The following is a 138,048-nucleotide window of genomic DNA, read 5'->3' on the forward strand; positions in this document are numbered from 1 at the left end:
AGGGCAGAGCCGATGGTTTCTCCTGGAAATCTCCCGTTTTCCACGGGATTCCCGCAGCCGCATCCCTGGCACCGCCAGCCCGACGCCCTAAAGTGAATGAGTAACCCCAAAACGCCGCACGACCAACGAGCGCTTCAATCGCGCCGGGGATGGGTTGTTGTTTTGTTTAATTATTCTCCCAATTATTAATTTAACTTAATTATTAACCCATCGGAGGAATGAATGAGCAATTAACCTTGCTGTTGGCTTCGGCGCTCATTTAAAGCCCGTTCTCCCCAGCCGGGGTGCTGGCAGGGTCACCCATGGGATGGAGCCGTGTCCCACGGGTTCCCTCTGAACCCCACGCGCTGTGGGCACAGCAGGCACGAGGAGGGGGTGGCACCGTGCCCTGTGTCCCCTCCGGGAGCTGTGACACTGGGGAGGGTACAGAAAGTGCTGCTCAAGGCGATGATCCTGCACAAACCCACTCCAGGTGGGAAATGTCCCACCCAAACAGGGACAGGGACACGGACCCAGCCCCTTCCCACCTGCACCAGGATGGGATTTACCATCCCAGAACTGCTGCTGAAGCAAAACCACAGAAGTTTTTCAGGACAAGGGGGGGCTGAGGGAGCAAGAGGGAGAGAGGAGGGGAAGGGAAGGGAAAAAATCCCTCCTGGCAGCTTTTCAGGGCCCGGAGCCGCAGTGGAAATGCTTCCCTGCCCGTAATTGCTTCGAGAGCAGATGAATTTCTTGAAGAAACCGCAGCTGAAACGCTGCACGAATCACATTGTTGTGCTTGTGTTGGCTGCCTGCTGAAGGAGGGAAAAGGTCATCGTTTAGGGGATATTAAAAAGGGGAAAAAGCCATATTTTAGCGCAGTGCAGGAGGGGCTGAGCTGCGTTTTCATAGCCACGGTCTGGAAATTCAAACCTGTTTGGCAAGAGGCACAACGGGGCTCAGAGAGAGGAAAGAGCTGGGAAAAGGCTCCAAGGATGGAGCTTATCCTGCCCTGGATCCCTGGAAATGTCCAAGGCTGGGCTGGATGAGGCTTGGAGCAGCCTGGGACAGTGTCACTGATCCAGCACCACCCGAGCTGGGTGTCCAGAGCGCTCCCGTGGGCTCACAGAGCCGTGGGATTGGATATCTGGGATTTCCAAAGGCAAAATTCCCCTTTTTGGACTTGAATTCTGAACTTTTACTCCCTTTTTCAGTGGCATTTCCTTCAGAGCCACGAGCCCACAGGACACAGAGCTGTCAGACATCATCTCCCAAAAAAACCCTGGAGCCAAAAACGGCTCTGCCACAGCTCTGATGGTGTAAGGGACCAGGACAGCCCCTGGGTGCTGCTCAGGCCCCTCTGTGCTGCCCAGAGCCCCCAAAAGAGCAGGAATTCCCATGGAAAGCTGCAGGACTCATTCCCAAAGGAGCCTGGCGCCGATTTCTGGGATGCTCCAGCCCTGGCTGCGCCACCCCGATGCTGGGAGGTGTCGGGAAAGGGACGCAGCTGCAGGCGGGGCGGCATTCCCGGCCCTGCAAACGCGCTGGCATCGTGGGCAGTGCCAGCCGTGCCCCTTGCCGGCTCCTTGGGGAGCTCAGCATTCCTGCCCCGCATTCCTGAGCCGCGGGGAAAAGCCCTGGAATGCTGCGGCAGGGGAGGAGCAGCATCGCCCGTGTGTGGGGGTGGGAGGATGGCAGCCAGATGTTCCCAAAAATCCTCTGGGAACAGCTGGAATCATCCTTTATCCCTCCCAAGGGATCTGCAGCTCCATGGGGGTGTGGGCAGCACAGAACCCCAGGATTATCCAGGCCGGGAAAACCTCCGAGATCATCGAGTGCACCCTGGAAACATCAAATCCAACGTGGGAATGTGGCCCTGGAGCTGCTGGATCTGAGCTTTGGGGGAGATTTGAAGGGAGGAAATCCTCAGTGCAAGGGCCAGGGAAAGGGGAAGGGAAAGGGAAAGGGAAAGGGAAAGGGAAGGGAAGGGAAGGGAAGGGAAGGGAAGGGAAGGGAAGGGAAGGGAAGGGAAGGGAAGGGAAGGGAAGGAAGAAGGGAAGGGAAGGAAGGGAAGGGAAGGGAAGGGAAGGGAAGGGAAGGGAAGGGAAGGGAAGGGAAGGGAAGGGAAGGGAAGGGAAGGGGGTTTGGATGGAAAGGGAAGAGGGTTTTACATGGAAAAAGGTTTGCTTGGGAAGGGAAGAGGGTTTTGATAGAAAAGGAAGAGGGTTTTCATGGAAAAAAGATTTTCCTGGGAAGGGAAGAGGGTTTTCATGGAAAAAGGGTTTTGATGGAAAAGGAACAGGGTTTTACTGGAAAAAGGGGTTTCCTGGGAAGGGAAGAGGGTTTTGATGGAAAAGGAGGAGACCTTTCCTTGGAAAAAGGTTTTCCTGGGAAGAGAAGAGAGTTTTCCTTGAAAAAGATGTTTCCTGGGAAGGGAAGAGGGTTTTGATGGGAAGGGAGGGTTTTCCTGGAAAAGGAAGTTTCTTCGGGAGGGAAGAGAGTTTTCCTAGGAAGGGAAGAAGGTTTTGATGGAAAGGGAAGTGAGTTTTCCTGGAAAAAGCGTTTTCCTGGTTTTCCTGGGAAGGGAAGTTCTTGTTCCTCACTCCAGGCATGGTTTTAGGCCTCCCAAGGAGAGACCACCAGGAGGATGGGCTGGCTCTTCTCCAGCAGAATATTCCCAAGATATGGAACTCCCCACAGCCAGGAATTGCCAGGGAGGAAGGACTGGGTTGTTGACTCCTCCAGGAAAACAGGGAAAGCTCTGGGAAGCAACAGGAGCTCTGCTCTGGGAAGGGGAGCCAGGAAAACTCTAAATTCTGTCACAGTTATGTTGGTCCCAACGCTCCATGGAGCAGTTTGGGGTCGCAGCCCCGGCTCGTGTTGCTTTTCCCACCCCAGCTTGGGAATGGCACATCCATAAATCCACACTGTGGAATTTGCTGCTGGTTTTTCCCAGAGAAACAAGGAAATCAAGTGTTTGGTGATGGGCAGCACTGGGAAAACGCAGAGGCAGGGAAGGGTGAGCTGGGAATGAGTTCCCACAGGATGGCTGCTCCCTGTTCCCAGCACAGTAACCTCTGCAAGTCCTCTGACCTTCAAATACCCTCCCCAGCCCAGTTAAATCCATATAAATATATGGAAATATGGGAACAAAAAGCTTTTTCTTTCCAGTGCTGAGAGTGCCAAGTGCTGCGGGAGCCAATAAAGAGCTGCTGCTCCAGGGAGCTGTGGCAGGTAAAACACAAACAGCCCCAGTCTTCCCCCAAAACTGCAGCCAACCCCCAAATTAAAAAAGAAAAATAAAGCTAGACCCAAGCCCCAAAGCTGAGGTTTGTAAAAGAGGAGGAAAATGTGGTTTTAGCTCTTGCCTGGTGCTGGATCCCAGCCTGGGAAGGAGCACTGGGAATCCTCAGGGGGAGCTGGAGCAGGGATGGGGAACCTTGGGGACATTCTGGGGACAAAGGGACACGGAGCAATCCCAGCTTGGGATTGTCCCAGGAACTGGGAAGGAGCACTGGGAATCCTCAGGGGGAGCTGGAGCAGGGATGGGGAACCTTGGGGACATTCTGGGGACAAAGGGACAGGGAGCAATCCCAGCTTGGGATTGTCCCAGGAACATGGGGAGGATCTGCTGCCACCAGCAGCCCCTCAGAGCCTGAGCAGAGCGGGTGAGGTGGGATCAGCTCCCAGGAACAGGAACAGCCTCCAGCTGTGCCAGGGAGGCTCCCGGTGGATGTTCCAAAATTCCTGCCCTGAGGAGCCTCCAGGCACTGCCAGGGGCTGCCCAGGCCAATGGGGGAGTCCCAATCCCTCAGGAAGGAGCACAGGTGGCTCTTCTCCACCAGGTCTGCTTTGGTCTCAGGTTGGACGTGATGCTCCTGGAGTTCCTTCCCAACGTTTTTATGGAGCCGCAGAGAGAGGGAGAGCCGCTCCAAGCAGGAGCAGTTTGGTACCTGGAATTCTCTGCCTGCTCCCACGATCCCAGCCAGGCTCCAGGAGCTTCCCAGCAGCCTGGGGAGGAGCACAAAGGCAGGGCCGAGCTGGGTTTGTGTCACTGTTTGCTCAGTGACACGGGCGCTGCAGGGCACAGAGGTTTAAATGCCACGGCCAAGGTCACACGGGACACCCGGGAGCTTCCAGCCGCTGCCCCATCAGCCAGGGAAGGGACACGGCCTCAAACCCCACAGCAAATGTCAGATAAACCCCCCAAAATCACCACACAGGGCACAGGTAAAATGATGAACCCCAAGAGCCAAACCTGACTGAGACAGAGACAGAAAATCCCAATTCCTGCCACGCCAGCATTGGGATGGGCTCAGTTTTTAATACTTGAACCACTTAAAAGGAGCCTTAAAGCTAAAAAGTGGCTAAAAGTGAGCTCCCAAAACCACCGCAAAGCAGACAGGTAAAATGATGAACCTCAAGGAGCTAAACCTGCTCAATGGGACAAGAACACAGAAAATCGCAATTCCTGCCACGCCAGCATCTGGATGGGCTCAGTGTTTGATCCTAAAGCCACTCAAAATGCTAAAAAGTGCCTAAAAGTGAGCTCTCATAATCACCACAAAGGGGACAGGTAAAGTGATGAACCTCAAGAACCAAACCTGCTCCTCAATGAGACAGAGACAAAACATCCCAATTCCTGCCAAATTCCTTTTAAAAGGAACTTAAAAGGAACCTTTAAGCTAAAAAGTCCCTAAAAATGGGTTCGACTGGGGAGATAAATCCATTTTGTGAACCCACCAAGGTGCCTCAGCCCCCACCTCTGAGGAAGAGGCAGCAGCAGCCCCGGGCTGAGCTCTGAGCTGTGCTCGGAGGAGGAGGAGGGCAGTGATTTAGTGTCTGTCCCTTTCCCTCCCCACACTCCTTGCCTCCCGCACAAGGATCCATTGAGAGGCTGCAGAACAAACGTTCCCTTATGCAGCTCCAAAAACCTCGCGGCTCGGTTTGTGTGAGGCAGCTGCCCCGGAGCTCGCTGTGGTTACTCATTAACCGCGGCTCCCAGGGCACGGGAAGGAGGAATCAACTTAATAGGCACTAAAAAAAAAAGCAGAAAAAAAAAAAAAAGAAAACAAACCAGCAATGAAAATAAATACATCAGGTGTCCTGGAAAAGGACGTGGAAAAAACAGGTGGCTCTGGAAGTGGGGTGGGCTGAGGGAGCAGGGGGACAATGGCACCGAGGGAAATGTGTGGGGACAAAAGGGGACGAATTTAAAGGGAAGGGAACACAGAGGGGACAGAGAGGCGCTTGTGCTCCACAGAGAGGGGTTTCTGTGCCCGGGATCCGCTGCCCACCCCAGCCATTCCCTGCTCCCGCCCCGGCGTTTCCCAGGAGAATGAGGCGCTGCGGGGGCTGGGGGCGGTTTCCAGGTGTCACTCCCTGTCCCCGGCCAGGAGAGTGACCTGTCCCTGCAGGACAGGCTGGGGCTGCTCCCTGGATCCCCACCCTGCATCCCAAAGGTCAGGAGAGGAGCTTCCTCCAGCCCCAGCGGATTCAGGTGCTGCCCGGGCCATCACCACGTCCTTCAATGCTCCTCCACCATCCCTTCCATGGAAAACACATCCCCTGGGTGCCTTCATCCCCCACCTCCCCCAGATGGGGAGTTTGGGGAGAAAGGTGTCCCTGGAATTACACAAGAGGTTGGAAAAGCCCCCCAAGATCACCCAGTCCAACCTCCCTGAGCACTGCCAATGCCACCACTGCCCCTGTCCCCAAGTGCCACTTCCACACGGTTTTCAGTCCCTGCAGGGATGGGGTCTCCACCTGTGCCAGGGCAGGACAGCCCTTCCCATGGAGTCTTTCCCAATCTCCAACCTCAGCCTCCACTGAGGCTGTTTCCCATTGTGCCAGCATTTCTTACCTGGGACAGGAGCCCAGGTTACAAATCATGGGACAAAGGGAAACACCTTCAGGATTTGTGCAGCCCCTGGGCTCACCTGCTGCATGGACAGGGTGGTGTCACAGACACATTTTATAAAAAATCCTTTCCTTAGGATCTTTTCTCCTGAGAAGCTGAGAAGCTTCAGCTTCCCCATATTTTGCTGCCTTGGAATCTGATTTGGAGAACTGTTTACCCAGCATGCGAAATTGTTTTTACTTGATATCCAATGACAGCAACCTGTGTCAAAGCTATGAGCAGCCACAAGATTTTATTATCGTTCTTTTTAATTCCTTGCAAGCCTTCTGATTAAATCCTTTCTTCTATTCTTTTAGTATAGTTCTAATATATCATTTTCTTTTAATATAATTTATGCCATAAAATAATAAATAATTTCTGAAACGTGGAGTCAAGGTTCTCATCTCTCCCCTCATCCTGGCACCCCTGTGAACACCACCACAGTGTGGGGTCCAGCCTGTGTCCCCAAGGTGGAGACACCTCCCTGCCAGCCCTGGCCCCACAGGAGAGGGAATTGCAGACACCTCCATGAGATCCCGAGGGAGAACCACAATTAGAGCTGGAATAAAAATCTCAGTATTGCTGGGACCAGGATAGTGAGCTCCCTGCCAGGCCAGGGAACAGGTACCTGGTGCTGGAGCTTTTGTGGGATGAGGAACATCTGGAGCTCGGAGGCACAAGGCAGCCTTTGTGCAGCTGGGAAAGGCCGTGCCAGAAGGCAGCGCTTGTTTGGGACAGCTTCAGCAGAGGGGGAGGGAAAGGGGAAAAGAGCAGAGGGAAGGAATCTCAGCCTCTCCTTGGACAATTCCCACCTTCCCCGGCATCCCCTTCCCCGTGGGAATCCCTGTAAGCAGCACTGGGTGTATTAAATACACCTGTCCTGGCTGTATTAAATAATCAAATCAAATCATTTGGATTCCTTTTGACTCTGGAAGGGCCATCATTCCCTCCTGGCTGGCGGCATTCCAGATGTTTCCCTGCTGGGATTATCAGATATCCTGAGCTGAGAAGGGTTGATCAACTGTAATCCCAAGGGTTGGGATCCATCCCTAAGGAATATCCCGGGCAGAGGGAGCTTGGGAAAACCAGAGCTGAGGATTCCTGTGGAGGCTCCCGATGTTTCTCCTCATGGGCTCTCATCCTGCCGAGCACAGACAACCCTGGAAACCGGAATTTGGGAATTTTACACCTCTCATGGGGTCTCATCCTGCTGAGCACAGACAACCCTGGAAACCGGAATTTGGGAATTTTACACCTCTCATGGGATCTCATCCTGCTGAGCACAGGCAACCCTGGAAACCGGAATTTGGGAATTTCACACCCCTCTGGAGCCACGGGAGCTCGGGATATGCAGGGTTTTTCTGGGCTTTGGTCACCTTCTTAGAGGGAAAAACGTCTCCAATGGAATTGGAATGTTCCAATGGTGGCAGAGGCCATGGGTTGGGAGCTGGGGTCCATGAGAGAACTGGAGCTCACTGGGAGCTCTCCCCACTCCTATCCTGGGGACAGGGACCTCATCCCGGCTCATCCCAGGCTCTGCTCCAGCACAGCCAAATCTCCCAGCGCTCCATGGATCCAAAAAGAGCTGGAGCTGCTGCTGGCTGAGCCAGGGGAGGAAAAATCCCCAAATCCCCCCAAAATCCCCCAAATCCCTTTGTCTCTTCCACCCACCCGAGCTGCAGAGCAATTACGGAGCCCCCGGGGGTTTCACAGCAATCACAGGGGCCTCTCCTGCTGACACTTAATTTGTTTAATGACTCGGAGGCCCCGGGGGGCTCCTCGGTGTCAGCATTCATCTCCCTGCTCTCCTAAGGATTTTATCTCCACCCAGAACTGCGCGGATTTGGTGAAATCCTCGCCAAGACAAGATTTAAGAGATGTCCCCCAAATTCCCAGGGCTTTCTGACCTCCAGGGACACACCAGCAATGCTGGATTCGGGGAAAGGACCTGCAGATCCTCCTGGATTTGTGTCCATCCACCAGCAGAGATGAGCTGGGAAAAATTAGACCAGGAAAAATGAAAGGAAAAAGCCAAATGTGTTGTGAGAGGTGATTTGTGTTTGAAATCCAACCTCACTCCTGCCAGCCTGGCCTGAAACATCAGGGTGGGAGGAACTGGAGTCTAAACCTTGGGAAAGAAAGGGGAACAAAAAGAGTTGGGAATGCTCATGGTGATGGTGTGTCCTGCACAGAGTGGGGGAGCAGCACTGGAATGGCAGAATGGGGGGTTCAGTGGGATTGGGGTCATGGAGGAGATGGGGGGCTCCAATGGGATTGGGGTCCAATAGAAGATTGGGGCCCCAATGGAGGCAGATATCCCAGAGGAGTTGGGATCCTAGAAGAGATGGGATCCTGGAGAAGTTGGGGGTCCTGGCAGAGGTGGGATCCTGGAGGAGATGGGAGTTCCAGTGGAGTTGGGATCCTGGTAGAGGTGAAGGTCCTGGGGGAACTGGGGGTCCCAGTGAAGTTGGGATCCTGGAAGAGAAGGGGTTCCTGATGGAGGTTGGGGTTCCCTGGAGGATCTGGGGGTCCCTGGAGGAGCTGGGGGGTCCCTGAAGGAACTGGGGGTCCCTGGAGGAGCTGGGGGTCCCCAGGACACCCCAGGCTTTGGGACACCCCCACCCCAGCCGTTAGCAGCACCTCCCTCCATTGTTTCCCAAGCCGTGTTTTCCCTATGACCTCATCTTGCCTTGGCTCCTGCGGGTGATTTTATGGCAGGGAAATGATTCTGCAGCCGAAGGAGAGCAGATCCAGGGCTCTCTGCCCCCCCAGCCCGGGTTTGTTTCTGCTCCAGCTCAGGGATCGTGTGAGCCGAGCTGGGAGCTCCGGTCAGGAACGTTTTCCTGCAAGAACACGAGAGGCACCAGCCAGAGGTTGAAACAATTCCCCCCCAGGAACCAGCCCCGGACACAAAAGCTTTTCAGTTATCATCAGCATTTTGTAAGATTATATTAAAATAAACCTTCAGGCTCCATTTCCTGCTCTGGAGATCCCCCTGGTAGGATTATGAGGCACAAGAAACACTTCCCAGAAATCTCCAGCAAGGCTGTAGCAGGAATGTGTTCCCCCTGCTCTCACACAAACCCTGCACGCTGTAAAAGCCTCAGAACAAGAAATGAGGCACTAAAATGGGAGCTGGGCCAGCTGCAGATCCCACAGGGGGGATTTTCCCTCTTTTCCCATTAGGAACAACCCTGTGGGTTGAAGAAGTGGAGTTGGAACAATGGGATTTCATTGTTCCTTCTGGGACCGATGGGATTTCACCTTTCCCACCTCACACAGCTCCTAAGGAAGCACATAGAGAACATCCCCCTGAGGTGGCACAGTGAAAATGAAGGATTTTAGGTAAAAGAACCAGGAGAAAGGGAAGCAGGAGCTCATCCATGAGCTGCAATCCCAGGAATCCAGCAGGGACACCAGCACGGAGCTGTTCAAGGGCTGGTTGACCAAGCAAGACTAAACAAACCTGCTGAGGGAGAGGCAATAAATACCTGGAAAATAACTGGAATTAAATTAAAACTTGGGATTGTTCAGCCTGGAAAAGAGTCTGGAGAGAGCTCAGAGCCCCTTGCAGGGCCTGAAGGGGCTCCAGGAGAGTTGGAGAGGGACTGGGGACAAGGGATGGAGGGGCAGGACACAGGGAATGGCTTTAAATGCCCCCAGAGGGCAGGGATGGATGGGATATTGGGAATTGGGAATTCCTGGCTGGGATGGAATTCTGGAAGTGCCTGGATCCCTGGCAGTGCCCAAGGCCAGGCTGGACAGGACTTGGAGCACCCTGGGACAATGGAAGGTGTCCCTGCCCATGGCATGGTGGCACCGGATGGGATTTAAGGTCCCTCCCAACCCAAACCATTCCGGGATTCTCCAAAATCTCCTCTCCAAACTCAATAACCCCACACACAACATCTGCCCTGGCAAAAGCACACCCTGAGCCCAAATCCCCTGCGTTCCCTGCACTCCCCAGGGCCAGGATGGCACAGAATGGAGGAACCTCCGGGGGGATTTGGGGGCACGGGAGGGCTGTGAGGGGCCAGGGGAGCATCGGGAGGCTTCAATTGCGGCGCGGCTGCCAAGCCCAACAAAGCCACGCACAAAGAATGGAAATCATTGATTCTGTGTGCAGCTCGGGATTGCTGCCGTGCTGAGGGAAGGGTGAAGGGTGGGAGGTGAAATCCATCCCTGTGTGCTGCCATGCCAAGGGAGGGGTGGTGTCGCAGACATCTTTTATGGAAAATCCTTTCCTTGGGATTTTTCCTCCTGAGAAGCTGGGAGGCCTCAGGAACAAAATGCAAACAATGGTTATCTGCTGCTGTGGAATGCAACAGGTGCATCTGGGATTGGTCTCATGTGGTTGTTTCTAATTAATGGCCAATCACAGTCAGCTGGCTTGGACAGAGAGCTGAGCCACAAACCTTTGTTATCATTCCTTCTTATTCTATTCTTAGCTTAGCTGGCCTTCTGATGAAACCTTTTCTTCTATTCTTTTAGTATAGTTTTAATATAATATATATCATAAAATAATAAATCAAGCCTTCTGAAACATGGAGTCAGATCCTCGTCTCTTCCCCAGCCCAAGAACCCCTGTGAGCACGGTCACAGGGCGGGAGGTGAAATCCATCCCTGTGTGCAGGTCGGGATCGCTGCCGTGCCAGGGAAGGGCGGGAGGTGAAATCCAAATCCATCCCATCCCACCCCGTCGGTGACTCAGGTGCCGCGATCCGCCCCGGGCGCGCATCTCGCCCCGTGAGCGGCTCCAGCCGCGCTCGCTCGCCGCGGGGCTCATAATGGGATTATTGTTCCCTTTGCGTGCAAAGCCTCGCTCGGGGTTGGTGTCCCCGCCCTGCCCTGCAAACCGCAGCCGCCTGCGCCTTCCCAGCCCCCGGCACGGCACGGGCAGCCCGGCCCCGCTCGTTCCTGGCATCCCCGGAGCCGTTCCTGCGCCCTGAGTCACCGCAGGGTGAGCGGAGCACCGGGAACGGCCGGGAGGGACACAGGGGACACCCAGACCCACAGGGGACATCCAGACCCACAGGGGACATCCAGCCCTACAGCGACCATCACAGGGGACACCCAGACCCACAGGGGACATCCAGCCCTACAGGGACCATCACAGGGATCATCCAACCCTATAGGGATCATCCAGATCCACAGGGATCATCACAGGAATCATCCAGTCCAACCCCTGCCCAGACACTCCAATAAAGGAAAGAGGGAAAAGGGGGAAAGGGAAGGGAAGGGAAGGGAAGGGAAGGGAAGGGAAGGGAAGGGAAGGGAAGGGAAGGAGGGAAGGGAAGGGAAGGGAAGGGAAGGGAAGGGAAGGGAAGGGAAGGGAAGGGAAGGGAAGGGAAGGGAAGGGAAGGGAAGGGAAGGGAGGGAGGGAAGGGAAGGGAAGGGAAGGGAAGGGAAGGGAAGGGAAGGGAAGGGAAGGGAACTGGGCATTGCACACCCCATGAATCCCTGGATGAACACAGCCCCTGCTCCCAGCTACCAGCACCCTCTCCATCCTCCACTTGGGATCAATTCAAACCAAGCCCAGCTCATCCCTCCTGGCTCCAGAGGAGTTTCCCTGGGGATTCCTCCACCACCACCTCCTCAGCAGCCACTGATGGTGCTGATCCCAGGCAGCCCCTCTGTGATTTGGCCTCTGAAACACCAAAAAAACAAACCCAGAATAAAAGCAGGAGAATGCACCCAGCCCTGCATTCCTGGGCTTTTCCACAGCCACGGTGCCTGGCCCAGCCCTGGGAGCAGCAGAGCAGCTCCAGTGCCAAGCACAGCCACCCCCGGGGCTGGGAGGAACTCCGGGATTTCCCAGCATTTCCCCATTATTTTCCTTTTCTCTGGTCACCCCGTTCATCAGCAGGGCTTGGAAAACCCCCAGACATCCAAAAAACAGCAGCGAAGAGGCCACAGATACAGGCTGGGGGTTGGGGTGGGAAAAGAGAAAAAGGAAAAAAGGAAAGAAAAAGAAAAAAAAAGAAAAAGGGGAAGGAAGGAAGGGAAGGAAGAGGAGGAAGGGAGAAGGGAAGGGAAGGGAAGGGAAGGGAAGGAGAGGAGGGAAGGGAAGGGAGAGGGAAGGGAAGGGAAGGAGGAAGGGAAGGGAAGGGAAGGGAAGGGAAGGGAAGGGAAGGGAAGGGAAGGGAAGGGAAGGGAAGGAAGAGAAGAGAAGAGAAGAGAAGAGAAGAGAAGAGAAGAGAAGAGAAGAGAAGAGAAGAGAAGAGAAGAGAAGAGAAGAGAAGAGAAGAGAAGAGAAGAGAAGAGAAGAGAAGAGAAGAGAAGAGAAGAGAAGAGAAGAGAAGAGAAGAGAAGAGAAGAGAAAAGAGAAAAAAGATTTACCCAGGATGGAACTGCCTTTCCTTGGCTTTTCCCTTCTTTTCCAAACCCCAAGGAAGCTTTCCCAGCCAAGAGAGGACCTTGGAAAGCCAGGAGCAGTGAGGATGGAGGAAGGAAACCCAGCAGAGTGGAGGGAGGAGGATCCAATCCGTGGATTTATGGCATGGAAACAACTCCGTGCAAACTCCATTTCCCATTTATTGGAAGCAATCACAGTTAAAAGGTCAAATCCATCAGCAAACAGGAGCTTTGGATCATCCAGAGGGACACACAAAGGAAATCCATCCCAAAAAACAAGGACTGAACAAAATGGAGAGCTCAGATTATTCCAGCCTGTTCCCTTTGGGGGGACTCAAGGGGGACCCAGGACATCCCAGCCCCAGTTCCAGAGGGATTGAGCAGCCAGGTGATCCAAATAATCCCACAGGAGGGTTTGGGGAAGCTCTTTGTGCTGCAGATTGGAGCGAGGGGTTGCTGGGATTTGCAGCATCCCCCAAGGCTGGCACGGGGATGGGCAGGATTCACCCCTCAGCCTGCCCAATCCAGGATTGGGGATCAATCCTCACTGCTCAGGAAAAGCCATTCCACAAGAAATGCTTGGGATTGGGGATCAATCCTCACCTCTCAGGAAAAGCCATTCCACAAGAAAAGCTTGGGATTGGGGATCAATCCTCACTGCTCAGGAAAAGCCATTCCACAAGAAAAGCTTGGGATTGGGGATCAATCCTCACCGCTCAGGAAGAGCCATTCCACAAGAAATGCTTGGGAAGCAGCAGGAGAAGAGGCAGGAATGTCCATGCATGGTTCTGTCCATGAATGGTTCTGAATTATCTCCAGTGGGATAATTAATTCATCCCGAGGGATTAATTCATTAATTCATCCTGGAATGCCCCAGTGCTCCTGCCCTTCCTGCAGGTGAGCAGGAGAACCCTGGCTTGGCCCTTCAGGGAGCTCTGATTGCTGGAAGCAGCAGCTGAAATCCAGAATCCCTTGGGCAGCCCAGACAGCTCCACATGGAATGCATGGAAAACACTCAAATCCTCCTTTTTTGGGGGTTTTTCCTAGAGAAAACCCCAGAACATCGGAGCAGTGCCCCTCTGAGACACATTCAGGAAAAAATGACATTTCCCTCTTGCAGAGATCCCAAGAAAATTCATCTTTATTTGCCTGGACTATCTCCAGGCATCCAAAGCAATCCCTGCAGCGTTCCTGAGGAGCAGCAGGGTGTGGAAGACCTGTGATCCCATGGCTCATCACAGTCCCAATGCCTTCAACCTTCCCAAAAAAGGGTGCAACTCCACTCTCCATAAGGAGATTTCTCCATTTCAAGACCCCAGACCAGCCTCCACACGGGGCAGGGAATTCCCAACCTCTGCCAGAACAGAGAGGATCAAAATCCCAAATTCCCTGGAGAAACCAGCCCAGCATTCATCCAACGCCCCTCCCAAGAGGAAAACCAAACCAGGATCTGGGAGGACCCACCCGTATTTGTGCTTGGAAACCATCGCCGGGAACTCAGAGGGGAGGGGGAGATGCAAAATCAGAGGAAATCAACACCAAACCAGATCCCAAAATTCTATGTACAGCTCCAGTCCCGGGCTGTGCGCGGCTCCGATCCCGCGGCGCGGGGCTCTGCTGTGTCCTCTGGCCATGCAGCTCTGCCCTAGCCCAGCCCCACGTCCAGGGACATCATCACCACAAAGCCCAGGATGGAGGTCCAGGATGCCAACTTGCCGTTGCCACTGCAGGGAGAAGGGAGAAATGTTGGAGCAGGGAATGTTGGAGCAGGGAATGTTGGAGCAGGGAATGTCCCATCCCAGCCCCGATGATCCTGAGCCCTCCTGCCCATGGGGAGGGACCTCAGCAATCCCTTGGCTGCATCCTGACCCCCCAGGATCCCAAACCCCATCTCCACGGGATAATTTTCCCCTTTTCTCTCAGTTTTCTGCCTGGAGGATTCCCAGCCCCTCTATCCAGGCAAGGAGCAGAGCCCATCTCTGTCACAGACACATTTTATGAAAAATTCTTTTTTCTAGGATTTTTTCTCCTGAGAAGCTGGGAGGCCTCAGGAACAAAATGTAAGCAATTATTATCTGCTGCTGTGGAATGCAACATGTGCATCTGTGATTGGTCCATGTGATTGTTTCTAATTAATGGCAAATCACAGTCTGGCTGTGTCAGACTCGCTGGCCAGTCACAAGATTTTATTATCATTCCATTCCTTTCCTTTCAAGCCTTCTGATGAAATCTTTTCTTCTATTCTTTTAGTATAGTTTTAATATAGTATATATAATAAAATAATAAATCAGCTTTCAGAAACATGGAGCCAGATCCTCATCTCTTCCCTCATCCTGGGACCCTGCAATCACTCCACATCTCCACTTCCCAGGCTTGGCTGGGTGTTTAAATCCCCTCTGCTCCCAAACTCCCTCTTCCCACGGACGCTCCTTGTTCCCAGGGGTGACTGGGACCCTCGCACAGGTGAGGGGGGGTCTCACCTGGTCTGTGCCTCGGGGATGATGTCGTCCATCACCACGTAGACCATGGCTCCAGCGGCGAACCCCAGCGCGTAGGGCAGGAGCGGCTCCGCCAGCACCACGGCAAAGGCGCCCAGGAGCCCGGCCAGGGGCTCCACCATCCCGCTCAGCTGCCCATACCTGCCAGACAAACAGCCACAACAGCGCTGGAGAGCTGGGGCAGGGCTGGCACAGCCATCCCAAAGGGATCAGGGGGCTCACGCCACCCCATCCCTGCCGTGTCCCTGTTCCCGGTGACCCGGGGGAGCCGGACACTGCCACACCTGGATTATGGTGACAGGAAAGGGTTTGACGGAACAATTGTGACAATTTCCCAGCTGAGTTTCCCAGGCAGGATCTGATTCCTGCCCCCAGCAGCTCTGTGGGAGTTGGGGATCCAGCTCCCAGGCAGAGGGAACATTTCCAATCAGCGCAACTCAATCCCAGCCTGGCCCCAGCCTCAAGCAGGATAAAGCCACATCCTGCCCACTCCTTTTTCTTTTCCACCCCTCTGGACCATGGGAAATCCCTTCCCAGCACTGAAGGAGGTGGGTGGGAGGAAAGGAAAACAAAACTTTGGAGCAGTTTGGGAGCCTCCCCCGCCCTCCATCCATCACCCAGAGCAGGGCAGGGGCAGGAACGCAGCTCCTGCTCCCAGGGTTTGTGCCCTTGGCTTTTGCACCTCTGGGAAAAGGGAAAAAATAGAGGTGGGGTTGAAATGCAGCCTGAAGGGAAAGAAAAATGAGGTGGCATAATAATAATAATAATAATAATAATAATAATAATAATAATAATAATAATAATAATAATAATAGTAATAATAATAGTAGTAAAGGAGAGCAGGATCTGGAGCTCAGCACAGCACTGAAATGGGATGTGGTGATTGCTGGGATCAGGGATTGATCCCTGGGATGTGGTGATGGTTGGGATCAGGGATTCAGGGCATGGGATTCAGGGATCATGGGATGGGGTGACCTGTTGGGATCAGGGATTGATCTCTGGGATATGGTGATGGTTGGGATCAGGGATTCATCTCTGGGATATGGTGATGGTTGGGATCAGGGATCATCTCTGGGATATGGTGATGGTTGGGATCAGGGATGCATCCCCTGGGATCCAGGATCTGGGATCTGAGCCTGGAGGCTGTGGAAGGAGCAGGACAGTGCTGGAGAGCTGCAGCAGCACAGGGAACACAGCAGACCCAGAGCAATCCCATCCCACGGGCTCCGTCCCATGGATGTGGGGAGGATCAGAGGCACGAGGGGCTGCTGCAGGCTCCTTTCCCTGGAGCACAGCTCACCAGAACGCTTTCCAGGTGGAAAATCCAGCGCCACGCAGGGGCAGGCTGACAGCCAGGCCCTCTGGGAAGTTCTGGATGCCAATCCCAATGGCTAAATTCCTAAAAAAAGCACAAATAGATCAATTTATTTATGTTAGGGGCAAAGCTCAGCCTGGGATAAACTGCTGGGAAAAAGGGACACGATTAAAGATTCAGTGGAAATGCTCCCAGCCCCAGTGCCCAGATTTAACAGGATCCCAGCAAATTCCATCCCCCAGAGCTTGTCCTGGGAGGCTCTGGAGGGATTCCAGCCCAAGGATTCCCTCTTTTTCTGCTTTCCCTCTCTTTCTGCTTTCCTTTTTTTTTTTTTGCTTTCCCTCTTTTTTGCTCTCCCTCTTTTCCCCCTTTTGCATCCCATGGAAAGGGAACACTTTGGAAATTCCAGCATCAAACTCAGCAGAGGGGAGAGCGGGGCTGTGCACCAGTCATGGAATCCCAGACTCCTGGAACGCTTTGGGTGGGAAGGGATTTTAAATCCCATCCCATCCCAGCCCCTGGCACGGCAGGGACACCTCCAGCTATGCCAGGCTGCTCCAGCCCGGCCTTGGGCACTGCCAGGGATGCAGGGGCAGCCCCAGCTGCTCTGGGAATTCCATCCCAGGGCATCCCCACCCTGCCAGGGAAGGATTTTGTACTCACAGGGAAGAATTGGGTTTTTGCTGGGGCTGTGCATGGCTGGCACATCCACCTCCCTCCCTTCCACCCCTGCAGGAGTTTGGGATTTTGGGGGAACATTTCAGGCACCAAAAAGGGTTCGTGTTTGTGCCATGGGCTCCCCACACATCCCTGTCCCACCCTGTGAGCATTTCTCCAATGTCTCCACCTTCCTGGGCTCTGTTGGTGGCACTGGGGGACACCAAGAGTGGGAGCACCCTGGGGGGCTCCAGCAGGGGGGGTTTGGGCTCTGAGTGACCCCCAGAGCCTCTCCCAGCTCAGTCCTGCTCTGCCAACAGCTGCAGCTCCCTCTTTACACCCCCTCGTTTCCTGTGAGTAAAATAAGCCCGGTGAGAAAAAACCTCTCGGGGTTGTTTAAACTTCTCCCAGGGTTTCCAGAGCAGGGGAGGGGAAGGGAGGGAGGCTCTGGGCTTTCCCTGGGCAGGACAGGCCATTACAATCACAAACATTATTCCAGCGAAGAGAGGGAGGACGGAGGGGGAAAACCATCCCTGCCGGCAAACACTGCAGCCGCTGTCTGCGCTCTGGGGTTGGGTTTTTTCCCCTCCTTCCCTGGCTCAGCACAAAGCAGCGATTGCTGCTCCTGGCCACGACAAATGAGCGGGCAGGGAGCTGTGAATGGAGGGGTCTGTGTGGACAGCGTGGGGAGCTCCCCCCATCCCGGTCCCAGCGGGAATTGGGACCCCCAGGCTGACCCCCGAGGGGCAGGAGGGACACTTCATCCTGCCCCAAAGGATATTCCATCCCAAAGCATGTGCTGTCCCAAGGGATGGAATATCCTTTGGGATATTTCCACCCCAAAGGACTGCACATCCAAAGGGACAGTCCTGTCCCAAGGGACACCCTGTCCCAAAGGATGCTCCATCCCAAGGGATTCTCCATCTCAAGGGACATCCTATCCCAAGGGATACTTCCAGCCCAAGGGGTATCCTGTCCCAAAGGACACTCCATCCCAAGGGAAATTTCCATCCCAAAGGATATCCTCCCGGGAACACCCATCCCAAAGGGTATTCCTGTCCCAAAGGACACTCCATCCCAGAGATACTCCATCCCAAGGGAAATTTCCATCCCAAAGGATATCCCCATCTCAAGGGACACTCCATCCCAGGGGATTTCCTTCCCAAAGGACACTCCATCCCAAAGATATCCCATCCAAGGGAAATTCCCATCCCAAGGCAATCCCATCCCAGGGACACTCCATCCCAAGGGGTATCCTGTCCCAAAGGACACTCCATCCCAGAGATACTCCATCCCAAAGGATATCCCCATCTCAGGGAACACTCCATCCCAAGGGACACTCCCATCCCAGGGGACACTCCATCCCAAGGGGTATCCTGTCCCAAAGGACACTCCATCCCAGAGATACTCCATCCCAAGGGAAATTTCCATCCCAAAGGATACTCCATCCCAAAGGATATCCCCATCCCAGGGAACACTCCATCCCAAGGGATATCCTATCCCGAGCCGACACTCCATCCCCAGGGCCATCCCCTCCCTCGGGCGGGCTCAGCTCACACCTTCCTTCCCCCGCGGCAGCCCCGCGGCAGCAGCAGCGATCAAAGCCGCCTTGTGTCACTGTGTCATTGTGCCCGGGGAACAAAGGCGCCTTTTGACGGGAATAGGTGCGGACTCTTGGAAGGCTTCCCCCGGCTGCTGCTGCTGCAGCGAGGGAATACATTGATAAAAACACAGCACAGGGACACCCGGGTGGCACAGGGACACGGGGGACAGCCATGAGCCACCACGAAAATCCATGGAGTGAAGGGTTTGGGGTCCCAAAGAGAGGAGAAGAAAGGTGGGGAAAGGGGTACAGAGGTGGGGGACTCAGATCCCATCTGGTCGGATTTTTGCCACCCCAAGGATGCGGCACTGGGTGCTCTGGGCTGGTGACAAGGTGGGGACAGGCACAGGTTGGACCTTGGAGAGCTTTTCCAACCTCGGTGATGCTGGGATTCTGTGCATGGGGCAGGACAACCTGCAGCTCATCCCCAACCTACAAACCTCAGCTGGTCCCACAGAAACACATCCAGGGAAAAATCCCACCAGACTCAGCCTGGGGATGTGCCACAGTGTCCCCAGGCTCTGTCACAGCACAGAAATGTCCCCTGGGTGATTCCTCCACGTGTCTACAACACCCTCAGTGTCCTTGGAAGCACCAAGCACCCGACACACACTGGATGTGTTGCCTTTCCCAGCTCTGCCTCAACTTCCCCGTCTGTAAAACCAGGTTGGTGACAGCCATGGGAAAACCACATCCCCTAAAACTGCCCCAAACTGGACACAGAACCCCCAGAGCTCTGCCCTGCCCTTGGCCCATCCTGCCATGCAGCAGAGCCCAGTTTTTGGGGAAGAAAAGGTGAATCCACGCCCTATGTTGGGGTTCCCCATGGAACATCCCAGGCTGGAGCTGCTGCCCCCCTCTGCTGCCAACTGCTCCGGCTCCACGCTGAGAAACTCCAAGTTCACTTGCAAAAAGGAAAAAAAAAAAAAAAAAGTTGGCATCTCTGCATATTTGCAAGGTCAAGGCACAGAAAGCCTTCTATAAGCCTAAAGCCTTGTTTTCAAGGGCCCATTCTTTGAGGGAGTGATTATGAAAGCAGGCTACATATTCTTAACAAGCCCCTTTTCACTCGGGCTTTCAGTTCCCCGCGGTGGAGAATGTGCATGTGTATTCTTGCATGGCAGCCCTTCCATACTGTTGGGATTGTTATCGGTGCCTGAAAGGAGCGATTGTTTGGGGCTGCTGCGATTGCATCACGGCCGCCCCCGGGCCGCCCGCAGAGGTGTTTGATCAGGGCTGCAGGTGGGAAGGAGCTCACGGGGCCCTTTCCCCGGACCTGCCCTACCTGTTGGACCCTGTTCCAAACAGCTGCTCCCCTGTTAGGCCGGGTTCTACACAGCTGCTCCTCTGTTAGACCCTGTTCTACACAGCTGTTCCCCCCTCTTCTTCCACAGAGCTGCTTCTTCCTTCTGCTCCTCTGTTAGACCCTGTTCCACACAAGTTAAACACCCAGCTTCTCCCTCCCTGTTCCCCCTGTTAGAACCTGTTCCACACAGTGTCCGTTAGACCCGTCTACAAGTTCTCCTCTGTTTACCCCCGTTCATACAGCTGCTTCCACTGTTAGGCCGTTCTACACAAATCTACTTCCCTTACTCCTGTTAACCTGTTCTACCGCTTCCTTTAACCTGTTAGACCCTGTTCACACAGCTGTCCTTCCCTGTTGCCCTCTTCTTCCACAAGCTGCTCTTCCTCTGCTCCTCTGTTAGACCCTGTTCCACACAAGTTTAACACCCAGCTTCTCCTTACCTGTTCCCCCTGTTGGAACCTGTTCCAAGCAGCTGCTCCCCTGTTAAACCCTGTTCTACACAGCTGTTCCTTCCCTGTTCTCCCCTGTTAAACCCTGTCCACACAAGTTTACCCCAGCTTCCTTACCTGTTCTCCTCATATAAACCCTGTCCATACAGTCTCCCTGTTAAACCATGTTCTACACAGCTGCTCCTTTTAGACCCTTTTACAACTGCTCCTCTGTTTAACCCCATTCCATACAGCTGCTTCCCTGTTAGGCCCTGTTCCACACAACTTCTACTTCCCTCTACTCCCCTGTTAAACCCTGTTCTACACAGCTGCTTCCCTGTTAAACCTTGTTAGACCCTGTTCTACACAGCTGTTCCTTCCCTTTTTCCCCCTGTTTAACCTTGTTCCACACAGGTTTACACCAGCTTTCCTTTCCTTTGCTCCCCTGTTAGACCTGTTTCACACAAGTTTAACCAGTTCTCCTTTCCCGTTCCTGTTAATCTGTTCTACAGCTGCTTCCTGTTAGGCCTTTCCACACTTCTTACTTCCCTCCCCTTTTAACCTGTTCTACCAGCTGCTCCCCTTTTAAACCTTGTTAGACCCGTTCTACCACGGCTTCAGAGCCGATCTGTGAGCGAGACCCTCAGTGTCTGTGCCCGATGGCTCCTATTCGTCCCCATGATAAACACTAGCAACGTTTTGCCTGGTTTCAATCTCCCCACATTAATCAAACCTTTTTTTTTCCTTTTCTTCCTTTTTTCCCCCTTTTTTTTCTTGTCTTTTTTCCTTTTTTTTTCTCTTTTTCCTCCTTTATTTTTTCCTTTATTTTTCCCTTTTTTTTCTTTACTTTTCCCTTTATTTTTTCCTTTTTTCCCTTTATTTTTTCCTCTTTTTTTCCTTTTTTTTCCCTTTTTTTCCCCTTTTTCTTTATTTCCCTTTTTTTTTCCTTTTTTTCCTTCATTTTTCCTTTTTTTCCTTTATTTTTCCTTTTTCCTTTTTTTCCTTTTTTCCCTTTTTTTCCCTTTATTTTTTCCTTTTTTCCCTTTATTTTTTCCTCTTTTTTTTTTCTTTTTTTCTTTTATTTCCCCTTCATTTTTTCTTTTTTCCTCTTTTTTTCCTCAATTTCCCCTTTTTTCCTTTATTTTTTCCTCTTTTTTTCCTTTTTTTTTTTCCTTTTTTTCCCCTTTTTCCCCAGCTGACAGACCCAGCGTGGGAGGCACAGTCTGTCCCGTGCAATAACATTTTCCAAGCCCTGCGAGGCCGGGGCTCCTCTGCTGGACAGGAAACAAATCCGTGGGCACAGCAGATCCCAGCATGAATGGAACCCATTGTGCGGGCTGGAGGAACATCCCCAGCACATCCAGGGGGGAATAATTCTGTTTCCATCCCTGCCCTGCTCACTCCTGCTCCTTTCCCCTCTGTCCCAACTGAGATTTCATGCAGGAAATTGAGCATGGGGGTGGATGGGCCATGGGAACCCACACCAGGCTGAGCTGGGCATTCCCAAGGTAAATCTGCCCCATCAAAAATCTGAATTTCCCCTGCACCCACAGAGAGCCTGGAGCAAACCTGTTCCCATTGGAAATGTGAAGGATTTTTAGGAAAAAATCCTCAGGAAGCAGCAAAGCTCTGTAGGAATCAGATTTGGGTTTTGTGTGCTCGCACAGGGATGGGCTCCTGCAGACAGAAACGGCTCCTGGGGGTTGGGAGGGGCGGATTTGGGAGATGCAGATTTGGGATTAGGGAGATGCAGATTCAGGATTTCGGAGATGTACATTTGAGATTTGGGAGGGGAAGATTTGGGGTTTGGGAGATGTCGATTTAGGATTTGGGCGATGCAGATTCAGGACTCGGGAGATGCAGATTCAGGATTCGGGAGGTGCCGATTTGGGATTTTGGAGATGCTGATTTGGGATTTGGGAGATGTCGATTTAGGATTTGGGAGATGCAGATTCAGGATTCAGGAGATGCAGATTCAGGATTCGGGAGGGGAAGATTTGGGATTTGGGAGATGTCGATTTAGGATTTGGGAGATGCAGATTCAGGATTCGGGAGGTGCCGATTTGGGATTTCGGAGATGCCGATTTAGGATTTGGGAGGGGAAGATTTGGGATTTGGAAGATGCAGATTCAGGAGCAGAAATGCCAGGACTCAGGAATACCAGGATGCCAAGAGCACCAGGATCCTTCCCTGCCACCAGTTCCAGAATCCTGTGGATTTGGAAGGTGGAGATTCAGGATTTGGGAGGGGCAGATTCAGGATTTGGGAGGGGCAGATTCAGGATTTGCCTGTCCCCTGTGTGTCCCTTTCCAATCCCGCCCATGCTGCTCCCAGCAGCTCCAGCTCCATCTGGTTCCCATTCCCATTCCCGTTCCCATTCCCATTCCCGTTCCCATCCCCATCCCCATTCCCGTTCCCATTCCCGGCCTCTCCGTGTGTTCTCCCCACGTGTGAAAATCCCGCCCGGGGGCTCTGATCCCGCCGCAGCTCCCGGAGCATCCCGGGCGCAGGAGCGGAGCCGAACACCCGGTGGCAGCAAAGAAACGCAGGAGAATCCCGGGAAGGGCCGGGAGGGGAATCCCGAGATGGATGGAGAATCCCGGGATCCTGGGTGATGGACAGGATGGGAATCCCGGGATCCTGGATGATGGACAGGATGGGAATCCCGGGATCCTGGATGATGGACAAGATGGGAATCCCGGGATCCTGGATGATGGACAGGATGGGAATCCCGGGATCCTGGATGATGGACAGGATGGGAATCCCGGGATCCTGGATGATGGACAGGATGGGAATCCTGGGGTCCTGGAGGAGCTGGGATGATGGGCAGGGTGGGAATGTCCCAAAGGCAGCAGAGCTGCAAAAAAATGAGATTTTGGATGTGCTGGATCAGCTCAGGCATCCTGGGAATGCCTGGGATCTGGGAGGGTGCTGGGATTCCTCATCCTCCCCAGGATCCTGGGATTCTCCATCATCTGGGATCCTGGGCAGGATGGAGAATCCTGGGATCCTGGATGATGGACAGGATGGGAATCCCGGGATCCTGGATGATGGACAAGATGGGAATCCCGGGATCCTGGATGATGGACAGGATGGGAATCCCGGGATCCTGGATGATGGACAGAATGGAGAATCCCGGGTCCTGGGTGATGGACAGGATGGAGAATCCCGGGGTCCTGGATGATGGACAGGATGGGAATCCTGGGATCCTGGATGAGCTGGGGTGATGGCAGGGTGGGAATGTCGGGATCCTGGACAGGATGGAGAATCCTGGGATCCTGGAGGAGCTGGGATGATGGGCAGGATGGAGAATCCCAGGATCCTGGGCAAGACTGGAATCCTGAGATCCTAGACGAACTGGGATCAGCCTGGATGGACCCAAAATCTGCCTGGAGAGGTGCAAAATGAGCCTGGATCCATCCTAAATCAGCAGGATTCTCTATCCTGCCCAGGATCCTGGATGATGGAGAATCCCAGGATCCTGGGCAGGATGAGGAATCCCAGCACCCTCCCAGATCCCAGGCATTCCCAGGATGCCTGAGCTGATCCAGCACATCCAAAATCTCATTTTTTTGCAGCTCTGCTGCCTTTGTGAAGAGCCTTTTATTGCCAGAGCTGAGGGGAGCAGGGAGTAAAGCTGGAGGATCCTGCTCTTTACTCCCAGGGAGTAAAGCTGGAGGATCCTGCTCTTTAATCCCAGGGAGTAAAGCTGGAGGATCCTGCTCTTTACTCCCAGGGAGTAAAGCTGGAGGATCCTGCTCTTTACTCCCAGGGTGTAAAACTGGAGGATCCTGCTCTTTACTCCCAGGGAGTAAAGCTGGAGGATCCTCCTCTCTACTCCCAGGGAGTAAAGCTGGAGTATCCTGCTCTTTACTCCCAGGGAGTAAAGCTGGAGGATCCTGCTCTCTACTCCCAGGGAGTAAAGCTGGAGGATCCTGCTCTCTACTCCCAGGGTGTAAAGCTGGAGGATCCTGCTCTTTACTCCCAGGGTGTAAAACTGGAGGATCCTGCTCTTTACTCCCAGGGTGTAAAGCTGGAGGATCCTGCTCTTCTCCCTGGGCTCTGGGATGGGACAGGGAATAGGAATGGAAGGTTTGGGATGTGCCTCTGTGGGGCACAGCTTGAGCATGGACAGAGAAAGGGCTGGACAGCCTGGATGGACCCAAAATCAGCCTGGATGGACCCAAAATCAGCCTGGATGGACCCAAAATCCGCCTGGATGGACCCAAAATCCGCCTGGATGGACCCAAAATCCGCCTGGATGGACCCAAAATCCACCTGGATGGACCCAAAATCCGCCTGGATGGACCCAAAATCCGCCTGGATGGACCCAAAATCCGCCTGGATGGACCCCAAATCAGCTGTGGGACCCCACAGATCCTTCAGCAGGAATCATGGAATGGTTTGGGATGGAAAGGACCTCAAAGATCCACCCAGGGACCCCTCCCAAGCTGCCCCAGGGCCCTCCCCACCTTCACCGGGAGGAATTTCTCCCCAAAACCGATCCCATTCTCCTCGGGAGCCAGAACAGCCTCAAATCCCAGGGAAAAGCAGAAGCCGGGCGGAGCCAGCAGGAGCTGCCGTGAGCAGGGCGGCCACCGAGAGGAGCCAAAGCCCCGGCAGCTCCCGCAGCCCAGCCCCGGCTCTGTCACCCCTTCCTCCCGTTCCTCCGGGCTCATTTTCCCTTCCTCCCGTTCCTCCGGGCTCATTTTCCCTTCCTCCCGTTCCTCCAGCTCCACTCCAGATTTATTTTCCCATCCTCTTGTTTCTCCATTTCTGCTCCACGTTTATTATCCTTTCTTCCCATTTTTTCCAGCTCCATTTCAGGTTTATCATCCCTTCCTCCCATTTACCCAGGTTCATTATCCCTTCCTCCCATTTCTCCAGGTTTATTTTCCCTTCCTCCCATTTTTTTCCAGCTCCACTTCAGGTTTATTTTCCCTTCCTCCCATTTCTCCAGTTCTGCTCCAGGTTTATTTTCCTTTGCTCCCATTTCTTCCAGCTCCACTTCAGGTTTATCATCCCTTCCTCCCATTTCTCCAGGTTTGTTTCCCCTTCCTTCCGTTTCTCCAGCTCTGCTCCAGGTCTATCATCCTTTCCTCCCATTTTTCCAGCTCTGTTCCAGGTCTATCATCCTTTCCTCCCATTTTTCCAGCTCCACTCCAGGTTTATCACCCTTTCCTCCCATTTCTCCAGGTTTATTTTCCCTTCCTCCCCTTTCTCCAGTTCTGCTCCAGGTTTATTTTCCTTTTCTCCCATTTCTTCCAGTTCCACTTCAGGTTTATCATCCCTTCCTCCCATTTCTCCAGGTTCATTATCCCTTCCTCCCATTTCTCCAGGTTTGTTTCCCCTTCCTCCCGTTTCTCCAGCTCCACTCCAGGTCTATCATCCTTTCCTCCCATTTTTCCAGCTCTGTTCCAGGTTTATCATCCTTTCCTCCCATTTTTCCAGCTCCACTCCAGGTCTATCATCCTTTCCTCCCATTTTTCCAGCTCCACTCCAGGTTTATTTTCCCTTTAACAGGAGCAGGGAGGGGATGGACACCCCAAAACCCCCTCCTGAGGGCCAGCAGCACCCACGGGTGCCTCTCCAAAGGAACCCACCAAAAGCAGGACCAGCTCTTACCTGGCACTCTGGAACGTGGCAGACGCGGATTTGCCAACGGCTCCAAAGCCAACTCCCACTGCCAGGCCCTCTGAAACGGCAGGGAAAAACCAGTAAGGACCAGTAAGGACCAGTGAGGTGCAGCCCTGTGGGGTGGTGGCGTTTGCAGGGGTACCAGGGTGAGGGGAGAGATGAGAATCTTGAAGGCTCATTTATTATTTTATGATATATATATTATATTAAAAGAAAATTATCTACTAAAGCTGTACTAAAAGAATAAGGAAGGGAAAAGGGAAAAGGGAAAAGGGAAAAGGGAAAAGGGAAAAGGGAAAAGGGAAAAGGGAAAAGGGAAAGGAAGGGAAGGGAAAGGAAAGGAAAGGAAGGGAAAGGAAAGGAAAGGAAAGGAAAGGAAAGGAAAGGAAAGGAAGGAAAGGAAAGGAAAGGAAAGGAAAGGAAAGGAAAGGAAAAAGGAAAGGAAAGGAAAGGAAAGGAAAGGAAAGGAAAGGAAAGGAAAGGAAAAAGGAAAGGAAAGGAAAGGAAAGGAAAGGAAAGGAAAGGAAAGGAAAGGAAAGGAAAGGAAAGGAAAGGAAAGGAAAGGAAAGGAAAGGAAAGGAAAGGAAAGGAAAGGAAAGGAAAGGAAAGGAAAGGAAAGGAAAGGAAAGGAAAGGAAAGGAAAGGAAAGGAAAGGAAAGGAAAGGAAAGGAAAGGAAAGGAAAGGAAAGGAAAGGAAAGGAAAGGAAAGGGAAAGGAAAGGAAGGAAGGGAAGGGAAGGGAAGGAAGGGAAGGGAAGGGAAGGGAAGGAAGGAAGGAAGGGAAGGGAAGGGAAGGAAGGAAAGGGAAGGGAAGGGAAGGGAAGGAAGGGAAGGAGGGAAGGGAAGGAAGGGAAGGGAAGGGAAGGGAAGGGAAGGGAAGGGAAGGGAAGGGAAGGGGAAAAGGGGGAAGGGAAGGGAAGGGAAGGGAAGGGAAGGAAAGGGAAGGGAAAGGGAAGGATAAAATCTTGTAACTCTCAGACAGTCTGAGCCAGCTGACACAGGGACCGCATGCAAGGAGAGGCTGCAGAGCAAAGGAAACCCAAATTCCACGTGAAAATCCCTGCCCCGCAGATTACTGTGTGTTACAGCTAACCCCATAATTTTAAACACAGTTAATGCCATAATTTTAAACACAGCTAATCCCATAATTTTAGATACAGTTAATCCCATAAACCCCAAGGAAAACAGCTGAAAAGCCTTCCCAGAAAAAAAAAACAAAACAAAACAAAACAAAAACAAACTGTTTTTCAGAAAGCATCAAAGCCTTGGTATTTTTTCACTTTGGTTTATAATCCTCATTTTTGGGGTTTAAACTCCCCATTTATGGTGTTTAAAATCCCCATTTTGGAGGTTTAAAATCCCCTTTTTTTGGTTTAAACCCATTTGAGTTTAATCCATTTTTTTAACCCTTTGGAGTTTAATCCATTTGAGTTTAACCCATTTGGTTTTAAAACCCTCATTTTAGTGTCTAAATCCCCATTTTATGGAGTTTAATCCATTTTTTTTTAAACCCCCATTTTTGGATTCAAAATCCCATTTTTGAGGGTTTAAACCCTATTTTGGGCTACATCCAATTTTTGGGGTTTTAAACACACATTTTGGTTAAACCTATTTTTGGTGTTTAAAATCCCCATTTATGGAGTTTAAAATCCCCATTTCTTGTGTTTAAAACCCCCATTTTGGGGATTTAAAATCTCCTTATTTTGAGGGGTTTAAACCCCTATTTTTGGGGTTTAAAACCCTCATTTTTGGTGTTTAAAATCCCCATTTATGGAGTTTAAAATCCCCATTTCTTGTGTTTAAAACCCCCATTTTGGGGATTTAAAATCTCCTTATTTTGGGGGGTTTGAACCCCTATTTTTGGGTCTAATCTAATTTGGGGTTTTAAACACACATTTTTGGTGTTTAAAATCCCCATTTATGGAGTTTAAAATCTCCATTTCTTGTGTTTAAAACCCCCATTTTGGGGATTTAAAATCTCCTTCTTTTGGGGGGTTTAAACCCCTATTTTTGGGGTCTAAAATCCTCATTTTTGGGGTTTTAAACACACATTTTTGGGGTTTAAAATCCCTATTTTTTGGGGTTTAACGCCCCCATTTTTGGGTTTAAAATCCCCATTTTTTGGGGTGGGGAATTCAAAGCTGGAGGGATTTTCCAGCCTGCAAGGAGGGCTCAGGTGAGCATTCCAGCAGGTGGGAAAAGCACCCTGGGTGTGTTTGTGGCCCTGAGAGTTCCCAGTTGCCTTGGAAACCGCAGGAAAAGCAGCAGAGCCTGGGAAAACCACAACATTCCCATCCCTGAGCCACGAACATTGGCAGCTCCTCAGAGCCGGCCCTAAAACACAGCAAGGAGATCCCAAAAATCCCAAAAAATTGGCCCTAAAATCCCCCAGTGGCAGGGGCTCACAGAAATGGGCACAGCTCTGGAAAAGATCCTGGATGGAACCAAAATCGGCCTGGATGGAACCAAAATCGGCCTGGATGGACCCAAAATCGGCCTGGATGGAACCAAAATCGGCCTGGATGGAACCAAAATTGGCCTGGATGGAACCAAAATCGGCCTGGATGGACCCAAAATCGGCCTGGATGGAACCAAAATCGGCCTGGATGGAACCAAAATCGGCCTAAGTCCTGCCCAGTGATCCCAAATCCTGCAGGACCTGCAATCCCATAGCAAAACCACTTCCCAAATCCTGCCCAGTGATTCCAAATCTTGCAAGACCTGCACATCCCAAGGCACCGAGAATTCCCAAATCCTGCTCAGTGATCCCAAATCCTGCACAATCTGCACATCCCACAGCAAAAACAGTTCCCAAATTTTGCTCAGCAATCCCAAATCCTGCCCAGTGATTCCAAATCCTGCCCAGTATCCAAATCCTGCACAATCTGCCATCCCACAGACACAAAGAGTTCCCAAATCCTGCAGGACCTGCAATCCCATAGCAAAAACAGGTCCCAAATCCTGCTCAGTGATCCCAAATCCTGCCCAGTGATCCCAAATCCTGCAGGAAACTTGCCATGTCCTACTAGCACCAACCTCCCAAATCCTGCCCAATGATGATCCCAAATCTTCGGCCTGCAATCCATAGCAAAACTTCCCAATCTGCCATATCCAATCTTGCAAACTGACATCCAGCACCAAATTCCAATCTGCTCAGTGATCCCAAATCCTGCACAATCTGCACATCCCACAGCAAAAACAGTTCCCAAATTTTGCTCAGCAATCCCAAATCCTGCCCAGTGATCCCAAATCCTGCAGGATCTGCACATCCCACAGCACAAAGAGTTCCCAAATCCTGCAGGACCTGCAATCCCATTACAAAAACAGCTCCCAAATCCTGCCCAGTGATCCCAAATCCTGCTCAGTGATCCCAAATCCTGCAATCTTGAAGGACCTGCAATCCCACAGCACCAATAATTCCCAAATCCTGCCCAGTGATCCCAAATCCTGCAGGATCTGCCCATCCTACAGCATCAACCTCCTAAATCCTGTTCAGTGAATCCAAATTTTGCTCAGTGATCCCAAATCCTGCCCAGTGATCCCAAATCCTGCAGGATCTGCCCATCCTACAGCACAAACCTCCCAAATCCTGCCCAGCGATCCCAAACCCTGCCCAGTGACCCCAAACCCCACAGGACCTGCCCATCCCACACCCCTGGGACCCCCCAGGCCCTGCCAGGGCTGGGGGTGCCCCCGTCCCCTCCCATGGATGCTCTGGAGCTGCTGCTCCCGCCCCAGCCCAGGGAAATTCTCATTTCTGCTGCCAAGCTCTCATCCATAATTCATCCTGCCCTTGGAAGAGCTGCTTGGCTCCTAGTGGGAAATTAATCCTGCCATAATGAGCTTTGGGTTTCTCCAAGAGTTTAAGCTCTGCCATTCACTCAGAGCTGTGTGAAGCCCCGGGGCTCTCCAGGAATCACCATTCTGTGGTTATTGCTCCAGGATTAGCGGATCCCAGGGATTCTCCAGGTTTGCAGCAGCACCTGAGGGGTCTGGGGGCGTTCAGGAGGAGATTCCTGCTCATTGCTGATCCGGGTTTAACCCCCTCAGAGCCATCCTCATCCTCAGCCCCTCCTCATCCTCTCTTCTCCTCCTGCCACAGAAGCAAATCCTCATTTCAATGCTCAGTTCAATTCCAGCCGAGCAGGAGCTGGCAGCTCAACCTCCACCTGATTTTATAGAATTACACCTGATTTTATAGAATTACACCTGGTTTTATAGAATTACACCTGGTTTTTAAACAACTCCACCTGATTTTATAGAATTACACCTGATTTTATAGAATTACACCTGGTTTTTAAACAACTCCACCTGATTTTAATGAATTGCACTGATTTTATAGAACTCCACCTGAATTTAAAGAACTCCATCTGATTTTAAAGGATTCCACCTGATTTTCAAAGAACTCCACCTGAATTTAAAGAATTTCACCTGATTTTAAAGAACTTCCACCTGATTTGAAAGAACTCCACCTGAATTTAGAGAACTCCAGCTGATTTTTAAACAACTGCACCTGATTTTAAATAACTCCACCTGATTTTTAAAGAATTCCAGCAACTGCCCAACATCCCCAAGCTCCTCCATCCTGGGAATGCTTCTCTGCAAGCCCAGAACTCTTCCCCAAATTCCCAAATTCCCAAATTCCCAGAGCTAAAGCAGGGCCTGGCCCAGCCGGAGCTGAGCTCTCCTGACCCCACAGCACCTGAATCCATCAGAGATATTTAAACTTTCATTCCCAGCACAGAAATGCTTTCTCAGGCCACTGCTCAGCGAGTTGAACGTGACAGACCTGAGCTCTGGTGGGGACAAGGCAGAGAGGCAGCTCCCACATGAATATTTCAGTGGAAAATTTCATCCCAGCTGCAGAAAATCCTGTGTTTAATTGTCTTTTGCTGCTGAAAATCCTGGGTTTAATTGCATTTTTCCGCAGAAAATCCTGGGTTTAATTGACTTTGTCACCTTGCTGCTGACAAAACATTGATGTGTTATCAGTGGCTGCCTCCAGATGAGCTGGGGACAGGGGGACATCAGAGACCCCCCCAGCCTGAGGGAAACTCCCCAGTTGGAAAATGGGAATTTCCTTCAGTTCAGGGGGAGCCCTGAGGGAGCTGGGCTGGGACCACGGAGCCAAAAGGAACCAAAAGCAGCTTGGGAGAAGCAGCTTGAGAATGTCACCTGTGTCCCTCACCTGAGAATGTCACCTGTGTCCCTCACCTGAGAATGTCACCTGTGTCCCAAACCTGAGAATGTCACCTGAGCCCTGAGGATGTCACCTCACCTGTGTCCCTCACTGAGAGCATCACCCAAACCTGAGAATGCCACCTGAACCCTGAGGATGTCACCTGAGGATGTCACCTGTGCTCTTTACTGAGAACATCACCCAAATCTGGGGATGGCACCTTCGTTCCTCACCTGAGAATGTCACCTGATTCCTGAGAATGTCACTTGTGTCCCTCTCTGAATTGCTGCTCCATTCCCTGCAATCCCATGGAATTGTTGCTCCATTCCCTGCAATCCCATGGAATTGTTGCTCCATTCCCTGCAATCCCATGGAATTCCTGCTCCATCCCATGGAATTCCTGCTCCATCCCATGGAATTCCTGCTCCATCCCCTCCAATCCCACGGAATTTTCCAGCCCCGGGGCTTCACCTTCTGCTCAAGTTTCCCACTGGAAATCATTTGGTGCGCCTTGAAATCCCCGTGTAAGGAAAACGCTGGGGTGGGGGGAATGGTTGAAGGGATGAATTTCAGGGATTTATTGCCTGGATCACAAATTCCTCACAGGAAATGAAAGTAAGGGGAGGAGGATGGCAGCGTCCCTTCCCTGCATCCTCCTGGGGATGCCAGGCTGCCTCTTCCTCCTCTTCCTCCTCTTCCTCCCCATCCCAGCAGGGCTGGGGTGCTCCAGGAGCAGCAGGGATGCTGGAATTCCAGCAGAGGCATCCCCAGACGAGGCACAGATGGATGGGAGCAGCTCTGCTGAGCCCCCAAACCCCCATTAAACTGGAAAACAGCCTCAGTTTCAGCAGCCCCACCAAAGATAATTCCAAACGAGCGTTCCCGGGGTTTTTGATGGGGCTGGGAGAATGTTCATATCAAGGATCAGAGCTGCTGGTAATTGAGATGCAATCTGGCACTCGTTGCCCTTCCCTGGGGGGGCCCAGCCCCGTCCCACGAGGGGGAATCCAATCAATTTCTGCTAATGACAAAGCAGCAGCCTGGAAATCACCTCCCTTTCCTGCAGGAACTGCAATCTGCCAGCGCAGCACGGAGCCGGGGCCTGCTCGGGTCCCCCTGCGGCCCAAAGCTGCTCCAGAACCCCAAATCCAGCCCAAATCTGATCCTGAACCCCCTCATTTCACCCCCAAACCCAAATCCAGCCCAAATCTGATCCTGAACCCCCTCATTTCACCCCTAAACCCCAAATCCAGCCCAAAGCTGCTCCTGAACCCCCTCATTTCACACCCAGCCCCAAATCCAGCCCAAATCTGCTCCAGAACCCCCTCAATTTCACCCCTAACCCCAATCCACCCCAAAATCTGATCCTGAACCCCCTCAATTCACCCCCCAAATCCAGCCCAAAGCTGATCCTGAACCCCCTCATTTCACACCCAGCCCCAAATCCAGCCCAAATCTGATCCTGAACCCCTCAATTCACCCTACCCCAAATCCAGCCCAAAGCTGATCCTGAACCCCCTCATTCACCCCTAAACCCCAAATCCAGCCCAAATCTGATCCTGAACCCCTCATTCACCCTAAACCCAAATCCAGCCCAAATCTGATCCTGAACCCCTCAATTCACCCCTAAACCCCAAATCCAGCCCAAATCTGCTCCTGAACCCCCTCATTTCTCCCTTAAACCCCAAATCCAGCCCAAAGCTGCTCCTGAACCCCCTCATTTCATCCCCAACCCCAAATCCAGCCCAAATCTGCTCCACAGCCCCTTCCCTTCATCCCTAACCCCAAATCCAGCCCAGGAGCTGTTCCTGAACCCCCTCATTCCATCCCTAACCCCCAATTCAGCCCAAATCTGCTAACCCCCTCTTCACCCTAACCCAAATCCAGCCCAAATCTGTCCCGAACCCCCTCATTTCACCCTAACCCAAATCCAGCCCAAATCTGATCCTGAACCCCCTCATTTCAACCAGCCCAAATCCAGCCCAATCTGTCCTAACCCCCCTTCACCCAACCCAATCCAGCCCAGGATTTCCAACCCCTCATTCATCCTAACCCCAAAACCAGCCAATTGTCCAGAACCCCTCATTCACCTAACCCAAATCAGCCAATCTGCTCCACAGCTCCCTCATTTCAACCCTAACCCCAAATCCAGCCCAAATCTGCTCCAACAGCTTCTTCCCTTCATCCCCAACCCCAAATCCAGCCCAGGATCAGGGGGGCTCCTGCAGCAGCCTGGAATCAGGCAGCAGAGCTGGGAGCAGGGCAGAGCCCCCCAGGAGCACCCCAGAATCCAGCCCTGGTGGCAGGGAGGGTCCTGGGGGGTCCTGGGGGGTCCTGGGGGGTCCTGGGGGGTCCTGGGTGTTCCCTCCCCTCCCCACACAAAGGCAGGGCTGCTCAGCTCACACCTCACTAATTGTTATTTGTGGTACAGCAGTAACATTTTAATTAATCCGAAGTCTTCAGCTTAACAGCCACCCAAGGTACAAAGCAAAACCAGAATAAACAGGGCTTGATTAAATACATAATTAATGTTCTGCTAAAGCTGGCATCTATGAATATTAATTAGCAGCGAGAGTCTGCAGTTTGGCACCTCCTGTCATTATCAATTTATCCTTTCCATTGGCATTCCCAGCTCTGGAGCAAATGATCCAACCTTTCCCCACAAACACCCAGGGGCTGGGGGTTCCATCCCCTTCCCTCCTCCCGAAGCTGCTCCCAGCCTGAAAACACAGACAGAGCCCCAAAAACAGGCTGCAAGTCCCTAAAACAATTCCAGTAAAAGGGGAGCTCATCCCCCTTAGGGAATCTCCAAGTTCCACTAATTCCATTCCAGTGGAATTTAAAGATTTTATATTTTATATAAAATATATTTATATATTTTTTATATTTATAATATATATGTTTATGTAATTTTATATAATTACACCTGTTTTTTAAAGAAATCCACATGATTTTATAGAACAATTCCAATAAAACAATTCCAATTGTATAGGACAATTCCAATAAAAGGGGAGCTCATCCCCCTTAGGGAATCTCCAAGTTCCATTAATTCCATTCCAGTGGAATTTAAAGATTTTATATTTTATATAAAATATATATTTTTATATATATTTTTATATTTATAATATATATGTTTATGTAATTTTATATAATTACATATGTTTTTTAAATCCACATGATTTTATAGAACAATTCCAGTTGTATAGGACAATTCCAATAGAGGGGAGCTCATCCCCTTTAGGGCTGCAAGTCCCTAAAACAATTCCAGTAAAAGGGGAGCTCATCCCCCTTGGGGAATCTCCAAGTTCCACTAATTCCATTCCAGTGGAATTTAAAGATTTTATATTTTATATAAAATATATATTTTTATATTTATAATATATATGTTTATGTAATTTTATATAATTACACCTGTTTTTTAAAGAAATCCACATGATTTTATAGAACAATTCCAATAAAACAATTCTAATTGTATAGGACAATTCCAATAGAGGGGAGCTCATTCCCTTTAGGGCTGCAAGTCCCTAAAATAATTCCAATAAAAGGGGAGCTCATCGCCCTAAGGGAATCTCCAAGTTCCATTAATTCCATTCCAGTGGAATTTAAAGAACCCCACCTAAATTTAAAGAATTCCACCTGAATTGAAAGAACCCCGCCTAATTTTAAAGAATTCCGCCCGATTTTTAAAGAATTCCACCTGAATTGAAAGAAATCCACCTGGTTTTTAAAGAAATCCACCTGATTTTATAGAACAATTCCAATAAAACAATTCCAGTTGTATAGAACAATTCCAATAAAAGGGAGCTCATCCCCCTTAGGGAATCTCCAAGTTCCATTAATTCCATTCCAGTGGAATTTAAAGAACCCCACCTAAATTTAAAGAATTCCACCTGAATTGAAAGAACTCTGCCTAATTTGAAAGAATTCCACCCAATTTTATAGAATTCCACCTCATTTTTTAAAAACTCCACCTGATTTTATAGAACAATTCCAATAAAACAATTCCAGTTGTATAGAACAATTCCAATAAAAGGGAGCTCATCCCCTTTAGGGCTGCAAGTCCCTAAAATAATTCCAATAAAAGGGGAGCTCATCCCCCTTAGGGAATCTCCAAGTTCCATTAATTCCATTCCAGTGGAATTTAAAGAACCCCACCTAAATTGAAAGAATTCCACCTGAATTGAAAGAATTCCACCTGGTTTTTAAAGAAATCCACCTGATTTTATAGAACAATTCCAATAAAACAATTCCAGTTGTATAGAACAATTCCAATAAAAGGGAGCTCATCCCCTTTAGGGCTCCAAGTCCCTAAATCAATTCCAATAAAAAGGGAGCTCATTCACTTTAGGATTCCAAATCCCTAAAACAATCCCAATAAAAGGGAGTTCATCCCCTTTAGGGCTCCAAGTCCCCAAAACAATTCCAACAAAAGGTTGGTTGTTTTTTTGTTTGTTTGTTTGGGGGTTTTTTTTTGGTGTGTGTCTCATTTAAAGCTCCTTCCTCACCTTTCCTTGCCAGGCCCTTTCCTCTCCCAGCACCACCTGGAAAGCTGAACTACAGCACCCCAATTATCCCCCTGGAATTAATTAACAAAAAAAGAGGCATGAGGAGCACGAGGAGGAGGAGGCAGAAATGTTTTGCTGCTGCTGACAAACTGGAGCAGGTTCATGCCCAGGAACAGCTCGTGCTGGTGATGCAAGGAGAGCAGCAAATCATTAACTCCCAGCTCCTTATCAGCATCAGGCAGCCCCAGGCAGCTGCCGGCCCACGGGGGCACCCAAAGGTGCTGGAAGAGGCAATTCCCAGCCAGGAGCAGCAGGAAGGGCTGGAGGAGGGAACAGGCAGCAGATCTGAGTGTGTTCCCTTGGATTCTGTCACTGCCAGGAGCTGGGATTGCTCACAGGACACCCCTGAGGGATGGAGGATGGATAAAGGCACTCCCAAAAGTCACAAAATGATGTGTGAGGGACCAAGGGAGCTCCACACGGCCAGTACCCAATGAAACACGGCTCTTCCCAAAACCTTCATGGTTTCTTCCCAAAACCTTCATGGTTTCTTCCCAAAATCTTCATGGTTTCTTCCCAGAACCTTCATGGTTTCTTCCCAAAACCTTCATGGTTTCTTCCCAGAACCTTCATGGTTTCTTCCCAAAACCTTCATGGTTTCTTCCCAAAACCTTCATGGTTTCTTCCCAGAACCTTCATGGTTTCTTCCCAAAACCTTCATGGTTTCTTCCCAAAACCTTCATGGTTTCTTCCCAAAACCTTCATGGTTTTTCTTCCAGGTAAACCTTCATGGTTTCTTCAACTCATGTTTTCCCAAAATCTTCATGGTTTCTTCCCAAAACCTTCATGGTTTCTTCCCAAACTTATTTCTTCCCAACCTTCATGATTTCTTCCCAAAACCTTCATGGTTTCTTCCCAAAACCTTCATGGTTTCTTCCCAGAACCTTCATGGTTTCTTCCCAAAACCTTCATGGTTTCTTCCCAAAACCTTCATGGTTTCTTCCCAAAACCTTCATGGTTTCTTCCCAAAACCTTCATGGTTTCTTCCCAAAACCTTCATGGTTTCTTCCCAAAACCTTCATGGTTTCTCCCCACATTTACAGGTCCTGCACCCACCCAGCCTGAGCCAGGCCCAGAGCAGAGAAGGGAGAAAGGGAAGGAGAGGAGGAGGAGGAGGAGGAGGGAGGAAGGAAGGAACCAGGAGAAATGCCCTGAAAAGGCTGCCTTGTTTTGCTTCCAAGAAACACGGCTCTTTACAAAACCATTATGGTTTCTCCCCAAATTTCCAGAGCCAGAAGCTTTTCTTGCACCCACCCAGCCTGAGGCAGGCCCAGAGCAGAGAAGAGAGAAAGGGAAGGAGAGGAGGAGGAGGAGGAGGGAGGAAGGAACCAGGAGAAAAGCCCTGAAAAGGCTGCTTTGTTTTACTTCCAACATCCCCACGAATTGCAGAGCAGCTGAACATCCCAAACTGATCTCCTGATCCTTTGGTTTGCTCTGTCAGCCCCACACAGCCCAGCCGGGCAGCACTCAGCCCTCCAGGACCCACAGCTCCAGGATTTCCCATCCATTGTCCAAATTCACACCTTGCTTCAGGAAATAAACCCCAAATCTCAGACACAGAGAGGCTAAAGGGAGCAGGGTTTGTCACCTTCCCCATCCACCTGTGCCTCAGGAAATAAACCCCAAAAGCAAATTCTCCTGCAGAGAATAATGACAGACAGAGGCTAAAGGGAGCAGGGTTTGTCACCTTTCCCAATCCATCCCTGCTTCAGGAAATAAACCCCAAAAGCAAATTCTCCTGTAGAGAATAATCACAGACAGAGGCAAAAAGGGAGCAGGGTTTGTCACCTTCCCCATCCACCTGTGCCTCAGGAAATAAACCTCAAAAGCAGATTTTCCTGCAGAGAATAATCACAGACAGAGAAAGGCTAAAAGGGAGCAGGGTTTGTCACCTTCCCAGTCCAGCCTTGCCTGGGGAAATAAACTCCAAAAGCAAATTCTCCTGCAGAGAATAATCACAGACAGACTGAAGGGAGCAGGGTTTGTCACCTCTCCCAATTCATCCTTACCTGGTGGAAATAAACCCCAAAAGCAAATTCTCCTGCAGAAACTAAGAGAGGCTGAAGGGAGCAGGGTTTGTCACCTTTCCCAATCCATCCCTGCTTCAGGAAATAAACCCCAAAAGCAGAGACTGATCACAGACACAGAGAGGCTAAAAGGGACCAGGGTTTGTCACCTTCCCCATCCACCTGTGCCTCAGGAAATAAACCCCAAAAGCAAATTCTCCTGCAGAGAATAATCACAGACAGAGAGAGGCTAAAAGGGAGCAGGGTTTGTCACCTTCCCAGTCCAGCCTTGCCTGGGGAAATAAACTCCAAAAGCAAATTCTCCTGCACAGAATAATGACAGACAGAGGCTAAAAGGGAACAGGGTTTGTCACCTTTCCCATCCACACTTGCTTGAGGAAATAAACCCCAAAAGCAGATTCTCCTGCAGAAACAGAGAGAGGCTAAAGGGAGCAGGGTTTGTCACCTTTCCCAATCCATCCCTGCTTCAGGAAATAAACCCCAAAAGCAGATTTTCCTGTAGAGAATAATCACAGACAGAGAGAGACTGAAGGGAGCAGGGTTTGTCACCTCTCCCAATTCACCCTTACCTGGTGGAAATAAACCCCAAAAGCAGATTCTCCTGCAGAAACTGAGAGAGGCTAAAAGGGAGCAGGTTTGTCACCTTTCCCCATCCACCTGTGCCTCAGGAAATAAACCCCAAAAGCAGATTCTCCTGCAGAGACTGATCACACAGAGAGAGGCTAAAAAGGAGCAGGGTTTGTCACCTTCCCCATTTACCCTTTTCTGGGGAAATAAAGAATCTCTGCAGATTCTGATCACAGAGGCTAAAATAAAGAATCTCTGCAGATTCTGATCACAGAGGCTAAAAGGGAGCAGGGTTTGCAGGGTTTGCAGGGTTTGTCACCTCTCCCCATCCACCCTTACTTTAGGAAATAAACCCCAAAAGCAGATTCTCCTGCAGAGCCTGATCACACAGAGAGAGGCTAAAAGGGAGCAGAGTTTGCAGGGTTTGTCACCTTCCCAATTCACCCTTTTCTGGGGAAATAGAGAATCTCTGCAGACTCTCCTGCAGAAATTGAGAGGCTAAAAGGGAGCAGGGTTTGTCACCTTCCCAATTCACCCTTTTCTGGGGAAATAAAGAATCTCTGCAGATTCTCCTGCAGAAATTGAGAGGCTAAAAGGGAGCGGGGTTTGCAGGGTTTGCAGGGTTTGCAGGGTTTTTCACCCTGCCCACCCACGCAGGGAGCTCCAGCTCCCACCCACGCTGGGCTGGCTCCAGGCAGGCTGCAGCTGCTCCAGGCTCCCCCCAGCCCCCTCCCCACGAGCTCCCGCTGCTGCCAAGGCCTCACGTGGCTCAGCCCCCACCAAATGTGGCGCAGCAATCCCGGCCAAAGGCGCCCACTCAGCCCGTGCCATCTGCCAGGGGTGCCAGGCAGGAGCGGGATGCGAGCAGGGATGGGCTCACCTGGGATGTTGTGGATGGTGATAGCCAGGATCATCAGCAAAATCCTCCTCCAGCTGCTGCTCCTGGCCAGGGGGGCTCCGTCCTGGGCGGCTGGGAATGCTGGGGGGCCCTCGGGCAGGGGGGACCCCGCTCCTCTCCTCCTCTGGTAGGGCTCCCCGTTCTCAGCCTTGTCTGGGGACAGAGAACACCAGGGTCAGCCAGGGAGGGGGCAAAAAACACCAGGGTAAGCCAAAGCAGGGATAAAAATCAGTGGGGTGAGCCAAGGAGGGGACAGAAAATATCAGGGTCAGCCAAGGAGGGGACAGAAAATCGGGTCAGCCAAGTGGGCACAGAAAATCATGGGTCAGCCAAGGGGGCAAGAAAATATCAGGGTCAGTCAAGTGGGCACAGGAAACACTGGGGTCAGCCAAGGAGGGGACAGAAAATATCAGGGTCAGCCAAGGTGAGGACAGAAATCATTGGGGTCAGCCAAGGTGGGCACAGAAAATATCAGGGTCAGCCAAGGTGGGCATAGAAAATATCAGGGTCAGTCAAGGTGGGCACAGGAAACACTGGAGTCAGCCAAGGTGGGCATAGAAAATATCAGGGTCAGTCAAGGTGGGCACAGGAAACACTGGGGTCAGCCAAGGAGGGGACAGAAAATTTCAGGGTCAGCCAAAGTGGTGACAGAAATCATTGGGGTCAGCCAAGGTGGGCACAGAAAATATTGGGGTCAGCCAAGGAGGGGATAGAGAACATCGGGGTCAGCCAAGGTGGGCACAGCTGGGCAGCTCCTGCCCCTCTTCCCAGAAGGAAAAAGCAAAGAAAAGGAATCAAACCAACCAGAGCAGGGGGTTCCCCACACCCAGGGCAAGAAATGAGCTCAGCTCCCTCAGCTTCCCCAGCCACAGCTCCCAATCCAGGATCTGACACTCAGACACTGCAATTCTCCATTCTCCCCTTCTGGAATTATCAAATTCTCCCTCCTGCTCCAAGGGTTTTTGTCTGGGAGGTGTCTGAAATGATTCTGGTGGGATGCCAGAGCTGCCCTGGCACATCACCCATCCCAGTGTGGGATTTCAGAGCCAGTCAAGGACCTGAGCACCACGGGGACGCTGCAAATGCAGGGATGTCACCTCGGGAAGGCAGAGGTGTCACCAACACGGAGCTGTGACACAAAACCAGAGAGCTGCAGGCTGCCCAAAACAGCAGCACAGGGAGCACAGCAAGAACTGGAGCGAGAACTGGAGGTGTTTTCATAAATCAAGAACTGGAGGAGTTTTCATAAATCAAGAACTGGAGGTGTTTTCATAAATCAAGAACTGGAGGTGTTTTCATAAATCAAGAACTGGAGGTGTTCTCACAAAGCAACAACTGAAGGTGCTCTAGCAAAGAAAGAGCTGAAGGTGTTCTCATAAGGAACTGAAGAACTGAAGGTGCGTTCATAAAGCAAGAACTGAAGATGTTCTCATAAATCAAGAACTGGAGGTGTTTTCATAAATCAAGAGCTGAAGGTGCTCTCACAGAGCAAGGACTGAAGGTGTTTGCACAAAGCAAAAACTGAAGGTGTTCTCACAAAACAAGAACTGAAGGTGTTCTCACAAAGCAAGAACTGAAGGTGTTTTCACACAGCAAGAATTGAAGATGTTCTCAAAAAGCAAGAGCTGAAGGTGTTCTCACAAAACAAGAACTGGAGGTGTTCTCACAAAGCCAGAACTGGAGGTGTTCTCACAGAACAAGAACTGGAGGTGCTTTCATAAATCAAGAGCTGAAGGTACTCTCACAGAGCAAGACTGAAGGTGTTTCACAAAGCAAAACTGAAGTGTTCTTATAATGCAAGAACTGAGTGCTCTCAGAAAACAAGAACTGAAGGTGTTCTCACAAAGCAAGAACTGAAGGTGTTTTCATAAATCAAGAGCTGAAGGTGCTCTCACAAAGCAAGAACTGAAGGCGTTTTCACACAGCAAGAATTGAAGATGTTCTCAAAAAGCAAGAACTGGAGGTGTTCTCACAAAACAAGAACTGGAGGTGTTCTCACAAAACAAGAGCTGAAGGTGTTCTCACAAAACAAGAACTGGAGGTGTTCTCACAGAACCACCCTCCTTGGAAAAGCCCTCCAGGATCACCGAGTCCAACCCCTGGCCAGTCCCCACCTTGTCCCCAGAGCTCTGAGGGGCTCCTTGGGCACCCCCAGGGGTGGTGGCACCTCCCTGAGCAGCTCCTGCCATCACCTGCCCACCTTTCCCAGGAGGAAATTCCAGCCCGAGCCTCCCCAGGCACAGCTGCGGCCACAGCCCCTGGATTTTGGGGGGAATTTTGGGGGATTCTGGAGGGTTTTTGGGGGGATTTGAGGAGAATTTTTTGGGAATTTTTGGGGAATTTTTGGGGGAATTTTTGGGGAATTTTGGAGGATTTTTTGGGGGGATTTTTGGGGGGAATTCCGGGGGATTTGAGGGACGATTTTGGGGGGATTTTTGGGGAATTTTGGGGGGATTTTTGGGGGGATTTTTGGGGAATATTTGGGGGAATATTTGGGGGGGATTTTAAAGGAATTTTTTGGGAGTTTTTGGGGGAATTTTTGGGGATTTTTTGGGGGGATTTTTGGAGGGAATTCTGGGGGATTTGAGGGAGGATTTTGGGGGGATTTTTGGGGGAATTTTTGGAGGGGATTTTTGGGGAGTATTTGGGGGGATTTTAAAGGAATTTTTGGGGAGTTTTTGGGGGAATTTTTGGGGAATTTGGGGGGAATTTCTGGGGGAATTTTTTGGGGGGGATTTTTTGGGGGGAATTTTTTGGGGGGGATTTTTGGAGGAATTTTTGGTGCCACCAAAAGCAGGTGAGAGCCACACCTCCCCCTGAGGCAGCAGCAGGTGCATTCCCTGGTGCCACGGGTGACAGCAGCACACCCCCGGCTGGCCCCAGCACTGAGCCACCGCCACCACCCCTCTGCAAACACTGCAAGATGCTGCTGCCCGCGCAAATATTGTCCTTGTCACGGCCACGCAGAGGAGCTGGCTGTCCCCAAAGGCCACCCCCGGGCTGTGACGTTGGGTGGCAGAGCCTCAGCCCGTGGGGACAAGGATAAATATTTAGCTTGAAGCACGACAAGGACAAACAGATCCCAGGCTGGCCAGGGCTCTGTGGGAATGCTGGCAGCCCTGGCACAGGGGCAGCCAAGGCGGTGCCACCTCGGGATGCAATCCCTGCTCCTGGCATGGAATTGCCTGGCACATGTGAAAAATGCCTGGTTTGTGATTGGCTTTTTGCAAATATTCAAATGAATACTGTATGTGTCATGTTAGAAAGTAATGCTGTATTAATTACTGGGTTAAATATAGTTTTAGGTTATAAAAAATGTTAAAATAGAAACGATGCTTTGTAAGATACTTTTTTAAAAAAAGGACTGAGATAACAGCCCCAGGACACCCAAATCTTTCAGAGAAAGAGAATTTATGGCCCTCTTATCAGAAGAAATGAACTTCTTCCTGTGTCCTCAGCCCTGAAGATTTAGAATTATGATTTAGGATTAAGAGGAAGAAGCTGACACTGCCCAGACAGAATCCTGCGTTTGAATGGAATTTGTGCATCATGTATGAGGTGTATGAATATGCAACAGGCTGTTGCTTTTAAGGGTTAATCCTCTGTTAACCTTTTTCGGACTTACTTTGCCCAGAAAAAGGTACCTGGACTGTCCATAACTCTTTGTCTTTATTGTCTCATATTGTCCTAATTCCATTTGTCCAAATTCTTATTCCTGTAATTCTTATTCCTGTAATAGCAGTAATTGTACTGCTATTTTTTTATAACCATTTTATTACTATGAAACTTTTAAAATCTGAAAAACGTGAAAAGCGATTGGCGTTTTTCACAGCACACGTCCCCTGTCCCCACAAACAGCTCATCCCTGCCCAGGCTGAGCCCCAAAAAATGGTTATGGGGTCACCACAGCCCTGTGGGGCTGCAGGCTGGGATTGGGATGCAGAGAGAGGAATGGCAGATTTGTCTTTACCAACACAGATAAAACCAGCACTGGGAGATAAAGGAAACAATGGGAAGGATTCCACTGATTGATAAATGGAAAAAGGTATTTGATTTTATAAATAAACTGTAGGTTTGCTGGTAAATGAAATTGGGCATTGAAAGAGCAGGAATCCCCCTCGGGCACCAAAGGGATTCCAGGGAGGGATAAGGGGATTCTGGGCAGGCAAGAATTTCCCTACAAGTGACAAAACCCCAGAAAGCTCCAAGTGCTCCATAAAACACCAAATTTTCATGGAATTCTGGAATGGTTTGGGGGAAAGGGACCTCAAAGCCCAGGCAGTGTCACCCCTGCCATGGGGACAGGATGAGCAGCTCAGTTCTTGCTCTCCACAATTCCTCTCATTCTCTCCTCCTGCCATTCCCACCACACAAAGTCACCACAGCTCCTTTCATTCCAAAAGGACACAGTGCTTTCACCTCCAAAACTCTCTTGGCACATCAATTAAATTAATTTTAAAATAAATTAATAAAAGCATTAAACCCCAGAGGTTTAAGCAGAGATGGAAGTGCCCAATGGAGCAGTGCCCATAATTATGGAATTATTTGGGTGGGAAGGGACCTCAAAGCCCATCCAGTGCCACAGGGACACCTCCCACTGTCCCAGGCTGCTCCAGCCTGGCCTTGGACAATTCCAGGGATGCAGGGGCAGCCACAGCTGCTCTGGGAATTCTTTTCCAGGGCCTCCCCAGCCAGGAATTCCTTCCCAATATCCCACCTAATTCTCCTCTCTTTCAGCTTTAAACCAACCAACAAAAACAAAAGCCCAGCTCAGCTCTGTCCCTTCACTGTCACCTCCTCAGTTCTATCAGATACCTCATTAATGACTGTTTTATATATTATTTTTAATTCATCTGCATGGTCTTATTGGGGAGAATAATAATAATAATATTAATATTATTACTACTAATAATAAATAAATAAATAAAAATAATATAATAATAATAAATAATTGCCTTTTCCGAGGAGATCTGAACCCCACCATGCCAGTAGCAACAAAGGATGGGAGGGATGCCACAGGGGTGAGGAAAACAGGGAAAACCTGTGGGAATGGAAAGGAATTGGTGCAGCTTTTTTTTTGCAGGGGAATTGCTGAGGAGGGGCAGCTTGAACACAAAATCACCTCTCCTACAAACGATCCCTGGATTAGCCAGGGATAAAGGCAGCAACACCAAAAGCAGGGAGACAATCCCGGCATCGTTTTCAGTGTCACACAGAGCCGGCTCCAGGGATGGGCTCCAAGTGCTGCTGGCACAGAGGATAAAAAGGAAAGGATAATTACAGAGCAGCCATGGCACCGCTGCCAGCTCGGGACAGGCAGGAGCATTCCCAGCTGGAAACGGGGCTGGGGGAACAAAACACTCATTAGGGATAAGCACGGGCTTGGCTGGCAGTCAGCAAAGCCTCAATGGCAAATTGGAGGGGAGATAAGAGCGGAACAAGGGCCGGGCTGTGAAGAAGAGCTGACACCACAGACAGGCTGCTCCCGCAGCCGTGCCAAGACAATTAGGTGGCAAACAACTCCCCGTGCCACAGACATTATTTTAAATCTTGTTCACAAAAAGTCCTTTAGATATTCCACTCGATTTGTCATTATTGAATTTCTCAGTAAAGCTGCGGGGCAAAGATTCTGCCAAAAGTTTAATTACATACGAGCAGCCTGCTGCATTTTTCATATCCTCTGCAGCCAGCGCTGGAGAAAAGATAAATGGCTTTGAGCGTGGCTTAAACTGCTGCTGAAGTGAAAAAAAATCGACTGCCTCCTTATCAGCATGTGAAATGGCTTTTTATTTTTGATTATTCCTTAATGAAAACTGTTTGCATTAGCCCTGAGCTCAGCTCTGGTGCACAAACACAGCGAGGCTCTGTTGACTCTGAGCTCCTGCACTGCCTCAGCTCCCAAATCCGCACCCATTGAGCTCTCTGGTTCTCCACACCTGCTCCAGAGTCATTCTCCTCACATTTAGGCCTGGCTTTAACCTCTCCTAAGCCCCAGAGTCCTTCCCCTCACATTTAGGCCTGGCTTTAACCTCTCCTAAACCCCAGAGTCCTTCCCCTCACACTTAGGCCTGGCTTTAACCTCTCCTAAACCCCAGAGTCCTTCCCCTCACACTTAGGCCTGGCTTTAACCTCTCCTAAGCCCCAGAGTCATTCTCCTCACTTTAAGGCCTGGCTTTAACCTCTCCTAAGCCCTGGAGTTCAGAGTCCTTTTTTCCAAGGATTCCAGCCATATCTCCCCTTAGTTTTTCCTGGTTTTTAAAGGCTTTTTTCAAGGATTCCACCCCTGCTTCCCCTCAGCTTTCCCTGTTTTAAAGGTTTTTTCCAATGATTCCACCCTTGTCTTCCCTCAGCTTTTCCTGGTTTAAAAGCTTTTTCCAAGGATTCCACCCCTGCTTTCCCTCAGATTTTCCTGATTTAAAGCCTTTTTCCAAGGATTCCACCCCTGATTTTCCTCAGCTTTCCCTGTTTTAAAGGTTTTTTCCAATGATTCCACCCTTGTCTTCCCTCAGCTTTTCCTGGTTTAAAAGCTTTTTTCGAGGATTCCACTCCTGCTTCCCCTCAGATTTTCCTGATTTAAAGCCTTTTTCCAAGGATTCCACCCCTGATTTTCCTCAGCTTTCCCTGTTTTAAAGGTTTTTTCCAAGGATTCCACCCTTGCTTTCCCTCAGCTTTCCCTACTTTTTAAAGGATTTTTTCTAGAATTCCAGCCATGTCTTCCCGCAGCTTTTCCTGTTTTTTGAAGGCTTTTCCCAAAGATTCCACCCTTGCCTTCTGTCAGATTTCCCTGGTTTTTAGAGTTGGTTTTTTTTAAGGATTCCAGCCAGGTCTTCCCTTAGTTTTTCCTGGTTTTTAAAGGCTTTTTCCAAGGATTCCACCCCTGTTTCCCCTCAGCTTTCCCTGTTTTAAAGGTTTTTTCCAATGATTCCACCCTTGTCTTCCCTCTGCCTTTCCTGTTTTTTAAAGGCTTTTTCCAAAGATTCCACTCCTGCCTTCCCTCAGCTTTTCTTGTTTTAAAGGCTCTTTCCAAGGATTCCACCCCCATTTTCCCTCAGCTTTTCCAGGTTTTTAAAGGCTTTTCCCAACGATTCCATCCTTCCTTCCCCTGGTTTTTTAAAGGGTTTTTTCCAAGGACTCTATCCTTGTCTTCCCTTAACTTTGCCTGCTTTAAATCCTTTTTTCCAAGGATTCCAGCCATATCTTCCCTCAACTTTCCCTATTTTTAAAGCCTTTTTCCCAAGGAATTCTGGCAGCTCCTGGGGCTGAACCCATCAGTGCCACTGCTCTCCAAGTGCCCCTGAGCAGCCAAATCCTTTTTCTGCTGCCACCTCCTCCTCCAAAGCTCCCCATCCTTGTTTTCCCCGTCCTTTTCCCACTGCAGGAGGAATTCCAGGGAGCACAGAAGGGGCTGGGAAGGCGAGGAGCAGATGGGTGTTAGGGAGCATCTGCTGCCACACAGGAAACCGCGCTGCTGCTCTTATCTGCCACCTCCAGAAGAGGTTTTAATTAGTGCCAGTAATTAAGCACAGCATGTCTTGTAGGTACAGGGGGAGCTGCATCCCACGGGCTCTTCCAAGCAGGTGAAATCCTGGGAATTCCACACCTCTGGCAGGTGGGATCCCACCAGAGCTACAAACCAGGGAAAAGCTGGGAATGAGCCCCCCAAACCAAATCCTTGGGAAGGTTGCACTCAGACAACAAAAATGCTGCAAAAGAGGCTCCGTGGAGCTGCCCAACTATGGTCAAAATAAGGATTTCTTTTTAAAAATAGCTTTTATTTACTGCTAGGAAGGCTCAGGGTGCTTGAGCAGAAGAGCACAGGCTTCCCATGCTCCAGAGCCCTGGCATTCAGCGGGAATGGGACACCAGGACCCCCCTGTGCAGGGTGTGACTGCAGCCCCAACACGGAAAAAAATCATTTTCCAGCATTTTTGGCAGATCAAAGAGGTGCCTGCCTGTGCTGAGGCTTTTAGAGGAATATAAACAGAGAGTCAGGGTTTGTTTGGGGCAGCACAGAAGCTCCCAGAAAAGGATGTACCCTTCAGCAGCACTGCCTGCCCCTTGTTCCCATGGATTATTCTGGGGCCTGGCTGGAGCCTGCAGGCTGCTGGAGAACCAGCACTGGCCCCAAAAGCTCCCTCCTGCACCAAACTGGGGTCCCAGGAACCAAACACAGGGAGCTCAACACACAAATTCCTCATGAATGGCACCTGGAGCAAATCCCACCACAAAAAAATCACTGAGAGCTCAACACCCAAATCTCACCTCAACTATAAGAGTTTGACCCCCAAATCCCAGCCCAAACATCACCCAAAGCACAACCCCCAGACCCCTTCTTAAACATCAACCAGAGCCCAACACTCAAATTCCTCCTCAAATGTCACTTGGAGGACAATATCCAAATCCCACCACAGAAAAATCACTGAGAGTTTGACCCCCAAATCCCACTCCAAACATCACCCAGAGCTTGACCCCCAAATTCCTCCTCAAACCTCAGCCAGAGCTCAACACCCAAATTCCTCCTCAAAACATCACTCAGAGTTTGATCCCCAAATCCCACCCCAAACATCACTGAGAGCTCAACACCCAAATTCCTCCTGAATGTCACTTGGAGCAAATCCCACCACAAAATACTCACTCAGAGCTCAACCCCCAAATCCCACCCCAAACATCACCCAGAGCCCAACACCCAAATTCCTCCTGAATGTCACTTGGAGCACAATATCCAAATGCCAGCACAAAAAAATCACTCAGAGCTCAACCCCCAAACCCCTCCTCAAACCTCAACCACAGCTCAACACCCAAATTCCTCCTCAAAACATCACTCAGAGTTTGACCCCCAAATCCCATCCCAAACATCACCAGAGATTGACCCAAATTCCTCCTCAAAACATCAGTTTTGTTGGTGCAAAAAAACCTCAGAGTTTGACCCCCAAATCCCATCCCAAACATCACCCAGGGAAAAATAATAGGAAAAAAAATAACAGGGAAAAAAATAACAGGGAAAAAAAATAACAGGGAAAAAAATAACAGGGAAAAAAATAATAGGGAAAAAAATAATAGGGAAAAAAAATAACAGGGAAAAAAATAACAGGAAAAAAATAACAGGGAAAAAATAACAGGGAAAAAAATAACAGGGGAAAAAAATAACAGGGAAAAAACAACAGGGAAAAAAATAACAGGGAAAAAAATAACAGGGAAAAAAATAACAGGGAAAAAAATAATAAGGAAAAAAATAATAGGGAAAAAAAATAATAGGGAAAAAAATAATAGGGAAAAAAATAATAGGGAAAAAAAATAACAGGGAAAAAAATAACAGGGAAAAAAATAACAGGGAAAAAATAACAGGGAAAATAAAAATAAAGGAAAATCAAAATTTAAAAAATCCAAATAACACCAGGGGTGACACAGCACGTGGTGCCAACACGTGGCCCAGCCGAGGTGCTGCTGGCAGCACACAGAGCTAATTCCCAGAGCCTCCCTGACCTCCCAGCTCCCTGTTTGAGGATTAACTCAGGGCCAGGAGCAGCAGCAGCACGCTCGGTGTCATTACATGCACCAGGTCCTGTGAGCAAACGAGCTCCTGCTCCCTCCCCAGAGCTCCTCAAAGAGCTCCCAGCAGATGAAGGGCTCGGCTGAATCATCTGAGGCAGAAATTTTACACATCCCAGTTAATTTAATCAGCTCATTTCCTCAGCTCACGTCTCCCAGCCTTGGCAGGGAGCAGCCTCTGATGGGAGAGGGATCAGACACGGAGAGGCTCTGAGGGAAGGCAGGAAAAACCACTCCAAAGCACTTGAAAAGGAGAGTGGGATTTATCAGGGGCTGCTAAGGAAGCAGGCAGTGATAAGGGTGGGGATGGGGATGGGGTGGGTGCTGCTGCCCCTGAGCAGCCCCAGAGCCTCCTCCTGCCATTCCCAAACGTTCCTGCATCCCAAACGTTCCTGCCATTCCCACAACGTTCTGCCTTCCCAAAGTTCCTGTCATCCCAAAGTTCCTGCCATTCCCAAAGTTCTGCCATTCCCAAAGTTCCTGCATCCCAAACAGTTCCTGCCATTCCCAAACATTCCTGCCATCCCCAAACGTTCCTACCATCCCCAAACGTTCCTGCCATTCCCACAGGATTCTGCCTTCCTAAATGTTTCTGCCATTCCCAAACATTCCTGCCATTCCCAAACGTTCCTGCCATTCCCAAATTGTTCCTGCCATTCCCACAGGATTCTGCCTTCCCAAATGTTCCTGCCATTCCCAAACGTTCCTGCCATTCCCAAATCCTCCTGCCATTCCCAAACGTTCCTGCCATTCCCAAACGTTCCTGCCATTCCCAAACATTCCTGCCATTCCCAAACGTTCCTGCCATTCCCACAGGATTCTGCCTTCCTAAATGTTCCTGCCATTCCCAAATTGTTCCTGCCATTCCCAAACGTTCCTGCCTTCCCAAAAGTTCCTGCCATTCCCAAACGTTCCTGCCATTCCCAAATTGTTCCTGCCATTCCCAAACGTTCCTGCCATTCCCAAACGTTCCTGCCATTCCCAAACGTTCCTGCCATTCCCAAACGTTCCTGCCATTCCCAAACGTTCCTGCCATTCCCAAACGTTCCTGCCATTCCCAAACGTTCCTGTCACCATCCCAGCACCCCCAGGAACACCTGCACCCCCCCAGCTGTGCCCCCTGCCCAGCATTTCTCCCCATTCATGGATTTCATCTCTGGGAATTCTTTTCCATCCTCCCTTCCCAATATCCCACCCGTCCCTGCCCTCTGGCAGTTTAAAGCTCCTTCTCCCTGCACACCATTCCTAGAAGGAATTCCTCCAGTCTCAGGCTGCATTTGCTGCTCAGCAGCTCCCATTTATCTCTGATATAAATCCACATCTGGAGAGGCACAGCTGGATTTGCCACCCTCATCCCACCTTCCCACTCTGGGGCTGGCACACAGCTGGGACAAGGGGCCCCTCTCAGAGCTGGGGAAATAAAACAAGGAATCGATTTCTGAGGAAAATAAATAAAGTGCTCCTTTGTTCTCAGCCCTTGGACTCACAAAATCAATGGCAGCTCCCTGTGGAGGCACAAACAGATTGGATTTTAGCCTGTTCTCCAGGAATAACCAGAGCACGAGGAACCTGGAGGAACCACACAGCACCAGGCTGGGATGATGAGGATGAGGATGGGGATGGGGTGGGTGCTGCTGCCCCTGAGCAGCCCCAGAGCCTTCTCCTGCCATTCCCAAACGTTCCTGCCATTCCCAAATGTTCCTGCCATCCCCAAATCCTCCTGTCACCATCCTGCACCCCAGAACACCTGCACCCCCCTGCTGTGCCCCTCCCACGATTCACTCCCCATCACCTGCACCCCCACTGGGATTTAACCCCTATTTTTATTATGCCACCTTATCTCACCTTCACCATGCCCTTCCCTGGTGGGATTTTTATTTTATTATAAAAATGAAAGTAGGAAAAAAAAAAGTAAAATAAAAATAAAAGGTGATTCCCCTGAAGGAACCACACACCCTGAAGGAACCACACAGCACCAGGCTGGGATGATGAGGATGAGGATGGGGATGGGGTGGGTGCTGCTGCCCCTGAGCAGCCCCAGAGCCTCCTCCTGCCATTCCCAAACATTCCTGCCATTCCCAAATTGTTCCTGCCATTCCCAAATCCTCCTGCCACCATCCCAGCACCCCCAGGAACACCTGCACACACCCCAGCCGTGCCCCCTGCCCAGCATTTCTCCCCATTTAAATCCATAAATAGATTTAATCCATTTATTCCCAGCTCACCTCCCCCATGCCCTTCCCTGGTGGTATTGTCACTTATTATAAAAATAAAAGTAAAAAAAAAAAAAAAAGTAAAATAAAAATGAAAGGTTGTTTCCTTGAAGGAACCACACAAACTCCCCTGATCCACAAGGGATCCCATCCCAGCAGAACTGTGGGGTTTCTGCACACAAACTGCATTTCAAAGGGATTTTAGGGTGGGAGGAGACCAGGAGAGCCTGGAGAGGAGCCCGTGGTGGGATCCCATCCCTGAGTCCCCACAGAAGGGTTGGATCCCAAAAAATCCCACAGGGATTGAGCAGGAGATTCCTCATCTCCCACTGGGGAAACCTGCAGCAGGAAAACACCCCCCCAGAATCCATTCCATATAAAGCATGGATCTGAGCCATGGGCTCTGTGGCACGAGGAGCTGGGCTCTTTTCCCTCCTCAGCATCCAAATGGATGTTCCTGAGCCCGAGGTGGGAATGCAGGCATGACTCAGCTGCTGGGAGCATGCACGGAACAGAATCCTCCTCGTTCCATTTCCCTGTGTGTTCCCATGAAGGATCCCTCCAAAAGTGCCTTTCCATGGAAAAAAACCTCCCACTCTGCTCCTCTGCTCCCTGCTCAGGGCGTGTGACAGCCCCACTGCCAGGGAGCAGGGAATGATGGAGATCCTGCAGGGACTGGGCACAGCCAAGACCCCTGAGCCACCCCAGTGCCCAGGGGAAGTGCTGAGATCCACCTGGGAAGGGATGGAATCGTGGCAAGGGCTGGAGGAAACCTCTGAGCTCATCCCATTCCATCCCACAGCCACGGGGAAGGGATTTTTCCCTATCCCAGGTTGCTCTGAGCCCCATTTCAAACAAAACCAAAATAATCCCCCGAATTGCCTCTTCCTGGGGTGGGACTCCAGGAACTGCCCCCATTCCCACCCCAGAGAGGGATTCTGGCTGGAAAAAGCCCCACAACCATTTCCAGCATAAATCTGAAATCCCAGCACCTCCTGTCATCCCCTCCATTCTTCCTGAGAAAAGTCCCACAACCATTTCCAGGATAAATTTGAAATCCCTGACTGGAAAAAGCCCCAAAATCACTTTCAGGATGGATTTAAAACCCCAGCACCTCCTGTAATCCATTCTGGCTGGGAAAAGCCCCAGAACCATTTCCAGGATAAATTTGAAATCCCTGACTGGAAAAAGCCCCAAAATCACTTTCAGGATGGATTTAAAACCCAGCACTCCTGTAATCCTTTCTATTCTGCTGGAAAAGAACCCAGAACCAGGATAAATTTGAAATCCCTGACTGGAAAAAGCCCCAGAACCATTTCCAGGATGGATCTGAACCCCAGCACCTCCTGTAATCCATTCTTTCTGGGAAAAGCCCCAGAACCATTTCCAGGATGGATTTGAAAATCTCAGCATCTCCTGTAATCCTTTCTATTCTGCTGGAAAGAAACCCGGAACCAGGATAAATTTGAAATCCCTGCCTGGAAAAAGCCCCAGAACCATTTCCAGGATGGATTTAAAATCCCAGCCCCTCCTGTGATCCCCTCCATTCTTTCTGGGAAAAGCTCCACAACCATTTCCAGGATGAATTTGAAATCCCTGACTGGAAAAAGCCCCAAAATCACTTTCAGGATGGATTTAAAACCCCAGCACCTCCTGTAATCCATTCTGGCTGGGAAAAGCCCCAGAACCATTTCCAGGATGGATTTGAAAATCTCAGCATCTCCTGTAATCCTTTCTATTCTGCTGGAAAGAAACCCGGAACCAGGATAAATTTGAAATCCCTGCCTGGAAAAAGCTCCACAACCATTTCTAGGATGAATTTGAAATCTCAGCATCCCCTGTAATCCTTTCTATTCTGACAGGAAAATGCCCCAGAACCAGGATCAATCTGAAACCCCAGCACCTCCTGTAATCCTTTCTATTCTGGCTGGAAAAAGCCCTACAAGCATTTCCAGGATGGATTTGAAATCCCTGCCTGGAAAAAGCCCCCAAATCACTTTCAGGATGGATCTGAATTCCCAGCCCCTCCCGTGATCCCCTCCCAGCCCCTGCTTCAAAGGGAAGCAACGCCGCCCCCTTGGCAGCCAAACAAATAAATAAGCCCCGTTTTAATTACACTTAATTGGCAATTCAGGCCGACTTTCAGGCAGCTCACACCATCTGCTGCCACACATCCACGGCGGCCTTTGAAGGGGAGAAATCCCAGCTCTGCTGCCCCTCTGGGGTTGGGGTTTTATCGCTGAGCATCACCCAGGAGGGTGGAATTGGGGCTGGGGGTGAGCCCGGAGCTGCTGCAGGATCTGCTCAGCCCTGGGCCCTGCAGATAACGCGGGCTCAGAGATAAGGAGCTTGGCTCGGAGCTGGCAAACAGTTACAGATGCGAAAAAAGCAGCGGGGCGTGGAAAATCAAAATCGAAATAAATCAAAAGTAAAAATAAAAATAAAAGTAAAAAGTAAAAAAAAAAAAACAAGTAAAATAAAAAGAACAGGGGAAAATAACAGGGAAAATATCAGGGAAAAAAATAAAAGGAAAAGGAAAAGAAAAAGAAAAGAAAAAATAAAATGAAAAATAACGGGAAAAATGATAGGAAAAGTAACAGGAAAATTAAAAGGAAAAATAATAGGGAAAATAGCAGGAAAAATAAAAGGAAAATGAAAAGGAAAAATAACGGGAAAATTAAAAGGAAAAATAAAAGGAAAAAAACCAGGAAAAATAACAGGAAAAGTAAAAGGAAAAATAAAAGGAAAAAAAAGGAAAAATAACAGGAAAAGAAAAGGAAAAATAAAAGGAAAAATAACAGGGAAAATAACAGGGAAAATAACAGGGAAAATAACAGGGAAAAATAACAGGGAAAAATAACAGGGAAAAATAAAGGAAAAAATAAAGGGAAAAATAAAAGGAAAAATAAAAGGAAAAAAACCAGGAAAAATAACAGGAAAAGTAAAAGGAAATTTAAAAGGAAAAATAATAGGAAAATTAAAAGGAAAAATAACGGGAAAATTAAAAGGAAAAATAAAGGGAAAATAACAGGAAAAATAACAGGAAAAGAAAAGGAAAAATAACAGGAAAAATAACAGGAAAATAACAGGGAAAATAAAAGGAAAAATAACAGGAAAAATAACAATAAAGGAAAAATCAAAACAAAAAATCAAAATTTTAAAAAAATCAAAATAAAACTCCCCAACCCCATTAAATTAAAGCATAATTAAAGTGAACTCCCCAGCCCCACTGATTTCAGGAGCAATCAAGCACAAATCCATGAGCCCCACTGAATTAAAGAGCAATTAGACTCCAACCCCCCCAGCCCCACTGAATTAAAGAGTCATTGTGATGCAAACCCCCCAGCCCCAGCGATTCAAAGGGCAATCATGATCCAAACCCGGCTTTTAGCTCAGCAATCAATATCTGTATCTGGGAGAGCTTCCTGTGGCAGGGGCAGGAACGGAAGCATTGATTTTGAGGGCAGAGGCATTTTCCATCATCCTGTGCCATATCCCACGGGCTGGGGCACAGAGGGGAGGCCTGGCCATGGACAGCGGGCTCAGGACACCCAGAGCTGCCGGGAGAATAAAGGGGTGGGAATGGAAACCAGGCGGGAAGGAAATCACAGCACAGATCTCGGCAGAGCGGCCACTCGGGGAGGGGAAAGCTGCTCCTGCAGGGGGAAAAGGATCCCAGGATCCTGTAGGAGGGAAAAGAGATCCCAGATCCTGCAGGGGGAAAAGGATCCCAGATCCTGCAGGGGGGAAAAGAGTCTCAGATCCTGCAGATGGAAAAGGATCCCAGATGCGATGGAAAAGGATCCCAGATCCTGCAGGAGGGAAAGGATCCCAGACCTGTTAGAGAGGGAAAAGGATCCCAAGACCTGCAGGGGGAAAAAGGATCCAGATCCTGCAGATGGGAAAAGGTATCGAAGGATCAAATCCTGCAGAGGGAAAAGGATCCCAGATCCTGCAGATGGAAAAAAGATCTCAGTTCCTGCAGGAGGGAAAAGGATCCCAGATCCTGCAGATGGAAAAAAGATCTCAGTTCCTGCAGGAGGGAAAAGGATCCCAGATCCTGCAGGAGGGAAAAGGATCTCAAAATCCTGCATGAGTGGAAAAGGATCCCAGACCCTGTTAGAGGGGGAAAAGGATCCCAGCTCCTGCAGGAGGGAAAAGGATCCCAAAATCCTGCAGATGGAAAAAGGATCCCAAAATCCTGCAGGAGGGAAAAGGATCCCAGACCTGATGAAAGAAAGGGATCCAGATCCTGCGGGGGGAAAAGGGATCCCAAGACCCTGCAGATGGAAAAAGGATCCCAGATCCTGCAGATGGAAAAAGGATATCTGCAGGAAAGGATCTCAAAATCCTGAAGAGGGAAAAGGATCCCAGATCCTGCAGATGGAAAAAGGATCCCAGATCCTGCAGGAGGGAAAAGGATCCCAGATCCTGCAGATGGAAAAGGATCCCAGATCCTGCAGATGGAAAAGGGATCCCAGATCCTGCAGGAGGGAAAAGGATCCCAGATCCTGCAGGGGGGAAAAGAGATCCCAGATCCTGCAGATGGAAAAGGATCTGGGAAAGGATCCCAAGATCCTGCAGGAGGGAAAAGGATCTCAAAATCCTGCATGAGTGGAAAAGGATCCCAGATCCTGCAGGGGGAAAAGGATCCCAGATCCTGCAGATGGAAAAAGGATCCCAGATCCTGCAGGGGGGAAAAGGGATCCCAAAATCCTGAAGAGGGAAAAGGATCCCAGATCCTGCAGGGGGGAAAAGGATCTCAGATCCTGCAGGGGGGAAAAGGATCCCAGATCCTGCATGATCCCAGACCCTGTTAGAGGGGGAAAAGGGATCCCAGATTCTGCAAATGGAAAAGGATCCCAGATTCTGCATGAGGGAAAAGGGTCCCAGATCTTGTAGGAGAGAGAAAAGGATCCCAACTCCTGCAGATGCAAAAAGGATCTCTGCTCCTGCAAATGGAAAAATTATCCCAATTCCTACAGATGGAAAAAGGATCCCAGATCCTGCAGGGGGAAAAGGATCCCAGATCCTGCAGATGGAAAAAAGATCTCAGCTCCTGCAGGAGATAAACAGATCCCAGATCCTGCAGATGGAAAAAGCCCAGGCTATAAAAGCCAAGCAGGAGCCCAGGCTGCCAGGGATGCTCAATAAACATTTGAAACACTTCAGGAAGGCGCTGGGATAGTTAAAAACTGGGCAACAGCCCCTTTTAAACTCATTTTTACTCCTTTTCAAGCAGGAGCTTCATGTTATATAAGCTACAAGGGCTTAATGAACCTTTTGGATGCACTCATGAGGCTCTGGCTCAATGACCCCAATCAATCCCCAGGGTTTGGATCCATCATTTCTCCCTCACAGCCTCTGCTTCTGCTCAGGGAAGGAGGAGAAAATCCACAGGCTGCTCCTGTGAGAGAGCTGGGCAGGGTTTCCCTCAGGGTTTCCCTTCTTTTTTAAAAGAAACAGGGAAAAATGGCAATTTTTTGGCTCTAAGGACAAGCCCCACTGATGTGCTGCCTCCAGCATCTGTGCCAAGCCCAAAATTCAGCTCCTGCCCTCTCTCTGTGCTGGTTCCCAAGGGTTTTTGGTCTCCTCTTTATCTCCCCAGCTCACTGAGAAAAGGAGATTTTGCATGAGCAGCTTCTGCCTCCCTTCCTGTGCAGCCCCTGGGGCAGCCCTGGTGCATGGAGACTTCCTTTGGAGGGGAAAAATAAGGAAAAAACCAGCAAAGAATGAGCCCTGGTGCATGGAAACCTCCTTTAGAGGGGAAAAATAAGGAAAAAATAGCAAAGAATGGGCTTAGGAAGGGGTGATGCTGCTGCAAGGGGCCCAAATCCCCACCTGGGCCTCAGATGTGATGCAGCAGCTCCAATTTAAAGAGAAAAAAACCCATAATTTCTACGTGCTGAGGTTTGTGTGCAGGTCCCCCAGAGCTCCCAGCTCATTTTAGTAACGAGTTTAACAAAATTTCATTTCTCACAGAGGCTGCTGCCGGCACTGGGTGGTTCCTGCAGCGCTGAAATGCGTCTGGAGCTGCTCCTGAGCAGCCAGGCAGGGATGCCAGGGCAGCAGCTCCTAAATCACTGCCCTGCAAACACCCAGTGAGTCATTCCAGCAGGGCCTGGCTGTGCCAGCACGGATTTCACACCCTGCTGCAGCCAGAGGCACCACAGGCACCAGGGAAATTCGAAATGATCCAGGGCAGCAACACCTCACACCAGCCCAGGGTGCTGCAAGCTGGGAATTCCATCCCAGCCCCTCCCACACTCCAGGATGGTTTGCCTCACAGGAATGGATTTCACCCTTCCAGGATGTTGCCCTCACAGGATGGGTTTTGCCCTCACAGGAAGGATTTGCCCTCACAGGGGAGGATTTTGCCCTCACAGGGAAGGATTTTGCCCTTCCAGGGATGGGTTTTGCCCTCACAGGGAAGGATTTTGCCCTCACAGGGATGGATTTTGCCCTCACAGGGAAGGATTTTGCCCTCACAGGGAAGGATTTCACCCTTCCAGGGATGGGTTTTGCCCTCACAGGAATGGATTTTGTCCTCCCATGGATGGATTTTGCCCTCACAGGGAAGGATTTTGCCCTCACAGGGAAGGATTTCACCCTTCCAGGGATGGGTTTTGCCCTCACAGGAATGGATTTTGTCCTCCCACGGATGGATTTCATCCTCCCGTGGATGGATTCTGCCCTCCCACTAATGGATTTCTCCCTGCCAGGGATGGATTTTGTGCTCCAAGTGAAGGATTTTGCCCTCACAGGTACAAATTTTGTCCTCACAGGGACAGATTTTGCCCTCTCAGGGAAGGATCTTCACCCTCCAAGGGACCAATTTTGTCCCCACAGCAACAGATTTTACCCTCCCAGAGACAGATTTTGCTCTCCCAGAGAAGGATTTCATCCTCCCAAGGAAGGATTTTGCCTTCCCAGGGATGGATTTTGTCCTGCCAGGGACAAATTTTGCCCTCTCAGGGACAGATTTTGTCCTCCATAATAATTGCCCTACAGGGAAGGATTTGCTTCCAAGCAATTTGCCTCCCAGGACGGATTTTGCCCTCCCAGTGATGGATTTCACCCTTCAAGGGATGGATTTTGCCTTTCCAGGGAAGAATTTTGCCCTTCCAGGGAAAGATTTTGCCCTCCTAGGGACAGATTTTGTCCTCCTAGGGACAGGTTTTGCCCTCCAAGGAAAGGACTTCACCCTCCCAGAGAAGGATTTTGCCCTCCCATTAATAGATTTTGCCTTCCAAGGGAAGAATTTCGTCCTCCCAAGGAAGGATTTCTCCTGCACACAAATCCCATCCCACTCCCTGTCACTCTGGAGCTGTTCCTCCCTGTCCTGTCCCTCCAGGCTCCTGTACAATCTCCTCCAGGAGCCCAACTCCCATCCCAGGCCCTGGGCTGATGCTGAGCAGCACAGATCCTGCCGTTCCTCATCCATTCCTTTGGATTTCAGCAATCCCTGCTGCCCTTCCCTTCCCTCCCTGGGCACCAAGGGGGCGTTTGGGGTTTTGCCCACCCTGCAGTGCCCTCCCAGCTGCAGGGCAGCAGGGCAGGGCCGGGAGCAGCCTCTCCCCCTCAGCCGCGGGGCCGGGCCGTGAATCAGCAGCAGGAGCTGTTCCATAGGCAGCTGCCCTGAGGCCCAGCTCGGGTTTCCTGGGGCTCTGCTGCCTGGAAATCCTTTCTGGGAACGGCCCCAGAACACAGCAGCGGGGTCAGGCCCGGCCTGCAGCCCTGCCTGACCCTGTAGGATCTCAGCACCTCAGGACTGAGGTGCCACCGAGAGCACCCTTGGGGGGCTCGGGAGTCCTGGAATGTTCCAGAAGTGTCTGGTGGCTGGACTTTGATCCTACACAGGAGACGACACCTGTATGAGGACAGGAGGGTTTCACCGGGGTGAATGGTGAAGGGATGAGTTAATTAGAGGGTGAAACACAGGGTTTAGGATTTCTGTACAGGGGGGTTTAGAGAAGTAAGATGGAGGAATTGGGGCGTGTCCTGTCCTTCTTCTTCTTCTCCTCCTCCATCTTCTGTGGTGATGGTGGCACTTTGGGATTGGTCATTACTAAAAGTGCACTGGTCAATAAGGGTGAAAGGTATTGGGGAAAAATGATAAATATTGTACACGTAACCATGGGTATAAAGATAGGTGGCGTCCGGAGGGCAGACAGTGTGCTCATGGCTGGCTGCTGAGCAGAGCTCTGTCGGGCCGAGAGAAAATCTTTTAGATAAACAATTAATAAACACCGAGACCGAGAAAAGATCTGAACCCTCTTCTCGTCCTTTGATACGCGGGCTGCCCCAAGGCCACCCCGGGCCTTTCCAGGCCCTTCAAACAGCCGAAAACCGGACATGACCCTGCCCTGGCATTTCCTCTGCATGGAACACCTGGGAAAGGCAGCGGGATGGGATGCCCGGGGGGTTCAGGAGCAGCCATGGCACTCCAGAGTGTCACAGACGCATTTTATGAAAAATCCTTTTGCCACATTTTATGAAAAATCACAGGATTTTTCTCCTTCCAGAAGCTGGGAATCCTCAGAGGAAAAGAAAAACAATAATTATCTGCTGCTGTGGAATGGAACGGGTGCGTCTGTGATTGGTCCATGTGGTTGTTTTTAATTAATGGCCAATCACAGTCAGCTGGCTTGGACTCTCTGAGAGGCACAAGATTTTATTATCCTTTCCTTTCCTTTCCTTTCCTTTCCTTTCCTTTCCTTTCCTTTCCTTTCCCTTTCCTTTCCTTTCCTTTCCTTCCCTTCCCTTTCCTTCCCTTCTCCTGATGAAATCCTTTCTTCTATTTTTTAGTATAGTCTTAATATATAATTTCCTTTTAATATAAAATATATCATAAAATAGTAAATCAGCCTTCTGAAACATGGAGTCAAGATTCTCATCTCTTCCCTCATCCTGGGACCCCTGTGAACATCCAGCACACCAGAGGATTTCCACCAGTGGGAACAACCCCAGAGCTCCATCCCAGCCCAGCCTTTGCCTACCCAGAGCTCTCAGAGCCAAGGCTGGATTCTCTCTCCCTTGCAGTAATTAAAGCCTGGTGATTATCCCACTCATCAACCAGTCTAGACAGAGTTTTCAGTGCAATTCAGGGCAAATCCACTCATTCTGCATTTCCCAGGCGTGCACACACCTTAATCCAGGCAGCCAACAGGCACGGGCAGCTTTTAGCAACTCCCAAAAAATCTTTTTTCTATTCAGGACAGGCTGGAGAGGGGCTGGAGCAGAGCCCAGCAAACACAGGTGATGGAAAGCCAAAGGATTTGGGATGAAGGGCTGAAATTTTTACTTCACTTTCAATTAAATTTACGATTCCATCCATAAATTTATGCATCCAAATGGATTTAGGAGCTGAACCTTACAGGAAAACGAAAAATTTACCTGAGATACCTGAGATTCATCAGGAAAGTTGGCAGCCCTGTAACTCATCTAGCTCCCACATTTCCACCCTGGCTCCCACATTTCCATCCCAGCTCCCAGATTTCCCTTCTTAACTTTACAATTCCATCCCAACTCTCACATTTCCTATCCCAGCTCCCACATTTCCATCCTAACACCCACATTTCCCATTTCAACTCCCACATTTCCCTTCCAGCTCCCACATTTCCCTTTTAACTCTCACATTTCATCTCAGCTCCACATTCCCACCCTGGCTCCCACATTTCCATCCCAGCTCCCAGATTTCCAATCTCAACTCCCACATTTCCCCTCCTGACTCCCACATTTCCATCTCAATTCCCCAATTTCCATCCCAGCTCCCAAATTTCCATCCCAGCTCCCAAATTTCCCTTCTCAGCTCCCACATTTCCATCTCAGCTCTTACATTTCCATCCCAGATCCCACATTTCCATCTCAACTCCCAAATTTCCATCCCAGCTCCCACATTTCCCTTCTCAGCTCCCAGATTTCCATCTCAGCTCTCACATTTCCTATCCCAGCTCCCACATTTCCATCCTAACACCCACATTTCCCATTTCAACTCCCACATTTCCCTTCTTAACTCTCACATTTCCATCCCAGCTCCCACATTTCCATCGCTTCCCCCAGATTTCTATCCCTGCTCCCACATTTCCCTTCTAACTCCCTCATTTCCATCTCAGCTCCCACATTTCCATCCCAATTCCCACATTTCCATCTCAATTCCCCAATTTCCATCCCAGCTCCCAAATTTCCCTTCTCAGCTCTTACATTTCCATCCCAGATCCCACATTTCCAATCTCAACTCCCAAATTTCCATCCCAACTCTCACATTTCCATCCTAACACCCACATTTCCCATTTCAACTCCCACATTTCCATCCCAGCTCCCACATTTCCATCCCTTCCCCCAGATTTCTATCCCTGCTCCCACATTTCCCTTCTTAACTCTCACATTTCCATCTCAGCTCCCACATTCCCATCCTGACTCCCTCATTTCCATCTCAGCTCCCACATTTCCCATCCTGACTCCCTCATTTCCATCTCAGCTCCCGCATTTCCATCCCAATTCCCACATTTCCCACATTTTCCATCCCTGCTCTCCCCCCCATCTCTCCCCAGGCTGCACAAGGCAGCTGCTGCTTTGGGATTTTCCTTTGTTTTCACAGCTTCAGCGATTTAAAAAGATGTAAATATGAAGGAAGGGTCAATGATTCAACAGTGATTAAGCCTGAAATATTCCACTTAGTACCCATTAGACTTTGAAAACACCCATTATGTTCCCAGAGCCTCCCCAGAGCCAGGCCTGCAATAGCCAGCCCTGGGGAAAGCAGCTTTCCTGGAAAGCTGGGGGTATTTTGTGAAAATACCCAGTTTATTTCACCAGAAAGAAAGGAGAAAAAAAAAGGAAAAGACAATAAAAGAATTAATGTATTGTCCTTAACACCATTTCTCCAGAGAGAAGGGGAAAAAAAGCAACAAAGCCTAATGGAAATTTTCTATTCCCAAAACCATTTGCACTGTTATTGTCTGCAATAACTAAAAGGAGATGAAAACATAAAAACCTCGAGCTGCTGAGAGCTGCAGGGCTGAGCACTTCTGCTTTGCCTTCCAAATAAAATTAAACTGTGCCTGAGATGGGAAGTTTCCACCTGCCAAAAACACCAAACCCCCCTGCAGCTGCCTCCCAAGGACTCAGAGGATGCAAAGCTCAGGAAAAATCCTCTCCATCCCTGCATGGAGCAGGAAAAATCCTCCCATCCCTCTGGGGCTGCTGCTGAAACCCCGAGCATTTGCAGCATTTTTTAGGAAATGTGTAATTAAGCAATGTGGGTAAATAAAGGAGGCTGATTTAAGAGGGGAGCAGAGCAACTCCTTGCAAAAGGAAAAAAACAAAAAAATTCCTGCAAATCAATCTGCTCCCAGTTTAAAGCACCCGTGATGCTTTAAAGCACAATCTTGAGCAAATAATTAAGGAGAAATAAAATTAATTGGCTCAACTGCATTTCTGTCTCCTGGAGAGCTGTTGAGGGGAGGAAGAGCCACTTGTGCCATCTCAGGGGAGCTGTCCCAAACACCCACCCCAAACACACCCTGGGGAAGCCCAAAGAGGAGCCCAAATTCATTTCATTCCTTCCTTAAAATCGGATTAAGGAAGAAAGAACTGCGTGTTCCACCCTTGGGATTCACCCCCAAAATGAGGGGGGACAGCTGGGACTGGCGGAGCCACAGGGACAGAGGCAGAAATGGAAACAACCCCAGGAGTGACAGAAATGGAAATAACCCCAGGGTTTCACTCCTGCAGCACAACAGAGAGCCTGAGAAATCAATAATTCATGGGACAGACAGTGCGAGAGGGGAAGGAGAGGAAAAGGAGAAAGGAAAGGGAGAGGAAAGAAAAGGAAACAGGAAAAGGAGACAGGGAGAGGAAAAGAAAGAGAAAGGAGAAAGAGGGGAGAGAAAGGAAAGGAAAGGGGAAAGGAAAAAGGAGGGAAGGGGAGGAAAAGGAAAGGAAAGGGGAAAGGAAAGGAAAGGAAAGGAAAGGGGAAAGGAAAGGAAAGGAAAGGGGAAAGGAAAGGGAAAGGAAAGGGGAAAGGAAAGGGGAAAGGAAAGGGGAAAGGAAAGGGGAAAGGAAAGGGGAAAGGAAAGGGGAAAGGAAAGGGAAAAGGAAAGGGGAAAGGAAAGGGGAAAGGAAAGGGGAAAGGAAAGGGGAAAGGAAAGGGGAAAGGAAAGGGGAAAGGAAAGGGGAAAGGAAAGGGAAGGAAAGGAAAGGAAAGGAAAGGAAAGGGGAAAGGAGAAAGGAAAGGGGAAAGGAGAAAGGAAAGGGGAAAGGAGAAAGGAAAGGGGAAAGGAGAAAGGAAAGGGGAAAGGAGAAAGGAAAGGGGAAAGGAGAAAGGAAAGGGGAAAGGAGAAAGGAAAGGGGAAAGGAAAGGGGAAAGGAAAAGAAAGGAAAGGAAAGGAAAGGAAAGGAAAGGAAAGGAAAGGAAAGGAAAGGAAAGGAAAGGAAAGGAAAGGAAAGGAAAGGAAAGGAAAGGAAAGGAAAGGAAAGGAAAGGAAAGGAAAGGAAAGGAAAGGAAAGGAAAGGAAAGGAAAGGAAAGGAAAGGAAAGGAAAGGAAAGGAAAGGAAAGGAAAGGAAAGGCAGCAGGGGCTCTGTGCCTCGGGGTGGGATATGACAGGATGCTTGCCTGGCTGCAGCCCAGCTCTACCTATCCTGATGGCCAGCTCGCTGCTGCTGCTGCTGCTCCCGAGATCCCAGCCAGGGCTCTGCTCCTGCTCCTGCTTCTCCTTCGGGGCTCTGTGCTCGCAGCTCAGGGCCAGGGCGGCGTGGGGAGCGCCAGGGAAGCCCTGCAAGGCAACACAGACAGGTCAGCACAGCCCAGAGCTGCCCCAGCCCCGTGCACTGATGGGGATGGGCCACAGCAGCTCCCAGCACTGCTCCAGGCTGGAAAGGCACCTGAAAGTCCACCCAGTGCCACCCCCTGCCATGGCAGGGACACATCTCACTGCTCAGGGTGCTCCAGGCCCCGTCCAAGCTGACCTGGGACAATCCCAGGGGTGGGGCAGCCACAGCTCCTGGGGAATCCCATCCAAGCCCCTCCACACACCCCAAAACCACCCCAGTACCTCAAAGCCTCCCAAAAACCTCAAAGCACAGCCCACAGCCAGGCTAAAAACAGCCCCAGGGAGGGATGTCCACCTGGAACCACCCCCAGGAGCATCCACAGAGAGGGATGTGCAGGTGGGATCATCTGGAACCCACACCTGGGGTTCACCTGCACATCCCTAGGAGCACCAGCAGGGAGGGATGTGCAGGTGGGATCACCTGGGATCACCTGGGATCACCTGGAATCACCCCCAGGAGCATCCATAGGGAGGGATGTCCAGGTGGGATCACCTCCAGGAGGGATGCCCAGGTGGGATCATCTGGAATCATCCCTAGGAGCACCAGCGGGGAGGGATGTGCAGGTGGGATCAGGTGGCATCACCTGGAATCACCTCCAGGGAGTCATATCCAGGTGGGATAAGGTGGGATCACCCCAGGAGCAGCCCCAGGGAGGGATGAGCAGGTGGGATCACCAGGGATCACCCCTAGGGAGGGATGTCCACCTGGAATCACCCCCAGGAGCATCCACAGGGAGGAACGTCCAGTTGGAATCACTGCCAGGATCACCCTTATGGAGGGATGTGCAGGTGGGATCACCTGGAATCACCTGCAGGGAGTCATATCCAGTGGATAAGGTGGATCACCCCAGGAGCATCCACGAGAGGGATGTGCAGGTGGGATCACCTGGAATCACCCCCAGGAGCATCCACAGGGAGGAATGTCCAGGTGGAATCACTGCCAGGATCACCCCTATGGAGGGATGTGCAGGTGGGATCACCTGGGATCACCCCCAGGGAGGGATGTCCACCTGGAATCACCCCCAGGAGCATCCACAGGGAGGGATGTGCAGGTGGGATCATCTGGAATCACCTCCAGGGAGTCATATCCAGGTGGGATCACCTGGAATCACCCCCAGGAGCAGCGAGGGTGCAGCCCTGGTGCCAGGCCAGCAGCACAAACCATCGCCCTGAGGCACAGCAGCAACAGGAGCTCCCTGGGGGGGTCACAGGGACCCAAACAAAGGTTAAAGATGAATAACTCAATCAGCTCCTCTCCCCTCATTTGCATAACGAGTCTGAGCAGGGCCATTAATACCAATGACAGATCTGCATTAGTTCAGCTGGGAGCTCTCACCTGCACCGACCCAGCCTGAGGGGCTGGGACCCAATCCCCAGCACTGGGAGAGACAGGAAAGGGAAAAAGGAGATTTCCAGCAAATCCTGGAGCTGAGAGCCAGGAGGGATGGAGGAAATTTCCAGTAAATCCTGGAGATGAGAGCCAGGAGGGAAGGAGGAAATTTCCAGTAATCCTCGGAGCTGAGAGCCAGGAGAGATGGAGGAAATTTCCAGTAAATCGTAGAGCTGAGAACCAGGAAAGAATGGAGGAAATTTCCTGCAAAGCCTGGATGCTGAGAGCCAGGAGAGATGGAGGAAATTTCCAGCAAATCCTGGAGCTGAGAGCCAGGAGGGATGGAGGAAATTTCCAGTAAATCCTGGAGCTGAGAGCCAGGAGAGATGGAGGAAATTTCCAGCAAAGCCTGGAGATGAGAGCCAGGAAAGGGAAAAAGGAAATTTCCAGCAAATCCTGGAGCTGAGAACCAGGAAAGGAAAAAAGGAAATTTCCAGCAAAGCCTGGATGCTGAGAGCCAGGAGGGATGGAGGAAATTTCCAGTAAATCCTGGAGCTGAGAGCCAGGAAAGAGATGGAGATTTCCCTTTCTGAAATTAGAATAAAACCTACAGCATAACTTTCTAACACAACACATATAATATTCATCTGAATATTTGCAAAAAGCCAATAACAAAAAACACATTTTTCACAACCCCCCAAAGCTGCACGGATCCAGAAATCCCAGCTGGATTTGGGGAAACTCAGATGCTTTCCCTGAGGACAATTTGTGACAATGTTGGTGACCAGGAATCCCAGCTGGATTTGGGAAGCTCAGCTGGATTTGGTGCCCTCATTGGGATGGGGACAATTTGTGCCAATCCTGGTGCCCTCCCTGGGGTTGGGGACAATCTGTGCCAGTCCTGGTGCCCTCCCTGGGGTTGAGGACAATCTGTGCCAGTCCTGGTGCCCTGCCTGGGGTTGAGGACAATCTGTGCCAGTCCTGGTGCCATCCCTGGGCTTAGGGACAATCTGTGCCAGTCTTGGTGCCCTGCCTGGGGTTTGGGGACAATCTGTGCCAATCCTGGTGCCCTCCCTGGGGTTGAGGACAATCTGTGCCAATCCTGGTGCCCTCCCTGGGGTTGGGGACAATTTGTGCCAATCCTGGTGCCCTCCCTGGGGTTGGGGACAATCTGTGCCAGTCCTGGTGCCCTCCCTGGGGTTGGGGACAATCTGTGCCAATCCTGGTGCCCTCATTGAGATGGGGACAATCTGTGCCAATGCTGGTGCCATCCCTGGGGTTGGGGACAATCTGTGCCAATCCTGGTGCCCTCCCTGGGGTTGGGGACAATCTGTGCCAATCCTGGTGCCCTCCCTGGGGTTGGGGACAGTTTGTGCCAATCCTGGTGCCCTCCCTGGGGTTGGGGACAATCTGTGCCAGTCCTGGTGCCCTCCCTGGGGTTGGGGACAATCTGTGCCAATCCTGGCACCCTCCCTGGGGTTGGGGACAGTTTGTGCCAATCCTGGTGCCCTCCCTGGGGTTGAGGACAATCTGTGCCAGTCCTGGTGCCCTTGAGGAGAGCTCAGGACGATGCCAGCCCTGAGTCATGCCAGCCCCGAGCCTGCAGGAGCCTTTAATTGGTGTCAGTGCCTTCCCAGCACTGCAGGGAGAGCAGGAAAGGCATTAATTAGTCGGTGGCAGTAATTAGTGTCTGCTGCAATAACCACGGGGGTTGATTAGTGCAGAAAGGGAGAGGCTTGGACAGGAAGGACTTGGAGGAAAAATTGGGATGTGGGAGCTCCCAGGGCACTCCTGTGGGGCTGGCCTGAGCCTGGCCGAGAAGAAAATGAGGGGGAAAAATAGAATTTATGTAGGAAAAGAGGCGTCCTTTGTGTGGGAAAAAGGTGTCCTCTATATGGGAAAAAACATGCCCTGTATATGGGAAAAATATGTTCTTTATATAGGAAAAAAGGAATTCTTTATATGGGGAAAAAATGTCATTTATATGGGAAAAAGGGATCCTTTATATGGGGAAAAAATGTCATTTATATGGGAAAAAGGGATCCTTTATATGGGGAAAAGGTGTGCTATATATGGGGAAATAAGGGATCCTGTATATGGGGAAAAAATGTCATTTATATGGGAAAAAGGGATCCTGCATATGGGAAAAAGGGGATCCTTTTTGATCTAAAATAGGTATTCTTTTAGATTAAAAAAAAAACATAATAATAATCCTTTTAGGGAAAGCAAGGATTTGGGATCACATCCCTCTCAAAAAAGGGACTGTCGTCGATATTAAATGGGTATTCTCAGTTTTTTAAAAAATGTATCCTTTTAGGGAAAGCAGGGATTTGGGATCACATCTCCCTGGAAAAAAAAAAAAAAAGGGATTCTTTTTGATCTAAAATAGGTATTCTTTTAGATTTAAAAAAAAACCATAATAATAATCCTTTTAGGGAAAGCAGGGATTTGGGATCACATCTCCCTCAAAAACTGGATTGGTTTTGATATAAAATGGGTATTCTTTTAGATTAAAAAAAAAAATATATATATATATCTTTTTAGGGAAAGCAGGGATTTGGGATCACATGGGTTTTATTTTATTTTCCTCACATCCCCTGCACTCTCAGAGGGGTTTGTGCCCCACAAAGCGAGATTTTAATTGAGATTTTAATAACCAGTGTGGGCTGGGAGCTTTGCCTGTTCCAGCCACAACCAGACCTTGAGGTGGGATTTTTATTTTATCCTGGGGGTTTTTATTTTATCCTGGGGGATTTTCATTTTCTCCTTGGGAGTTTTTATTTTCCTTACACCCCCTGCACTCTCAGAGGGGTTTGTGCCCCACAAAATGAGATTTTAATTGTGATTTTAATAACCAGTGTGGGCTGGGAGGAACTTTGCCTCTTCCAGCCACAACCAGACCTTGAGGTGAATTTTCCTGAGGGGTTTTTATTTTATCCTGAGGGAATTTTATTTTATCCTAGGGGATTTTTATTTTCCTGCACCCCTAGAGAGGTTTGTACCCCACAAAGCGAGATTTTAATTGAGATTTTAATAACCAGTTTATGTTGGGAGGAGATTTGCCTCTTCCAGCCATAGCCAAACCTGAGGTGAATTTTCCTGAGGGGTTTTTGTTTTATCCTGAGGGAATTTTATTTTATCCTGGGGGTTTTTATTTTATCCTGGGGGGTTTTATTCCTTGTAACCTCAGAGAGGTTTGTACCCCACAAAATGAGATTTTAATTGAGATTTTAATAACCAGTTTATGCTGGGAGGAAATTTGCCTCTTCCAGCCACAACCAGACCTTGAGGTGAATTTTCCTGAGGGGTTTTTATTTTATCCTGAGGGAATTTTATTTTATCCTAGGGGATTTTTATTTTTCTGCACCCTCAGAGGGGTTTGTGCCCCACAAAGTGAGATTTTAATTGAGATTTTAATAACCAGTGTGGGCTGGGAGGAGATTTGCCTGTTCCAGCCATAGCCAAACCTTGAGGGGGGATTTTTATTTTATCCTGGGGGTTTTTATTTTATCCTGGGGGGTTTTTATTCCTTGTAACCTCAGAGGGGTTTGTACCCCACAAAATGAGATTTTAATTCAGATTTTAATAACCAGTTTATGCTGGGAGGAGATTTGCCTCTTCCAGCCACAACCAGACTTGAGGGGGGGTTTTTATTTTATCCTGGGTGAAATTTATTTCATCCTGGGGGTATTTTATTCTCACACCACTTGCACCCTCAGAGGGGTTTGTACCCCACAAAGTGAGATTTTAATTCAGATTTTAATAACCAGTTTATGCTGGGAGGAGATTTGCCTGTTCCAGCCATAGCCAAACCTTGAGGTGAATTTTCCTGAGGGGTTTTTATTTTATCCTGAGGGAATTTTATTTTATCCTAGGGGATTTTTATTTTTCTGCACCCTCAGAGGGGTTTGTGCCCCACAAAATGAGATTTTAATTCAGATTTTAACAACCAGCTGGCAGCACCAGGAGCTGCCCTGCACACATTTCCCAACCCTGGCCTGTCCCAGCCCTTCTCCCACGTGGATTTTCAGGGGATTTTCGCCAGGGTGAGAGGGAAAAACAAACAAACCTTCGGTTCCCAGCTGGTTCCTGCCCAGTTTTCCCTGTGCAGAGGGGAAGGCAGCATCCATCAGCCCCAAATGAAGAGGCTGCAGCGCTAAATTGGATTTATTTGAACGCACGGCTTCCTCTGGGCAGCCCTGCAGACGTGAGGAGAGCTCAGCAGAGCCTGGGAGAAAGGCACACTCACCCTCATCATCCTCACCAGCCCACAATGGTTGGTTAAAAATACACAATAAAAATGCAGTTTAAAAAATAAAAATACCAAAAAATACTATAAATATACAAAAAAAAACCCACACAAAAATTTAAAAAATACAACAAAAATACAATTTTTAAAAATACCTGGTTACTACCAAGAATTTTAGGGTTTTCTGTGCTGCCAGGCACTGATCCCCAAGAGAACACTGCATTTCATGGAGAGGCTTCCAGAATTCAATTCCAAAACTGAGATTGTGGGTGTGGAGTTTGGTAGAAGTGTGTGACACCACAGGGTGCAAAACCTCAGAGTTTAAGGGTTTGGAATATAGTAATAAATTATATCTGTAGTTATAGTACTAAATTATATAGATAGTATTAGAATATATAGTAATAAATTATCTAGATAGTAATAGAATATATAGTAATAAATTATATATATAGTAATAAAATATATAGTAATAAATGATATCTATAGTAATAGAATATATAGTAATAGAATATATAGTAATATAATATATAGTAATAGATAGTATATAGTATATAGAATATATAGTAATATAATATATAGTATTAGAATATATAGTAATAAATTATCTAGATAGTAATAGAATATATACTAATAAATGATATCTATAGTAATAGAATATATAGTAATAGAATAGATAGTAATAGAATAGATAGTAATATATAGTATATAGTATATAGAATATATTCATATATATTCTATATAATAGAATATATAGTAATATAGTAATATATCTATAGTAATAGAATATATACTAATATAGTATATAGTAATATATACTGTAATATATATAACAGTAATATATAGTAATAATAATAAAGTCATAATATATAGTAATAAATAATATCTATAGTAATAGAATATATAGTAATATAATAATAAAGTCATAATATATAGTAATAAAGCAGCTAGAGGTTGTGGGGCCAAGGTTGCTCCTTCTTTTTCCCCTTCTCCATGGGTTTGGGTGGTTTTGTGTAATTGGATAAAAATCCACATTGTGGGCCACAGGTACTTAGTTAAAGAGTTAAAAATAAAAATAATTTAGGTGTCATTTCTTAATTAGACAATTTATCTTTAAAAAAAAACTTGTAGAAAGACAGGGCTCCGTTTTTAGTTTGTGCCAGAACTGAGGGTTTGTGAGATTGTGACAGAGATAAGAACTGATAAACACCTGAGTCCCAACAAGAAATACCCTCTTGAAATAAAAATAAAAAGCATAAAATTAATAATAATAATGATAAAAGTAAAAAAAATAAAAAGGATAAAATAATATAAAAATAAATAAATAAATGAAATAATAATAAAAAACATAAAATAAATAAAAATAAATAAAAATAAAAATAAATAAGATAAAAATAAATAAATAAATGAAATAATAATAAAAACAAAATAAATAAAAATAAAAATAAATAAGATAAAAATAAGTAATCAATACATGAAATAAAATCATAACAAGCATAAAACAAATAAAAGCAATATAAAAATAAAAACCGAAAAGAAATAATATAAAAATAAATAAATAATGAAATAATAAGCATAAAATAAAATAAATAATAATAAAAGTAAAAATAAAAATAAAAAAATAAATAATATAGAAATAAAAAGCATAAAACAAATAAAAATAATATAAAAATAAAAATCGAAAATAATATAAAAATAAATAAATAATGAATAAGCATAAAATAAAATAATTAATAAAAGTAAAAATAAAAATAAAAATAAAATAAATATAGAAATAAAAAGCATAAAACGAATAAAAATAATATAAAAATAAAAACATAAAATAAATAATATAAAATAAATAAATAATGAAATAATAAGCATAACATAAAATAAATAATAAAAGTAAAAATAAAAATAAAATAAAAAAAAATAATATAAAATAAAAAAATAAAAACGAATAAAAATAATATAAAAATAAAAACCGAAAAGAAATAATATAAAAATAAATAAATAATGAAATAATAAGCATAAAAGAAAATAATTTTAAAGCATAAAATAAAATAATAAGTAAAAAATAAAAATAATAAAATAAATAATATAAAAATGAATATAATAAATAATAAAATAAATAAGAATAATATAAAATATAAAATAGAAATAAAAATAAATAAAAATAAATAAAAATATAAAAATAAAAAGCATAAAATAATACGATCATTATTACTAAAGAAATAAAAAGCATCAATAAGAATCACGCTTAATAAAAAGCAGCAAAGCCGCAGGTGAGTCAGCGCTGGGATTCCCCGGCAGCCGCTCCGGCAGTGCCGGAGCCTCCCCCGCTCCCGCTGACACCCCAATGGCGGGTTCGCCTTTCATCGGGGGAGTTAATTGGGGGTTGTGCTCGGAGCAGCCTCTGAGGCACCAACCCAGCTCCAACCCAGCTCCAACAGCGCTGGGGAGCAGCGGAGCCCCGGATAAACAGGGGGCGGTGCAGGAGGGAGCGTTCCTGCTCCTGGGAAACGCTCCTGGGCCAGGCACTGACACTGCACAGTGCAGGGAGCAAGGGCTGAGCCTGGAGCGGGGAAAAACAGGGAATGTCAGAGACAGGAGGGGAGAAAAACCCAGGGAATGTCAGAGACAGGAGGGGAGAAAAACCCAGGGAATGTCAGAGGAGGAGGGGAGAAAAACCCAGGGAATGTCAGAGACAGGAGGGGAGAAAAACCCAGGGAATGTCAGAGCCAGGAGGGGAGAAAAACCCAGGGAATGTCAGAGGCAGGAGGGGGGAAAAACCCAGGGAATGTCAGAGGAGAAGGGGGAAAAAACCCCAGGGAATGTCAGAGACAGGAGGGGAGAAAAACCCAGGGAATGTCAGAGGAGAAGGGGGGAAAAACCCATGGAATGTCAGAGACAGGAGGGAAAAACCCAGGGAATGTCAGAGGAGAAGGGGGGAAAAACCCAGGGAATGTCAGAGATAGGAGGGGAGAAAAACCCAGGGAATGTCAGAGGAGGAGGGGAGAAAGTCCATGGAATGTCAGGGCCAAGGGGGGACAAAAACCAGGAGGGAAAATCCATGGAATACCAGAGCCAGGAAGAGGGAAAAGTCCAGGGAATATCAAAGCCAGGAAGAGGGAAAAGCCCAGGGAATGTCAGAGCAGGAGGAGGAAAAAGCCAGGAAGGAAAAGCCCATGGAACACCAGAGCCAGGAGGGGAGAAAAGCCCAGGGAATGTCAGAGCAGAAGAGGGAAAAGGCCATGGAAATATCACGCCAGGAGGAGGGAAAAGCCCAGGGAATACCAGACCAAAAGGAGGGAAAGGCAGGAGGGAAAAGCCCATGGAATGTCAGAGGAGGAGGGGGGAGAAAGTCCATGGAATGTCAGGGACAGGAGGGGGGAAAAAGCAGGAGAGAAAAGCCCATGGAATATCAGAGCAGGAAGAGGGAAAAGCCGGAAATGTCAGAGCAAAAAGGAGGGAAAAGTCCATGGAATATCAGGGCCAGGAGGAGGAAAAAGCCCTGGTAATGTCAGATCCAGGAGGGGAGAAAAGCCCATGGAATGCCAGAAAAGGAGGGAAAAGCCAGGAGGAAAAAGCCATGGAATGTCAGAGCCTGGAGGGGAGAAAAGCCCAGGGAATGTCAGAGCAGAAGGAGGAAAAAGCCCAGGGAATATTAGGGCTAGGAGGAGGGAAAAGCCCGTGGAATACCAGACAAGAAGGAGGGAAGAGCCAGGATGGAAAAGCCCAGGGAATGTCAGAGCCAGGATGAGGGAAAAGCCCAGGGAATGTCAGACAAGAAGGAGGGAAAAGCTCATGGAATACATCAGAGCCAGAAGGGGAGAAAAACCCATGGAACATCAGAGCCAGGTGGGAAGAAAAGCCTGTGGAATATCAGAGCCAGGAGGAAGGAAAAGCCCATGGAATACCAGAGCAGGAGGAGGGAAAAGCCAGAAGGGAGAAGCTCATGGAACACCAGCAGCCCTTGCCAGCAATTCCTGCTCCAGGGAAGGAGGCTCAGGATGGAGAGGGCAAGGATGGAGGAGAGGAAAAGGATGGAGAGGAAAAGGATGGAGGAGAGGAAAAGGATGATGGAGAGGAAAAGGATGATGGAGAGGAAAAGGATGGAGGAGAGGAAAAGGATGATGGAGAGGAAAAGGATGATGGAGAGGAAAAGGATGGAGAGGAAAAGGATGGAGGAGAGGAAAAGGATGATGGAGAGGAAAAGGATGGAGAGGAAAAGGATGATGGAGAGGAAAAGGATGGAGGAGAGGAAAAGGATGGAGAGGAAAAGGATGGAGGAGAGGAAAAGGATGGAGGAGAGGAAAAGGATGGAGGAGAGGAAAAGGATGGAGGAGAGGAAAAGGATGGAGAGGAAAAGGATGGAGGAGAGGAAAAGGATGGAGGAGAGGAAAAGGATGGAGGAGAGGGCTCTGTGCAGAGCAGCAGCTCCTGGAATGAAGAATTCAGAATTAAGATTTAAGCCAGGATTGCTGTCCCTGTTTCTCCCAGAGGGATTTCCCACCCCAGACCCCACACACCCGGGGTTTGGGATTGAACCCCAAGCCCAGCTCAGAACTCTGCAGCTCCCCAAATAAAGCTTTTATCAAACGCCTGACGCATAATGAGAGAGAATCCTAATTAAGAGCAGCTGACAAATTGCACTGCGGCAGTAAATAAGCCTTTACCTCCATTAATAAAACAAAATGCTTGGGTAGAAATTAGGATAATTAGCATTTTGTGGGGGTTTTTGGCAAATAATTCCGTCCTACCCAGCCACCGCTGGATCCCAAGCACTAAAGTGCTGCCCAGGGGTGGGAAACAGCCAGGTTTTCATGGATAAAGATGGAAAAAAAATTCATTTTGGGGTTCTGAGTCTTTTCCAGGATGCCATGGGTGGGTTTGTGGTCAGGGATTTGCAGGGCAGAAATCACACCTGGGACAGGAGACAGGGATCAATCCCTCATGGATCTATAAATATAAATATATATATATGTGTGTGTGTGTGTGTGTGTATAAAAATATAAAATTATAAATGTGTTTATATATAATTATATACATTATTTTATACATTATATCTATATATTTATATACATTATATATTTTTATATATGTGTATATATAAAATTATATATGTGTATATATAATTTTATATATTATAAAATTTTTATTATTTATATTTTATACAGATTATATTTATTATATACATTATATATGTGTGTATATGTATAAAATTATGTATGTGTATATATAATTATATAATATATATAATTATATATATTATATATACTATATATTTTAATACGCATTATATATATTTAATATGCATTATATATATTTAATATGCATTATATATATTTTATGCAATATATATATGTAGGTCTGTATATATGTGTATATATATATAAAATCATATATTATAAATTAATGAACCCCCTGCCCAGGTAACTCTGGGTTATTCAGAGATAGAAGAGAAGGAGGCTGCACAAAACCAAACACCAGGGCTGCTGGTGGTGAATTTTCTGTGACTTTTCCATGATCACCAACCTCAATCCATAATCAGAACAGAGAACTCTGCTGAAATCCTGACAGCAATCCTATTTCATGTTTCTTTCAGCATTTTTTGATCACGTTAATTTTGCCCTTTTATGGCTGCTTGTGGGGCATTTCCTACAATATAAATATTTTGAAATTCCTACAATATTTTGTAGGAAAACACAAAATATTTTGTATTTCCTTAATTTCCCCACAGCATTAAATTTAATTTAATCCAATTTAATATTGTAGGGACGAAAGAATAGTACAAAAACTGACTTTTTTGGTCGTGTCACTTTATTCTGCATATTTTGGGCCAGCTCCTGGTGCTGCAAACTTGAAAATCCAGCAGGGAATGCCTGAAACTCAGAGCCAGGGCTGGGGAATCCTCTGGAGCACATCCCAACCCAAATAAAACCCCAAACTGTGAACAAGCAGCACATCCCAACCCCAATAAAACCCCAATAAAACCCCAATAAAACCCCAATAAAACCCCAAACTCTGAACCAAACCCACCCCAGGCAGCAGAGCTGCACGACAGCTCTGAAGGATGGGAATAATAACACTTAATTCCAGCATTCTTCTGCCTTTCAGCAGACCCAAAATAGCTGCTGAGCCATCAGGGACCTGCTGCAGTGAATTTTTAAAGTAAACTTTCCCTCAGAGAGGTTTTTGGGTTTTGGGCAGGGAAGATGTGCTGAGCCCCCAAACCCTTTTTAGGAAAGGCACCAAGGCTCACCCAGCACCCAAAAAAAAACCCATTTAAAGGAAAAATCAGCTTAAAGTGATGTTCCACGCCAGGAAATGTGGGGAAATGAATTTTTTCCAAAGCCCTGGGATGCGTTCTTGCCCTCCAAGTGCCCCCAAATCCTCTGGGGAGCTTTGCCAAGCCCACCAGCATCCCCTGCTCAGCTGCAGGATGAACAAACACGCGGGGGAAAGGCAGAGATCAAGATGGGAGAGATGAAATCTGCTTTTTGTGAGGGATGCGATGACTCCGGCTGCTGGGAGCTTAACCCTTGCTGCGCCAGAGCAAACCCCAAACACTGGGGCGCTCCAGGAAAACCCTTCTGGGCTGACAGGGAGTCAGGAAAAGCTTTTAGAGGTGGTTTTTATCCAGCCTGGAGCTGTGCCCAGATTCCCATCCTGCAGCACAACCTCGGTTCTCTGCCCAAAACATCCCCAAATTCCCATCCCCAAATTCCCATCCTGAAGGAGAAATATCTGTTCTCTGCCCAAAACACCCCCAAAACACCCCCAAATTCCCATCCCCAAATTCCCATCCCCAAATTCCCATCCCCAAATTCCCATCCTGAAGGTGCAATCTCTGTTCTCTGCCCAAAACACCCCCAAATTCCCATCCTGAAGGTGCAATCTCTGTTCTCTGCCCAAAATATTCCTAAAACATCCCCAGATTCCCATCCTGAAGGTGCAATCTCTGTTCTCTGCCCAAAACACCCCCAAAACACCCCCAAATTCCCATCCCCAAATTCCTATCCTGGAGGTACAACCTCTGTTCTCTGCCCAAAACACCCCCAGATTCCCATCCTGAAGGTGCAATCTCTGTTCTCTGCCCAAAACATCCCCAAAACACCCCCAAATTCCCATCCCCAAATTCCCACCCTGGAGGTACAACCTCGGTTCTCTGCCCAAAACACCCCAAAATATCCCCAGTTCCCATCCTGAAGGGGAAACATCTGTTCTCTGCCCAAAACATCCCCAAATTCCCATCCCCAAATTCCCATCCTGGAGGTACAACCTCTGTTCTCTGCCCAAAACATCCCCAAATTCCCATCCTGGAGGTGCAATCTCGGTTCTCTGCCCAAAATATTCTTAAAACATCCCCAGATTCCCATCCTGAAGGTGCAATCTCTGTTCTCTGCCCAAAACACCCCCAAATTCCCATCCCCAAATTCCCATCCTGAAGGTGGAACCTGTGTTCTTTTCCCAAAACATCCCAGATTCCCATCCTGAAGGTGCAATCTCTGTTCTCTGCCCAAAATATTCCTAAAACATCCCCCCAATTCCCACCCTGCAGTGCAGCCTCTGCTCTCTTCCCAAAATATCCCAAATTCCCATCCTGAAGGTGCGACCTCTGTTCTCTGCCCCTAAATTCCCATCCTAATTTCAAAAATATAATAAGGAAGGAAGGCTGGAAGGAATTTAGGAAGGAAGGAATTTAGGAATGAATTTAGGAAGGAAGGAATGAATTTAGGAAGGAATTTAGGAAGGAAGGAATGAATTTAGGAAGGAATTTAGGAAGGAAGGAATGAATTTAGGAAGGAAGGAAGGAATTTAGGGAGGAATTTAGGGATTTAGGATGGAATTTAGGACTTTAGGAAGGAAGGAATTTAGGAAGTTTCCATTTTCCATTTCAGGGAGGCTCCTGCCTTTCTCATCACACACCTGCCTTTCCAAAGCAGGACACAGTGACCCCACAACACCCAGCAATTCCCCTCACAGCTGACTGAGCTGTGACCCCTCTCCAAAATCCAGGGAAAGCAGGAGGTTGGTGCTACAGACCCCTAAAACCTCCCACTCCTTCCTCATAACCACAGGGCAGGAAAACTCCACTGAACTCAACGTGAAAACTGAAGGATCTCCTTGGAAATGTGTGGAATTCTCTCAGTGCACCATTGTGAAAACTGAAGGATCTCCTTGGAAATGTGTGGAATTCTCTTCTCTGAGAAAGATCTCCTTGGAAATGTGGAAATTCATCCCTGAGTGCCCCATTCTGGTGCAGGAATCCAGCAGCTCCCCGTTTATTTGTATTTTTAGCAGCAGTGCCAGGGCTGGCAGCTCTGCCAATGCCACCCCTGGGACACGGGGAGGTCACACCTGAGCTGTGAGAGAGGAGCTGCCAGCAGGAAGGACAAAGGCGAGAGTGTGAAAAGGGAAAAACAGAGAGATTATAAAAATATAACAGAGCTCAGAGAGTCTGAACTGCATCCAGCACTGCCAGAGCCAGGCAGGGCTCAGGGAAATCACAAATTCATTCCTCTGGGAGAGAATTCACCATGCCCAGCTACCAGCTGGTGTTCCCTGCAGCTGGAGGAAGGGCAGGAATGCCCAGAATGGGAATTACCAGTGTCAGCACTGGGATGAACCCCCAAACTGGGAATTCCCATTGACAGCACTGGGATGAGTCTCCAAACTGGGAATTCAGTGACAGCACTGGAATAATCCCCCCAGTCCAATCCCAGTGACCAGGACTGGGATGAGCTCCCAAACTGGGAATTCCTCATTGACAGCACTGGGATGAGCTCCCAAACTGGGAATTCCCATTGATAGCACTGGGATGAACCCCCAAACTGGGAATTCCTCACTGACAGCACTGGAGTAATCCCCGCAGTCCAATCCCAGTGACCAGCACTGGGATGAGCCCCCAAACTGGGAATTCCTCACTGACAGCACTGGGATGAGTCCCCAAACTGGGAATTCCCATTGATAGCACTGGGATGAACCCCCAAACTGGGAATTCCCATTGACAGCACTGGGATGAACCCCCAAACTGGGAATTCCCACTGACAGCACTGGAGTAATCCCCGCAGTCCAATCCAGTGACCAGGACTGGGATGAGCTCCCCAAACTGGGAATTCCCAGTGACCAGGACTGATATGAGCTCCTAAATTGGAAATTCCCATTGACAGCACTGGGATGAACCCCCAAACTGGGAATTCCCACTGACAGCACTGGAATAATCCCCGCAGTCCAATCCCAGTGACCAGGACTGGGATGAGTTCCCAAACTGGGAATTCACAGTGACAGCACTGGGATGAACCCCCAAACTGGGAATTCCCATTGACAGCACTGGGATGAACCCCCAAACTGGGAATTCCTATTGATAGCACTGGAATAATCCCCGCAGTCCAATCCCAGTGACCAGGACTGATATGAGCTCCTAAATTGGGAATTCCCATTGACAGCACTGGGATGAACCCCCAAACTGGGAATTGCCACAGACCAGGACTGGGATGAACCCCCAGCCCCACAATCCCACAAATGAACACTGGGATGAGCCCCCAGCCCCATAACCCCATAAAAGAACACTGGAATGAACCTCCAGCCCCACAATCCCATAAATGAACACTGGGATGATTCCTCAGCCCCACAATCCCACTGATAAACATTGGGATGACCCCCCAGCCCCACAATCCCACTGATGAACACTGGGATGAGCCCCCAGCCCCACAATCCCACTGATGAACACTGGGATGAGCCCCCAGCCCCACTCACCAGCTCTGGCAGCAGCCCCCAGCCCCACAATCCCACTGATGAACACTGGGATGAGCCCCCAGCCCCACTCACCAGCTCTGGCAGCAGCAGGTCGGCCCCATAGACGAACGCTGCCCCCAGGGCAAAGCCAGCGGCCACGGGGAAGAAGGAGAAGGCCCCAAAGGTGCCGGATTCCTGGGCCAGCTCGATGGCAGGGGCCAGCAGGGACCAGTAGGAGGCTGCCAGCATCACCTGGGCACAGGAGGGGAGCAGTGAGAGCCATGGCGTGGGAGGGACGGGAATCCCAGAGCAGGAATGGATGCAGGGATCAGCAGAGCCCAGAGGGGGCTGGGGAAAGGGACCCCAGCTGTGCCCTGCACCCCAGAACCCCAGGAAATCCCCTGGGCACGGGGCTCAGAGTCCTAGAAGGGTTTGGGCTGGAAAAAACCTCAAAGCTCATCCAGTGCCACCATGGCAGGGACACTGACCTGTCCCACGTGCTCCCAGCCCTGTCCAGCCTGGCCTGGGCACTGCCAGGGGCAAGAGCAGCTGCTGTGGGCACCTGGGACAGTGTCCCAACACCATCAGTGGGGATTCCTGCCCAATATCCACCCCAAACCTCCTGCCAGTGTCCCAAGAGCTTCCCAGAGAATTCCTCCACAACTCCCAACCCAAACCTCCTGCCAGTGTCCCAAGACTTTCCCAATTTCCAACCTAAACCTCCTGCCAATATCCTAAGAGCTTTCCACAGAATTCCTTCCCAATTTCCACCCCAAACCTCCTGCCAGTGTCCCAACACCTTCCCAGAGAATTCCACCCAAACTCCCAACTCAAATCTCCTGCCAATGTCCCAACAGCATCCCAGAGAATTCTTTCCCAATTTCCAATCCAAAGCTCCTGCCAGTGTCCCAACACCATCCCACAGAATTCCTCCCCAATTTCTACCCTAAATCTCCTGTCAGTGTCCCATGACCCTCCCACAGAATTCTTTCCCAGTTTCCAACCCAAACCTCCTGCCAATGTCCCAACACCTTCCAAACTCCCACCCCAAAGCTCCTGCCAGTGTCCCATGAGCTTCCCACAGAATTCCTTCCCAATTTCCAATCCAAACCTCCTGCCAGTGTCCCAACACCATCCCACAGAATTCCTCCCCAATTTCTACCCTAAATCTCCTGCCAGTGCCCCAAGGAGCTTTCCAGAATTTTCCTCCCCAAACCTCCCGCCAGTGTCCCAACACCTTCCCAGTTTCCACCCAAACCTCCCGCCAGTTTCCCAACACCATCCCAGGGAATTCCTTCCCCAATTCCCACCCAAACCTCCTGCCAGTGTCCCAACACCATCCCACAGAATTCCTCCCCAATTTCCCTCCTAAATCTCCTCTCAGTGTCCCATGACCTTCCCACAGAATTCTTTCCCAGTTTCCAACCCAAACCTCCTGCCAATGTCCCAACACCTTCCAAACTCCCACCCCAAACCTCCTGCCAGTGTCCCAACCTTCCCAATCTCCACCTCAAATCTCGTGTCAATATCCCAAGAGCTTCCCACACAATTCCTTCCCAACTCCAAAACCTCCCGCCAGTTTCCCAACACCATCCCAGGGAATTCCTTCCCCAGTTCCCACCCAAACCTCCTGCCAGTTTCCCAACACCATCCCAGGGAATTCCTTCCCCAATTCCCACCCAAAATCTCCTGCCAGTGCCCCAAGGAGCTTCCCAGAATTGTCCTCCCCAAACCTCCCGCCAGTGTCCCAACACCTTCCCAGTTTCCACCCAAACCTCCTGCCAGTTTCCCAACACCATCCCAGGGAATTCCTCCCCAGTTTCCATCCTAAATCTCCTGTCAGTGTCCCATGAGCTTCCCACAGAATTCTTTCCCAGTTTCCAACCCAAACCTCCTGCCAATGTCCCAACACCTTCCAAACTCCCACCCCAAAACCTCCTGCCAGTGTCCCAAGAGCTTCCCACAAAATTCCTTCCCAACTCCCAAACCTCCTGCCAGTTTCCCAACACCATCCCAGGGAATTCCCACCCAAAGCTCCCCTCCTGGAGCTGCAGCCCAGCCCAGGGCTCAGGGCAGCTCCCGAGCAGGAGGCAGAGCTGCCTGTGTGAATCCCAGCACTGAGAGTGAGCGAGAGCAGCGGGGCTGTCACGCCAGCCTGCAGCAGGGCTGTCACAGCCCATCCCTCAAATGCCACCTCCTGTGACAAACAAGCACGCAGCCCAGCGGGAGAGGCTGGCAGGGCGATGTGTCAGCTCATGTGAGCGTCTCATTCCTGCACAGCAAACAGAGCTCAGCCCCCAGATCTGCCAGGATCCCACGGCTCAGGGCAGCGCTGACACAGCTCTGAGCCGGCTGCAGCAAAGGGAATTGTTCCATTTATTCCGTTTATTGCGTTGATTCCGGCAGCCCCGGGGGCTGGCAGGGTTCACAGAGCACCCCAAGGTGCCAGGGAGCCCCTCAGCAGCTTCTCCTCAGCCCAGGGGGGGATTTGGGGATTTGGGATCACCCAGGGCAGGGGCAGAGCTGGGCTCAGCTGATTTAGGATCCCCTGGAGCTGAGGGACCCCAAAGCATCACTGGGGGACCCCAAAGCTTTAGGGAGCCCAAATCAACACTGGGGGACCCCAAAGCATCACTGGGGGAGCCCCAAAGCTTTAGGGAGCCCAAAGCATCACTGGGGAACCCCAAAGCATCACTGGGGGAGCCCCAAAGCTTCAGGAATCCCAAATCATCACTGGGGGACCCTCAAAACCTCAGGGACCCCAAATCATCAATGGGGGAGCCCAAAGCTTTAGGGAGCCCAAATTATCACTGGGGGACCCCAAATCATCACTGGAGAGTCCCAAAGCTCAGGGACCCCAAATCATCACTAGGGAATCCCAGAGCATCACTGGGAGACCCCAAAGCTTTAGGGACCCCAAAGCATCACTGGGGGACCCTCAACACCTCAGGGACCCCAAATCATCACTGGGGGACCCTCAAAACCTCAGGGACCCCAAATCATCAATGGGGGAGCCCTAAAGCTTCAGGGACCCCAAAGCCTCACTGTGGGACCCCAAATCATCACTGGGGGAGCCCCTAAGCTCAGGGACCCCAAATCATCACTGGGGGACCCCAAAGCATCACTGGGAGACCCCAAAGCTTTAGGGAGCCCAAATCATCACTGGGGGAGCCCCAAAGCCTCAGGGACCCCAAATCATCACTGGGGGACCCTCAACACCTCAGGGACCCCAAATCATCAATGGGGGAGCCCTAAAGCTTCAGGGACCCCAAAGCCTCACTGTGGGACCCCAAATCATCACTGGGGGACCCCAAAGCCTCATAGACCCTAAAGCATCACTGGGGGAGCCCCCCAAATCCTCAGGGACTCCAAATCCTCACTGGGGGACCCCAAAACATCACTGAGGGACCTCAAATCATCACTGGGGGAGCCCCAAAGCTTCAAGGACCCGAAATCATCACTGGGGGAGCCCCAAATCCTGCCCTGGGCTCCAGCAGTGGCACAGGGGACAAACACCAAGCAGAGACCCCAGATCTGTGCCCTCCTCTGGTGGGGATCCCTCCAAACCCAGCAGGGTTTAACCCCAAACCTCTCCCAGGGCTGGCACCTCCTTCCACAGGGATCCAGTGCAGGGATCCCCCAAAATTCTGCCCCCCAAACCCAGGGGTCCTGCAGTGTCCCCGCAGCTGGGGAGCCTCGTTTGGAACGAAAATTCAGAATAAAATTCAGAATAAATAAAAAAAGGAAAGGAAGGGAAAAAGGGGGGGAAAGGAAGGAAGGAAAAAAACGGGGAAGGGAAAGGAAGGAAGGAGAAAAAGGGGGTGAAAAAGGGAGGAAAAAAAGGGGGAAAATGTGGATAAATTGAAGTGGGATGTACATCCCAGTATATCCCAGTTCAATTTATCCACAGAGCCAGGGCTGGGCTGGGCTGCAATTAAATCCCTGATTAAAGCAGGAGGGCCTGGCCTGTGGGATCCCTGCGATGGGATGGGGACACCAAGGGACACTGGGGAGCTGGAAATGCTGGAAAATGAGTGGGAAGGGCAGGTGGAGGATGAAGACATTGGCAGGGCACTTTCCTCGCCAAACTTTTCCACTTGGCTTCATGAAAGCTCCGTTAAGCAGAGCTGAGAGAGCTCCTGGTGCTGTTTTAGGGAATGTTTGATCCCAGGGTGCCTGGGCAGGGCTGAGGATGATTTCCTGCTCCATTTGGGACAGGGAAAAACCAAAGAGCAGCCCAGGCAGAGGGAAAGCTGCAGGTGTTTGTTCCTGGTGGCTGAGCCCAGCCCTGCAGCACCACGGAGAAAAAAAAAAATTAACAAAAAAATAAATAAAAAATATCTCATTTAAGGATATGAAGATTTAAGAGAAAAAGCAGAATTTGCCATCAGATGCCCCAGCAAGCAAAGCTTTGTCTCTATGGAAACACAAAAGCTCAGAGCTCCTGCCTGCAGAACTGGGATCAGCTGGGACTGCAGAGAGAGGGAACTGGGGCAGGGAAAGGCGCTCCCAGTACAGCCCAGTACAGCCCAGTTCCATTTATCCACGTGCCCAGGCTCACCCCAGCACACCCAGAGCAGCTGCAGGGAAAAAAGGGGGGAAAGGAAGGGAAAAAGGGGGAAGGGAAAAAGGGGGAAAAAAAAGGGGAGAAGGGAAGGAGGGAAAAGGGGGGAAAGGGAAAAAGGGGAAGGAAGGGGAAAAGGGGAAAGAAAGGGAAAAAGGGGAAAAAAGAGGGGAAAGAAGGGGGAAAGGAAGGAAAAGGAAGGAAAGGAAAGGGAAAAAGGGGAAAGGGAAGGGGGAAAGGAAAGGGGAAAGGAAGGGGGGAAAAGGGAAAGGGGAAAAAGGGGGGAAAAGGAAGGGGGGAAAAGGAAGGGGGGAAAAGGAAAAAAGGAGGGAAAGAAAAGGGAAAAAAGGGGAGGGAAGGAAAGGGAAAAAAATAGGAAAAAAGCGGGGAAATGGAAGGAAAAAAGGGGAAAAAAGTGGGGAAGAAAGGAAGGGAAAAAAAGGGGGGAAAGGGAAAGGAGAGAAGGAAAAAAAAGGGGAGAAAGAAGGAAAAAGGGAGGACAAGGAAAGGCTCCTTGTGTTGTTGAACCCTTTTGAGGCAGGGAAAAGGTGCAGACCCAGCTGCTGGCCAAGCAACGGCAACGCTGCCCAGCTGGGAAAACTCCAACTCAGGGGGATCCTGGTGTCCCCCAGTGTCCCCAAATGTCCCCTGGCCCCTCCAGGCACAGTCCCCCTCCTGCTCTGGGCGCTGCCAGCTGGCAGAGCTGAGGGCACAGCCAATGTTTGCAGGAGCTCAGCCACGCCTGGGCGGGCAGGGCTGGCTCTGAGCTGTGCCAGGGGCACCTGGTGGCCTCAGCCAGGCCAGCAGCTCCTGATCCTGCTGGGATCCCTGCGGAAATGCCAGCCCAGGGATCCCCCACTGCCTCCAAGGGGGGACAACACCCACCCTGCAGGGAGCACACACAGCCCCTGGCACCCACCTGGCACCCAGGTGACACAGGGCACAGCCAGGTGGCACAGCCAGGTGGCACAGCCCAGCACACCGGGAGCACTGGGATGGGCTGGGGGCTCTGTGCCTGCCTGGATTTGTGCTTGAAACCCTCAGGAGCAGAGGGAAGGCAGAGCTGCAGCTCTCCATGGAGGCTGGGTGTGAAATGTGGGGCTCTCTCCTGGAGGATAAACCTGGAATTGTGGGGTTTGGGAGCTGGGCAGGGGTTGGGGAATGCGGGGCTGGCACTGCCCAGGTGCTGGGGCCCCACCCAGGCTCATTAAATCCCTCATTAATTATTGAGTCCAACTGCTGGGGCACCACCCCCAGAGCACATCCAGGCGCCCTCCAGCACCTGCAGGGTGGGGCTGAGCAGCTGGACTCGATAATTAATGAGGGATTTAATGAGCCTGGGTGGGGCCCCAGCACCCGGGCAGTGCCAGCCCCGCATTCCCCAACCCCTGCCCAGCTCCCAAACCCCACAATTCCAGGTTTATCCTCCAGGAGAGAGCCCCACATTTCACACCCAGCCTCCATGGAGAGCTGCAGCTCTGCCTTCCCTCTGCTCCTGAGGGTTTCAAGCACAAATCCAGGCAGGCACAGAGCCCCCAGCCCATCCCAGTGCCCCCAGGAAAGGGGGAATTGAACTGCAGAGAGCCAAGGGGGCCTCGTGCCCATCCTGGTGCCACCTCCACCCTCAGCCCTTCCCTGCCCTCAGGGAACCACCCGAGGGATTTTAGCTCGAGTGGAGAACCCACCCAAGCGTGGAGGGGCTGCAGAGAGCATGGGGAGGAGGAGGAGGAGGAGGAGGAGGAGGAGGCTGCACTCACCCCTGCAGCAAAGCCCAGGCTCCCATCCAGGATCCGCCTCTGGAAATAAAAGCAAACAACGAAACCACAATGAAACCACCCTGAGCTGGGGTGAGGGCACTGCCCACAGGGCTGGGAGAGGGTGCCCAGGCTGGGGAGGGCTCGGAGGGGGAGTTTGGGCAGGAATTGTGCCCTGGCATGGGAGCATGGGGTGCCCAGAGCAGCTGTGGGTGCCCTGGCATGGGAGGATGGGGTGCCCAGAGCAGCTGTGGGTGCCCTGGCATGGGAGGATGGGGTGCCCAGAGCAGCTGTGGGTGCCCCTGGAGCCCTGGCAGTGCCCAATCCAGGCTGGCACTGGGGTTTGGGCACACCTGGGGGTGTCCCTGCCCCTCCCAGGGCAGGTTTCACCCCCTCCCCAAGGAAGCAAAGCCAAGTGCTGCTCCAAGGGAGCTCCCTGAGCAGGCAGCTCCTGAATAAAGCATCACAAGACTGAGGCATAAATAATGAATCCATCTTGGGCAATCTGGAGCACCCTGGCCAGGAGGGCTCTAATTTTGGATCCAGGATGACTTGGAGCTCCTCACTCTGCTCCTTCTGAGCAGGGGCTGACCCAAATCCTGCCCTGGAAACCAGAGCCAGGTTAGAGGCAGGGGAGCTGCAGCTGCCCACAGAGCCCCAGGGGCACATTCACATTCCAGGCTCAGAAATTTGATTTTTGATTTCCTTCCCCTCCTGGTGATGGGAGAGGAGCTGGGGTTTCTGCTCTTCTTGCCCCTCAGAGCTGGGAGCAGGCAGGGAAAGCCAGGGAGGAGCAGATCCTGAGGGGTGTCAGGGCTCACCTGGCCCTGCATTGGGATCTGTGGGATCTGTGGGATCCTGGGGCTGAGGGGATGATTCCAGGGGTTCAGGGACTGATTCCAGGGGTTCAGAGGCTGATCCCAGGGTCAGGACCTTGTGGGATCTATGGGATCCCAGGGGCTGATTCCAGGGACTCGGGATGATCCCAAGAGCTCACCTGCCCTTGGATTGGGATCTGTGGGATCCCAGGGCTCAGGGGTTGATCCCAGGGGTTCAGAGGCGGCCCTAGGGTTGGAATCCTGTGGGATCTGTGAGATCCCAGGGCTCCCCTGCCCTTGGATTGGGATCCTGTGGAATTCCAGGGGCTCAGGGGCTGATCCCAGGGTCGGGGTCCTATGAGATCTATGGGATCCCAGGGCTCAGGGGCTGATCCCAAGGTCAGGATCCTGGTGGGATGTGTGGGATTCCAGGGCTCAGGAGTTGCCCCATGGTTGGGATCCCATGGGATCTGTGGGATGCAAGGCCCAGGGGCTGATTCCAGGGGTTCAGGGGCTGCCCCAGGGTCAGGATCCTGTGGGATCTGTGGGATTCCAGGGCTCAGGGACTAATCCCAAGGTCAGGATCCCATGGGATGTGTGGGACCCCTGCCCTTGGGTTGGAATCCTGTGGGAGCCCAGGCTCACCTGGCCTCTGGAGAACACGAACACCAGCGCTGACCCTGCTGCTGTCAGGGCCCAGGTGAGCAGAGTGCCCAGCAGTGCCTGCAGCCCTGGGCCCAGCCCCGGGATCATCCTGGCCTGGGAGAGAGAGGAGAAACAGCCTTGGGAGAGGAGCCAGAGACCCCAGAGACCCCCAAAGCCCTGTGCAGCACCTTGGGAGAGCAGCCAGAGACCCCCAAATCCCACACAAACCCACCCAGACCCCTGTGCCCCACAGGGCCCACAGCCAGAGACCCCCAAATCCCTCACAAACCCACCCAGACCCCCCCCTGCCCCACAGGGCCCACAGCCAGAGACCCCCAAATCCCACACAAACCCACCCAGACCCCTGTGCCCCACAGGGCCCACAGCCAGCCCAACTATCCCCCCTAAACTCCCTGTCCCCCTTAGGCCAGGCTTTGCAATCTAAGCTGAGCCCATCAGAACCCATCAGATCCCACCTGGAGCAGAACCCCAGCAGGATTTGGGGTCACACCTTACCCAGACCCCTTTTTGTGCCCCCAGCCTGCTTTTCCTGGTGGGGAAGGTGAAAAACCTCACAGCACCTGCTCCCCGCAGCTTGGGAAAGGGGAAAAGGGCAACAAATCCCAAGGGAAATGGGCAAAAAAACCCAGAAAATCGGCAATGAACCCCGGGAAATGGGCAGTGAGATCCAGCCAGGCTGGAAATCCAGATGAATGAATTTATAACATACACCTGCATGGATATGTTTATGTGTAAATAAATGGAATATACAGGGATTGATAGGCTTATATGTGAATATATATGAAATACACAGGGATTAATAGGTTTATATGGAAATATACATGAAATAGACATGCATTAATAGAAGTATATGAAATATACAGGAAATATACAGGGATTGATAGGTTTCTATGTGAATATATATGAAATACACAGAGATTTACAGGTTTATAAGGGAATATACACGAAATAGGTATTGATAGATTTACATATGAATATATATGAAATATACAGGGATTAATAGGTTTATATGTGAATATATCTGAAATATACAGGCATGGATATATTTATATGTGAATATACACGAAATAGACAAGGACTGGTAAATTTATATGTAAATATTTATGAAATATACAGGGATTTGTAGGTTTATATGTAACTATACATGAAATATACACACACCAGTGGCAGCTCCAAAGGCTCTCCCAGCCCCCAGCCCCCTCCCAAGGCTTTTCCCAGCCCCTGCCCAGTTCAGACCCTGCAGATTTCCCACCTCAGCCCCCCCAGGACGATCCCCCCTTCCTACAGGGGTCCTGCAGCCCAGCCAGGAGCACCCAAACACCCCCAAACCCCCCTCCTCAACCCAACACCGGCACTCCGGGGCCCTCCAGCCGTGGGGCCGGTCCTGGCAGCACCGAACCCCCAAACCCCGAGCTCCAGCCGGTGCCAGGACCCCCAAACCGGAGCCCCGGGTGCTCTCGGGACCCCCAAAGCCCAAATCCGGAGCCCCCGGATCCCCGAGCCCCCAAACCCGATCCCCCCAGGCCAGCCCCAGGACCCCGCACCCCTCAATCCCGCACACCGCTGAGCCGCTGGCTCACCCCGGGACCCCCGAACCCCCCAGCCCGGCAGCCCCGGAGCCACCGCAAGCCCCGAACCCCCCGAACGCGGCGCCTCCGGTGCACCAGCCGCTACCGGGAACCCCGCAACTCCTACACGCAGGGCTGCGGGGCGGTGGCAGGGCCGGGGCGGTGGCAGAACCGCCCGTCCCCACCCGGATCCGAACCCCGGTCCCTCCCGGTTCCCCCCCGGTACCTCCGCCCGGGCCGGACCGGTCCCGCCGCCGCTTCCGGGTGCGCACACGTGTCCGCGGGCTGGCCCCGCCCCCCGGGGCGCTCAGCCAATGGCAGCGCGGCGGGGGCGGGGCCCGCCCTCGGCTCTGCGGTTGGCGCGGGCGCGGCGGCCTCAAAGCGAGGCGGGCGGGCGGCGCGGGCGGGCGCGACAAGGCGGCGCTGTCACTGTCGTGTCATTGTCACCGCTTCCCCCGCTGCAGAGACCCCCGGACACAGCTCCGCCTTGGTATTGGAGTGCCCTGAGAGCCTCCTACCCCTTCCTGCCACCCCCGCAATCAGCCTGGCTAATTAGCAACGTTAATGAGCTCGCACAGGGGGCGAGCAGAGCTGGCTACGTGGCTGTCACTGTCACTCGTGGATGTCACAGAATCCCGGATTTATTGACATTTCTGGGGTCACCGAGTGCCATCCTGTCCCCTGGGCAGAGCCACAGTCACCTGTCACTCGTGGGTGCCACAGAATCCCGGATTTATTGACATTTCTGGGGTCACCGGGTGCCACCCTGTCCCCAAGGTGCCACCCCCGGGGATGGGCACTGAGCCCTCCCTGGGCAGCTCCTCCCGATGCTTCCCAGCCCTGTCCATGCAGGAATTCCTCCTGATGCCCCCCAAATCACAATCCCAGGGGACAGGGGTGGCATTGTCACTGATTGTCCCCAGTCACAGCACCCGGTGTCCCCTCCTGTGCCATGCCACACGGAGCAGGGGTGGCAGAAGGACAGAAGGACACATCCTGTGCCACAGCCCCTGCCCAGCCCCAGCTGGGAAAGGTCAGGGCCGTTTGAAAGCTCCTTGATTTAGGATTTAATTAGGATTTAATCAATCCGGCCTCATAATTGCTGCATCCCCCATTAGCTGCAGGGCCAGGTGCCAGCTGGGAGGGACACGGGGACACTTTGGGGATCTGGGGTGATGCTGTGACAGCGTGCTGGCAGGGCTGGGGACAGCTGGGACCTGGCTGGGGATACGGGGACACAGCAGGGCTGGCCCTGGGGACAAGGGGACAAGGCAAGGCTGGCCCTGGGGACACAGGGACATGGCAGGGCTGGCCCTGGGGACACGGTGACATGCCACACCAGGCTGGGGGTGGCTGGCAGTGATGGCCCTGCCTGGGGACGTGTGGGTGGCAATGGGGACAGCTGTGGTGGCTCTGTGCAGGAGCATCAGCAAAATCAACTGCCACCCCCGGATCCCAGAAGTGTCACTTCTGTGTGTGGGGACAATTCAGTGTCACAGCCCTGCCTGTGTCAGTGTCACAGCCCTGTCCCTTCAATGTCACAGCTCTGCCTGTCCCCTCAGTGTCACATTCCTGCCTGTCCCAATGTCACAGCCCTGTCTGTCCCAGTGTCACAGTCACAGCCCTGCCTGTCCCCTCAGTGTCACATTCCTGCCTGTCCCAATGTCACAGCCCTGTCTGTCCCAGTGTCACAGTCACAGCCCTGCCTGTCACATCAGTGTCACAGCTCTGCCTGTCCCAGCCCTGTCCCAATGTCCCCTGGGAAGGGCCAGGGTGTCTCTGCAGTGTCCCTCCCGTGTCCCCGCAGTGTCCCTGCAAGTGCCAGCCTGTCCCTGCCGTGTCCCCTCCCCAGCCTGTCCCTGCCATGTCCCTGCCGTGTCCCCGCAGTGTCCCTGGGAACGGCAATGTGTCCCTGCAGTGTTCCTGTCCCTGCCGTGTCCCCTCCGCACAGCCTGGGCTCAGGGCCGGGCTCTTGCCCAACCCGAATCCATCAGTGTCAGCCCGGAGCCAGCCGGGATGGCCAGACAGGCGCTGGGGACACGGGGCTGTCCCCAAGGACGGCACAGGCGGGGTCACGGTCCCGTGCCAGGGCACGCAGGGACGCTGCCATCATCCTCATCCTCCTGCCGGGTCCCCATGCCGGGCCGGGGGCTGTCGGGCTGTCCCCAGCGGTGGCATTGCCAGCTGGAACAATGCCCGGCTGCCAATGCCAGCCTGCCCAGCCCCGGGTCGGTGCCAGGCCCGTCACAGAGCCGGGATCGGCGGCCAAAGGCGGCCAAAGGCTCCTCGGTGTCAGCGCTCCGAGCCCTGCCCGGCCTCTCCGAGACCGATGAACCAATTAGGGAGGCAATTAACGGCTAGGGAGGCAATTAATGGCGGGAGAGGAGGGCAGGGAGGAAGGAACCGGCTGTGGGGAGGGCTGGAAGCGGCAGGAGCTGGGATGGGGTGGGGAGACCCCCGGGATGGGGTACAGAGGGGGTGGGGAGGGGAGACCCCGGGGTACAGAGGGGGATGTGGATGCTGCTCTGGATCCTGGGGTGGACACTGCCCTGGATGCAGGTGTGGATGCTGCCCTGATCCCAGGTGGGATTTGGGGCTGTGATGCTGCCCTGGATCTGGGTGTGGATTCTGCCTGGATCCAAGAGGTTCTGGATGCTGCACTGGATCCTGTGGGATCTGGATGCTGCCCTGGATTCCAGTGGTGGATGCTGCCCTGGATCCCGGGGTCTGAATACTGCCCTGGATCCTGTGGGATGTGCATACCCCCCTGGATCCTGCAGGGTGTGGATTCTGCCCTGAATCCGTGGGATTTGGATGCTGCTCTGGATCCCAAGAGGTTTTGGATGTTGCCCAGGATCCTGAATGTGGACACTGCCCTGGTTCCTGGCAGGTCTGGATTCTGTCCTGGATCCCAGTGGTGGATGCTGCCCTGAATCCCAGGGTGTGGACACTGCCCTGGATTTGAGGTTTGGATGCTGCCTGGATCTGGATACTGGCCTGGATCCTGGGTGTGGACCCTGCCCCGGATCCCGGCAGGTCTGGATGTTGCCCTGGATCCTGCCCTGGATCCAGCTCCGAACGCCGCCCCGGGCTCAGGTGGCGGCGCCAGCGCCTCTCCCCCGCCATCCATCAGCGCTGCAGACGCTCCCGATTAGATCTGGCAGGCACCAGCCGGGCCCTGCCGCGCCTCGGGGCGCGGGGACGCGGCCCAGACGGTTTGTCTGGATAATGAGCAGAGAGAGAGAGAGAGAAAGCTCCCCCAGCCCGGGCATCCCTGAACCGCGGCCAGGCCGCCTCCAGGCACGGATCAGCGCAGGCACAGAGCCCTCCGGGGCTGCTGGAGCTGGGAAAAGGCAGGGAAAGGGCAGTGCCAGCCCTGGGACGGAGCAGCACGGTCATCCCTGCTGTGCTGGCTTTGTCCCCACGGGGCAGGGACAGCGGGGTCCCTCTGAGGGGAATGGGGTGGCACAGAGCTGCTCAGGGCTGGATCTGCAAAGAGAGATCATCGAGAGATCCACAGGGAGATCATCGAGAGATCCACAGGGAGATCATCGAGAGATCCACAGGGAGATCATGGAGAGATCCACAGGGAGATCATCAAGAGATCCACAGAGATCATCAAGAGATTCACAGGGATGCTCAGGCTGGAGCAGGGATGCAGCATGTGGCTGCAAATCCTTCTATTCCTGGGGGACAGCAGCTGCACCCCCTCCCATCCCATCCCATCCCATCCCATCCCATCCCATCCCATCCCATCCCATCCCATCCCATCCCATCCCATCCCCTCCCACCCATCCCATCCCATCCCATCCCATCCCGCCCATCCCATCCCAGTTTAGCCCAGCCCAGCCCCCTTCATTCCATCCCACCCCGGATCCAGGAGAAAGGCCAGCTCACCCTGCCCCTCCGTTGGCATCCCAGCCCAGCTCCTTACAACACTCATTTCCAGGACAGGGGTCGAGGGCTCTGTTTTTCCACAGGGACTCTTGAGGAGCAGCTGGGAGGGGACGGCAGAAAGCTTGGAGAGGTTTTCAAAGCCTCTCTGTGGTCACGTAACCCCCGTGCCTCTCTGCCAGGGTTATTTTGGCCCTGTGGGAAGGGGCTGAGTGTTCCTGCTCTCCCCAGCCCTGCCAGTAAATCGCTGCTCAGCGCTGGGGATGCTTCCCAGGCAAAAGGACAAAGAGGAGTTTATCTGCCAGCACCAAACCAGCTGCTGGTGCAGCGTCTCTCCAAAGCAGGGACCACCCAGGGCACTCTGCTCTGGGCTTTAATTCAGCCCCAAACCAGGCAGAATGAAAACAAAATCCCTTCCAAAGGCTCGGGGATGGCTTCCTGACTCAGGCAGCTGCTGCTGCCCTCCTCCTGCATGGAGATCAGCTCTGATCCGCTCCTCAATACCCACCGGGCCGTCATTTCATTAATTTTATGGGGTTTTTAATGAAGATCGGAGCTGGGTTCAGCCAGGCTGAACTGGCTGAGTTCCCCCGGCTCCCTGGGCCCGGCTTCCAAAGAGGTGGAAGAGAAAGAGAGGCAGGGAGGGGATGGAGCCCTGGAGCTCCCCAGGCACCAGGAGCACCCTGAGATCGCTGTGCTCACCCTGTTCCAGCCCTTTGGGCTCTCTGCAGCTGGGACAAACCCCTGCCAGCCAGGCCAGGCTGCTCTGGGTGCTTGGTGACCAGGGACAGTGGCAGTGCCACCTGCTCCGGGCAGGGATTCGGGGAGGCAGCGCTGGGGATGCCCCCAGGATGGAAGGACATCGCTGCTGGGCACAGGAACCAGCCAGGAGAGGATAAAACAGCTCCGGAAGGGTCACAGGGCACCAAACCCCGGGATCCGATCCCCTTTACCCCCTCCCTCCTCTCCCGCTATTACCGGGACATTAATTCCCACATCCTCTTCAGCACAAGCAGCTTTTTCCTGCCTCCTAAAGATTAATGAGGCTGATAACGACTCTGCCGGTGCTGCAGGACCTGATGGCTTTAGATCCGCCTTGGGAAGGGGATGGCGAAGCGAAAGCGAGGAGCTCCCTGCCTCAGCGCGGGGCTCTTTGTTCACTCTTAATTTCCTGCTCTCTATTGTCTCCTGGACAAGGGATGGGAAGGGGGGGCAGGAATAGAGATAATTTAATTGCTCTCGAGATGGCAAACAAACCTCTGTTAGAGGTTATCTGCTCCAAACCTCTCGTTTTTGGTCCTTCTCCTCCAGGGAGAGGCTGTGGCAGGAGCCACCGGTGCTGCACAAGTCCCCAGAGACCCCAAATATTTCAGCATCACCTTCCAGCCTCGCCCAGGGGGGAGGACCAGCAAGGACCTGCCTTGGCTGGGCTGTGGAGGCAAGATGCAAATTCCTGGGGCCAAGGAATTCCCAGCGTTCCAGGGAGAATTTGGGGCTCTCAGGAGCCTTTTGGGTCACCCTCCATTGGGTCACAGCACGCTGCCATCCCCATGGGGGCTCTGGGGCCGTGGCTGGAACCAAAATACAGCTGGACAGTGAGGTGGCAGGGCTGGAGGAAGGATGGGCACGGCAGGAGAGGAAATGCTGGTGGGGTGGGGAGAGCAGGGTGGGAAGGACAGGGTGGGCAGGACAGGGTTGGCAGCATAGGGCGGGCAGTGTGGGCAGGGTGGGCAGCGCAGGGTGGGCAGTGTGGGGAAGGTGGGCAGGGCAGGGTGGGCAGCACACTCTGGGTATCACACAGTGGGTATCACACGCTGGGTATCACACGCTGAGCAGCCCAGGGTGGGCAGAGCAGGGTAGGCAGCGCAGGGTGGGCAGCACACTCTGGGTATCACACAGTGGGCAGTCCAAGGTGGGGATCACACGCTGGGCATCACGCTGGTCAGCCCAGGGTGGGCAGCACCCGCTGGGTAGCACACGGTGGGTATCACCCGGTGGGTATCACGCCGGGCAGCCCGGGGTGGGCAGCGCGGGGCTCTCCGGGCTGTCCCCGCCCCGGCCCCGCAGAGCCGCCCCGCGCGGGGCGGGGCGCAGCCGGTGCGCTGGTCCAGCGGCGGAGCCGCGCCGGGAGCGGGTGCGCGGAGCCGCGCGGAGCCGTGCGGGGCGGAACCGAGCGGAGCCCAGCGGGGCACCCGCGCTGCCGGCGCCTCCCCGGTGCCCGCCGGGCCGGGCCGGGCCGGGCCGAGGCGGGCCGGGAGCAGGTGAGCGGCGGGGCAGCTCCGCCCGGTGCCCTCCGCAGCGCAGACTCGGGGCCGGGGCCGGGGGCTCCCCGCGGCCAGTCCGTCGCCCACCGGAGCCGCCCGGGCTGGGAGGGAAGGGGCTGCAGCCGCCGGAGGGCCGCGAGAGGAGGAGGAGGAGGCTTTCCCTCGGTGCTCCCGGCATCAGTCGCACCCACCGGGACGCACCGGCTGCATTTGCGGAGTCCTAAAGGCTCCGGGATCGCCAGAGGCAGGAGGAGCCGTAGCGGGCTCGGGAAGGCTGCGCCAGGAGGGGACGCGGCCAGATGGGCTGGGAACCCCCCCTGCAGGGAGCCTCTCTCCCGCTGGGCTTGGCAGCAGGATGGACAGATCCTCCCCAGGAATCCCTTCATTGCCATTGACTCCCTGATTTCTAGAACCTTCTCCTCTCTCCCCAGGGCCAGAGGGAGGATGACATCGGGGCTCCTCTGAGCCAGCAGCGCCCAGGCAGAGCCATGGAGTACGAGCTGCCCAACGCCACCGCCTTCTGGTTCTCCCCGGCCTCCCCCTTGGACAACTTCTCCCTGGAGGCGCCCGCCAACGCCTCCCAGAACGCCACGGGCCAGCACTTCGACCTGACCAGCAACGCCATCCTCACCTTCATCTACTTCGTGGTGTGCATCGTGGGGCTGTGCGGCAACACGCTGGTCATCTACGTCATCCTGCGCTACGCCAAGATGAAAACCATCACCAACATCTACATCCTCAACCTGGCCATCGCCGACGAGCTCTTCATGCTGGGCCTGCCCTTCCTGGCCATGCAGGTGGCCCTGGTGCACTGGCCCTTCGGCAAAGCCCTCTGCAGGATCGTCATGACCGTGGACGGCATCAACCAGTTCACCAGCATCTTCTGCCTGACGGTGATGAGCGTCGACCGCTACCTGGCCGTGGTGCATCCCATCAAATCCGCCAAGTGGAGGCGGCCCAGGACAGCCAAAATGATCAACGTGGCCGTCTGGGGCGTCTCCCTGCTGGTGATCATGCCCATCATGATTTACGCCGGCGTGCAGCACAACCACGGCAGGAGTAGCTGCACCATCATCTGGCCGGGAGAGTCGGGCGCCTGGTACACGGGGTTCATCATCTACGCCTTCATCCTGGGCTTCCTGGTGCCTCTCACCATCATCTGCCTTTGCTACCTGTTCATCATCATCAAAGTCAAGTCCTCGGGCATCAGGGTGGGCTCGTCCAAGAGGAAAAAGTCCGAGAAGAAAGTCACCAGGATGGTGTCCATCGTGGTGGCCGTCTTCATCTTCTGCTGGCTCCCCTTCTACATCTTCAACGTCTCCTCCGTGTCCGTCATGATCGTGCCCACGCCCGTCCTCAAGGGCATGTTCGACTTCGTGGTGGTGCTGAGCTACGCCAACAGCTGTGCCAACCCCATCCTCTACGCCTTCCTGTCCGACAACTTCAAGAAGAGCTTTCAGAACGTGCTGTGCCTGGTCAAGGTCAGCGGCATGGACGAGGCCGACCGCAGCGACAGCAAGCAGGACAAGTCCCGCCTCAACGAGACCACGGAGACGCAGAGGACCCTGCTCAACGGCGACCTGCAGACGAGCATCTGAGCGAGGGATGGCGGGGTTTGTCCTGCCTGCGCCCCTCCCCGGCTGCTGCAGGGGGTGGCACCGGGGCTCAGGGCAGCGGTGCCACCTGAGGGGACGGCTGGCAGCGCCCCGTGGCATCGGGGCTCCTCTGCTGGGCTCCTCTCTGCTGGGCTGCTCTCTGCTGGGCTGCATTCCGAGTGCTGGGAAGGATATACGGGTCAGGAGGAGCCGCCTCGCCAGGAAAACAAAGACAACTCGCGGCCACACCAAAGTGCCACCAAAGTGGGCACACCGGGGTCCCCAGTGCCACGCTCGGGGCCGGCTGGCTTTGTGGCTCTGCCCCTGGACACAGCGTGGGACCTCAGGAGGAGCCGAGGCCACAGGTGTGTGACAGAGTGGGGACGCACCTGCTGGGATCTCCCGAGGAGTGTCCCTCCCGAGGCCACCAGGATCTTTGGGATTGCGTTTTCCCAGGTTAATCCTTGTTCTGCCGCAGCCCTCTGCCCGGAGGGGACACTCCAGCTCGGAGGGGACATCCCCACGGGAAGCAGCCGTGCCCCTCTGACGCCGCCCTCTGCAGCCCAGCCCTTTCCCTGGCTGGTCCTGCCGCAGATTTTCTGCTCGGATGGAGAATTTCCCCCTTTGCCCTCCCCGGTGGCCGCAGCCCCTCCTTCCCTCGCTCCCTCCGCCCGCCCCGGCCGGTCCCGGGTGCTCCGGGCACCGAGAGCGCTCCGCTCCCTGCTGGGAGAGCCCTGCAAGTGTTCGGGCGGCGGTGACACCCTGGAGGAGCCTGGCACGGGCACCTGGCACTGCCAGCGGCTCCTGCACCCGGCTCACAGCGGGGTTTGCCCGGCCTCGGCTCCGAGGATCTCCGGGCTGACGCCTCCCTGCTCCTTCCAGGCAAGTCACGCCGGAGGCAGAGGGGATGGAGAGGATGGGGACGGGCAGGGTGGGCTGGGGACGCGCTCCCCACCCTTGTCCGAGCCGAAGGGAGCGGGCGGAGCAGGCAACGGGGCTGCCAGCGGCCGGGGATGGTGAAAGGCAGCCGGGGATCCATCCCCTGGATCCCGTACTGGGCAGGGCAGGGTGGATCCATCCCCTGGATCCTGCACTGGGAAGAGCAGCACGGATCCATCCCCTGGATCCTGCACTGGGCAGGGCAGGGTGGATCCATCCCCTGGATCCCGTACTGGGCAGGGCAGGGTGGATCCATCCCTTGGATCCTGTTCTAGGAAGAGCAGCACGGATCCATCCCCTGGATCCTGCACCGTGTGAGGGGCGGCGGGGCTGGCCCCACATCTGCTCTATTTGCCTTCGCAAGACTGTCCCGAAGCTTTCAGCTCTGTCCCTGTCGCTGTCGCTGTCCCTGGCTGCCCTCTCAGCCCCAAACCCGGGGCTCTGACCCCTCCCCAAGCCCCTCCTTGTCCAGCCCAGAGGGAGCTCCAGGGAAAGCCCAGGGGAGAGGGAGAAGTGGCCGCTTCCTGCCGGAGCAGCGCGGGGCTGTGCCAGAGGCCGGATCCGTTCACAGGCTCCTCTGCAGAGCCGAGCCGTGGGAACGGGGGGTTTGGGCGGAGAGAACAGCCGGGGCTCGGTCACCCTGCCCGTGCCACCCACCCCGGTGCCACCCACCCGGTGCCACTGTCACCAGCAGAACGCAGCCTGCACCCCGCAGAACAGGCGTGGGAGGTGAGGCTGCAGCAGGTGCCACCTGCTTTGGGCGCCACCTGCTCGTGCTCCATCCCAAACTTCAGCTCGGGATGAAATTTCCCCATTTGGCCCATCCCAGCCTGGGCCACCCCATCCTGCTGTGCCCCCGCTGCCAGCTCCCACAGAGGGCTCAGTGCCAGCTACCTGCCCCTGGCTCTGCTGGGCGCTGCGTTCACTGCAAGACAAAGCAGAGCCATGTGAGCAATTGTTTGCTTTTAACCCTTTCCTGCTGCTCCGAGGAGCAGCGTGCAGGTGCCCGTGTGCGGCACCTCCCTGTCCCTGGCTGGGCACGGGGTGGCAGCGCGGCTCGGGGCACGGCTGCAGGAATTGCAGCAGCTCCGGGGCACCGGGAGAGCTCCGGGAGGGCCGGGAGCGGGGCTGGGCTCGGTGTCAGCGCCGCAGCGATGCGTCAGTGCCGTGGGCACTCGGAGGGGGCGGTGTGTGCGGGGGGCGGGCGGGCCATGGGGAGGGGATGTGTGATGGGGAGGGGGATGTGTGAGTGATGGGGAGGGGGCTGTGTGATGGGGAGGGGGATGTGGATTGGGCAGGGGGCTGTGTGAGTGATGGGGAGGGGGATATGCCATGGGGAGGGGATGTGAGATGGGGAAGGGGCTGTGTGAGTGATGGGGAGGGGATATGTGATGGGGAAGGGGCTGTGCAACAGGGAAGGGGCTGTGAGATGGGTAAGGGGATATGTGAGTGATGGGTAGAGGGCTGTGTGAGTGATGGGGAAGGGGCTGTGTGATGGGGAGAGGGCTGTGTGATGGGGAAGGGGATATGTGAGTGATGGGGAGGGGGCTGTGTGATGGGCAGGGGGATGTGCAGAGCCCCCAGAACTCACCTGCAGCCAGGCCAAACCATCCCAGCCGTGTCCGTGCAAGCCCCGCCACCAAAATCCCAATGGATGAGGGGGAGACCCCTGTTCCCAGCAGCTGCACCTCCCTCAGCGCTGGTTTGATGTGGAAATGCAGAAATCCTGGGAATTCCCTGCCCAGCTTTGTCAGTGACACTTGGGGTGCTCAGATTGGGATCTGAAATGTGTCCCCGCCTTGCTGGGATGGGATCAGGGGCTGCAGGTGAGGAATGAGGGGTGTGGGGCGCTGCCACCACCATCCCAAAGCCACCGAGGCAGGATGGAGCAGGGCAGGGGCACCTGGGGGCTCTCCTTGGCCACCTCTCCACAGCTCACCGAGGAAAAAAGGGCAGGAAAAGCAAAATGTGCTGGGAGGGAGCTGCAGCCAGGGCCCAGCAGTGCTGTAAAAGCAGCAAAATAAAACCTTCTGCTCTTCATTGCTGACTAATAAACATCAGCCCCGCCGCTGCTGCTGCCGCCGGTAACGAAGTTTTCCTTGCCAGCCACTTGATTTTAGTGGGAACTTGACCTCAGATTGGATCTGCTCTGCTCAGGCTGCTGCTGGTGGGGTGAGGAATCTCTGCTGGTGACTGCAGAGCCAAGAGGCTGAGCCTGCAAGAGCTTCACGCCCAGGCTGGGATCAGTGACAGCTCCTGCTGGAGAGGCAGGGAGGGCATTTTCCCAAATGCCAGGGGTTGGGAAGCATGGATTGGGGTGTGCCACAAGCTCCCTGGGCTGCCTGGAGCTGGGGCTGGGTCACTCCTGAAGCTTTCCAGTCCCAGCAAGGCCTCCCAAAGCCTGGGAGAACCAATTCCCCTTTTCCTTGGTGTGCCACAAGCTCCCTGGGCTGCCTGGAGCTGGATCACTCCTGAACCAATTCCCCTTTTCCTCAATGTGCCAAAAGCTCCCTGCGCTGCCTGGAGTTGGGTCACTCCTGAAATTTTCCAGTCCCAGTGAGGCCTCCCCAAAGCCTATGAGAACCAATTCCTCTTTTCCTCCTCACCACTGCCTCCCCAGAGAGGCTGAGTGAGGGGTGGCCCCACAGCTGCTCAGTCCCACGGATCCACCTGCATGGGGACATCCCTGCTGTCCCCTCTGTCACCCCCGTGTCCCCTCAGAGCCAGCCTGGCTCTGGGCTCTCTGCTGTGCTCCAGAGCCAAATCCTGCTCGGGTGGGCAGGAGGGGCTGGGGATGGACCTGGAGCCTTCCCAGAGCATCTCTGCAGCTCCTCGTGCTGGCTCCACGCTGCCCTGGACTGAAAGCATCTCCTGAGCTGCACTGCCGTGTGTCTGAGGGTTCCCCACCCTGCCACGGTGGGAAGAGCTTTGTCCTTGTGGGACACCTCACTGAGGGCTCCAGAACTGCCCAGCTCCCCATCCCAGGCAGGGAGAGCCCCCAATCCAGGCTCAGAACTGATCCCAGGCTGCTCAGGGAGAGCCTCCATCCCCTCCCTGCTGCTGCTGCAAGGGGAATCACCAGCAAAGGGCACAGCAGACCCCAGAGCTGCCTCCCTGCTGCTGAGAGTGGAACTGACTGCTGCTGCTGCTGCTGCTGCCCAGGGCAGCCCTGCCATTCCCTTCCCAGCCTGGCACCGGCCCATCCTGAGGGGTTCCAGCTCCTCTCTCTGCCTGCTCCAGGGCTGGACTGTGAAAAGCCAGGAGAGGAGAGCCAGCCTGGGAGGATCCTCTTCTTATACAAACATTTCACACTTCTAAAAATCGAAACTTAAAATTGCAACACTCCTCCAGCTGTGTCCCGAGCAGGAGATGCTGAGGGATGCAAAGCCTGGCCACTCCCTCTATGCATCCCTCCATCCATGGATTTTATCCCTCCATGGATTCCATTCCCTCTCTCCATGGATTCCATCCCTCCATCCCAACCCCACGCCGTGTCTGATTGTAAATACATGTAAATTGTATATTCTGGCTGTGCCCAGGGGGGTTTTCTCTTCACTCACACAGCCCCACAGGGCATTGGTGGCACCAGGAGGGAGCACAGAGGCTGCTGCCACTCTGCCAGGTGATTTCTGCAGGGCAGGTGGGTGAAGGGAGGTCTCTGTTCCCTGCAGAGCCCCCAGCAGCCCTGCCCATGCCTGTGTCCCTGCCCTGGCAGTGGCTCTGTGCCACCAGGACGTGCCCAGGCCGTGTCCCTGCTCCCAGCCCTGTTTTCCTCCCTGGTTTCCACATTCCTCAGTGTCCTGATGTGGGATTGAGCTTCCCTGCAGCAAAGGCTCCTGACTGCCACGGTCTGTGCCACAGGGAGGGAAATAAAAGATTTTCCTACAGTTTCTGGTTGTGTGCGTGTGTTGGAGCAGTGGGGTATGAGCCAGGCTTGGGCACCTCCCTGTGAGAGCATCCCAGAATTGTTCAGGCTGGAAAATCCCTCAAATATCACTGAGTCCAACCGTGGCACTGCCCAGGCCACCACTGTCCCTGTCCCCAAGTGTGACACATCCACACAGCTTTAAATCCTTTAATTCAGGGATGGGGACTGTCCCCAAGTGCCACATCCAAACAGCTTTAAACCCCTTAATTCAGGAATGGCAATTCCCCCACTGCCTCTGTCCCCAAGTGCCACATCCACATAGCTTTAAAACACTTAATTCAGGGATGGGGGCTCCTCCATTGCCCTTTCCATGCAGAAATTCCTCCTGATGTCCATCCTGCCCCTGCCCTGGCACAGTTTGAGGCAGTTTCCCCCTGTCCTGTCCCTGGGAGCAGAGTTTATCAACTCCTGTAAACAAAAAGTTCTGTGCAGCCCAGCAGCACCAACACTGCCCACACAAATGAACCAAATCGCTCCAAAACACCTGGGATTCTTTTATTCCCATCTCAATTTGCAGCATAAACAGGATTTTAATAAAACACCCTTGTGTTTTATTAAAATCCTGCTTTTAATAAAAGCCCACCAGCTCTGCTTGCAGAGCATCTCCCCCGGAGCTGGATCCCTCCTGGCTCCGGATCTGCCTCTCTATTGGGGCTGGAAAGGACATTAAAGCTCAATCCCATCCCACCCCATCCTGCATGGATTTTGGGGGAATATCCCGCTGCTCAGAGCGGTGCTTTTGGAAGGAGAGGATGGGCAAACACCCCCAGCCCTATTGGAACCAAGCAGCCCAAAGCGCCCTGAGGGCGAAACATCCCGGTGTGTGTGGAGTGACAGCGGCACCCGCAGGCCGCGGAGCCCGACCCGTTTCCCGGGAAACGGGGAAGAAAAAGAAGACGCAATTAAATAAACAAACAAACTATAAATAAAATAAACAAAGCGGCGTTTGCTCCCTTCTGGCCGCGTCGCTGTGGCAACGCGGCTGTGCCCGGGACAAAGATGGCGGCGCTGCCATGGCAATGGCACAGGGGGTGGGACTGTGCCCGGCACAAAGATGGCGGCGGCGCTGCCATGGAAATTATACTGGGGGGGGTGGGACTGTGCCCGGCACAAAGATGGCGGCGCTGCCGTCCGCACTCAGGCCTGGATGTGCCCGACACAATGATGGTTATGCTGCCACGGTAACGGCACTTGGGTGCGGCTGTGCCCGGCACAAAGATGGAGGAAGCGCTGCCACGCTAACGGCATTGTGTGGGGCTGTGCCCGGCACAAATATGGCGGTGCTGCCGTGGCCACATTCCGTGTGCCCGGCACAAAGATGGCGCCGCCCCGCGGTGACGCCCGGAAGCGCCATCCCCTTCCCGTGCCCAAGATGGCGGCGGCAGCTCCGCCGGTGCGGGCCGGGCCCGGTGCCGGTGTCGTGGCGGCGATGGCGGCGCGCGGTGCCGAGGCCGAGGCGCTGTTCGAGGCGCACACGGCGGCCGAGCTGCGGGCGGTGGAGCGGCGGCTGCGCGCCGGTATCGAGCAGAAGCGGGAGGAGCTGCGGCAGATGGTGGGCGAGCGCTACCGGGACCTCATCGAGGCGGCCGACACCATCGCCGAGATGCGGCGGAGCGCCGAGCGCCTGCTGGGCGCCGTCAGGGGGCTGCAGCGGGGCGGCACCGCCCGGCCCGGCCCCCCCGGCACGGTGAGCGACAGCGGGGCGGCCACGGAACCCCGCGGGGCCTCTTTCCCCCTTGGACCCGCTCTTTTTCCCGCACTCCATCTCCCTGCCTGGCCCCTTCTCCCACTTCCCTCTCCTCCTCCATCCCTTCTTCTCTCCACCCATCCCATATTTTTGCCCCTCTTTTATCCCCCTGTCTATTCTCCCATTCCTTCTTTCCCCCTTGGACCCGTTCTTTTCCCCCCATTCCTGCCTGGTCCCTTTCCCCGCTCTCACCCCTTTCTCACCTTCTTCTCTCCACTTATCCCCTATTCTTGTCCCTCTTTTATCCCTTTGTCTATTCCTCCATTCCTTCTTTCCCCCTTGGACCCACTCTTTTACCCCCACTCCATGTCCCTGCCTGGCCCCTTTCTCACCTTATTCTTTCCACCCATCCCATATTTTTGCCCCTCTCTATCCCCTGTCTACCCCCTCATCCCCCCGTGTTCCCCCTCCAGGTTCGCCCACCGGCTCACCAGAGTTTCTACGGGGCTGCAGCCCAGCTGAAGCTGCTGCTGGAGGTTCCCGAGCAGGTCTGGGGGGCGGTGGAGGGCGGCCGGTACCTGCCCGCGGCCCGGCTCCACCTGCTCGGGGCTCACCTGCGCCGCCAGCTGCAGCTCGACACCCCCCGAGCCCGCTCCAGCGCCGTGCTCGCCCGCTTCCCCATCCTGCTGCGGCAGGTGGCGGCGGCCAGCCACCTCCGGTGAGCCGGGAACGGGCACGGAACGGCTGGGTGAGGAGGGGTTGAACCTCTGGCACAAGTTACGCAGAGAAATTTTGGCTGTCACATCCCTGGAAGTGTCCCAGTGCCCCATCCTGGAAGCTGGATGAGACTCGGAGCAGGCTGGTTTAGGGATTTGGAAGGGCTGGGTGAGGAGGGGGCAAGGGTCTGGCACAGGTTACACAGAGATATTTTGGCTGTCACATCCCTGGAGGTGTCCCAGTGCCCCATCCTGGAAGCTGGATGAGATTTGGTTTAGGGATTGGGAAGGGCTGGGTGAGGAGGGGGAGAGCCCTTGGCAGAGCCCCTTTTTGAGGTTACACAGAGATATTTTGTCCCATTTCTGGAAGTGTCCCAGTGCCCCATCCTAGAAGCTGGATGAGATTTGCCTGGTATAGGGATTTGGAAGGGCTGGGTGAGGAGGGTGTGAGCTCCTTCTCAGGTTACACAGAGGAGTTTTGGCTGTCCCATTTCTGGAAATGTCCCAGTGCCCCATCCTGGAAGCTGGATGAAATTTGGTTTAGGGATTTGGAAGTGCTGGATGCTAAAGTTCCCTCCCAGCCCAAAGCAGTCCCTGTCAGTGGCTCAGACACAGCCCAGGGAAGGCAGGACAGAAATGAGCTGCAGGAAGGTGGGAGGATAATTCTTCACCTGTGCCAGGAGGTTCTGTCACCTGGATCCCAAAGGAAAACCCAGGGCAGGTGCCAGGCTGGTGGCACAGTGCCCCAGGAGTGCCCTGCAAAGCTGGCAGGCAGGGACAGAGGGATGTGAGGGACAATCCCATGGCCAGCAGCACATCCTGGGGGCTCCATCAGGTAACAGGACAGGACTGATTTAGGGAGATCCTTTCCACCCCAAAAAATTCCACTTAAAACATCTCCCCAGCCCTGTAACACCCAGATACCAGTGGGAAGAGTCCCACACAAGCCACGGTGTGGCTCGGGCAGTGACTCCCGCCTGGTTCCCGTGGCAGATCCACCATCCTGCAGGAGAGCAAGGCCCTGCTGCGCTGCCCCACGGGCTCGGAGCAGGCGGTGGCAGAAGCCCTGTGTGCCATCATGCTGCTGGAGGACAGCTCCCCTCGGCAGGCCCTGGCTGACTTCCTGCTGGCCAGGAAAATGGCCATCCAGCAGCTGCTGAACCAGCCCCACCACGGTCAGTGCCACGGGCTGCTCCCTGCGGGAGAGCCCCAGAAACTGGGGGGATGGCGAGTGGGGAGATGGGAGGTTCCCATAAATTGGGAATATGGTGAATGGGAAGATGGGTGTGGGTGATTCCCATAAATGGGAAAATTCCCATAAATTGGGAAGACTGTGAATGGGAAGATGGGAGATTCCCATAAATTGGGAAGATGGTGAGTGGGAAGATGGGAGATTCCCATAAATTGGGAAGATGGTGAGTAGGAAGATGGGAGATTGGTGATTCCCATTAGTTGGGAAGATGGGAGATTCCCATAAATTGAGAAGATGGTGAATGGGAACATGGGTGTGGGTGATTCCCATAAATGGGAAGATGGGAGATTCCCATGAATGGGAAGATTGGTGATTCCCATTAATTGGGAAGATGGTGAGTGGGAAGATGGGTGATTCCCATAAATTTGGAAGATGGGAGTGTCCCATAAATTGGGAAGATGGTGAGTAGGAAGATGGGAGATTCCTGTGAATGGGAAGATTGGTGATTCCCATTAGTTGGGAAGATGGGAGATTCCCATAAATTGAGAAAATGGGAACATGGGTGTGGGTGATTCCCATAAATTGGGAAGATGGGAGATTCCTGTGAATGGAAGATGTGATTCCCATAAATTGGGAAGATGGTGAGTGGGAAGATGGGAGATTCCCATAAATTGAGAAAATGGGAACATGGGTGTGGGTGATTCCCATAAATTGGGAAGATGGGGGATCCCCATATATGGGAAGATGGGTGATTCCCATAAATTGGGAAGATGGTGAGTGGGAAGATGGGAGATTCCCATGAATGGGAAGATTGGTGATTCCCATTAATTGGGAAGATGGTGAATGGGAAGATGGGAGATTCCCAGAAATGAGAAAATGGTGAATGGGAAGATGGGCGATTCCCAGAAATCTCATGGCGACAGGGACACTGCAAAACAGCACCAATATTAACCAGTTGTCAGGGGCTTAGGCCAGGCCCGCCTGTGCTGGGGAAGCAGGTGGGGCATTGAGTCCTTTGCCCTGCAGCCCTCCCTGGGAGGGACCCCGGTGGCCCTGAGCCGTGCTGAGGGGCTGCCCTGGCTCAGAGCCCCCTCTCTGCAGGCGCAGGTATCAAGGCCCAGGTGTGTTCCCTGATGGAGCTGCTCAGCACCACGCTGTTCCAGGCCCACGCTCTGTTCTACACCGTGCCCGAGGGGGTGCCCCCGGAGCCAGCCCTGCCCTGTGGGCTGCTCTTCTCCACCCTGGAGAGCAGCACGGGCCAGAACCCCGCAGGTGAGGCCTGCACCTGCCCAGGTGTGCGGGCAGGAGGGCAGGGTGCCCGTGCTGGGCTGAGCCTGGCTGTGCTTGCAGGGAGAGGAGGGCTGCTGGAGGAGGATCTGAAGCTGAGCAGGTGGTTCAAGTACCTGCCCGAGTCTGTGGTGGAATTCCAGCCGGCCCTGCGGACCCTGGCACACCCCATCAGCCAGGAGTACCTCAGGGAGACCCTGCAGCAGTGGATCAACATGTGAGTGGGACAGGGCAGTCCCAGCCTGGCTGCTTCCTCCTCATCCCCTCCTCATCCTCACCCTGACGGAAGCAGCCAGAGGCAGCCCAGCACACCCAGCACCCTGTGCCAGGGCCTCACCCGCTCACAGGGGTGAAACTTTGCCTGCAGGTGCAGTGAGGACATCAGGACGGGGGTCAGGACGCTGCTGGTGTACGTGAAGAGCATGAAGGGGCTGGCAGGGATCCGTGATGCTGTGTGGGAGCTGCTGTCCAGCGAGTCCGGCAGCCACAGCTGGGAGGCCGTGTGCCGGCGCCTGCTGGGCAGGCCTGTGTCCTTCTGGGAGGAGCTGCTGCAGGAGCTCTTCCTGGACAGGCTGCAGGTGGGTGCTGAGCCCTGGGGAGCCTTGCTGTGCTCCCCCAGGCATTGTCTCACCCAGCTCGCAGTGCGCTCAGGGTGGGTTTCAGTGTCCCATTGAGTTTGGTTTTCTCTCCTGGTTCCGTTGCAGACTCTGACCAAGGAAGGCTTCGACTCCATTTCCAGCAGCTCCAAGCAGCTGCTGGCTGCAGCCTTGCAGGAGTTGGAAGTGAAAGGTGGCAGCGGTGCCCTGAGCAAGCAGATGCAGCTGGAGCACAACGTGTCGCTGTTCCTGTGGTCGGAGAGCCCCGGGGACCTGCCCGGGGACGCGGCGTGGGTCAGCGTGGGGCAGCGCGGGCCCTTCGCCCGCAGCGGGCTGGCCATGAAGGCACAGGCGCTCACCCCGTGCGTGCAGAGCTTCTGCTCCACGCTGGACTCCAAGCTGAAGGCCAGGCTGGAGGATGTCCTGTCCTACCTCCCCGGGGACGACTCTGTCCCCAAGGAGCCACCACACTCTGCCTTTGACCGCTTCGCCGACGCCGGCACCGTGCAGGAGCTGCTGCGCGACCGCTGCGTCTCCTGCATCCAGCACCTCCTGGGCTGTGTCCAGGAGCAGCTCCAGAGTGCCCAGAGCGAGCTGGACACCCCTGGGGATGCCAGGCTCAACGCCGTGCTCTTCATGGCCAGGCTGTGCCAGGCCCTGCCCGAGCTGTGCCCGCACCTGCAGCGCTGCGTGCTGGGCCGGGCGGGCGGCGCCGAGCCCAAGGAGCCGCGCCCTGCCAAGAAACTGGGCAAGGGCAAGGCCCCCGAGGTGCCCCCCGAGCTGGCCAAGTGGCAGGGGGTGAAGGCAGAGCTCCTGCAGCAGAGCCTGGTGGCTTATCAGCTCTGGAGCTCGGCTGTCACCAAAGTAAGGAGCAGTTTCCCTCCTCAGAGGTGGTTTTGGGGAGGGTTCCCTCGCTGGGGCTGCTCAGAGCATCCTGTGCTGCTGCCTGGTCACAGGGTGGCTCCAGGGGCTTGGTGTCCATGAGGAGCCCTTGGAGCCCTCACTTGGGCTGCCCACAGCTCCCTGTGCTGCTGCCTGGTCACAGGGTGGCTCCAGGGGCTTGGTGTCCATGAGGGTCACTCTGGGAGGTGCAGCAGGTCACAGGCTGGCTGCCCTTGGCTCTGTTAGAAGTGTCCTGAGATTGGGACTTTCATTGTTTTGCTCCAGGCTCTGGTTCAGTGCTTCACCCACACGTTGCTGCTGGACACAGCTGGCTCTGTCCTGGCCACAGCCACCAACTGGGACGAGATTGAAATCCAGGAGGAGACCGAGTCTGGGAGCAGTGTGACATCCAAGATCCGGCTGCCTGTGCAGGTATGAGGGACAGCCTGAGGGAGGAGCCCAGCACTGGCTCCAGAACCACTTACTGAGAGCAGGGAGGGTGTTTGGTGTCACCAGCAGGGGACAAACACTCAGTGGTGCTCTCTGAGACACTCACCTCGTGAGGACAGAGGTCAGAGGAAGGAAATAGGTCATTATTGCTGTTTATCTCTATGAGGAAGGTTGGCCCAGATCCTGTAAAACTGAGCCAGAGGAGGACTTGGGCCTGGTTTAAACACAGAGGTTCCATGGAAGCTGGGTGCATTGGAGGACAGGGCTGCAGCAGTGGGACTGGGGAATCCTGAGGGAGCTGAGGCTTCCCAAGGCTGTGGTGGTGGCACAGGAAGGGCCTCCCAGGGACAGAGCAGGTGACAGAGGGGAGGAGGGCCAGGCTGGAGTGAGTTCTGTGTTTGCACAGCACGGGAGGGGCTGGACAGGGAAATGCAGTGAGCCTTACGCAGTGAATTCTGTTATCTGAGGGGAAAAGCAGCTGGGTGAGAATGCAGGAGGCCCAGGAGGTGAGGGGGGAACAGCCCAGGGAGTGGGTGGGCAGAAGATTAACAGGCAATTCTCTTCTCACTGCACTCAATTTCTGGTAAAGTCTTTTGGGGGCTTTGGGAGCTGCTGTAACCCAAAATCAGGGGTGTCAGTAACCCAGACCCTGTGAGATACCTGAGCCAAGCTGTGGGGCAGAGCTTTGTGGCTGCTCTGGGACACTCCCACCAGGCAGCAGAAGGGATGTGGAGGGGAATGGAAGGGAATTTACAGAGCAGCTGCAAATGAAGTCTGTTCTCTGCCCAGCCCTCGTGGCACGTGCAGTGCCTGCTGTTCAGCCTGTGCCAGGAGGTGAACAGGGTTGGTGGGCACACCCTGCCCAAGGTGACGCTGCAGGAGCTGCTCAGGAGCTGCATGGCAGAGGTGCTGGCTGCCTATGGGAAGCTGGTGGAGCAGAAGCAGGAGAAGGTACCTGGCTGTGGGATGGGAGGGAGAAGGTGCCTGGGAATGCAGGGGCACATCCAGCTCCTGGAACAGAAAAATGACAGCATTGCAATGCCTGTCCTGAGAGCTGGAAAGGGAACACCCTGGAAAGGCAGACACCAGATTTCACACTCTGGTTGTGCCTCGGCCTTGGTGTTCTCAGATGTTGCTCCTTGGGCAGCGTGCCCTGTGCCAGGGAGGAACCCATTCCTGCCTGTCCTGTTTGCAGAGGCCAGACAGCTTCCCCCTGACCCAGAGCAGGGCTCTGCAGTTACTCTACGACCTGAGGTACCTCAGCATCATCCTGACAGCCAAGAGTGAGGACACAAAACCCAGCAGGATCAAGCAGGACTCTGGGTATGGCACATTCTGGGGCTCACATCCTCCAGCAGGGCTTTGGGGGGCCCTGAACCAGTGCAGGCTCCGAGCTCTGACACTGCACAAACACTGAGCTCGTCCTCAAACCAGAGGAGGGTGCTGTGGCAGGGGCAGGTGTCCATAGGATACCCCTGGACAGAGCAGTTGAGCTTCCAGCCAAGAGTCAAAGCCCTGGGAGGTAGCACGGGGAGCAGTTTGGGTTGTGTAAGAGCTGGAAGGCCTTGGGGCAGCTGCCCTTGTGCTGAGTAATTCCTGCTGTGCTCAGTCACCCCAGACAGGAAATCCCTGGCTGCTGCAGAGCTGGCAGCACCAGGATGTCACCCTGACAGGAGCTCTCTGCTCTGCCTGCAGCATTGAGAAGATCATCGACTTCCTGGAGGGACACATCGATCCCTTTGACCTGGATGTCTTCACCCCACACCTGAACAGCAACCTGAACCGCCTGGTGCAGAGAACCTCGGTAGGGAGCAGGGCTGGACAGCAGGAGCTGCACAATGCCCTCAGCAGGGCAGCTGGGCTGGCTGTGAGCTGCTCAGTGCCTCAAGATAAGCACTGGCACTCGCCTGCAAAGGGGAAGAGTGCTCGGTGCCAGCTGCAGATAAGAGGAGCTGGCTGAGCCGGCTGCACGGCCCCGCTGCTGTGGGGCTGCCTGAACTTTATCTAACAGGATTCACTGGGGCCTGTGCCACACTAATTGGGTTAAGTGGTGCTGAAACAGGTCTGGGACTCAGCTGTGGGAATGATTAAACACCAGGGTTAAGAGAGGGGAGAGAGGCACTTCCTGTTCACACTCAGTGCTGATGGTGTGCAGTGGATTTACCACGTACTGTGGGGTCAGCTCTGCAGGAACCCCAGATCCAAACTGCTCCTGCTGCCTTCCAGCTTCTCCAAATCCTGATGCTTTCCAGCTTCTCTTCCCCAAATCCTGGGAGCTTCTCTTCCCCAAATCCTGCTGCCTTCCAGCTTCTCCTCCCCAAATCCTGCTGCCTTCCACCTTCTCTTCCCCAAATCCTGCTGCCTTCCAGCTTCTCTTTCCCAAATCCTGCTGCCTTCCAGCTTCTCCCAAATCCTGCTGCCTTCCAGCTTCTCCTCCCAAATCCTGCTGCCTTCCAGCTTCTCTTCCCAAATCCTGCTGCCTTCCAGCTTCTCCTTCCCAAACCTGGTGCCTTCCAGCTTCTCCTTCCCAAATCCTGCTGCTTTCACCTTCTCTTCGCCAAACCTGGTGCTTTCCAGCTTCTCTTCCCCAAATCCTGGCGCCTTCCAGCTTCTCTTCCCCAAATCCTGCTGCCTTCCAGCTTCTCTTCCCCAAATCCTGGCGCCTTCCAGCTTCTCCTCCCCAAATCCTGCTGCTTCCAGCTTCTCTTCCCCAAATCCTGCTGCCTTCCAGCTTCTCTTCCCCAAATCCTGCTGCCTTCCACCTTCTCTTCCCCAAATCCTGCTGCTTTCCAGCTTCTCTTCCCCAAATCCTGGTGCCTTCCACCTTCTCTTCCCCAAATCCTGGTGCCTTCCACCTTCTCTTCCCCAAATCCTGCTGCCTTCCAGCTTCTCTTCCCCAAATCCTGCTGCCTTCCAGCTTCTCTTCCCCAAATCCTGCTGCCTTCCAGCTTCTCTTCCCCAAACCCTGCTGCCTTCCAGCTTCTCCTCCCCAAATCCAAGCCTCTGCTGGTGCCTTGCAGGTTCTCTTTGGGCTGCTGACTGGGACAGAGAACCAGTACACGAGCAGGGGCGGCGCTCTGAGCTCGCAGGAGCTGCACAACATCCTGCCCTTAGCATCCAGCCAGATCAGGTGAGGCACCCAGCTCTTCCAGGCATCCTCCTGCCTCTGGGAAGCTGCTCTGGAATTTGCTGCTTCCCACATTTCTTTCTTCCATCTCTCAAGGTTTGGACTCCTGCCACTGAGTATGTCGAGCTCAAGGAAGAGCAAGTCCACTGCCAGGAGCACAGAAAGAGTCCAGGTTGGTGTTTGAACTGAGCTGTAAAAACAGGAATATTTCCCAGTATTCATTGTCCCCCTGACACTGGAGTTTATGGGCAAAGAAGAAAGTAGCCAAACATTATTTCACCTGATTTTTATTTTCAGTAAAATGAATCATTACGGCAGCACAGCAGGGGATGGGGTGGATTTCTCCAGGACTGCCCAAACCCCACCCAGCCTTTGCCCCTGTGGTTTTGGGGCCACTGCTCTGTGGCAGGCAAAAACCACTGCAGGGGCAGTGGGGGCTGACATGGATGAGGGCAGTGCATCAAAGCTCATTAAAGAGGCTGCAGGAAGGGCTGAGGGACAGCAGCTAATGCCTGAACTCCTTTGCAGTGGGATGCTGCCCTGTAACCTGAGGAGGCCTGGCCAGGTACCCCAGCTGTGTGAGGCTGTCCTGCTGCTGCTCCCCTGGTGCTGAGCTGTAGCAGCCAATCTTTCTGTTGCTCCATTTCCCCCAGTTTAAAACATCTGCTTAGACGGAGCTCTGTGTGCTGGGTGAGAGCCAAGGAACACCTCAGTGCTGTGGCAAGCAGCAATTCATTTATTTCCTTTATTTATTACCAGCCCAATCTATCCCTGCTGGTCTTGGCAACTGGGACAAGTTGTTGAGTTGGTAAGAGCCAAGACAAAGAGGTCAAGGCCTGGTTTTACCAGTGTCATTTGAGATGGTGTTCAATTTCTCAGAGCCCTTAAGGGCCAGATCCAGCAGAAGGGGTGTTTAAAAGCCCAGAACTTCCCAGCAAAGGTGTTCCTTACCTCTCACAGCTCAGCTGGACTAGAGCATAGCAGTGTGCAGTGGTGTCTGCCTCGTTCTGTCACTCCCCTCAGCTCCGTGCTGTGCTCAGCACACCCGTGTCCTGTGCTGGCCACACTTGTCAGGATCCCTGACAGATGCTTGCTCCTCCTTCAATGCTAAAACTCTTCTGGAGAGGTTCAAACCTGCAGTTCTCCAGGAACAGCTCCTGCAGGGGCACCAGCTGTGCTTCTACCACGCTGTGTGAGGGTTTTGCTGAGTGTTCCTCGGGGTTTTATGAGCATTGAGTGACATCTGCCAGGCGCCTGTTGCCAGCAGCAGCGAGGTGTGTGTGTGTCACTGCCCCAGCAGTGCCACTGCCCTGTGCTGCTGAGGGGCCAGAGGGAGCCCCGGGGCTGCTGTGACAGTCAGAGTCACTTTTGTGTCCCCAAGGGCCCGGCTGCAGCTGCTGTGCTGCCCAGGGAGGACGAGGCCCGGCCGGGCTCGCTGTTCCGGCAGCTCCTCACCGACGACGAGGACGCGGCGGCCCCGTCCCTCTTCAAGCTGGGCTGGCTCTCGGGCATGGCCAAGTGAGGCAGCAGCAATAAAACTGCTCTGGCTGTTTGTCTCCACTGAGATGTGTGTGTGTGTCTGTCTGTCTGTCCCCTCGGTGACACCTCCGGGGCTGTCAGGATCCCCATCCTCAGAGCAGGGCGTGGCACGGGAAGCAGGCACAGCTTGGACTGTCCTTGTCCCCTGGCTGCTCTTTCACCTCCTATCCTCACATTGTTAAATTAAAGGGGAAAAAAAGCCAAAACAACCTACACACTAACAGAAAACAAAACATTTCACAGCTGGGAAGGGGTGCTGGAGCAGGGTGAGACGCCTGTGTCCTCCAGGCACCACCTCCCTGCTCTGAGAGGCCCCTGCAGCACCTGCCCGACCTGTCCTGCTCTAATTTCACATTTCCCTGCCAGCACTGAAGCTCATGAGAGAAACCTCATCACCCTGAGCTGGGTGGGAGCTCACAGGCCTAAGCACCTGCACTCGCTGCTCCTATTCTCACTAACTCTAAATGCTCAAAAAATTATGTTGCCAAATCATTTTTTAACTAGTTTATTGAAATTAAAAAAAGACTTATAAAACTGAAGAGGAACGCTTAAGAGAACTTTACAGAAAGCAACAACTTGCTAACAAACAGATTAGGCAGTCAATTGGAATTGGACAGTTTGCAATCCTATAACACACATGTGGACTCCTCAGTCTCCTCTTGCCACGTACTTTAGAACCACCCCAAAAAGAATCCTATAAAAATTGCTTCAAAGCCCCTTTTGCATTGCAATAGTGCAGCAAACCACAAGTAAACAATCTCCTGTTAACCTGTTATTTCAAATATAGACTGAAAAGGCAACAGGCAATTTTGTGCAATTCCATTTTAACAAACTTTGAAGTTGAAATATCAAATCTACACAGTGCTGTCCCTTCACAGAAGGCAGGGAGCTGCTGGGTCATCATGTAGGGAGGCGTCCCCGGCTCTGTAGGCTGTGGAAGTGGGCTTCCTTCAGGATCTGGTTGATGTGGAAGTAAGGACCTTGGCTTAGTGCAGACTGCTCGTGGAAGGGCTGGGAGGAGACAGGGCTGGATCCTGCAATCCTGGGGTTGAGGCTGGACTCTGCTCTGTCGGGGCTGTTGATGCTGCTGCTGCTACAGCTGCTGCTGCTGCTGCTGCCGCTGTCGCTGCTGGAGGACTGGGACACACAGAGGGTGAACAGCACCATCAGACACTTCCTCCTCACCCCACAAGCCTTTAGGACAAACCCCTCCCTTGCACACTTCCAGCCCGATGGAGTGATTACATCCACCTTGGCACGGAGAGGTTGTTGTTGCCCACGGCAGTGTCACAGAGCTGAAGGGACAGCCTGCACCCGGGGTGCAGTGACCTCCAGGGTGCTGGATTCCAATCCTCCCCAGTTAAAGCCTCAGCTCTGCCCCCAAGCCCACGTTTGCACCAGTGCAGTTTGCTGGGGTGCTCCGAGAATTGGAAAATAAAGAACATTGCCAGGGAGCTGCAGTGCCAGTGCAGGCAGGGCAGGGTTGGCACTAGAGGTTTGAGGGGAGCACCATGCAAAGCTCTTTCCTACAAGGCAACCCCAAAGTGAGATCTGAAGCATCCAAAGCAAGAGCTGTGAGAAACAAAACACACAAGACCCACTTTAAGTCTTTGAACACCCTACCATCAATACTCTGCTCCCAGTTAAACACTCCATGGCAGAGTTAGCTGCAAGTGTTCCACAGCAATTCCACACCAATTTACTCAACATGACAGTGAAAGAGCAACAGGCACTGAGGAATTGCTCATGCAGGAAAAAGAACTCAGCACTGACTGGGATAAGAGGCCAGGGCTCATTTGCCAGCATTTAGGACAACCACATTTCATGGGAATGGCTGGAAGAGCATTTGCCATCGTCATAAGGGATTCAAAGACATAAAACACCATTTAAGGGCTGCTAAGGAAAGGTTCCATTAGTTCCAGTTTTAGTTTGTGTGATCTGCTGGTCAGGACCTGCAAATATCTGGGTGAGTCAATCAGCAAGTGGCTACTCTGCCACCCCATAAATGATTCATAAAAGCAGACAGAGTAAGTGACAGCAGCTAAAAAAATCGATATTTTTGTAAGGATTAAGCCACACAAGTCACAGCTTTGTGGCCACATCAGATGAGGACAAATTTCACTAAATCCTCAGGGATTTACCAGTCAGCACCACTTCCACAAGGGCTTCACCTGGAGTAAATCAGGAATGGTGCAAGCTGCACCCAGCACTGTGTGTGTAAATCAGGAATGGTGCAAACTGCACCCAGCACTGTGTGTGTGTAACAGGATGGTGCAGCTGCACCAGCAGTGTGTGTGTGTGTAAATCAGGAATGGTGCAAGCTGCACCTAGAAGTGTGTCAGGAGTAAATCGGGAATAGTGCAAGCTGCACCCAGCACTGTGTGTGTAAATCAGGAATGGTGCAAACTGCACCCAGCACTGTGTGTGTGTAAATCAGGAATGGCAGAAACTGCACCCAGCACTGTGTGTGTGTAAATCAGGAATGGTGCAAGCTGCACCCAGCACTGTGTGTGTGTAAATCAGGAATGGTGCAAACTGCACCCAGCACTGTGTGTGTGTAAATCAGGAATGGTGCAAGCTGCACCCAGCAGTGTGTGTGTAAATCAGGAATGGTGCAAGCTGCACCCAGCAGTGTGTGTGTGTGTAAATCAGGAATGGTGCAAGCTGCACCCAGCACTGTGTGTGTGTAAATCAGGAATGGCAGAAACTGCACCCAGCAGTGTGTGTGTGTGTAAATCAGGAATAGTGCAAGCTGCACCCAGCACTGTGTGTGTGTGTAAATCAGGAATGGTGCAAGCTGCACCCAGCAGTGTGTGTGTGTAAATCAGGAATGGTGCAAGCTGCACCTAGAAGTGTGTCAGGAGTAAATCAGGAATAGTGCAAGCTGCACCCAGCACTGTGTGTGTGTAAATCAGGAATGGTGCAAACTGCACCCAGCACTGTGTGTGTGTAAATCAGGAATGGTGCAAACTGCACCTAGCAGCATGTTTGTCAGGAGTAAATCACACCCCCAGCAGCGTGTGCAGTGCCCAGGGAGGCACTGGGGATGTTTGGGTAGAACACAACCCTCCCCCCGGCCCTGATCCACCATCGATCCTGACCATCCAACCCTGACAAATCCCTTTGTTTTGCTAAGCACCAAAAACGCTGCAGCGCTGTGGGAGCACAGCAAGCCAAGCCAAGGGCCCCGGGCTGCGAGAGGGGAGAGAAACACAGCGGGGTGATTGGCCAGGGAGCAGAGATGGAACCACGGGAGCCAGCAGCCCCTCTGCCCACACCAGAGAGGGAGAGCCCCGGCAGCACAGGCAGAGCTGGGGGTGCTGGGCAGCGCAGCACAAAGGAGAGAAACCCACCGCACAGGACACTTTGGTTCCTTTTAGTCTGCGCTCCTTAGTGGGCTTCGTTACAGCCACCTTCTGCAAATCAAGGTAAAAATCCAAATGAGAACCTGGCCTGGCTCGCTGCTCACGTTTCACATCTCAACAAACATTTCCCAGCTGTTAGCAGTGAGGGTTTTGTGCATCTCAGAGCTGGCAGCGTGTCCTGGGACGTGCTTCTGACACCTCAGGCTGGTGACAGAGGGGGCTGCTCAGACCCTCTTTATTTCCAGCTCTCTAAGGCAAAGGTTCACTAGCACTGGCACCCCTTCATCGCTGCCCACGTCACATGGAGCACCTACCATGTCCCCAGGCTGTGGTGCACGCTCTGAAACGCATCTGGACTACAATCAGACAAGAAAAGAATCCTTAAAGTCATCAAGTCAGCAAGACAGGCATCAACAAAGCTTTACAGGGCCAAAGGACAGCAGCCCAGTGATATTTATGAATACTTCAGTTATCAAAAGGGCATCTTCAAGGTTTACTGGGCTCATTAACCCTTAGCATCACACTTCAAGTTTTAAAACAAACAAATGTCCCGTTGAATGTGCAGATCTGGGACAATCCCTCGGGACAGGAACTGCAGAAGGAGCCACTCGACCCCTGCTGCTCTCAATGCCTTCAAGAGGAGTTTAACAGAGCCACGATCTGGTTTCAGTTAGAACTGAAGAGCAGCCCTTCCCTGGATAGTGGGGGACAAGAACTTTGATAACTTTGATTTGATCTGTGCTAGGAACCCAGCAGTGTTTCACTCCTGCCCAGAACAAAGAGGAACTGTGAGAAACTGGGGTTTGCAGAAGTCGTTCAGGAAGGAAAGGGTCAGCCAGAACACTCAGACTCGCTTCCTTCCCTGGGAAAACCAGAGCAAAGGGTTTGCACTGGGGACTGCCCAGGCTGCAGAGCTCAGCTGGGAACCTCAGCATTGGAGGATCCACTGCAACCCCAGCACTGCCCTTGGATCCACTGCAACCTCAGCATTGGAGGATCCACTGCAACCTCAGCATTGCCCTTGGATCCACTGCAACCCCAGCACTGCCCTTGGAGGATCCACTGCAATCCCAGCATTGCCCTTGGAGGATCCACTGCAACCCAGCACTGCCTTGGAGGATCCACTGCAACCTCAGCATTGGAGGATCCACTGCAACCCCAGCATTGGAGGATCCACTGCAACCCCAGCATTGGAGGATCCACTGCAACCCCAGCACTGCCCTTGGAGGATCCACTGCAATCCCAGCATTGTCCTTGGAGGATCCACTGCAACCTCAGCATTGGAGGATCCACTGCAACCCCAGCATTGGAGGATCCATTGCAACCCCAGCATTGGAAGATCCACTGCAACCTCAGCACTGCCCTTGGAGGACCCACTGCAACCTCAGCTTGAGATCCACGCAACCCATGCCCTTGGAGGATCACTGAACTCAGCATTGGAGTCACTCAACCCCAGCATGCCCTTGGATCCACTGCAACCTCAGCACTGCCCTTGGAGGATCCACTGCAACCTCAGCATTGCCCTTGGATCCACTGCAACCCCAGCACTGCCCTTGGAGGATCCACTGCAATCCCAGCATTGTCCTTGGAGGATCCACTGCAACCTCAGCATTGGAGGATCCACTGCAACCCCAGCACTGCCCTTGGAGGATCCACTGCAACCCCAGCACTGCCCTTGGAGGATCCACTGCAACCTCAGCATTGGAGGATCCACTGCAACCTCAGCACTGCCCTTGGATCCACTGCAACCTCAGCATTGGAGGATCCACTGCAACCCCAGCATTGGAGGATCCACTGCAACCTCAGCACTGCCCTTGGATCCACTGCAACCTCAGCATTGGAGGATCCACTGCAACCCCAGCACTGCCCTTGGATCCACTGCAACCTCTCCTGGCCTGATCTGGGGACAAGCAATGGATTTCTGACCAAACACAGCTGAGCTCCTGGAAAAGGGAGGACAGGCTGAACAGGAAGGGAAATTCCATGGCAAAGGCTCTGCCTTGCTAATGTTTAACCCTGGCTGCAGCTGCAGCCCCGAGGCTGTGCCTGGCCAAGGACTGAGCCCAGGGCAGAGGTTTCTGTCACCCTTGAGTGGCCTCTCCAGAGCACCAGGAAGGGCACATCCTTACAGCAAGTGCCCAAAAAGCAGCACTGATGGAGACTGAAGAGAATCTGTTTCCATCCTGGGGAAGCTGCCAGTGCTGCCTGTCCTGGGTGAAAGGACAATGCAGCAAATCCTCTGGGATTGGATGTGATGTGGATGAGCAAATCAGGGACTGAGGGGTAACATCACAACAGCTCAGGTTTGAATTGCCACTGAGGAAAAACCTCCCTTCACCTCATCCTCCACAGCAAAACGTGCAAGACAAAAATAATGGGAAGAGATCTTGGCAAAAACCACAGCCTGGCTGCCATCAGGTTTAAAGCACTGTCTGAGTGCCCATCCTGAGGCTGTGTTCTCAAAGAGGCCTCACTCTGCAAGAGAGAACAGTCAGTTTGAACCAAAACAGCCCACAGGAACCAGGACTTTGGGTAATGTTTCACAAAAGCAGGTGTGCAATGCCCTGTGATGAAAAGCAACTCTCCTGTGCTCTTGGAAGTCCCAGATTGCTCCCATTCCCCTTTCCCAGGCAACATCCCAAATCCAGGGGGATTTTAACCAGCTAGAGGTGTCTTTGCACACAGCAAACTAAATGCAAGTGTTGCAAAGTGGCTGAGACGTTGCAAGCAGCACCAATGGGGAGCACTCGTGCACAGTGAGCACAAGGATTTCTCCCCTTGGCACTGGAAGTCCTTAACCAAATGTTGGAATAACACAGATTTAATCTCGTGGCTTGAATTTCTGGGCATGCTCAGCTGAGGCATCTGACAAGAAAAAACAAGCCAAAAAAAAAAAAAAACCAAAAAGCAAAAAAAGCTCCATTCATCAGGAGAAAACATTGGGAATTCTGTTCTGTGCTGTTTGAGAAGCTGTGCCCACATTCCTCCCTGCCTCACCCCAGGGTTTAATGAGTTAAAACCAGGCTTTAGCAGGCAAGTGCATGCAAGAAGCAGGGTCTGTGTTAGGCTGAGCTGTTCCAGGGCTGCTGTCACCCCTGGTGTGTGGCACTGCCAGCCCTGCCCCATCACCAGGTGCTCACACTGCAAGCAAAGGTGCTGCTTCTGCCACTCACCATTTCCTGATATCCTTAATTTCATTAGTGCCACACTAAATCCGTGCCAAAGCTGCTTTGGCCTTACCTACCCTACACACACCGAGGGCTCTGACCTGCGGGACAATGATCCAGGGTCAGCTGGCACAAAGCAGGGCTGCTGCTCCCAAAAACCCCAAAATGCAGAGTTTCCCTCCTGAAAGCACAGCAGCTTTCATCCTTCCTGATGGAGAGCAGCTCTTAGGGCATTTCCAGCATTCCTGTCACTTAATCTACTTGTCCAGGTTAACAGAGAGTTTCCCTCACAACAGGAATGTAGAAATATCCATTTCCAGATTGTAAAAGAGCTCCAAGTTACACAGCAACTAAATATTTTCTGTGAAGTACAACTAAAAGTTAAATAATTGAGCTAATTCCCTCACAACAGGAACGTAGAAATATCCATCTGAAACAATTTCCAGATTGTAAAAGAGCTCAAAGTTATACAGCAACTAAATATTTTTTGCAAATTACAATCAACAGTTGAATAATTGAGCTAATTCCCTCACAACTGGAATGTAGAAATGTCAATCTGAAACCATTTCCAGATTGTCAAAGAGCTCCAAGTTACACAGCAACTAAATGTTTTCTGTTTTTCAATTAACAGCTGAATAATTGAGGTAATTCCGTAATAATTCAGACTGTAATTGCTCATTACAATCCACCTTCAAAGTGAGGAGGCTCTGAAAAACTGAGGATATTTCCAAAACCTTCAAAGAAATTAATGTCATTAACTTCAGAGTGCTCTGCACCCTTTTCCCATGAATGTTTTACAACACAAGGACGTGGCTCACAGTGAATTTTCAGGTGATTCACCCAGGTGACATCTGGCAGCAGTTGGGAAATCAGCAATTTATTTTTTTTAATAAAAGAAATCTCAAATTGCATTGAGAGAACACATGTCTGGTGAGGGGTAAGAAAACAAGAGTTTATCTCACATCCAGCAAAAAAAAAATAAAGGAAAATAGGAGAAAAAAAACAATGAGGTTTGAGTTTGTCTTGCTTAAACTGAGCAGCTCTACCAGAGCATTTTTTGCACATCAGATAAGGCCTGCCTGGAATGTGTTTTGTCTTTCTCCCACAAATAATCACCTCCCTGTGAGCCAAGGCAAAGCTGATGGTCAGGCACAGTGAGCACAGGGACAGATCCCCCCAGCTCTGGGCACAGCTCAGCCCAAACCAAACCCAAACTGCTGGAAATTCTTTCCCTGGGTGCTGCAAGGCAGGATTTGAAATTTCCTCCCAGAAATATTCAGGCCAGGCATAACCAGGCTCACTGGGAATGCTGATTTCCAAACTGATTTCAGTCTCTGATGTCACCAAGCCAAACCTCACGAGCTCAAACACAAAGCTATGAAATAAAAATGAAAATAAATGCACAGGTATTGAAATGCAGCCTGGCTTTGGCTGGGAAGGCTCTCACCTCAGTGTCCCACGAGTCCTGCAGGACAGAGCTCCTGGTGCTACGTTTGCTCTGGGGAACGTGACCATCCTCTTCAGGGCCGTTCCTCCTCCTCTTCCTGCAGGGACAGGAAATGAGCAGTGAAAGAAAGCTCACTGAAAGCTCATTGATCCACTCTGTTTGTCCTCTGAATGCACCCAAAAAGGGCAGGGACACCTGATAAATGAATGCAGGGTGTCCCCAGCCCCCGAGGTGCTGGGGGCTCCCACATTCCCCAGAGAAAGGATCCTGCTCCTCACAAGATGTTTCCTATCAGTTTAAGGGATGTGGATTAAAACCATCCTTCAGAATAAACTCATTTAACAACTGCCAGCCTTGCAGGTGTAGAAATAATCCCTGGGCTCAGAGTGACACCTGACAGGCTGGGGACAGCCCTGGGACGAGTGGCACTGAGCACATCTCCAATTATTCACCTGCTCTCACCACCCCACAAGGACTCTTCAGCCTCTCCCCTCTGTTTGGAGTCACATTCCAAAGCAACCGCATTTCCCAAATGAGGTTTTGTCAGGAAACATCTTGTGGAAAACAAACTCTTCCCTGTCTCTGATGGATTTCCCACCCTCTCATGGCACCTTGCACTGTCTGGCATGGTGGGTGCAGGTTTTAACCTCATTTTTATCCAGATCTTTGCAGGCATTGAGGCAAAGCAGAGTTGGGAGGAGGACAGGGCTGATATTCCCAGATTGCAGGAGATAAAACCTCAACGACCAGGCTGGACAGGAGCTGGGACAAGCTGGGGCAGAGGGAGGTGGCGCTGGGTGGCACTGAAGGTCACTCCCAGCCCACGATTGGTGATTCTGTGCCACCAACACAGCAGCAGCTGCTCCCCAGCAGCCTCCCAGAATTCCCACACAAACATCAAACGATTCCTCCCCGCCCCACAAACACGACGAGTCAGCCAGGATCCAAAAAAACACGGGATGGAGCCGTTCTGGTGTGCCTAAAATTAACCCGTGCTCGGATGAGTCAAAACACACTCGAGGGAGGCATTATAGGTATTTATAACCGGCTCCTCTCTGTGCAGCAGCCTCTGGCCCACGCCTACAGCCCGGAGCTGCCTCGCTGCTCCCCAGCCCTCAATGGCAGGCACTGGACGCTGTCCGTCTGTCCGGGATCGCTCTTTGGGGAAGGGATTCTCCTCTGGAGCCTCTGGCTCCTTCCTTCCCCAACCCCTGCGGTGACCTCGGCAGCTCGGACGGGGCTTGGGGCACCCTGGGTGTTTGTGCCCATGGTAGGGGGAGCACAGGACGGGCTTTGGGGTTCCTTGCACCCCATTCCCCAACGCCACAATCCCCCACAGCTCCCACTCGCCCCACGATCCCTCAGCTTCTCCCCCACATCCCTCATCTTCCTCCCCACATCCCATGGTAGGGGGAACACGGGACGGGCTTTAGGGTCCCTTCCACCCCATTCCCCGACCCCACGATCCCCCTCAGCCCCTCAGCGCCCACCCGCCCCACGATCCCTCAGCTTCTCCCCCGCATCCCCTCACCCTCCGGAGCGCCCCCAGCCTCCCCGACCCCCGCAGCCCCACTGAACCCTCCGAGCGCTCGGTGTCCGCTCTCCCCTTCCCCTGAGCGCGGCCGCTCCTTCCCCCCGCTCCCTCAGGCCTCGCCGCCCTCACGCACCTCTGTCTCGCTCCCCGCTCGCTCGGCAGCGGCTGCCGGCAGCTCATGGCGGGCGGGAGCGCGGCGGGGCGGGCGGAGGGGCCGCGCTGAGCGGGACAGGCCGCGCCGAGGGGCGGAGGCCGCGCTGAGGGGCGGCAGCGCGGCCCTGCCCGGCCCCGAGCGCCGCTTCCGCCGCGTCCGCCGCTTCCGCCGCCTCGCCCCCGTGACGTCACGGCGTGCGCCGGGGCGGGGGCCGGGACATTGTGACGTCACAGCGCCGCCGCGCGGGCGGGCTTTGTGACGTCAGCGGGGCGGTTCCGGTGCCGGTAGCGGCGGTAATGGCGGCGGGAGCGGCGGGGACGGAGCTGTGCCCGCACTGCGGGCGGCCCTTCAAGCGGCTCCGCGCGCACCTCCCGCACTGCAAGGCCGCACCGGCAGCACCGGCAGCGAGCCCCGGGCCGGGCCCCGGCAGCACCGCGCGGCCCGTCCCGAGCAGTGCCCGAGGTTCAGCGGCACGCCCGAGCCCCGCCAGCGCACCGGGAGCGGCGCCGCGATCGAACCCTCAGCCCTCCGCCACCAGCGGCAGCGCCCCGGAGCCGAGCCCAGCGCCGCATCCCCGCCCGGCCCCCGCTACCGGCCCTGCCTGCCCCGGTACCGACCCCGCCGCCCCCGGTAGCGGCCACGACGCGGTGCAGGACGTGGCCCGCAGCCTGGACCTGCACCCCGAGGAGGTGGAGGATGTGCCCCAGAGGCTGCGGGAAGGGGTCAAGGTGGTGATCGAGAAGCACCGAGCCAGGGTGGTCCGGGAGAAGGAGCCGCGGAGCCGCGGGGAACGGACGGAGCCCGGCCCCGCTCCCCGCAAATCTGCCCCGAAATCGCGGAGCAAGGAGGCACCGAGCCAGGGAGCCGCGGGGAGCGGGAGCTCCAAGGGAGGAAAAAGCGGCTTAAAGGCGACAAAGACACTGCGAGAGCCCGCTGAGAGCAGCGACAGCCCCGGTGACCTCGTCCAGAAGAAGGGAAGAGACAAAGCCCGAGCAGGAGGGGAGCGGGTGCAGATGGAAGCTGGGGAGCGATCTGAACCCCCCGTGTGTGCTCTGCACCCCCGGAGCCTCCGGCTGGCACCGGCGGAGCCCATCGGAGCTCACGGCTGGGGAACAGCCGGGAACGAGCTGGGGCTGCCGGGGCTGCGGGGGACGGCAGTGCCCGAGCCCACCGTGAGCACAGCCCCGGGGCTGGCATTGCAAACCCAGCCCGTTCCGAGCCCGGGCACAGCCCCGGGGCTGGCATTGCAAACCCAGCCCGTTCCGAGCCCGGGCACAGCCCCGGGGCTGGCATTGCAAACCCAGCCCGTTCCGAGCCCGGGCACAGCCCCGGGGCTGGCATTGCAAACCCAGCCCGTTCCGAGCCCGGGCACAGCCCCGGGGCTGGCTCTGCCCCTCACACTCCAAACCCAGCCCAGGCCGAGCCCAGCTCTGCCCCTCACGCCCCAAACCCAGCCCCTCTGCTCGGCCCGGGGCTTGGAGTGGTTTCCAGAATTGTATCCCGAGTCAGGAGGGCTCAGGATGTTTCCAGGGAATCGTTTCCACGAGGATGTGAGGATCACGGTGGAGACAGCCAGGGGTGGATTGGCACAGGGGCAGCAAGGTAATGAAAATCTCCCTGCTGGGATGTGCTGGAATGGCAGAGGGAATGGGAGAGGAGGGGTAGGGAATGCTGGGCTTGCCCAGGGAAGGATCCAGGAGAATCCAAGGAGCTTTACCTGGGCCTCCTCCAGCCTGCAACACCAATGGGTGATGTTTTTATGGAGTGTTGGGCTGATGGAGCCCAAACTGTGTGGGAGGAGTGATTCCCTCTCCTTTTCCCAGCCCACATTGCCCATCCCATGCCAGCACAGAGCCCCACAGTGCTGTGACCAGGCTGTGTCACCCTGCAGGTCCCCTCGCCGACAGGCCCCTGATGGAGGTGAGGCTGGGCGAGCTGCACACCTGGATCAGCACCTGCAGCTTCTCTGCCCAGGGGCTGCTGGGAGCAGTGCAGAGAGGTGAGAACTCCTGGCTTTTGGGGCACATCCATCCCACTTCCCTGGTTAACTTTGTTCAAATAGCCAGCCTGGATCTTTACAAAGCACAAATCATGGAGTGCTGGAAGGGACCAGAAGGATGATTCAGTGCCATTCCCTGCCTTCCACTGTCCCAGATGGCTCCAACCCCATCCAGCCTGGCCTGGGGCACTGCCAGGGATCCAGGGGCAGCCACAGCTCCTCTGGGCACCTGTGCCAGGGCCTCACCCCTCACAAGGAACAATTCCTTCCCATCCATCATCCCACCAATCCCTGCCCTCTGGCACTGGGAATAAACAAACAAACCTCCCCAACACTTTGGCTGTGTAAAGTCCCAGGGAAGCAGTGACTTCCCAAGAGCAGCCCATGATTTACCCCTCTCCTTTGTCTCCCAACAGCCTGGGGCAGTTACTGTGCCAAGTACATCCACGTGAAGCAGGGGGGACCTGCTGGAATCTCCATGCTCCTGGCTGGCTACTGCCTGCTCAGCTATGGCTGGAACTATCAGCACTTCAGTAAGGCTTCCTGTTTCAGGAATTCTTCCTTTTGCAGCACTTGGAAACACTGTTTAGCATCCCTGTTAATTAAAGCTCTGGATCAGTAAAGGCTTTCTATTTCAGGAATTCTTCCTTTTGCAGCACTTGAAAGTCTGTTTAGCATCCCTGTTAATTAAAGCTCTGAAATAATTGAAATAATTAAATTGTTTAAACACTCCCCATTTAATCCCAGAGCTCAGAGAGCAGGATTCTCTAGGTGGGCAGAGGAATTTGGGTAATAAAAGTGCTGATAGCAGCTGCTGACTCACAGCTTCTCCCTGGAGAGCACCAGGATTGTCAGGAGCACTTGGAAAAGCCCACACAGGGGCAGAGGGAGGAGATGTTCCAACAAGAGCTGCATTTCCTGACAGATTACAAGGAATTTGGTGGTGTTCAGGTGGTTCCAAACACAGAAACAGAGAAGCTGCACTTGGGCTGGAGCCCCCAAACAGATCCCTGTGCTGACCCTGGATTTTTTTCCCTCCCTTTTCTTCCAGAGCGGCACCGCTGGAGAAAATACCACTGAAGGAGCTGGAGCAGCAGCCAGGGAACAGCCCCAGCTTTGGGGAGGCAGCAGAGCAGCCAGGAGCAGCATCCCAGCAGGCATTCCCAGCTGCAGGGGCCTGGCTGGGGCTGCAGCTGAGGAGGAGCTGCTTTGCAGGTCGGCTGGTGTGGCACAGAGGTGACAGGGACAGCCTGTGCTCCCCCCTCCGTGGTCAGGCAGCTTTAACAGTGAAATGAGAAAGCTTTAGAGGCACCTGAGGGATCTGTGGGGGCAGGAGAGCTCCTGGAGGCTGCAGAGTCCCAGATCCCCTGTTTGGGACAGGAGACAACACCTTGTCCTGAGCTGTCATTAGAGATTATGTGACAATTCTGCTGTAGCTGAATGCACTTCAACCCCAAGAACCATTCCCTTTCAATTCAGAGCTGTGCCTGGCCCAGCCCAGTTTGTACTGGTGGGACTGGCCAGGACCTGTGTGAAGGCACTGGAGCAGCAGCTCAGACCACAACACCCCAACTCTGGGGAATAAAACTCCATGGGATGAGCTGTTGTGCCCAAAGGGCAAACCAGGACAGTCAGCAGTGCTAGTTGGAGCCTGCCATCCCCAGACATGTCTGGGAAAGGGTTGCTCATGTTCCAGGCATGAAGGGCAAAAAAAAAAAAAAAAAAGGAGCCAAGAATTAAAAGTCTGAGCTCTTTATTCTGCAGTGCAGTAGTGCTGTGACAGAGGTGCTGCACCAAAAACTCTCTCACCAGCAATAAAAACCTGTGTGGATTTTCCTTTCCTGCTCGGGTTGTGATCTCAAACGTGGTGCTTTGTGCTCCTTTCCCAAGGGATGAGCACATCCCCGCCCTCCCTGTGCCCAAAATCCTGGCCCCAGCCAGGCCTGCACCCTTCACACCTTGGCAGTGCTGCTGCTGCCCTCAGCCAGCTGTGCCAGGGGAGCAGCCAGCTGTGCCAGGCCCCGATTGACATTGCATGCAGTGCTTTCTGTGCTGTGAGCTGTGCTGGGCAGACCCTGCTGGCTGTCCCGGTGCTGTGTCCATGGTGTGTGTCGTCCTCCTCCTCATCCTCCTCATCCTCTCCTGAGCTGTGTGGAGCACTGCAGTCACTTTCCCAGCAGCATTTCCAGCTGAGTCCTCCTGCTCTGGCTGGCACAGGGTCTGGCTGATCCTCTCTGGGGGCACAGGGAAGGGGTTTGTGCTGGATCAGCCCCTGCCACATCCCCATGTGTTCATTTTCACCCCATTTCCAAAGGAATGGAATAATGGAACAGCACCCTGAGAGTTCCAACTACACCAAACCTCTGAGCCACAGGGATTTGTTGTTCCCAGGGTTCTCACCACTCAAATCCCTTCCCCTGCTGGTTCCCACCCCAGCTCCAAACACCACAAGGAAAACACACATTTCCAGTCCAAGAGGCTGTTTGGGAGCACTCTGAGCATCCCCACAGCGCCTGCTGCTCCTCATCCTCCCCCCAAGGTGACACCACTGCTCCCAGCCCTCCCATTGCCCAGAATCTCTCACCTTGGAGCAGGTGCCTGCCTGCAGCAGGCTCTGGGGGCTCGGGGGGCAGCCCCTGGTGTCCCACAGCTGCTGGGTGCCACATGCAGGTGGCTCCTTGGCTGGCACATGCTCACCTCCCCCGTCCTCTGCAGCAGCCAGGTCCCTCTGTACCAGCCCCCATGGGCATCCAGCTCCCTGGGGAAAGGGGGCAGAGGGGGGGCAGTTGGCATCTGCTGCCCCACAGGAGCTGGGGGGCAACTGGGGCATCACCCCCATGGGCACAGGGACAGCAGCTTCACCTTGGATGGGTCTGTGCTGCTCGGCATCAGCCCGGCCTTGAGGCTGGAGGGGACACAGAGGACAGGCAGTTACTGCTTGGGGTGTCCCCAGAGCCCCCTACAGCCCCTCAGGGCTGTCCCCAAACCCCCCTAAAGCTGCCCCAGCCCCTCAGGGGTGTCCCCAGACCCTCCTGAAGCTCCCCCAGCCCCTCAGGGCTGTCCCCAAACCCCCCTGAGGCTCCCCCAGCCCCTCAGGGCTGTCCCCAAACCCCCCCTGAAGCTCCCCCAGACCCTCAGGGCTGTCCCCAAACCCCCCTGAGGCTCCCCCAGCCACTCAGGGCTGTCCCCAAACCCCTCTGAGGCTCCTACAGCCCCTCAGGGCTGTCCCCAAACCCCTCCTGAGGCTCCCCAGCCCCTTAGGGCTGTCCCCAGACCCCTCCTGAAGCTGCCCCAGCCCCTCAGGGGTGTCCCCAGACCCTCCTGAAGCTCCCCCAGCCCCTCAGGGCTGTCCCCAAACCCCCCTGAAGCTCCCCCAGCCCCTCAGGCCTGTCCCCAAACCCTCCTGAGGCCCCCCAGCCCCTCAGGGCTGTCCCCAAACCCTCCTGAGGCCCCCCAGCCCCTCAGGGCTGTCCCCAAACCCTCCTGAGGCCCCCCCAGCCCCTCAGGGCTGTCCCCAAACCCCCCTGAGGCTCCCCCAGCCCCTCAGGGCTGTCCCCAAACCCCCCTGAGGCTCCCCCAGCCCCTCAGGGCTGTCCCCAAACCCCCCTAAAGCTCCCCCAGCCCCTCAGGGCTGTCCCCAAACCCCCCTGAGGCTCCCCCAGCCCCTCAGGGCTGTCCCCTGCCCACCCACCCCTGCCCCTGCTGTCACAGCAGCCCAGCTCAGGTGTGGGGTTTGGTTAATTCAGACCCTTTGTGTCCTTGTCCCTGACCCTGCAATGGCCACAGCCACCTCAGAGAGGGGGTTTTACACCCCCCAAACCACACACCAAGCCCCCCCAGTACGTACTGCACGAATTTGCACTTGGGTCCCTCGGGGCAGAAGCCCACCAGGTAGTTGGCACACATCACCCTCCTCATGTGCTTGTACTTGCACAGGGGACCTGCCGGGCACAGGGGACACTCACAGGGACACGAAATTGTGAGAGCTCTGCTCTTCCTGCAGCTCCCAGCCCAAATCCACCCCCTCGGGTCGTGGGCACCAGCCCCATCGGGCACCCCCTGCCCACTCTGCCCCATAGCCATGATATTTTCTGAAAAATACTTTTCTTGGGATTTTTCCTCCTGAGAAGCTGGGAGGCCTCAGGAACAAAATGTAAAGAATAATTATCTGCTGCTGTGGAATGCAACAGGTGCATCTGGGATTGGTCTCATGTGGTTGTTTCTAATTAATGGCCAATCACAGCCCAGCTGGCTTGGACAGAGAGTCCGAGCCACAAACCTTTGTTACCATTCCTTCTTTTTCTATTCTTAGCCAGCCTTCTGATGAAATCCTTTCTTCTATTCCTTTAGTATAGTTTTAATATAGTATATATCATAAAATAATATCATATATATCATAAAATAATAAGTCAAGCCTTCTGAAACATGGAGTCAGATCCTCGTCTCTTCCCTCATCCTGGGACCCCTGTGAACACAGTCACACTGCCCCATCCCCTCTGGGCACCCCCTGCCCACCCAGCCCTGCCCATCCCCAGCTCACCGTGCCAGCAGAAGCCTCGGTCGTACCAGGGACAGCGCCCGGTGCTGGCGGTGGCACCGGCGTGCAGGAAGGGACAGTCCTTGTTGCTGCACTCCCCTGCGGGAACAAGGCATGGAACACTCGGGACAATGCGGAGAGAATAAATCCCGCCAGGATGGGCTGGATCAGAGGAATTGGGGTGCCCTGGGACAGCCCGGTTTGGCTGGGATGGGGGGACAGCGGCTGTTTGACAGTGGCACTTCTCCCCGCAGGCAGGAGGTGGCATCAGCCGCTCGCTCCAGGCCAGCCCCGAGGGATGGGAAGGGGTTCCCTGGGATGCCCAGCCCCGCACCTACCGAACCTGGAGTAGAAATAGCACTCGGGCACCCGGCTGGCATCGTAGCCGTGCAGGAAATCGCAGCTTTCACCTCTCTTGCAGAGCCCTCGCAGCCAATGCTTGCACACGGCGGGCTTGGTCCTGCCGGGCCGGGGGTGGCCCTGCACACCTGGGACAGCCCTGTCACTGCCAGCCTGTCCCCAGTGCCCAGCCCTGGCACTGCCAGCCTGTCCCCAGTGTCCCTGCACACCTGGGACAGCCCTGGCACTGCCAGCCTGTCCCCAGTGTCCCTGCACACCTGGGACAGCCCTGTCACTGCCCGCGGGTCCCCAGTGCCCAGCCCTGGCACTGCCAGCCTGTCCCCAGTGTCCCTGCACACCTGGGACAGCCCTGGCACTGCCAGCCTGTCCCCAGTGTCCCTGCACACCTGGGACAGCCCTGGCACTGCCAGCCTGTCCCCAGCAATGCCCAGAGCCAGGACAAAAACCAGCCAGGTTTTGCGGGAGGGCAGCAAGAGGAGAACCCCAAAAGCTCCCACAGCCCCAGCACCACCCAAAAACGCCACAGCCCTGTCCCCAACTTACTGTCCACCCCCGGGAAGGGCAGGGGCTGAGCTCTGAGCTGCTCCACATCAGCCTCCGAGTCCAAGCTGATCCTCTCCATGCCAGCCACCAGCTCCTGCATCATCCCTGCTGCGGGGAGAGCCCAGCAGGGGAAGGGGAAGAGGGAAGGGGACTCCCCAGGGAAAACACAGCTCTCCAAAGGGAGCACCGCGCTCTGCAGGTCCCGGCAGCCTCCCTGGGCCCCAGCAAAACCCTCCTCTTCCTCCTCCTCCTCCCCAGGCAGAGCAGAACCAGCCCCAGCAGCCCTGCAGTGCTGCATTTACAGGGGGGAGCTGCCCACATCTGATCCCAATTTGCAGCCCTGATTGCCTGCAGCCCCAGCTGGGGAGCTCAGCCCCGCTCCCCTCTCAGCCTCCCCACTCCCACATCTGCTTCTCCTCCAGGAAAGGGGCTGGGGCTGCCTGGGGGCTGGGTTAACCCCTCACTTGGAGGCCTTACACAGAGACAAACACGGCCAGAGTGCTGGGATGGAGCGTTCCAGCAGCACGGGGTGGGTGCTGCGTGTGTTTGGGGTGCTCTGGGCACAGCAGCACCAGCCCCTGCCCTGCTCTCCAGTGCTTGGCATGACAGAGCCACAGCCCTGGGCTCCTGGAAGGGGCCACACCTTTGCATCCCAGCAAATCATGGAGTGGTTTCTTGTGGAATGCTCCTCAGAGCCCTCCCTGTTCCATCCTCAGGCAGGGAACTTCCATCTCTGAGTGCACTTCACCCCAAGAACCATTCCCTTCAAATTCAGAGCTGTGCCTGGCCCTGCCCAGTTTGTACTGACCCAGTTTGTACTGGTGGGACTGGCCAGGACCTGTGTGAAGGCACTGGAGCAGCAGCTCAGACCACAACACCCCAATTCTGGGGAAGAAAACTCCATAGGATGAGCTGTTGTGCCCAAAGGGCAAAAACTCTTTGCCATGAAAGCTATGGGGTTTTCAAGGGTGCCAGGCTCCAGTGGCACATTCTGGGCACGACCAGGTCTCTGTGAGTTTGCTGGAGCCCACCTGGAGCAGGATTTATCCCTGGATTTATCCCAAAGCTCCATCCCAAAGCTCCATCCCTGGCTCAGCCCCGGGGCTGCCACGGCCCATGGAGCCCTGCTCCCATTCTGTCACTTGCCATCAGAGCACTGGACCAGCACTGTCACACTCTGCCCGTGGGTGCTGCAGGGTGCTGGGCACCCACTGCCCACCGTATGGGACACCCTGATGCCACCCTAGAAGTGTGACCATGTTCACAGGGTTCAGGGGTCCCAGGATGAGGATCTGACTCCATGTTTCGGAAGGCTGATTTATTATTTTATGATATATATTATATTAAAACGATACTAAAAGAATAGAAGAAAGGATTTCATCAGAAGGCTGGCTAAGAATAGAATAGAATAGAATAGAATAGAATAGAATAGAATAGAATAGAATAGAATAGAATAGAATAGAATAGAATAGAATAGAATAGAATAGAATAGAATAGAATAATAACAAAGGTTTGTGGCTCAGCTCTCTGTCCAAGCCAGCTGACTGTGATTGGCCATTAATTAGAAACAACCACATGAGACCAATCACAGATGCACCTGTTGCATTCCACAGCAGCAGATAATCACTGTTTACATTTTGTTCCTGAGGCCTCCCAGCTTCTCAGGAGGAAAAATCCTAAGGAAAGGATTTTCCATAAAATATGTCTGCGACACGGGGGTGTGACAAATGTCACTGTGCCCATCCCGGGGGTGTGACAATGTCACTGTGCCCACCCAGGGCTTTGGGGATGCTGGGGGTGCCTGGCTGTCGGTGCTGGCCGGGCACTGGCGGTGCTGGTGTCACTGCCCCCAGCCCAGCACACGTGGCACTGTCGCTGTCCCCGCTCCCTCCCTGCTGTCCCCGTGTCCCGGCCGTGCTCACGCTCTGCAGCCCCGCTCGCACTTTCTGCCCCATCACCTCGCGGCACCGCGGCGCTGCCGAGCCCCAGCCCGGAGCCGACAGGCGTCACGAACGATCAGGCAGCTAGTGACAGATCCAGTGACAGGGGGCCCGTGACAGTGCACCGGCAGGGTGCTCCTGCCACAGCCCGGGGAGCACAGCCAGGCAGGGACCGAACCGCGTGTTGGCCACGCATCTGGGACAAGAGGAGGCCCAGTGACAGTGACCAGGGGCAGGGGATGGGACAGGGGACACTGGCACAGTGACCAGGGGCAGGGGATGGGACAGGGGACACTGGCACAGTGAGACCGGATTGGCAGGGGATGGGACAGGGACACTGGCACGGTGACCAGGGGCAGGGATGGGACAGGGGACACTGGCACAGTGACCAGGGGCAGGGGATGGGACAGGGGACACTGGCACAGTGAGCAAGGGGCATTGGCTCAGGGGATGGGACAGGGGACACTGGCACAGTGACCAGGGGCAGGGGATGGGACAGGGGACACTGGCACAGTGAGCAAGGGGCATTGGCTCAGGGGATGGGACAGGGGACACTGGCACAGTGACCAGGGGCAGGGGATGGGACAGGGGACACTGGCACAGTGACCAGGGGGCAGGGGACACTGGCACAGTGACCAGGGGTAGGGGATGGGACAGGGGACACTGGCACAGTGAGCAAGGGGCATTGGCTCAGGGGATGGGACATGGGACCCTGGCACAGTGAGCAGGGCAGAGCAGCCTGCTGAGCTCAGAGCCTCCAGCTGCAGCTGCTGTTGTTCTCCCTGTCCCGGACAATGGCCCAATGTCCCCTGGCCGGGGTGACAGGACAGGACCCCATTGTGTCCCCACAGCGTTTGCTCGCTCCCCTGGCTGCCCCAGGGAGATCCATTTGGGTGGGCAGGGGCATCCAGCCCCTCCCAAAGCTGTTTGGGGGATAAATCATTCCCTCTCTGCAGCGAGGAGGATGGTGCTCAGGGAAAGGCTGTGGGGCCATTCCTGGCACTCTGCCCCCTCTCAGCCCAGCTCCATCCAAGGGGTGGAATGGAGAATCACTCCCAGCACTGGCAGAGCCCCATTTCCCCAGTGGGAAGCTGGCTGTGGGATCACAGTGACTCCTGCTCGCTCTGCCGGGATCATCCAGGGCCAGGGCAGCCCCAGGAGGGACCCCCTGGCCCCCAGCCCGTGGGAGCAGGGACAGCCAGTGCAGTGCTGCCCCCTCCTCCCCGGCCGCAGGGAGCAGGGCTGGGGAGGACAGGGCAGCGCTGGCAGAGCCAGCCCTTGGCAGGAGCTGCCTGGCCCCAGGGTCCCAGCCCCGAGCCAGATCCGGCCAGCGGGGGCTCTGCTGCTTCCTCAGGACACGGCAGAGAGAGCTCGGCCCGGCAGGTGCCCACACTGCGGCCAGGGATGGGCAGGGATGGGGCAGCACGGGGACACTGGAACGGCTCGGGCAGCAGGTCCCCCCTCAGTGTCACCCCTGAGGAACTCAGGCCACTGCGGTCACTACCATTTCCTTTTATTCCTTGCATTTGTACATACACGGTATAAAAGCTCCTGTTCCAGCCGCCTGCTCCCGCCACTGCCCGGCCCCATCGGGATCCCGGTGCCTTCCAGGAGCTGCTCCCACAGGGCACAGACCCACACTTCCATCAGCGGCCCTGGAGCCGGCTGGGAGCACCCCTGTGACCCCTGGAGAGTCAAACATCTGGGATGGAACCATCCATCCATCCATCCATCCGAGGGACGGGGAGCGAGCACCTGCCACGGCACTGGGAAGCTCCTGGTCTGCAGAAAAAAGCTTTTCTGTCCCCAAAAATCCCAGGAAGCTGGAGCTGCCCATAGTCCCAGGCCACCTCCTTGCTCCAGAGCCAAGTTCTTCCTCATGGGAAAATCTTCCCTCAGTTAAAACCAAAAGAGAGTAGAGAAAGGTAAGTACAAATCAGAAAACAGTAAAAACTGTACGGTGGAAAATATATATATATTACTAAAAGGGCTAAAACTCCAAAGGCTCGTCTTGTTGGATCCTAAATCGCTTTACGCGGGCAGGGGGGGCAGGAGAAAGGAGCTAATATCCAAAGTCCAACAGAAAGAACCGAAATCGAGTCTGCTTCCCCTCCCAGGAGTGCTGGAGCTGCCTGGGGCTGTCAGGAACGCCCTGGCCCTGGGAGCAGAGCTCTGTCCTGCTGCAACACACGGAGGGAACCAGGCAGGAGCCGAGTCCTCCCCGGTGCCACCTCTTGGCATGTCCAGCCCTGTGTCCAAGCAAGCTCAGTGAGAACCAGACCCTGGGCTCGGCCCTCCTCTCTCTATACCCGGATCTCATCGTCATCCTCGTCGGCGAACGAGAACTCCTTGTCGGGGCGTTTCGGGGCCGCTCCCCGCTGGCTCGGCGGCCTGGGCACAGGGCTGCGCTCCGAGGGGCAGCTGGACACCGGGCTGCTGTCCCTGGGGCTGCGGCCACCGGCGCCACGGGCCGGGCTCTGGCTCGGCGGGGCCGCCAGCGGGGAGCCAGGCGGGGCAGCCTCGCCTTCCTCCTCCTCCTCCTCCTCCTCTGCCTCGGCGTCTTCGTCCTGCTCCCACTGATCCTTATCCATGATGCTCAGCACGTCGCCGAGCATGGAGGGCCCCAGGTCGATGTGGAAGGACATGATGGACTCGGCGTGCTTCAAGCCCGCGCCGCCCTTGGCCAGCCCCACGGGCAGGTCCGTGATGTCCCCGAAGTCGCGCTCGTCCAGGCCGGGGCTCCGCGGCCCCGCGGCCGCTCCGTTGGGGCGCTGCTGCTCCTCGGGGCTCCCCTCCTCGGGCAGCTTCTTCACGGGGCTGGACGAGAGGCTCTTGGGCAGCTGCCCCGCGCTCCTGTCCACGTCCTTCTCGTTGAGCTGCGGCAGGGACACGGCGTTCTTGACGAAGAGCGCCGAGTCGCGCAGCGAGCCCAGCATGTCCCGCCGGTCGCCGCGCGTCACCGACTGCGAGCGCTTGCTGCTGCGGAAGCGCCGCGACAGCAGGCCCGGCTTGGAGGCTCCGGGCTCCTCTCCCGCCTCCGGCACCGGCTCCCCGGCCTTGCTGGTGAGGAAGGAGGTGTCCCCGAAGGCGTCCCCGGCGCGCCCCACGTGCATGGTGTGGCGGAAATCGCCCAGGGGAGCGCTGATCATCTCGGCCGTCAGGTCGGCGCGCGAGCGGCGCTTGGAGTGCGCCGAGTTGGACACGAGCTGCTTGAGGATGGGCATGGTGGCGCCCAGGGGAGGCTGTGCCACGCTGGGTCCCGCGTACGGTGCTCACAGATGGGGCTGCGCAGCTGGGATGTCACCGGTGTCACCGATGGGTCACTCCTAGGGGAGAGGAGGGAAGGACATGGTCAGGCTTTGAGGATCCCACCAAGCTGCCAAATGGGATCCTGTGCCCACCAGCTTGGCTTTCCCGGGAATTGGCTCCATGCAGGGCATCATTCCACATCCCCAGACCCCTCTGAGCTCCCCACACCCCCAGACCCAGCCTGGAGCAGAGAGACCCTCAGGAGATCCCACCAAGCTACAAAATATGATCCTGTGCCCACCAGCTGCTTGGTTCTCCTGAGAACTGGCTCCATGCAGGGCATCATTCCACATTGGACACATCCCCACACCCCCAGACCCATCCCTGGAGCAGAGAGACCCTCAGGAGAAACACCTGGGCACAGAAATCCCTCAGGATGATCCCTGACCCTGTGCCCCCCATGAATGGGCACCACGGGCACCCTCTGCCCCTGCCCGTGCAGCCCCAGCCCCCTCAAGCAGGGCACAGCAGCTCCAGGCTCTGCGAGCAGCACGCTGAGAAGATGCCTGGGATTTTTTTTCTTTTTTTTTCCTAATTGGAAGAAAGCGGGGAGGAGCAGACGCCAGGAGGAATTGGAAACAGACGGCAGGAAGTGTGTGAGGAGGGCGTAGAGCCCCCGGGAGGCACCGCCAGCCGAGCAGGGGGACGGGGGGACCACGATGGGGACCCCTCCATGCTCTGCAGCACGGGGACATGGGGACACCGCTTTATGGCACCCTGGAGCCCCCCAAAACCCTCGGAGTGTGACCATCCCCACCCTCCCCAGCGGTCTCGTGGTCACCGCTGTGACTCAGAGGTGACAGAAATGACGAGGGCTCTGCTCGACCACAACGGCAACGGGCACAAGTGAACACGTTCCTCCTTCCCTTGCCCACCTCGGTGCCACCAGCCCAGGCAGGCAATGAGGGGACAAGGACAGCGAGCGTGTGGCCGCATCCCGCGGCGCCAGGCGGCCCCAGGTGGTCCGGGAGAGGCAGCCGGGGAGGAAGGGCCCGTGGCCGCCCTCTTCCTCCCTGCGGGCACCGCCGGCGACACCGCGCCCCGTGACACGCACGGGAAGGGACACGGACGTGTGGCTTCGGAAGGAACCGTGTGACGGGGCCACGTCCCCGGGGCACAGCTGGCATCGATGGTCCCAGCACAGCCCGGTCCTGGACACCGCCACCAGCACCCACCCCAGGGGCGCCAGCAGGGCCAGGGGACACCTCCACCCCCTCCTGTCCCCAGAGGCAGGCTGTGACACCCCGCTGTCCCCCAGAGGAGCAGCAGGAGCACAGGCAGGGCAGGATGGACTCTGGCCCCACGCTGGGGCAAAGTCCTCTGCCCAACCCTCCCGTGCCTGGCTCCCGGATGGGCCTGGCCAGGCCAGGAGTGCTCTGTGGCATGGCACTGGTGGCACATGGTCTCATTCCATGACCAGCCCAGGGAGGCACAGCCTGAGCCCCCAGGGGGATGATGGCACATGGGGGACCAGCTGGGGAGCCCCAAATTCACCCCCAGCAGCAGGAGAAGTCACCCAGCAGCCACATCTCCTTCCCTGCACCATCCCAGGGAGGCACAGCCTGAGCCCCCAGGGGGATGATGGCACATGGGGAGCCCCCAGCTCACCCCCAGCAGCAGGAGCAGCCACTCAGCAGCCACACCTCCTTCCCTGCACCCCAAACCAGGAGCCAGGAGAATTCCTTCCCCCCCAGCCCATCCCAGCAGAGAGGAGCAGCTCTCTGGGATCTCTGCTGCCTCTCTGGGATCTCCCTCACGCGTGCATGGCACGAACGCTTTCCCCTTCCAAGGTCTCCTTCCAGGCCAGCATTCCTGCAGCCTCTGCTTTCCCATAAAACAAACACTCCCGGCGAGCTCCCCAGCTGGGCCAGGCAACCGTGCTGCTGATTTAGGCCATCTGGGGACTGTCCCTCCCTTGTATTTAGATTTCGGGGCCAAGTTCAGCATTTGTGAGATACTTTGCAAAGGGGCCACCGGGAGGTTGGAGCGGTCCCAGCCGGGCCAGCAGCGCTCCATCACCCTCACAGCCTGCACAGGGATAACGTGGCCCCCTCCCCTAAACTCTGCAGTCTTCACAGCAGCCAAAATCTGCCCCCATCGCTCGATGCCTCGCTCCCAGCTCGCCCCGAGAGGCGGTGGCAGCACAGATGGACAGTGCTGCCCACACTGGGGAGCTGGACACAGAGCCCTTTTCTCCTCCTGTTGCTCGGGGAGAGCAGATCCTGTGACATTCCCGCTGCTGCTGGTGCCTTCACAAAGGAAACCAGGCCAGGGAGGCATCGCTGCCGTTCCAGCCACCTACCAGGGGAAGCTGCTGGTAACCCGAGAGACTTCACAGGCACCTGGCAGCGCTGCCCAGAGCACAGCCAAGCCCCAGCAGGGCTTTGGGGCAAGGGGAGGGGACAGGACCTGCACACAGGGCTCGAGGACAAGAGGGATAACTGGTACTGACAGCCCTGTGCTGCCTCCCACCTGCCCTGGGAGCCCTGTGGCTCTGGGGACTGAGAACCTGAGGCGCCCAGGGACACAATTGTCCCTGTAAATGACTGTCTGCTTGTAGGACAGCGCAGAACTGGGACAGCCCTGGCCAGGCCCACGTGCCCTGATGGTGCAGGCTTCCCACGAGACCCCCCCTCTATCCTCTCCATCTCATCCTGCCCTGCATCAGTCACCCGTGGGGACCAGAGTGAAAGTGGCTCAGGGAAGGAGGCCAGTGAGTGAGAGCACACAGGAGAAACGCCAAGTCCAGCCACATTCCCGAGCATCCTGCCCCCAGCTCTTCCCGTTCACAGCCTGGGAAAGCCGAGCTGGGAGAGCCAAGCTGGAAAAGCCAAGCTGGAAAAGCCTCCTGGCCGGCCCAGCCGGCTCCAAACGAGCTCCCCAGCTTCCCCAAGCAGAGCCCCCCGGGCAGCACCCCGAGATCAGAGCGTGCTCTCCCCGCCCTGCCAGCAATGGGGCAGGGGCTGTGCCGGACCGGTCGGGTCCCCCACAGTGCCCAGGGCCAGGGAGAACCCACACACGGGACAGGGCGGCCACCCCGCCCGCTCAGCCCCGCTCTGGGGTGCGCTGCCCCTCGGGGATCCTTTGATCCTTTGATGTTGGAGCCGGGCAGGCGGCAGCCGGAGACAGGGCACGGCTCACAGCCCGCCACCGCCGGCCCAGGAGGGGACACAGCGCTGTCACACCCTCGCTTCGGCTCCGCAGCGACTCTTCCCAGGGCCCGGGGGCAGGCGGTGCTGGCGGTGACAGGTCTGGTCCTGTCCCTGGCACCGGGACGCCGCTGCTGCAGCAACCCCGGGATGCTCCGAGCGGCCTCTGGAAGTGGAAAATGCCCTGGCAGCGAGCTCCAGGGCCGGGGATGGAGAGATGGCACCCGGGGAGGGAGGAGAAGCTTGGCTCCCACCGGCACACGGATCAGCACCAG

General features: G+C 53.4%; 7 protein-coding genes across 13 annotated transcripts in view; 3 read left to right on the forward strand and 4 right to left on the reverse strand.

The window, feature by feature from the left end:
* Window positions 1–12,392: 12,392 nt before the first annotated feature.
* On the reverse strand, window positions 12,393–90,391 carry SLC39A11 (solute carrier family 39 member 11). Of its 2 annotated transcripts, none has more exons than XM_064728658.1 (10): window positions 88,400–90,391; window positions 86,585–86,698; window positions 85,125–85,163; window positions 78,897–79,055; window positions 63,312–63,450; window positions 38,894–39,064; window positions 25,665–25,734; window positions 16,031–16,129; window positions 14,713–14,871; window positions 12,393–13,956 (listed from the first exon to the last, which is right to left on the reverse strand). In XM_064728658.1, exons 2-10 carry the CDS (start codon window positions 86,690–86,692, stop codon window positions 13,878–13,880), a joined length of 1,023 nt encoding a protein of 340 aa, XP_064584728.1. In that variant the 5' UTR covers window positions 86,693–86,698; window positions 88,400–90,391; the 3' UTR covers window positions 12,393–13,877. The 2 variants fall into 2 exon arrangements, with proteins under 2 accessions (XP_064584728.1, XP_064584726.1); XM_064728656.1 differs by having other exon boundaries at window positions 63,291–63,450; window positions 88,400–88,539.
* A 3,782-nt stretch (window positions 90,392–94,173) lies between these two features.
* SSTR2 (somatostatin receptor 2) lies at window positions 94,174–96,949 on the forward strand. Its single transcript, XM_064728728.1, has 2 exons — window positions 94,174–94,328; window positions 94,763–96,949. The coding sequence occupies exon 2, from the start codon at window positions 94,820–94,822 to the stop codon at window positions 95,927–95,929; it is 1,110 nt and encodes a 369-aa protein (XP_064584798.1). The 5' UTR covers window positions 94,174–94,328; window positions 94,763–94,819; the 3' UTR covers window positions 95,930–96,949.
* Window positions 96,950–102,150: 5,201 nt separating this feature from the next.
* On the forward strand, window positions 102,151–112,294 carry COG1 (component of oligomeric golgi complex 1). 2 transcript variants are annotated; one of them, XM_064728789.1, is made up of 15 exons: window positions 102,151–102,480; window positions 102,954–103,198; window positions 104,190–104,371; window positions 105,490–105,660; window positions 105,739–105,892; window positions 106,043–106,253; window positions 106,380–107,135; window positions 107,439–107,585; window positions 108,393–108,554; window positions 108,799–108,926; window positions 109,299–109,407; window positions 110,624–110,733; window positions 110,827–110,902; window positions 111,259–111,295; window positions 112,112–112,294. In XM_064728789.1, exons 1-14 carry the CDS (start codon window positions 102,166–102,168, stop codon window positions 111,274–111,276), a joined length of 2,784 nt encoding a protein of 927 aa, XP_064584859.1. In that variant the 5' UTR covers window positions 102,151–102,165; the 3' UTR covers window positions 111,277–111,295; window positions 112,112–112,294. The 2 variants fall into 2 exon arrangements, with proteins under 2 accessions (XP_064584859.1, XP_064584858.1); XM_064728788.1 differs by lacking the exon at window positions 111,259–111,295.
* A 464-nt stretch (window positions 112,295–112,758) lies between these two features.
* VCF1 (VCP nuclear cofactor family member 1) lies at window positions 112,759–122,102 on the reverse strand. Of its 2 annotated transcripts, XM_064728796.1 has the most exons (4): window positions 121,916–122,102; window positions 120,249–120,345; window positions 115,623–115,685; window positions 112,759–113,406 (listed from the first exon to the last, which is right to left on the reverse strand). In XM_064728796.1, the coding sequence occupies exons 1-4, from the start codon at window positions 121,960–121,962 to the stop codon at window positions 113,170–113,172; spliced, it is 444 nt and encodes a 147-aa protein (XP_064584866.1). In that variant the 5' UTR covers window positions 121,963–122,102; the 3' UTR covers window positions 112,759–113,169. The 2 variants fall into 2 exon arrangements, with proteins under 2 accessions (XP_064584866.1, XP_064584867.1); XM_064728797.1 differs by lacking the exon at window positions 115,623–115,685.
* A 130-nt stretch (window positions 122,103–122,232) lies between these two features.
* On the forward strand, window positions 122,233–125,771 carry MTNAP1 (mitochondrial nucleoid associated protein 1). The gene is made up of 4 exons (XM_064728790.1): window positions 122,233–123,538; window positions 123,828–123,935; window positions 124,352–124,468; window positions 124,987–125,771. Exons 1-4 carry the CDS (start codon window positions 122,233–122,235, stop codon window positions 125,013–125,015), a joined length of 1,560 nt encoding a protein of 519 aa, XP_064584860.1. The 3' UTR covers window positions 125,016–125,771.
* On the reverse strand, window positions 125,672–129,643 carry CPSF4L (cleavage and polyadenylation specific factor 4 like). 4 transcript variants are annotated; one of them, XM_064728791.1, is made up of 7 exons: window positions 129,376–129,643; window positions 128,811–128,960; window positions 128,476–128,571; window positions 127,783–127,876; window positions 126,798–126,840; window positions 126,633–126,693; window positions 125,672–126,169 (listed from the first exon to the last, which is right to left on the reverse strand). In XM_064728791.1, exons 1-7 carry the CDS (start codon window positions 129,476–129,478, stop codon window positions 125,916–125,918), a joined length of 801 nt encoding a protein of 266 aa, XP_064584861.1. In that variant the 5' UTR covers window positions 129,479–129,643; the 3' UTR covers window positions 125,672–125,915. The 4 variants fall into 4 exon arrangements, with proteins under 4 accessions (XP_064584861.1, XP_064584862.1, XP_064584863.1 ...); XM_064728792.1 differs by having other exon boundaries at window positions 126,520–126,693; XM_064728793.1 differs by lacking the exon at window positions 126,798–126,840.
* A 3,168-nt stretch (window positions 129,644–132,811) lies between these two features.
* Window positions 132,812–138,048, reverse strand: part of CDC42EP4 (CDC42 effector protein 4) — a 6,940-nt gene continuing 1,703 nt past the window's right edge. The window contains exon 2 of the mRNA XM_064728703.1: window positions 132,812–134,641. Within this exon, the coding sequence (XP_064584773.1) occupies window positions 133,619–134,539 (921 nt within the window). The 5' untranslated portion in view covers window positions 134,540–134,641 and the 3' untranslated portion in view covers window positions 132,812–133,618. The remainder of the gene's footprint in view (window positions 134,642–138,048) is intronic.

The sequence above is a fragment of the Zonotrichia leucophrys genome, chromosome 18 (assembly GCF_028769735.1).
Source record: "Zonotrichia leucophrys gambelii isolate GWCS_2022_RI chromosome 18, RI_Zleu_2.0, whole genome shotgun sequence".
Lineage (NCBI taxonomy): Eukaryota > Metazoa > Chordata > Aves > Passeriformes > Passerellidae > Zonotrichia > Zonotrichia leucophrys.

Bases quoted from the DNA above. Each gene is read 5' to 3' on its own strand.
- SLC39A11 (XM_064728656.1), bottom strand. From the start codon at position 86,692: ATGATCCCGGGGCTGGGCCCAGGGCTGCAGGCACTGCTGGGCACTCTG. The intron at 79,056-85,124 runs GTGAGTGCAGCC...TCCTGTGCCCAG, and splicing joins GCCTGGGCTTTGCTGCAGGG to GTGATGCTGGCAGCCTCCTA. The intron at 39,065-63,290 runs GCAAGCATCCTG...CTCTGTCCCCAG, and splicing joins TAGAGCTGGGCTGCAGCCAG to ACAAGGCTGAGAACGGGGAG.
- SSTR2 (XM_064728728.1), top strand. From the start codon at position 94,820: ATGGAGTACGAGCTGCCCAACGCCACCGCCTTCTGGTTCTCCCCGGCC.
- COG1 (XM_064728788.1), top strand. From the start codon at position 102,166: ATGGCGGCGGCAGCTCCGCCGGTGCGGGCCGGGCCCGGTGCCGGTGTC. The intron at 105,893-106,042 runs GTGAGTGGGACA...CTTTGCCTGCAG, and splicing joins CTGCAGCAGTGGATCAACAT to GTGCAGTGAGGACATCAGGA. The intron at 110,734-110,826 runs GTGAGGCACCCA...CCATCTCTCAAG, and splicing joins TTAGCATCCAGCCAGATCAG to GTTTGGACTCCTGCCACTGA.
- VCF1 (XM_064728796.1), bottom strand. From the start codon at position 121,962: ATGAGCTGCCGGCAGCCGCTGCCGAGCGAGCGGGGAGCGAGACAGAG. The intron at 120,346-121,915 runs GTGCGTGAGGGC...CTGTCCCTGCAG, and splicing joins GAGCGGGGAGCGAGACAGAG to GAAGAGGAGGAGGAACGGCC. The intron at 115,686-120,248 runs GTGAGAGCCTTC...CTTGATTTGCAG, and splicing joins AGGACTCGTGGGACACTGAG to AAGGTGGCTGTAACGAAGCC.
- MTNAP1 (XM_064728790.1), top strand. From the start codon at position 122,233: ATGGCGGCGGGAGCGGCGGGGACGGAGCTGTGCCCGCACTGCGGGCGG. The intron at 123,539-123,827 runs GTAATGAAAATC...GTCACCCTGCAG, and splicing joins ATTGGCACAGGGGCAGCAAG to GTCCCCTCGCCGACAGGCCC. The intron at 123,936-124,351 runs GTGAGAACTCCT...GTCTCCCAACAG, and splicing joins GCTGGGAGCAGTGCAGAGAG to CCTGGGGCAGTTACTGTGCC.
- CPSF4L (XM_064728794.1), bottom strand. From the start codon at position 129,478: ATGATGCAGGAGCTGGTGGCTGGCATGGAGAGGATCAGCTTGGACTCG. The intron at 128,961-129,375 runs GTAAGTTGGGGA...GGGCTGTCCCAG, and splicing joins GCCCTTCCCGGGGGTGGACA to GTGTGCAGGGCCACCCCCGG. The intron at 128,572-128,810 runs GTAGGTGCGGGG...TTGTTCCCGCAG, and splicing joins CTATTTCTACTCCAGGTTCG to GGGAGTGCAGCAACAAGGAC.